General features: G+C 37.4%; 1 protein-coding gene and 1 long non-coding RNA gene across 2 annotated transcripts; one reads left to right on the forward strand and one right to left on the reverse strand.

Annotated features, from left to right (window-relative positions):
* The first annotated feature begins 25,017 nt into the window (after nucleotides 1–25,017).
* On the forward strand, nucleotides 25,018–119,289 carry LOC141564807 (uncharacterized). The gene is made up of 3 exons (XR_012488733.1): nucleotides 25,018–25,155; nucleotides 116,476–116,564; nucleotides 118,524–119,289. It is a non-coding gene; the product is annotated as an uncharacterized LOC141564807 (long non-coding RNA).
* Nucleotides 119,290–136,065: 16,776 nt separating this feature from the next.
* Nucleotides 136,066–141,974, reverse strand: ACTRT3 (actin related protein T3). Its single transcript, XM_074298158.1, has 2 exons — nucleotides 141,647–141,974; nucleotides 136,066–137,244 (listed from the first exon to the last, which is right to left on the reverse strand). Exons 1-2 carry the CDS (start codon nucleotides 141,847–141,849, stop codon nucleotides 136,326–136,328), a joined length of 1,122 nt encoding a protein of 373 aa, XP_074154259.1. The 5' UTR covers nucleotides 141,850–141,974; the 3' UTR covers nucleotides 136,066–136,325.
* Between the last annotated feature and the right edge of the window lie 2,205 nt (nucleotides 141,975–144,179).

Raw genomic sequence — 144,179 nt, forward strand, 5'->3', positions numbered from 1 at the left:
ATTAGAATTTTAATAAGCATTTTTCTAATTAATAGTGATTTAGATCATTTTTTTTTTCATATGATTATAGATAGCTTTGACTTCTTTGTCTGAAAATTACCTGTTCGTTTCTTTTGAGAATTTATCAATTGGGGAATGATTTGCATTTTTATACATTTGACACTGTTGTGTATATATTTTAAAATGAGGCCTTTATCAGAGATGGTTATTGCAAAAAAAGATTTTCCCCAGTTTTCTGCTTTCCTTATCATTTTGGTTATATGCGTTTTGTTGGTGCAAAAAAAGTTTTCATTTTATATAATCAAAATTATATATTTTACATTTTGTTATGCTCTCTAATATCTTCTTTGATCCTGAATTCTTCCTTCATCCATAAATTTGATAGATAAACTATTCCCAAAGAAAAATAATTTAAATTTAAATTAAAAAAATAATAATTTGACTATGGTTTCACTCCTTATATGTAAATCATGTACCTATTTTGACCTTATCTTGGTATATGATGTGAGATGTTGGTCTATACCTAGTTTCTACATACTGTTTTGCAGTTTTTCTAACAATTTTTGTCAAATAATGAGTTTTTGTTCCCAAAACCTGGATCTTGGGTTTTATTAAATAATTGGATTACTATGGTCATTTACATAAGGTAGTTTATACTGACCTACCACGCTATTTCTTTGCCAATATCAAATTGTTTTTTTTAATAATTACTGCTTTATAATGCAGGCCTTCAAAGTCCTCTTTTCAGTTCCTTCTTTGCGCATTATCTTCTCCTATTAGAGTAAGCTCCTTGGGAGCAAGCACTTTTTTTTGTAAGTATTATATCTTTAGCACTTATCAAAGTGCAGGTCATATGTAAGCACTTCATAAATGCTTGTTGAATGGATAATATGGAAAAATGTTTTGCATAACTTTACATGAATAATCTAAATAAAATTGCTTACTTTCTGGGAGGGAAAGGAAAGGAAAGAGAAAATTTTAGAACTCAAATTTTTTTTTTAAAAAAGGATATTTAATAAATGTACATGTAATTGAGAAAAATAAAAAATATGCAAAATATTACACAATAAATGTTTAAAAATAAATAAAAAGTATTCAGAAGTACACAAAGAGTAATCAATATTGGGTCAAAGAGGTGAATTTTAGTTTTAATTTGAGAAAACTTCCTTAACACTTGATGCAGGGGTTCTTGACTTTGTATCATGTACCTCTTTGAGAATATGATGAAGTCTACAGGTTCCTTCTCAAGACCATGTTTTTAAATGCATAAGGAAATTAGTCATATTTAAATATTGTTGTGAATATTAAAAAAAAAAGTTTGGGGCAGCTAGGTGGTGCAGTGGACAGAGCACCTGCTCTGAAGTCAGGAGGAACTGAGTTCAAATCTGGTCTCAGACAATTAACACTTCCTACCTGTGATCCTGGGCAAGTCACTTTATCCCAATTGCCTCAGCAAAAAACAAAGTTCATGAATCAATGCTTGCCTTCCAGAGACCTGCATTTCCCCATTCATTTGCCTCCCTGCTAAAATTTTTCTATGTGCCTACTCTCCCCAACTAGCACTCTGCATTGGTGGGAAAGTATGGCCCAGATTTATACATTACAATCATTTCTGCTCCTGCTTCTATTGAGAAAACATCAATTATCTTTCTTTCTATTGAGTAAATGGTATGGTTATGCATATTTTTACCTTCCATTGAATAAATTTTCTGCTTATTCTTGCAAAAAGTAAAAAAAAATTCATGGACCCCATGTGAAAAAGCTCAGTGGCAGAGGGCTCCCAAAATGGGATGGGCTGCGAGGGATTGCCCCTCTTTGGATATTTTCAAGCTAAGGCTGGATGTCCACTTATTAGAGATCTTGCAGAAAGGATGCTAGTGTAGTTGTGGTGGTTGGCCCTTCTAGCACTCAGATTCCTTGTGCATGTGTGGCTGTAGTCTCCCCTGTTAGAATGTTAATCCCTAGAGGGAAGAAACTGTCTTACCTTTGTTTTAGTAGCCTCAGCACCTGGCACATGGTAGCCACTTAATAAATGCACATTGATTGATTAGTGCATTTATTCATTGAAGAGCTGCAATCTGTGCTGATGGAGGGAATATTTCACCAATGAAATCACAAATCCATTTCTGACATACATTATTCAATAAAAATAGCTAGCATTTATATAGTACTTTAGCCTTTTACTCATTGCTATTATCTAATTGTATCTTCACAACAATCTTGAAAGATCAGTGTTATTATTATCTACTGTAATGAAGGAGGAATCAAAATCCGACAGCGGTTAAATGACTGGCTCAGGAACATACAGCCAGTAATGTATCTGAGGCTGGATTTGAATTCAAGTTCTTCTCTTTCCAGAGCTATTCACTGTGCTCCCTAGCTTCCTCTAAATATATAATGTGTATTGAGTGTGCACATGCACATTTACACACGGTATGTATTCACATATATCAGCACTATTGTTTCAACACAAGTATTTTCCCATTGGAGCTATTATGACTATGTATGATTCATGGAACATTGCAATCTTATCAAAATCTGCTACAAAGCAACCGGAGAACATTGTTTACAGTAACAGCAAGATTGTGTGATGATCAATTATGATAGACTTAGTTCTTAGTCTATCAAAGATAGACTTTGGATGTTAGGGATCCAAGACGATTCCAATAGACTTGGGGTGGAAAATACCATCCACTTCACATCCAAGAAAGCTGAATCCAGATTGAAGCTACCTATTTTCTCCTTTTTTGTTTCATTTTTTTATTTCTTATGATTTTTCCCTTTCTTTCCCAACATGACTAACATAGAAATACATTTAAAATGATTTCACATGGATAACCTTTATCAGAATGCCTCTGTCTTGAGGATGTGGGAAAGAAAAAAGGGAGAAAAAAAATTGGAATTCACAAAAATGAACATTGTGAGCTATCTTTACATGTAATTGGAAAAAATAAATACTATTTAAAAATTTGCTACTAAGGGTAATGAAAAAATGGATGGGAAGAGCACTGAAGTAAATTAATGATAACTTGCATCTGATAAAAAGACATCAATGAGTACATGGATGTGACCATAAAAATACAGCATCCAATTATGTTGAGATAGCATGGAACGACAGATTGCAGGCTTTGTGCTGGACTAAGCTGCACAAAATATTTTAAAAACCCAAGTGAAGGCCTTTATTGCATTCTATGCAAAGAAAAGACTTAGAAAAGAATCTCATAGGATGAGAAAGCATGAATGGGTTGCAAACCACAGATGGAGAGGAAATGCTCACATCAATGAAATTACAGATCCAACAGAGCTTCAAATCAATCAGCATTTATTAAGTATTCATATACTAGGCACAGTACTAAGTGCTAGAAGTATAGATCCAAAAGTGAAACAATTCATCAACAAGTATTTATTAAGCTCTTGTTTTGTTTTAGGTATTGAGCTTTCAAGACAAAAAGAAACCAGTAGGTGTCTTCAAGAAGCTTACATTCTATTGATGTAGACAGCATATATAAACATATACTGGCTATCTGACACAAATAGCCAATATCCCTAAAAGAACACATGCAATCAGCATAACTATTCAATAGCATATTATATAATGACATATGGATAAGGAAAATCATTTATTAACTGAAGTGAGACCTCATGTCTGGATTATAATTGTCATTATGTGAAAATATTGAGTGAATTTGAGTTCCTTCTAGATAAATACCTGAAACTCACAAATACTTTTCAAAAATCACCAGGTATCTTTTTGACTGTAATGAATTTAAGCAGGGAATTTTCAACAAACAAATGATTGTTCCTGACAATAACGATGGAAATGCTGTCCTAATGAATGATGTTACCTATAGGGCAGTCAAGTTTATGGACATAATAAGTGTTCTATGTATGTATGAGTATATAAATGACCCCATTGCTCTTAGTATACATGTTTGGACACCATATGGATGTAACTACCTGGTAACAAGATCTTTGGGGCTCTTCATTGATTTAACCTCCTTGGATTAAATTGACTGGATCTGCCTCGGATCAAATTCTCCTCTACAGTGAACTGTTATAACAAGATTCCAATCTATTACAGGTATGGCCTGGTTTAAGAAAACCCATAGTATGGCATTATTCGAACCATGAGGTTTTATTAAATACTGAGATCCCCTAGGGCCTTGAAAATATGATTTGTCTTTACCCAATTAGATTGTTACCACAAGTTTTTCAGGAATCCATCTATTGATGGACTACTCACTTTTAGATAAATGTCCCATAGCAACCTGTTTATCATCAGATGGTTACCAGGGACCTGGGGGAAGAAAGAAGCAGAGTAGTAAGCCTAGGTCAGAGAAATGATCTGAGCAATAGGCTGACCAGGGGGAAGATACTTTATTTTATTTTGTAAAAAAAAAGAACTAGAAGGGGAAAAATCTATTTATCTGTTTTGTGAATTCTATCAAATATAATGTAGAGGCCCAGCATGTGGCAAGCTTGGGACTTTAATGAGCTCAGTAAATAAAGTTTATTTGATTTGATTTTAATATTAAATTATCTCATTCAACTCATTTGTTTTTTAAAAACATTGTTCAGAGCCAGAAAAGATATTTCTATTGGAAAGGAAAGATGGAAGGATAGTTTTGATTAATGTAGTCACTAAAGATAATGTGCCAGAGTCTCATACATTGTAATAAGATGTATATTGATATTTTCACTCACTGTTGTTCCGGGGACATAACTAAGACAGTATAACTAAGACCTTGACCCAGGGGGCCAAAATGTACAGGACACCAACAACAATCAACTCTTCCAGAAGGTAGAAATAACTGAACATTAGTACCTCATTTGCAAGATTAATTAGTTAAAATAGGAAGTTCCTGGAAGGTGATTCTTCCCTATCCTTCCTCCCTTCCTCTAACGTCTCCAGAAACTATCATCATTCCCCACGGATAGTGGCACAAGGGAGATCCTCCTAACTTAATCATGCTGTAGGAATTAAAATTGTCCAACCTACAATAAAAGAAACAATGGCAGATCCCTAAGACAATGACACTTTATTAGAGTCCATGGTCCCCTCCAATGAAGTGGACCTAAGATTTTTCTCATGATCTGAGATGCCCTCTTCTTCCAGGACTTTGTATTTATAGAGTTTGATACCCAGATATGCAAAAGAAGCATGATAAGATTGATTAACATAATGCTTAAGCTCAAATAAGCAAAAATGATATTTCAGCAGGGTCATAAATTGGGTGAAGCAAGGAATATTTTTGCTGAGTGCCAGAGAGTCATAAGATGGATGGGCTTGTCTTTAGATTAGGCAGAAAGGGATGCTACAATTTATACATAAATTCCAAGAACATATTAGGGAGATACCCCATGCTGTGCCATACCATGCTACTACATATGCTTAGTTTGGTCATGGAATTTGAACAAAACAGGATGGAGATATCTTTGTCAGCATTCTTGTGGTTGTGCAAAGGAGCTCTGTAGCTAGAAACATTGGATTAAAGTTTGAGACTTATTTTAGGATGCTTCCATTAGAATCTATATTCCTTTGGGATCTATCCAAAATATGGATCAATATATTGCTTATTCTTATATGTTTTATTAGGGTATTAACTAGATATGTATCACTAGATTAATAAATTAAATAATTAAAATAAAATAATAATTAAAATAATTACTAACAATCATTGCCCCAATAATGCATTAGTGTCCCAGTTGTCCCACATCCTCTCCAACATACACCATTTTCCTTTTTTTTTTTTTTTTTTGTCAAATTAGCCTCTCTGATAAATGTGAGATGTACCTTAAAATTGTTTTAATTTGGATTTTTCTGATATTTTTCTGATCAATAGAGATTTAAAGCATTTCTCACATGACTATGGATAGCTTTGGGTTTTTTGTCTGAAAACTGCTTGTTCATATTCTTTGACTATCAATTGGGGAATGACTTATATGTTTATAAATTTGAACTAGTTCTCTATATATTTAAGAAATGAGGCCTCTATCAGGTCTCCCCCCAAGTTTTCTACTTTCCTTCTCATTTTGGTTGCATTGGTTTTGTTTGTGCAAAACCTTTTTCATTTCATGTAATCAAAATTATTTCTTTTATGATTTTAATGCTCTCTACACCTTCTTTGGTCCTAAATTCTCCCTTTATCCATAAATCTGACAGATAAACTATTTCATGCTCTCTTATAAAATAATTGGATGGATAATAATTGGATTAATTGGAATTAAATAATAAATTAACAAATAAAAATTTGTTTATGATATTACCCTTTATGTGTAAATCATGTGTCTATTTTGATCTTCTCTTGGCATATGGTGTGAGATGTTGTTCTATATCTCCCTTCTGGCATAACTGTTTTTTCCAGAAGTTTTTGGCAAATAATGAGTTTTGTTTCAAAAGTTTGGATCTTTGAGTTTATGATATTCTAGATTACTATGGTAATTTACTATAATACAGTTTGTGCTGTAGCAATTCCAGTGATTCAGCACTCTGTTTCTTAGTCAATACCAGATCATCTTGATAATTATTTCTACTTTATAATGCTGAGATTTGGTATGACTAGACCACCTTCTTTCTCAATTTTTAAATATTACTTTCTTGCTGTCTTTGAACTGTTGTTCTTCCAGATGATTTTTGTAATTATTTTTCTAGCTCTAAAAAATTAATTTTTGATAGTTTGATTGGCATGGCACTGAATAAATAGGTTAATTTAGATAGATTTGTCATTTTTATTGTATTGGCTCAACCTACACATGATCAATTATCATTTTTTCTTGTTTAGATTTGACTTTCTTTGTGTGAAAAGTATTATATAGTTATGCTTATAGAGTGTCTGAGTTTGTCTTGGCAGGTAGACTCCCACATATTTTATATTGTCAATGGTTATTCTAAATGGAATTTTTCTCTCTATCTTTTGGTGCTGGGCTTTGTTGATAATATATAAAGATTGATAAAAATATAGAAATGTCATGTGGATTTATTTTGTGTCCTTCAACTTTGCTAAAGTTTTTAATAATTTCAAATAGTTTTTTAATTGATTCTCCAGAATTTTATGATCATATCATTTACCAAGAGTAATAGTTTTGTTCCCTTATTGACTATACTAATTTAGTTAATATTTTTCTTCTCTTATTGCTATGACTAATATTTATAGTAAAATAGTAAATAATAGAGGTGATAATGGGCACTCTTGCTTTTCCCCTGAAGTATTGGAAAGACTTCTAGCTTATCCCCATTACAAATAATGCATCTGATGGTTTTAGATAAATATTACTTATCATTTTAAGTAAGCTTCATTTATTCTTATGTTCACTCATGTTTTTAATAGGAATGAGTGCTGTATTTTTCCAAAGGCTTTTCCTGCATCTATTGACATAATCATATGATTTCATTTGGTTTTGGTATTGATGTGGTCAATAATGCTGATAGTTTTTCTTATATTGAACCAGCTCTGCATTCCTGGTCTAAATCCCACCTGGTCATAATGTATGATCCTTCTGATATATCATTGTGATCTTTACTGGTATTTTATTTAAATTTTTGCATCAAAATTCATTAGAGAATTTGGTCCATAATTTTCATTCTCTTTTTAAATTCTCCCTAGTTTGGGTATCAGTACGATATTTGTGTTGTGAAAGGAATTTGGTAGGACTCCTTCACTTATTTTTCCAAATAATTTATAAAGTGTTGGGATTCATTATTTTTTAAAATGTTTGGTAGAATTCACTTGTGAAACCATCTGGTCCTGGGAATTTTTCCTTAGGAAGCTCACTGATGGCTTGTTCTATTTCTTTCTCTAAGATTAGATTATATATTTTATTTCTTCTGTTAATCTAAGTAATTTACATTTTTGTAGATATTCATCTATTTCAGTTAGATAGTCAAATTTATCAGCATAAAACTGGGCAAAATAGCGCCTAACAATTATCTTAATTTCCTCTTCATTGGTGGTGAATTCACCTTTTTTATTTTTGATACTAGTAATTTGATTTCTTCTTTCTTTTTTAATCAAATTAACCAGTGGTTTATCTATTTTATTTTGTTGGGTTTTTTTTTTTAATAAAACCAGTTTCTGTTATATTTATTAGTTCAGATATTTTCTTTCTTTTAATTTTATTAATCTCATCTTAATTTTCAGGATTTCCAACTTCATATTTAATTGGGGATTTTTAATTTGTTATTTTTATAGTTTTTTTTAGTTGCATCCCCAATTCATTGATCTGTTTTTCCCCTATTTTCTTAATGTATGCAATTATAGCTATAAATTTTCCTCTAAGTATTGCTTTGACTGCATCCCATAAATTTCAATATGTTGTCTCATTGTTGTCATTTCCTTTAATGAAATTATTGATTCGTTCTTTGACTTATTTGTTTTTGTAGGATTAAATTGTTGAATTTCCAATTAATTTTTAATTTCTCTTTTCATTGTCTATTATTGAATGTAATTTTTGCTCCACTATTATCTGAAAAGAATGTGTCTATTCTTTTCTGCAGTTTAATTGTGAAGTTTTTATATCTTAATACGTAGTGAATTTTTTTAAAGTATATTCCTCTCTTTTTCTATTCAGTTTTTTTTCCAAATAGCTATATTATCTAACTTTTCCAGAATTTTACTCACCTCCTTAATAGAAGTTAATTCTTATTTTTTTTTGTTAGATTTATCTAGCTCAGAGAGGATAAAGTTGAGGTCCCCCCACTAACATTTTATTATCTATTTCTTCTTGTAACTCACTCAACTTCTTCAAAAATTTAAATGCTACAAGGTTCTGGAAAGGTGAATGTTGAAAATTATCTGCATGTATGGGTGGAAATAAAATACTATTTTTCAAAATTTAGCCACTTTATACATTTATGTTTAGCATTGATATGACTTCATTGTCTATAGTATCTTTCAGCAAGATATAGTTTCCCTTTTTGTATTTTAATTAGATCTATTCTTACTTTTGCTTTATCTAAGATCATGATTACTTCCTCTGTTTTCTTTGCTTTGGCTGATGCATAATAGATTCAGGTCCAGCCCCTTACTTTTATCCCATTTGTATCTCTCTGCTTCCAATTATTTTCTTGAGAACAACATATTACAGGAATCTTGTTTTTAATCCATTCTGCTATCCATTTCTCTTGAATGGATGACTTCAACCCATTCACATTTATAGTTATGATAACTGTATTTCTCTCCATGCTATTTTTCTCTTGTTTATTTCCCTCCTCACAAATGTCTTACTTCTGATCCTCATTTTACTAACAGATCCTCCCTTTTATCAGTCCTCCCATTCCCCTTCTATGATCTGCATCCCTTTTTACTTACTTATAGGATAAGAAAGTTTGCCATATTCCACTGAATATGTGTGTTATTCCCTCTTTGAGTAAGATTTAAACTTTTCCCATCACCCTACTTCCATCTTCCTTTCCATTATAATAGCTCTTTCATGCCTCTGTATGTAGGATATTTTGCCCCATTCGATTTCCTCCCTTCTTCTTCTATGAATACAATATTCTTTCTTACCCATTTATTTTATTTTTTGGGGGGTGTCATCTCATCAAAACCATCTTATATCCATACCCCTGTCTACATATACTCCTTTTAATTGCTTTTGTAGTAAAAAAGTTAAGAGCTGCAAATATTATCTTGCCATGTAGAAACATAAACAATTTAACTTTATCAAATTCCTTATATTTTTTTCATTTTTGTTTCTTTTTCTCTTGAGTTTTGTATTTGAAGTTCACAATTTTTATTCAACTCTGGTCTTTTAATTAGAAAAATTTGAAAGTCCTCTTTTTCATTAAATATCCTTTTTTTTTCCCTAAAAGATATTCAGTTTTGCTGGGTAGATGATTCTTGAGTTATAATCCTAATTCCTTTGCTTTGCAGTATGTCATATTCTAAACCATTGGTTCTTTAAAGTGGAAGCTGTCAAATCCTGTGTAATTCTGACTATAGCTCCATGCTATTTGAAATGTTTTGGCTGCTAACAACACTTTCTTCTTGACTGTGAGCTCTGAAACCTTATCCCCATGATGTTCCTAGGAGTTGTCATTTAGGGACCCCTTTAAGGCAGTGATCAATGGACTTTTTCAATTTTTATTTTGCTCGCTAATCCATATCAGGACCATATGTGTAGATATAACTATTTATTTGATTAAGTAGTAGTGGTTGTTCTGAGCTGAGTTTATGTCTATGCAAGGAGAATCTGTTCATGTTACTAAGACCTAATATTAATTTATATCAATTATTATGTATATTGTTTAGATATTAAGTCAAGTAATTAAAGTTAATTCTCTATAGATATATTAACCAATGATCATTAGACATATATATGTTTTCTTTGATAATTGCTTGAAAGATGTTGTCCAAGCTTTTTTTTTTTAATCATGGCTCTCAGGTAGTCCTATAATTCTAATATTATCTCTCCTGGATCTATTTTCTAGGTGAGTTGTTTTTCCACTGAGAAATTTCATATTTTCTTTTATTATTTTTACTTTTTTATTTTGTTTTATTGTATCTTAATGTGTCATTAAGTTATTAGTTCCAACTTGTTCAATTTTCATTTTTAAGTGATTATTTTCTTCAGTGAGCTTTTGTATTTCTTTTTCATATGGCCAATTCTATTTTTTAGGGAGTTGTAAAGGGCTAGAACTGAGCAAATGCACTTGGATAATGGAGCACGTGAGACTAATTATCAGTTGGATGGTTCCATATTAACTTGTTTGAAAGTTGGCCCTCCCCAGCTGTTCTGTGCTGACTAGATTGGTGGGACAAAGATGGGGAAGTGACGTGTGTGGGAGGAGTAGGAGGAGGAAGAGGAAATTGAGATGCTGATGCTGAGTCAGTCTCTCTTGGCATTTGAGGGAGGAAGGTGTGTGTGAGATTGTTAGACCTAACCCCCTGACCTTGACCATAAAAGATCAAGAATAAAGATGTTTAGTGATCCTGACTCCGGCTGATTTCTGGGAAGACAGAGTTCCAGCAGGGAGTTATTTTCCTTAGCGAATTTTTGTATATCTTTTCCCCTGCTACTGACTCTTTAAAAAAAACTTTTTTCTTATATTACATTCATTTCTTTTCCCAATTTTTCTTCTCCTCTAATTTGCTTTTTAAATACTTTTAAAGCTCTTTTAGGAATTCTTTTGGGCCTGAGTTCAAATTACATTTTTCTTTGAGACTTTACTTACAGCCATTTTGACACTATTGTCCTCTTCTAAGTTTATGCCTTGATCTCCCCTATCACCATAGTAACTTTATATAGGGTTTTTTTGTCTTTTTGTTTATTTTTTCTGCCTCTGTGTATATGTGTGTGTGTATGAGAGAGAGACAAAGAGACAGAGAGAAAAAAAAAGAGAGAAAAGGGGGAAGAAAGGAGAGAGACTTTGTGTTTTTATGTGAGATTTAGACTCTGGTCCTGCACTGTCCTAAGCTTTTTGTTCTGGGGCTCTGGATCTTGCTGTTGGCTTTCACTGAGCTTCAGGGATTAATTGCTTGGTTTCTCTGGACAGTAGGCTTCCCTTCTGGCTTATATTGGGAGGGAAGGCCTCCTCAATAGCCTCCCCTGGGTGCAGGGTTTAGTTTCCGGCCTTTCTGCTGGGTTGCTATTGAGTGTTTCTGATAGCTGGCCCTGTAGGATAGATCTTGTTGCTGTTCTGCCCCCAGAGCTATGCTGCTGGGTTGCTGTGGAAACAGGATCTCTCTTTGGTAAGCCTCAGGAGTGGGGTCTTCCTATTGACCAGCCCCAGAGCAGAGCTTTTCACTGCTGGTCAGCAATGGGGTCAAGGCCTTGCTGATGGCTTGTTCTAGGGGTGGAGTCATTGGAGTTGGGCCTTGCTGTGGTGCACACACTACTCACTTGCTTAAGGGGCTGCTGGTTTGTAAGAGGCTGAAGTCTCATAGGTGGATTGTATCAGGCTGGGAGTTTTGCTACAGGCCCCCTGCTCTGATGCTGGCTGCTGCTGCTGCTCTTGGACCTCACAACCCCTTTTATCCTAATGAAACAGACCTTTCCTGCTGTTCTGGTAAGCTAGAACTCTTCCTACATTAATTGTGAAGTGATTTTCTAGTTGTTTGGAGGGGAATTTGGGAGGGCTTCAGTTTCTTCCTCACTCCATCAAGTTGGCACTGGAAGTCTATCACCTTAGTTCTTAAGAGCTACCATCTATAATTTTCTAGTTCACAACCTGTATGATAGGGGCTACTATTATTCCCATTTTACAGAGGAGGAAATTGAGGTCTATAGAGATTAAATGATTTCCCTGAGGTCAAAAGATAATTTGATCATAGAATCAACATAGAATCCAAAAGAAATATTTAAATACCCAGGTACATGGGGGAAATATGGTATCCAGGCAGAAAAAAGCATTGGTTTTATAAGGTAGAAAAGAAAAACATGTTCACCAGCCCTCACATTTCTTAGCAAGAATATTGGAATGGTTTGCCATTTCCTTCTCCAGCTTTTTTTGTAAGGAGAAAAGAAAGGCAAACAGATTAAATGACTTATCCACTGTCACAGAGCTAATAAATTTCAGAGGCCAGATTTGAAATTAAGCCTTCCTGACTCCTGATCTGGTGCTTTATCCACTGCGCCACCTAGCTACCCATTCTGTACAAGAGAGAAGCCAAATTTGTAGCCATCCAACTTTTGCCTGATGATATCAATTGAAAGAGAATTGTCTCCTTCCAGAGACAATCCAATCCATTTTGGGACTGCTCTTAAAATTAGGCAGTTTTTCCCAACACTGAGCCTAAATTTATCTCTTTGTATCTTCCACCCTTGGCCCCTGATTCTGCCCTCTGAAGCCTCACAGAACATAACTAATCCTTCTTCTATCTGACAATCTTCCAAATATTTGAAGACAATAATTGTGTTTCCTTTGCATCTCCTCTTCTCTGAAGTTAAGATCCCCAATGCCTTCAACTTGATTCTGATGTGGCACTTACTCAAAATCCTTCATCATTCCTGTAGAAAACTTCTGTTCTTGGATAAAGAACTTGGGGAAGTAAAGAAAGATGATGGTAATAGTGCTTGAAGTTAGATTTGAACTCAGATCTTGCTGACCCTAAATCCATTATTCATTATCCCCACCTGCCTGTCTATCTCCAGAGATATATCACAACCTACATTATTTAAAAAGTCATCTAGGTGGTGCAGTAGATGGAGCATCAGCCCTGAAGTCAGGAGGATCTGAGTTCAAATCTGGTCTCAGACACTTAACACTTACTTCCTAGCTGTGTGACCCTGGGCAAGTCACTTAACCCCAACTGCCTCAGCAAAAATAAATAAATAAATTGATTAATTAAGTAAATTTAATGTAAAAAAATTTTTTAAGTATAACAAAAATCAAGTAAATAGAAAACAGTTGAGTTTCATGCTGATGTCCCAAGATCTCTCTGTCTCCTATCAGGTTTAGGATATCCCTTACATTAAACTAAAGACATTCTTCCCCAAGGCATGATTTGTGACATTTGTTCAGGTACAAAATTGCTTAGTACAGAATAAGAGTGAGAGGCATTTGAGCCCCCTCTGAGCTTTTCCTGGCCAGGATGCTGAAATACTAACAAATCAACCACCTTTCCTTCTTTCAACCCATTGGTTACAGTCTAAAGAAATCAGCTGGGAATCCCCTGCAAATCTGAAACAACCTCAGCCCTATTGTAATCTATTGGAAACAGGGCATCACTCGAACCCCTGACCTCTTGTTCACACATGTGTCTTTCCTTAGTTCCAGGAACAATCTGCAGTGCATACAAGCAAATAGATTTGGATTTTACTGAGATTGATGACAATGGTAATAAAAGTAGCCTTCGCCAAGGCAAACACTGCCAGCAAAGGAACGGTTAAAGGGAGATTTTTAAGGGGCAACTAATACATTAGATCTTGTCAATGAGATTCCTTTTGGCAGTAATAAATTCTGGAGATTAACTTAAACCAAATGTTTGTTACAATGGAAACAGGCTCATGTTAACAGTTAGGATTATCATTCCCTTTAACCCTTATTGTCATCACATTCAAATGTATCCTTCTGGGCCTTGCTTGATCATTTTCTTCTTTTGATAAATTATATTTTAAATAAAAAACAAAAATGGCCTCCCTTAATATTGTTTTAAGAGCAACGTTGCTGCTTAATCCCCTTGTTAAAAGCCAGTTTGGGTTTTCATGTCACTTTGTTTAGGGGGTTTGGGGATTCTCATGGTTATGGCTCCAAGCAGTGGGAAAGAGAAAAAGCAGAACAGAACTCTGGGGATTCTTTGATCACATTTGGCCACACCTGGAGGTGGTTCCAAATTTGAGGCCCTGCCTGTGGAAAAGGTGCTTGGTTTTCCTTGATTTGGTTTAGAATTCAGTTTCTACTTTTATGCTGCATAGTACTTGTCCAGGTGAGAAATTCATCTAACTGCCTGACATGGTGGGTAGCACCTGTGATTCCTGAAACTAGGAGAGAATGATGCCGATAGATCCCTTGAGTTCAGGGTTTCTGAGCTGCAGTAGGGGTAAAGCTAACAGGGTATCAACTCTAAGTCTGGCACCAATATGGTGAGCTCCCCTACCTCTAAATCCAACCCCAGAGAGCAAGGCTCTAACAGGTTGCCTAAGGAGGAAAGGACCAGACCATATTGGAAATGTAGCAGAAGGTTCTGGCCTCTGAGTAGCTTTTGCACTTCAAGCCTGAGTGAAATAGGTAGACAAAGATGAAGGTAAAGGAGGAGAAGGAGGAGGAGACCAAGAAGAAGAAGAAGAAAATGAGAAGGAGAAGAAAAAGGAGGAGAACAAGAAGAAGAATGAGGAGAAGAAGGAGGAGGAGGAGAAAACAAGAACAAGAGGAAGAGGAAAAGGAAGAAGAAGAAAAGGAAGAAGAGAAAAAGAGAGAAAGAAGAAGAAGAAGAGGAGGAGGAGGAAGAGGAGGAGGAATCTCCTAAGGAAGAATAAGAAGAACAAGAACAAAAAGAATGAGAAGAAGGAGGAGGAGGATAAGAACAAGAACAATGAGGAGGAGGAGAGGAGGATGAAGAGGAGAAGAGGAAGAAGAGAAAGAAATGGAGAATTGATCTGATCCTCCAATTGGGAATGATTCCTAAGCAGCATCCAAAATTATACCTTTCTATTCATCTCTACTTATATTAACTCAGTAGAGCAAAACATAGTTTTGAAACCACTCTTCAGACCACATGACTCCTCCTCACATATCAAAACATCACGAGTCCTGGACAGATACGAATTGAATGAACTGAAAATCCAGCGTTATAAAAGATATCCTATCTAAGATGCAAATAATAACAAAAAAAGCGCTTCCTTATTGGTGGTGAGTTTCTTCAAATACTCTCCAAATATAAGATAGTTTATCTTGTACTAAGAGCAGTAGGTGCATAATAAACTTAAAATCAGAAAGACCTGGATTCCAATTCCACGTGTGACACTTACCAAGTGAATCATTGTATAAGTTTTGTTTCCTTTATCTATAAAATTGGCATAATAATACCTGTTGCACCTACCTTACAAGATTGTTGTGAAATTTATATGAAATAATGTACATAAAATCATATAAATGAAAGCTATTATTTTAATAACTTTATCAAAAATCAAAACACTATAGTTTTCTCAGTGAAATCCATAGTACCATCAAAAATAACAATATAACCATTCACACACGAAAAAGTGGGTGAAAATGCAAATTATAGAAACTTTAAATGGATAATGTTAGACGTAGAGTTGAGCAAGAATGGCATAATGCATAAGAAAATAATACCCAACAACCTGTTGCATACATGAAATATATAAAAATAAAGGCCAATACAAAATGAAAACGAAAGACTGGAACAAAATTGACTATGCATCCAGTGATTTCAAAGAAGTGGAAGTTGAAATTATGTTATTCAAGTAAAAAATTAAAATGTCAAGAGAGATCAAATGGAAATTATGTTACAGTATTATAGAAAATGAAATAATATCATTTTAAAAACAAATGGCACAGCATCAGAATTTGCAAAAAAAAAAAAAAAAAAAAAAAAAGACAGAGAGAGAAATACAATGAATATAGGAAACATTGTCCACATGGCTTGACAGAGGAGAACCCAAATTCCCTATATAGAAGAAGAAGCATATTGACTTTCTGGGCAGTGTGATCTCAAAATCTAACTATAGGAAGACTTCTTGCACAACATCAGCCTGTTGTGTATGATGTATGAACACTTTATGATATACACATAGGTATTGATATATAAATATAGATACATATCTGCTTATGAACTCCAACAAGCCATTTGTATTTTATGTAAGATACAATAAAGTTTACTACAGAGGTATCAAACTCACTACTTATGGCCTGCCAGATTAAAATGTAATTGGTAAACAAAATAAATAAAAATACAATGGAATATAGGCTTTTTAAAGTCCATATGTGGCATGCAATGAGCCATTTCCTTCTCCAACTTATTTTACAGGTGAGGTAACTGAGACAAAGAATTGGTTAAATGACTTGCTCAGGGTAACATGACTAGTGTCAGAAGTCAGATGTGAATCATTGTGATTCATATGGTCCCTGTTTCTATCTGAGTTTGATATCACTACTCTACCTTATATACCTGTTACCTTGAATGCATGTATTGAGCTAGGGATCCTGTTAAGCACATTTGTGGAAACCTAAATATGAGCATATTTGGAGTTTCCTAGTTTAAACTCCGAACTGGGGCATATAAACCGAAAAAAATACTCTCCATTGGAGGTTAGCCCTCAAAATCTGGCCTGGTCTGTATGAGTCAAATTTAGGAGGTTACAGTAAGACAGGAATGTCTTGTTTATTTGTATCTGCATCCTGTCTCTTAGCACAATGTCTGACACATAATAAGTACTTTTATGTTCTATGTATCCAAATAACTTCCAGTTTGGTGTTTTTTCCTTCTCTCTCACGTGATAGATTCATGTTGATAGATTTAAGATTTGTTTTCAAGTTCTGAGAAAAGGATGGAGTTCTATTTTATCCAAAGAAAAGAATTATGAATTCCTACAAGTCATGTGGGATCATGAAAGTAATCTCTGACCTAGCCTTAAGGGCTAACTCCATCCACTAATAACCCTTCCATAAATCTATGGCAGAAATAATTGTAATAGATCCAAACCCCAGGATTTCTCATAAATCATCTACCCAAGACATCATCCAGTTGGGATGGTCATCAAGCAAAGGTCTAGATCTGTGATTTCGTTGGTACGGGAAACTTTCTTTACCAGAAGGAAACCCTTTTTCTGCCTCTCATCAGATTTAATGATAGCATTGAATGAATTATCTATAATCCACATAAAATCTACCTGAAATCTCCAAGATAAAGTGATTCATTCCCTGGTCCTAAACCTCTCTGTTTGACAGGATATTGTCTATTGTCTGAAGTGGATGTTTCTGAATAGATATGTGCCTCCTGAAGGCATGGGTGACCAGATTTGCCTTACTTAATCTCCTTGAGAAGGTATAGGAAAGTAGATGTGTCCATTTCTTCCTCACAACTTTCTCTGATTTCCCCCCATAAAAATTATTCTTCCTCACTTCAAATAATTTTCACATATCTGAAAATAAAAACTAGCAATATTTGCAACAGAAAAAAGTCATGTCAACAAACCAACAAACATTTAAGTTTTTCTTATAGGCAAGACACTTTTCTAAGTACTAGGCACAAATTCAATCAGAAAGACAGTCCCTGACCTCTAGGACCTTGCATTCTAATTGGAGAAGACAAAGCAAATGATGCTGGAAAGAAAGAGAAATTCAAAGAAGAGGAAAAATGAAGGTACTGACATTGGGGGTATGTAGCAAAAATCTGGATGGATAATCAGGAGTGCAGTCTGGAGAGGAAGACATGGGTATTCTGGGCATCCCTGATAAGTAAACAGGTCAAATAAAGATATCTGTCTCCATCCTCTTTCCTTTGCTCAGCACAAGTCCTGACACAAAGTAGGTGCTTCAGTTGACTTGATTCATTTTTATGTTTGCATCCCCACAAATATGTATGATATCTTATATTTAACTGATGCTTAATAAATATCAATTGAATTTAATTACTAAGAATTCCCCAATACATCTTTAAGTGTAGTGGGAAGATGATACTGTGAAATAGGTGCTATTATTATTCCAATTTTATGAATGAGGAAATTGAGGCAGACAGGACAATTAACTTGGTCACGATCCCACAATATTTGAGGCTGGATTTGAATTCAGAATTTTCTGACTCCAGGTCCTGTGTTCTATCCACTCACCTAGTTCATCTGCATTGATAGAAGAAATTCCTCTCTGTGAGATCCCCATGGCTATGATTCCTCCCCACTAAATTTGTTTTATCATAACAGACTTTTTCCCCTTCCTCATCCCTTTTTCTTGAGTCATATTTTCCAACATTTTTCACCATCTCCCCATATTCCCACTTATCACTGGTATCATCAAATATGGAATCAGATGTCGATTTAATTTGGAGGCTATTACTGCATTCTTTCATAAAATGTTTCTACTTCTTTTTCTTGGGTAACAGATATTACACAGAAGCTTTCAGTATCTTCATGGTAGTCTTTTGGCTTGTTCAAGACTACAGCAAGATGAAATGTTAAGGTGTCCCATGAAATTATGTTTCTTATTGCCATTGGACACAAGATAAAACTAATTTGGCTTAAATATCCATACAGGAAAAAACTGAAAAGATGAAGAATGTTCGTTATACATGCCTGGATAGAAAGCTCAAAAAACTGCTTCATCAATACACATCTTAGACATTTCAAATGGACAATTAAGTAGGCCTAGAATGGGAGTATCAGGAGGAGAGGGAACTGTATTCCTTTAACAAATGACACTGCTTTTAATTATAATACCACAATCAAACTTTTGTTTAAAGACCTCCAGTAAACTGGGTGTGTATCCCAAAAAGATCATAAAAAGGGGGAAAAGTACCCCCACATATAAAAATATTTATAGTGGCTCTTTTTGTGGTGGCAAAGAATTAAAAATTGCAGGGATGCCCATCAATTGGGGAATGGCCAAACAAGTTGTAGTATATGAATGTAATGGAATACTATACTATAAGAAATGATGGGAGCAGCTAAGTGGCGAAGTGGATACTGCACCAGCTCTGAAGTCAGGAGGACCTGAGTTAAAATCTGATCTCAGACACTTAATACTTCCTAGCTGTGCGACCTTGGGCAAGTCACTTAATTGACTCCAATTGCAGAGAGAGAGAGAGAGAGAGAGAGAGAGAGAGAGAGAGAGAGAGAGAGAGAGAGAGAGAGAGAAAGTTTTCTGAGGTTTCTTTTCACAATATGACTAATATGGAAATATGTTTAACAAGTATAACCCATACGAAATTGGTTGTTTTCTGAGATGTGGGGGAAGGGAGGGAGAGAGGGGAAAAAATTGGAACTCAAAATCTTAAAAAAAAAAATGAATGTTGAAAATTGTCTATATGTAATTGGAAAAAAAACAGAACACTATCAAGTAAAAAAATAAAATTTAATTTAATTTAAAAGACCTGCAGTAAGAGGGAAATCACTCCCTCCCTGTTAGTTCATTCAACTTGGATGAGCTTTAAGTCAGACTTCTTTCATTGATGGATACCTCTAATCACTAGGAAGTTTTTCCTATGTTGTGCTCTGCAGCATCCACCCATTGAGTTCCATGTTCTGAACTCAAACAGAGCAAACCTAATCCATCTTCCACATGATGGCCCTTCATATACCTGAGCACAACAAATAGGCCCCAAACTCTGTCTTCTTGGAGCTTAATATCCCTAACTCCTTCAACCACTCTTTTCATGATCACCATCCTGGTGGCACCTCTCTAGTCTCTTCCCAATTAGTCAACATCCTTCCTGATATGTTGTGCCCAGAACTAAGCTCAGATGTCACCTCTTCCAAGAAGCTATCTATGACATCCTGATTAGTGCTGATTTCCCTCTAGTTTTCCTTATATTTACTTATTTGTGTGCATATTTATTTTCCCAGTAGAAAGTCCCTGAAGGCAAGGGACTCTTTCTCATATTTCTTTGATATGCTCAGTATCTAACACAGTGCTTGGCACATAGTAGGCATTTAATACATTCTCACTGAATTGAAATATATACATAATACATTATAAAATGTCACTCCCACTGATGTTCCTGAGCCAAAGAGCTTTGTTTGTACTTAAATTAATCCCAAGACTCACACACACACACACACACACACACACACACACACACACAGAGACATTTTCTTCCTTCATCTTTTATTTTCTGCCTCAAAGGTTACATTACAAGCTTGTCTGGCACTGGTTACCTTTACATGGCAGGTATCACATCAATGGTTGATTTAGCAGAATGACTTTTTGCAATCAGATTGCCTTTTATAACCGCGTATAATTAATCGTATTTCCTTTCGAGCACTAATGCCACTTCCGTTCTCCTATTTGCAGTGCTAATGTGGGCATGCACAATTTGAAGTCTGTTCTCCTCCTGATGAATGAGAAATATACGTGGGTAATTCTCCATTACTGCTAATGGGAGTTAAGCATATCCATTTCCTGTGGAATCACTTCATTTCCCCTCTGATACTAAAGGCTGTTTTTGGCTTCAGAAATTCTGGAATCCATTTCCAGCCAAAGATAGGATCAGAAGAATTAGACAGAGAGATAGAAAAGAGTCCAAATGCTTAACATCTGTAAAACCTCGGGCAATTTATTAATTCTCCTAAGCCTCAGTTCTCTTTCTTCAACTGTAAAATTGAGGTGTTTGATTGGAGGGCCACTGAGGTCCCTCACAGCAAGGACTAGGTTACAGCCAGCTCCAACTGGCTTGAAGGAATTAATCATTAAATTTTCAGATATAAGCATTTATACCTCAAAAATCAGTGATACCCAACCCTTTTGTAGTGGCAAGGACCTGGAAAGTGAGTGGATGCCCATCAGTTGGGGATGGCTGAATAAGTTATGGCATATGAATGTAATGGACTGTTATTGTTCTATAAGAAATGATGAGCAGGTTGATTTCAGAAAAGCCGGGGAAGACTTACATGAACTGATGCTGAGTGACGTGAACAGAACCAAGAGACATTGTACACAATTATGTGATTATGTGATGATCAACTGTAATGGACTTGACTCTTATCAATAATTCAAGACAATTCCAATAGACTTATGATGGAAAGTGTCATCCACATATAGAGAGAGAATTGTGGAGACTGAATGTGGATCAAAGCATAGTATTTTCACCTTTTTGTTCTTTTCAATTAGTAAACATTTCTCTTTTTCCTTTTCTACCCCCCACCCAGTTAGGGGGAAAAAAGAAAAACAAAATCACTATAAAAATATGAAATATCAAGCAACACAAATTCCCATCTTAGCCATCCCTTCTCTGTCAGAAGGTGAATATTATTCATCATCAGTCCTCTAAAATCATGATTGCTCATTGCATTGATCAGAGTTCTTAAGTCTTCCAACATTATTCATATTTACAATCTTGTTGTTTATAGTCTAAAGTATTCCTAGTAGAAACTGTTTTCCTGATTCTACTCACTTTACATCAGTTGGCTTCTTCATAGTCATCATTCCCAATGGTAGAATAATATCCCCTTCCATCCATATATCACAGTTTGTTTAACTATTGCTAATTCTATGGCTACCTACTTTCTCTCCAGTTCTTTGCCACCACAGAAAGCAAGGGTATTTTCTTTTTATATATGGGTGGGGCTCAGGAAAGCGTGGTATTAACTGAACCTCCTGCCACAAACATATGCATTGCCTATACACATTCCAAGAATTTAGTATGTCTGGATGTTGGCAAATAGCTTCTTGCTAGGTTATATCCAACAGCTCACACAGATATTTCCCTGAAAATATGGGAGTAAATTTATTGAGCATGCAGAATTAAAATATATGTTAATTACTATGGGGACATTTTCTCTCCAAGACAAATATGCAAACTATTATTCATCAAAAATAGCAGTGGGAGGGGGTGCGATGGAGCTTAATCAGAGAATTACTTTGCACAGGAACTTACGGCTAATAAATCTTAACACCCATTCACAGAGCACAGTCACATAGAAGAAGTATGAATGCAGAAGGATATCCTGATAGGGAAATGATGGGCACAGGCACGTGAAGAAAAGGCAGGGGAGAAACTTTAGCTTCTCAAGAAAAGCCCTGTTGGGAAGCTAGGACAAGGCAGTAAAATATATATTTCCCAAGGTCTCAAAGGATAAATCTTAGGAAAATAATACTTTGGAGTGTGTCGAAACTCCTGATTTGGAAAAATTAACCAAAAAAATCAATAAATCAATTGATCATCAAGTGTTTTTAAGTTCTTGAAATGAATTAGGGACTTTGACATACAATGGAGGATATACAAAATAGGAAGACAACATTTTTTAAAATGTCCTGCCCTCGAGGACCTTGCATTCTTTCAGAGAAAATAATACATACAAATGCATCCAAAATATAGCAGTAAATACAAGATAACCTGGGAAGAAGCAGGGATGGGGAGGGCAGGTAGTCCTTGAGGTAAGTTTTGGAGAAGACTAAAGATGATGAGAAATGGAGATGAGGAGAAAGTGATTTCAAGATTTGGAGACAATTTGCACAAAGACTAAGAGATAGAAGGCATGTTCTTTAGTTCTTTATGAAGACGAGGAAGTGGATGGCAGAAAGCATCAGAAAATGTCCTCTCTGTAAAAGCTCCAACAACTAGAACTCTTCAACTTAAGAACACTAAAATTTTCTGTCTCAAAGCTAGATTCTGACATTTAGGAAATTCAGCATTTTATCTCCTCTCCAGAGAAGGGTGAAATTCAGGAAACAATGAACTTGAATTCCCTTCTCTGGCTTGATGCAAACATATTTGGCCATTTACCTCTGTTTCAAGGTAGCATTGCTGATGAGAATTGGAGAAGAATGATAAATCTTCCCCCACCTTTTATACTCTGCAAAAGATAAGTCCTCAAGAGCTCCAAGTTTTCTCAAGAGATCAGTTCTCTAGAGCTGACATCAGATTGGGACCAGCCTGTTTTTCAAAGGCTCCCAGGGGCTGGCTAATTCTCCATCTGCCAACCATTAGACTGTGTCCATTAGTTGTTTTCTTTCAATCTCTGTTATGTTATCATGTTCTGCAGGAAAACCACATGAACACTTTGTTATTAAGTTGTTTAGGAAAACAATAATGTGGTCAAGGAGTGCCCTCTTGCTTCCTTTATACAGGTACAATCAAGATAAGTTGAATACCAAGGATAGTGCTGAAATCATGTGAATAAATTCAATTCAACTAGGCAAGCACTTATTGAGGACTTAGATATATCAAGAACTGGGAGCCAAAGACAAAACCCCGAAAGTTCAAGAAATTTAGATGAGGAGAGGAAGACATTCATTTTGCCCTACTAATGATGGGAATGGGTGGTTTATGCACCATGTCAGATAATGCACCACAATAAATCATAAATAAGTAAATAAATAATCATAAATTAATATAAATAAAAATAAATTTAAAAAAATAAAAAGTCATAAATAAATAAATAAAACATAAATAATCATTTATTCATGAAGAGGAAAGAGAGTTCAAAAATTTAGCCGTTTCTGGCTGTATTTGTATGTGAAAATCTCAAAAGTGTGACTACACAAGTAATAGAGATGATGTCCTTGACCCTTGCACCTACCTTTGTGTCCATGCTTTCTCCTGCTCACTTCTTTACATGGCCAGAGTGGAAATGGGTGAAATTTTACAACTTTGGGAACTCTGAACCCCATACTTGTTTGGAAGCCATTGGAGAAGTAACCTTTATCTAGATAGTGACCAGGTGTAGAGCAGGCCTAGGGAATGCTCATCCTGAACTAGAGTGAGAGTGTCAGCTAGGTGGTGCAGTGGAGAGAACACCAGTCCTAGTGTCAGGAAGACGAATTCAGAAAAGAGACAGAGAGATAGAATGACAAAGACAGAGAAAGAGAGAGAAATCATAAAAGGCCTTATGAATGATGCTTAAGATGAGATTTAAAAGAATCTAAAGATTCTGAGAAATACAAAAGAGGAGGGAGGGCAATCCAAGCATAAGGACAGATTTTGCAAAGATATGAAGGAAAAATTTCGAGTAAAACTTTTCACTTTTTTTTCCCAAAGTCTTATAGTATGACAAGGATAGCTGCTTTTCTAAAAGAGCTATTTTTAAAAAAATCTAACAACTTCTGGCTTTGAACTAAAAGAGCATGGCAGAGCCCACTCTTATAAGAACGAGCCTTGGAGTTCAATGAGAAATAAGTCAGCAGAAACTACATGTCCAGGAGAGAAGCCAAGAAAGGAGAAGCATCCTGTAGAGACTGGATTCCATCCGGAAGATCCAATAGAACAGTGTCCAGCAGAACAGTATCTAGTATCTACTTAGAGCAGCACTTGTCAGACACTACTCATCTAGCAGAGACAAGTAGGGAATAAGCTGATCAGGAACAATTCAATGGAGTCTCTAGGACACATCTGCAGGCCTGAAAAGTCAGAGGAATGGATTGCCCCTGCACGCCTGTCCCCTGGCTCCTTCTGTATGTACCTCTCTCTATATATTTTTATGTGTCCAGTCTTCCAGATTTGAATGTAAGATCCGTGAGAATTGGGACTGTTTCATTTTTCCTCCATATTACCAGCAACCACCCCAATAACTGGCACAGAAGAAGTATTGCATATTCATTTACTTATTCAATAATCTTAGAAATATGTTTATTTTCCTTTTTGCTGGGGAATTCTATCAACAGTTTCCCCTGCTTTGAACAACAGGAAGGGATGAGTTCTCGACTTTGAGGTGTCAGCCTGTACCGGTATATCGCAACACCTCAGTCCCCATATGTAAAGGGTTAGAACTGAGCAATGCACTTGGATAATGAAGCACGTGAGACTAATTGCCAATTGGACGGTTCCCTATTAACTTGTTTGAAGGTTGACCCTTCCCAGCTGTTCTGTGCTGACTTGATTTGTGGGACAAAGAGGGGGAAGTGACTTGTGTGGGAGGAGTAAGAGAAACTTGGTTGGTGGAACTCACGCTCACTTGCACTCGTGACCTGGCTTTGGAGGCGACGGTAAAGATCTAGAATAAAGACATTTAGTGGTCCTGACTCCTGCTGATTTCTGGGAAGACAGAGTTCCAGCACCCATAACCAAGATTTGGAGATGAAATTAAGATGCAATCATACTACCAAAGGTAGACCCAACCTTCCTTATTCTTGCTTCTTCCTAAGCTCCTCTCCACTTAGCACTGCCCCCTTCAGGTTTAGAATTGCTACCACCTTCTCTAGAGTTTGTTAAGTGGCCCATTGCCACCTGTTTCTTCTCTCTCCCTGAAACCAGGCTGAGACCCCTTCCCAGGCTTTTGCTTTGAAGAGATTTACCATCAGGAACTTCAGGAAAATATGGTCACAAACAAAGGAAAATTAAAATAGTGTCAGTGGCTTGGGAGGAAATCCTGGTATGACTTAGAAATGGGCTGGGAACCAGGCCTGGCTCTCTCAGCTGGTACCTCTTGAGTTGGATTCTCCTTTTTTTACATCCTTCCCAAGTCTAGAGAGTATCAAGCTCTTTTGTTGCCGACTGAATGAACGCCTTCTGGAAACGGGAGATCACAATGCCTAGTGGAATGTAAAATGTATGGGATTGCCTGTCATCTGGGGAGGGAGTAGAGGGAGGGAAGGGATAATTTGGAAAAATGATTATAAGGGATAAAGTTATAAAAAAAAATTACTCATGCATATATACTGTCAAAAATTTTTATAATAAAGTGACTTTGTTTTCAATTTAAAAAAAAAAAAAAAAGAATTCTCCCTATCAAATTCTTAATAAAATGATCATTTGCAATGTAAAAAAAAAAAAAAATGCCTAGTGGATCACTCATTGGTCCTGCCATTAAGAAGATCTTGATTTGAATCCTCCATCTGACCCTGTAAATGTGTGTAATAATAGCACCTACATCCCGAGGGTTTTGAGAGAATCAAACCATATTTTATATAAAATATCTTGTAAATCTTAACATTCAGATTGCTTAAAAATCAAATGAAGCAGGAGAAGGGCAGACAATAAGCATTTATTAAGCACCTACTAATTACCAGATACTGTGCTAAGCACTTTTGTAAATATTATCTCATTTGATACTCACAATAACCCTAGAAAGTAGAGAATATTATTATTCCCATTTTGCAGATGAAAAAAGCCAGTTCTCCTTCCACTGTTCTTCCAATGGCCTTGTTCTTCCCCACCCTTCAGGCTGAGCGATATCTCTAGATGGGACGGTGAGTTCCCTTGGCTTCATCCAGGGCAAGGAATTTCTATTTCTGAAGGTCTTCCAGATTGGCAGAATCCATATTAATCCTCCTCCTGCCTCTGGAGAAAAGAGAGAGGTCATGAGACTGAGTTCAGGTAAGGAAAGGGGATAGTTAATTAGTCAGCCACTCCTGAAGTTAGAATCTCCCAAAGGAGCCTTTAAATTAGAGTTTGTTTTACTTAAGAATTTCATAAAAATCACACAAAATGTTAGAGCTGGAAGAGATCTTGGAATCCATCTAGACCAAGCATCTGCTTTTATAGACAGAGAAATCAAAGCCTATGGCAGTGACTTGGGCAAAGTCACACGAGTCAGACCTTTGTCCTCCCCATTGCACCATCTTGTTTTCCCTGCCTCTTCCCAGGAATCCAATGAAAGAGGATGCAGTTCTTTTCTGGCATGGCAGCCGGCTTGGGGGAGGATTAACAGCAAAGAGCTAAGCAAGTCCCCATGGTTGTTTGCTGTGTGCTAATTTCCAGTCAGTGCAGCTGGAGAGCCTGGCATAGACTTTGCTTTTCTTGGCTACCAGTGGGGCAATGCCTGTAGCCAAAGACACAGGACTTCAAGAGCCCCCGTTGGAGACGGCCATAGGGTTGCTGGGATAGCTTCACTTGCTAGAGTGGGAAGGACCATTTGGAATTTGGCAAGTGCCAAGGTCTCAGTTCTGTGCACACGCACACACGCACACACACACACACACACACAAACACACACAAACACAAACACACACTGTTTTCCCCACTTCAGTGACACAGGATAGAATATCTTGTGTCCCCCCCACCACTTTAACACACTCCAGGTGTTCCACTGTCCTCCACCCCCGGAATTCCCTTGATCTCCTTGGGGAGACAACTCACTGGACACAAACAGGATTACAAACTGTTGGCAAGCTAGCAGCCCATTAACAAAGAGCCTGCTGATGAGGAGAGGAAAGAAAACTTTCCATTTGTCACCGGCAGCCCCTCAAGGAATGTGGCAGAGCAAAGTGGTCTGGGCACATGTCACCCATTCAGAATGCCAGGGTCCCAGCCACTCTAATTATCACAGGCTCACAGACCCTAAAGAAAAACCAGGCTGGTTCTCAACAGAAGTCAGGCAGGAGAAGCAAGAATGTATCTCCTTACAGATTGGAAATATTATTCACATCTTGGAACAGCCCAGTGAAATGAACCTTAGGGATCATCTACTGCCATCCCTTTACTTGCCAAAGAGAAAACCCAGGAGAGTGGGAACACAGTTACTTCCCTAAAGTTACATAGTAACTAGTGGAGCTGGGACCCTTCATTCTTTTCAGGGACCATCACAATATTACTATGGTGTCAATCAGATAGAACCAATGGAATATTTATAGATTAGAAGAACTTTTGAACCTCTTTTTAAGGCTTCATTAAACTATAGCTCACGAAAGATTATGCAGAGTTGGCCCAGAAGGTTTTTCTTCACTCATGAAGAAAAACCTTCTGGGCCAACTCTGCATAATCTTTCACAAATCATTTAACCTTTTTCAGCATCTGTCTCCTCTACTGTGAGAGGGAGGCTTGAACTAGACATTCTTGGAGATCTCTTTTTGCCCCTAAATCAGAGGTTCTTAATCAAGGGTTTACAGAACCCAAAGGATTCCATAAAAGATTTCAGGAAGTTAATGAAGTTGGATGAAGAAAATTACATCTTTGCTTTCATTAACCTCTGTCTGAATTGGAACATTTCCTTCAATTATAATTTTTTAAAACTTTGTTCTAAGAAGGGATCCATAGATTTCATTATATTGCCAAAAAGGAGTCTGTGGCATAAAAAATGCTATGCAGCCCAGCTCTAAACTCATGGACTGATGATAAGGAATGGAATGTTTCCAGATTAAAGAGGGAAAGCAGAGAAATTCATATAGAGCTATAATTCCATTGCAGAAATCTCCAAATATTTTCTTTTAATAAATTATAATACTTTGAACAGAATGGAAACATCAACTTCATTCAAAAAAACAAAACAAAAAAAAAAACAAAACAAAAAACGAAAAGAGCCATGAGCACTCAACAGAATTTTTAAGGAGTTGTGATAATATCACTTCTAACCATAGCAAAGAGATTTTTGTTTCCCTAAAAGGAATATCTTCAGGAATCATCTGGCTACATAGTGCACATGCTTATTTTTTGTTTTGTTTTGTTTAAGAAAGTTTCTTTTGAAAGGAAGAAAATAAAAGTTAGTAAAACTATATTAAAAAAATAAACTTGAAAAATAGGCTAATCACCAGGAGGGATGGCCCATGTCTATAGCCATGCTAAAGAGGAGGCTGGTGCTGATGGCTCACTTGAATTAAGAAATTGAGAGTTGCCTTTAAGTCTAAAGGCACTGAGTGTCTGCAAAAAGTCCCAGGACCTGAGTGGTAAGCCCATGGGATGGAAGAGTAGTGGGAAGGCCAGTTCACCAAGGAGGTGAACCAGTACAGGTTGGTAACAGAGCGGTGTGAATAAGTGCTGGGATCAAGCCTGTAAGCTGTACTGTGGATACACTTCCAGCCTGGAAAGGAGACCAAGTCTTAAAATAATAACAACAATAAAAAAAGGGGAAGGAGAAGGAGAGGAGCTAATTTGTTATTTACATATAAATTTAAATTGTAAACTCACTGATTAGGATGTAAACTCAATGAGAGCAGACACTGTGCTTTGCTTTTTTTTTTTTTTTTTTTTTTTTTTTCTGTATCCCCAACACTTATACCTAGTATATAGTAGGGGATTAATAAATGCTTATTGACTTGAGTTTTTAAAAGAATAAAAAATAAGAGTAAACTAAATATAGAGGTTGTGTTTTTTATTTCAATTTTATTTTATTTTCAAGTCTGAATTCTCTTTCTCCCACCCACCACCCATAACTGATCATTCCCATTAAGAAAGCAAAAAAAAAAAAAAAAAAAAAAAAATTTTGCAAAGTCAAACAAACCAAATTTCCCAGTTGATCATGTCCAAATAAAACAAGCCTCAATCAACACTCTGAATCCATCACCTCTTTATTTTGGTGTTGGGCAGCGAATTTCATCATGTCTTCCAGAGAATTGCAGTGGATTGTTCAGAATTCCTCAATCTTTCAGAGTTGTTTTTCTTTACAATTTTGTGGCTATTATACAAGATGTTCTGGTTCTACTCTTTTTACTTTGCATCACTTCGTATAAGTCTTCCTAGGTTGTTTTTTTTTTTTAAACTAACCCTTCATCAATTCTTAAACTATAATAGCACTCTTATTGCATTCATACACCCGAAGTCTGTCACGCAATACCACTGATTTATAACCATTCTTGGACTTTGATGTTATGAAATCCTGTAGTCATAAAGATCAAAGCCCACTTTAGAATTGTGTCATTTCCAATGACTGACTTTAAATAAGAATATAACACGCTAAATGAACAAGTCAAGGAGTTATTGCTTGTTACACCAATTTGGCTGGATATTAATAATGCCAATACTTAATCCAGATGTAAATTTTGCTTTGAGAGACCTTCTATGCACCATACTCAATAGATAGAAAACTCAATTTGCAAGAAACATATTAGAAAATTCATCATCACCATCATAACTTTTATATGGTCATGACAATCATTTTTTCAAGTTTTTTTTTTGTACTTTTTATTGACAGAACATACGTATGGGTAATTTTTCAATATTGACTCTTGCAAACAGTCCTGTTCCAACTTTTCTCCTCCTTCTCTTCATTCCCTCCCCATACATGTTAAACATGTTAAAGTATATCTTAAATACAATATATATGTGCAGATCCATAAACTTCTCTTGTTACACAAGAAAAATCAGATTTAGAAAAGTAAAAATAACCTGGGAAGAACGATAAGAATGATGACAACCATTTTAAAGTAACTATTATGAACCAAGCACTGCACTAAGAAACAAGAATAAAAAGAAAGGTTAAGAAAGTGGAGGAAGAGAGACTCTTCTAAAGAGCTCCCCTTCTAATGGGGGAATAATGGGGAAATAAACAGGTATATACAAGACACAAAGTAGATGGAAAGTAATATGAGAGGGGAAGATACCAACAGCTGGGGGAATTGGGGAAAGCCTCCCAAAAATGAAACTTGGGCTGAGTCTCAAAGTCCAAAGAAATCAATAGGGAAAGGGAAAAAGAAATGGGGACAGAGCAGACCTAAGGGACAGTTGGTACAAAGACAGAGATGGGAGATGCAGGTAAGGGCTTTCATTTTGCACTGATTTACTTCACAGAGATATCTCTCGTCCTATCCAAAGGACCCAGTCTTTGACATTTTACTCTCTTCTGGTTTATTTAAAGAACAGTATGATTAAAATTTTTCTTAATTAGGCATATATGTAACTTTTCAGGAACATGCTTGTTATAGAGTGATAAAATTTAGAGATTATATCCAAAAGCATCATCAAAAACTTTTGAAAATGAAAAAAGATCTTCAAATAATTACAAAAAGCTGGAAGCAGTCTAAATAATCACCAGTAGGGGAACAAACTGTGGTGCATGAATATGGAGAAGCAATGTAACTTTACTTATGGTCAGTCTCAGAGACAGGAAGACTAGGCTTGAAAACACATTTCTAATGTATACTAATTGTATGACTTGGGGCAAAATTATTTAACCTTTCATTGTTCCCAAGCAACTCTTTGAGACAAAAGTTGCAATATATGATTTGATGATATATTACATATTAAATATTACTATCAAGAATAAGAAGATTGTGGGATATAAAGAAATTTAGAAAGATCTTTAAAATACATCACATAGTGAAAACAACATGACTAGCCAGAGAACACACTCACTATGATCATAGAGATAGAAACTAATCCTATGATTTCATTGCTATAGAGAACTCCCAGTGTGGGGACAACCTTTACCAATACAGATCAGCACCTTCTCTGAGACTTGGGACCTTAGGGTCTCAAGAATATAAATTATTTGCCCAGGATCATACAATCAGCATGTGTCAATCAGTATGTCTTTAACATACTGGTTGTGTAATCCTAGACTTTCACATGCTTTCAGAAAACTCCCTAAGATTCATAATCATAATCATAATCAGAGGAGTCTCCTCTGAGTGGTCGGAAAAGGAACAGAAAGTTCGGCTGACCGGCCTACTTGGTCCCACTTGGCTTTAAGTAGCAGTGGAATTTTAACAGTTGACTCAATCCAAAGAGGGAAGAGAATAAGTATTTATATAAGTATCTATGATGATACTAAGCATTTTAACAAATATAATCTCATTTGACCCTCATAATAGTATTGCAAGACAAATGTTATTATTTGACACATTTTACCCTTGAGAAAACTTAGGCCAACAAAAGTTAAGTGATTTGTTTCAGAGTCAGTAAATGCTTGAGGCTGAATTTGAATTTGGGTCTTCCTGATTTCAGGCCCACCACTCTAGCCACTATAATACCTACTCCCTCTAGAGGGGTTCAGTCTAGCTATAGAAAGCCTCAAGAATGGGAACCATTCTCCTAAGGGGGAATCTTTTGAGAAGGGAGCTTCTCTCTATCTCACTCCATTTCATCAGAGACTAGAATTGAAGGAAATAATACATACATTTGAAAGTAGAATGACACACCAAGGACAAACACAGCTACATATGGATACAGGAAGATAACTATTCAAAGGAGGGAGCTGCTTCAATGATCATAATCCTATGGGTACAAGAGAAGACTGCCAGTTATGAATTTAAGAAGGACTTCTGTGAACCAGGAATTGTGAGATAACTCTTTTTCATAATTATACTCTCCATGTGTGCCTTGCCATCATCATATTTAAGTTAGGTCCCCCTCTTCCCATTGTTCTTTGTTCCTAAAGGTATTTGTGGGAGATATATTTAGGATTCTGGGGTGATAATTAGTACCAATCATTTTTATTAAGCCACCTCAGTAAATAATCTCAACTAAGAAGTTAATTGATGTCTACTGTCTTATTGAAATGGGAAACACACTGGTGGGGACTAATGACTAATAATACTTGAAACTCCAGCTCCTAAGGATTCCCTCTGGAACGCTAAGAAAATGAATAATAAAAACGGACTCTGGAGAACCTGGCCTGCCAGAAAGAATGAGACCCAGGGAAGAAGCTTGATATGGATAGGATATGAAGAAAAATAAATGTGTTACCCATGTTTTATGTATAAGAATTAATTTAAATATAATCACTGAAATAAGTTTAATCATTTATTCACTATTTCTAATAAACACTTTATCATGAAGCCTTTCTGAAAAATTAAAGAATCTCAGGGCTTCAAATAGCCTTAGAAAGGCCAGTTAACTTATCCCTTCATGCCTTTGGGAATGCTCTTCTACCAATTCCAGAAGTTAATGTTCTACTCTGAAACTTTTAGCCACTGGCATTCTGTCTTCTCCCCTGTTGACATGCTGTTAGGTCTCACTTTGCAGTTATAAGGTTCCATCCAGCATCCTAAATAAATTGACATTTGCCCAAAACCACATTGCCCACCAAGCACTTCAGAAACAATATCACTCAAAGAACTTTCTAAAAACAATCCCAATTGCAATTTTCTGTGCTTTCTTTCTGAAGGACTTCATGAAGCTAAGCTGGAGAGGGGCTATGGGAGGCTTCTTCCTGAAAAGATGGAGAAGACATTTCCTCTGTGACACAGTTCCTATCCTTTCTCTGTCCTCTGCCCCAGATTCCTCAGCAGGGACTCTCAGATCTCATCTCTGTACTCTCTGTTTCTCCCTTTGGCAGCCAGGACATCCTGTTCTTTGTGAAGGAGATTGTTGTTTGCTGCTCACACAGTCCAGAGTCTGATGGTTCATTTTTTAAAAACTTAATATGTATTTATAAATTCTCTCCCTCCCACACCCTCTGCTACCCACAGACAAGGCAAGCAATATATCAATTATACATGTGGAATCAGGCAAAACACATTTCTATATCACCCATAGTTCCAAAAAGAGCAAGAAAAATAAAGGGAGAAAAATATGCTTCAATTTGCACTTTAAGATCATTAGTTCTCTCTCTGGAAGTGGCTAGCATTTTTTCATCATGAGTCCTTTGGGCCTTGGATCATTGTATTGATCGGAGTAGCCAAGTCTTTCACAATTGATCTCCATCACAACGTTGTTCTTACTGTGCACAATTATCTACTGATTCTTCTCACTTCATTTTGCATCTGTTCATACAAGTCTTGACTTATTTTTCTGAAACCACATAATTTCCCACGGCAGAGTAGTATTCCCTCACAATCATATGCCAAAATACAGGCATTCTCCAATTGATGAGCATCCCAGATTTACAATTTTGATGGTATTTTCTGATCTATGCGTTCTCAGAGGTCATAGCTGCTGAGAGTAAGGCTAAGAGGGTGTGGATTGTATTTCCTGGGAGTAGCTGCTACTTCTAAATGTCTCAAGTAAATGTTTCAATTATTCCTCTTGAGTGGACAGCTTATCGGAAGCTGTCAAACCAATCACAGAACTTGAGAAAAAGATAGGGCAAAGAGATAAAGAAAAATGGATTAAAAAACTTAGTCACAAAATCCATGCGATAACACAATGAGCCACTTCCTGTAATAAGTCAGATATCTTTAGTGAAAAATACTGGTCTTTGCCTATTTATTTCCAGAATGGATGGATGGATAAATGAATGAAAAAGCATTTATTAAGTGTTGACTATGTGACAAGAGCTGAAGTTACAAAAGACACACAGGCAGTCCTTGCTGTCAAGGAGCTTGAGTTCTAATAGTAGGGAAAAACATGACACATAGGACATTCGATTGTAAAGTAGATGGAAAGATCCCATGGTTCTTAGGTTCTTAGGATGGTAATTTTTACTCTCAGCAAACATTGAATAATCTTCCCAAGAAGACTTTGATATAATAGAAAAAGCAATGGCTCTGAAATCAGAGGAGTTGAAATGAATTCCCACCCCTGACATATTGCCAGTACAAGGGAGTCGTTAAACTCCTTTGCCTTGTTTCCTCATTTGTAAAATCTGGTAGAGCAGCTTGTGGAGGTTCTGAGGCCCATGGATCTAGACTAAAAGGATCTTGAGAGACTTTTGATGGGCTTCATAAGAGATTCATGTGAATATTATCCTAGAATTCCCCATTTGAGGGAGTTCTAAAATTCAAACTGCTAGGACAGTAATTTTGGAAACTTCAGGAGAAAAGAGCAAAAAATGGCACATTTGATGGTTTATTTTCCATCTTAGGACCATATGGGCAGGTCAGAATAACACCAGGAGCCTGAGCATGCTCTTTTCTTCTGAGACTGGAACCGACTATAGATAATGCTGTCCTGATGTCCTCATGGCTGTGCCAGACAGATGGACAGACAGAGGCAGGGACTGAGACTGCTAAGAGTCAAGAGTGATGGTTAATTCTCTAGTGCAAATACATCTATGAAACACCGGCCACTTTGTGCCAAAGAAGTGAGCAGCTCTCCTTAACTGACCAGGTCCTTCAAGTGTCGCCTTTCCCTCCATACTACCAGGAGGAAGATATTGAAAGCAGGAGATGCCATTTCTGTTCTGTACATAGCTACTTCCTATTCAAAGAAATTGTTCTACTCCCTTCTGCTCATTGTTCTTTCACTGCCATTATTTATTTGTCTTTAAGTGAATCATATAATAAATATGAACAGTTCCTGAATTCACTGAGCAATGGTCAAAGAGTAAAAGGTTTTGTCTTCCCTGTCACTTCAGTTGGTTTATTGCAATCCCAGCTACAAAGCTGATTTTCTGCTTTCTTGTTAATTGAATAGCATTATATTAAAGAGTAAATATATGAGAACCAAGAAACTGCATTCAAAGTATTGAGTATATCCTCCTTGGAGTATTTATGGAAAGGCACGGGCCTGATTTAGTGGCACATGCATGTATATTCCCTGCTATTAGGGAGGCTGAGGCTGGTGGGACTGCAGGAGCTCAAGAATTCTGAACTGCAGTAGGCCTAAAATTGATTGGATTTCTGCATAGAGTCCAGTATCAATACTGTGAGCCCCAGAAGCCACCATGCTAACCAAAAAGGAGCAAACCAGACTAGGTTAGAAATAGAACAGGTCAAAGCTTCAGTGACTATTACTAATGGGATTCAGCCCATGTATAGTCATGGCTCTTCAGGCCTAGACAAGATAAGGAAAGGGAAAGGAAGAGAAAGAAGGAATGAGACAAAAACCAAGGCAGGGGGGGGAGAGAGAGAGAGAGAGAGAGAGAGAGAGAGAGAGAGAGAGAGAGAGAGAGAGAGAGAGAGAGAGAGAGAGAGAGAGAGAGAGAGGAGAAGAAGAGGGGAGAGGAAGAGGGGAAAGGAAGGGAGGAGAAAGCAAAGAAGGAAGGATGGAAGGAAGGAAGGGAGGGAAGGAAAAAGGGAGGGAGGGAAGAGAGAAGGATTTGATAAGATGACCCTGTAACCCAGTGACAGAGTAAGGATTATTAAAAGGCCCAAGGGTTGGTTTATATTGGATAGAATTTTACAAGTCACACTCATTAGCTATTTCTCTGAAAAGTTGCCTAAACTCTCTGAGCTTCAGGCAACTTTTATACAACCCATAATGATAGAAGGACTATCCATGCTACCAGTGTATAATCAGTTCTTTGACATACTGATGCTTAAAACACCTTGACATAAAATCTCCAACAATCTAAATTAAGGTGGGATGTATTTAGATGAGATACAAGAAAGAACTTTCAGTGTTGACAATGGATAAAACAAACTACAATAAAATGTTGAAACACCTTTCGTACAGTTTTTGAGATGCCCATCTGCCTCAGATCAGTACTGGCTATGACTATACAATGAATAACATGATATTATCTGCTTTTCAGATTTGGATTCAGCACTCAAAAGTGACTAAACAAGGAGATACTGACAAAAAAAAAATCCCTAGCCAAAAGAAAAATCCTACCAAGTTATAAAGTATTGTCCCCTAAAGTTTCCTTCAGTTTTGATATTCCATTGATGTATGTCTCAATAGCTATGTCTTAGGAAACTGCTTAAGCACAGAAATGTGAAGGAATGCTTTGCTAGTAAGCATCAAAGGCTACATTTGAACTCAGATCTTCTTGACTCCAAACCTAGGATTCTATCTATTATACAGCTCATAAGAAGTGGAGCCAAGATGGTGAAGAGAAGCCAGGAAGTTGCCTGAGCTCTCTTCATAGTTTCCCTCAGAAACAATGGTTAAATCATTATGCTGCTCTTTGCTGCCTACAATTGGGCAATAACATGACTATAATGATATATGTCCCCTTTCATATTTGTTTTTCATCACCTCCAACATCCCACTGCCTCTGAGCTCTGAAGAGAGAATTCTAACCATAAACTTACCCACAGTCATCCTGAGGAGCACGCTGAAGAGTCTGGGAAACTTGAGGCTTTGAGGGCGTGATTCCAATGTTCCAATAAATCCTATCTGTTCTCTTGCTGGCAAGATGGCTGAGAAAATACACACCAAGCCAAACTGGCAAAGCAAAATCAAGGAGTTCCAATGTTTTCCTCTTATTAAAATATGCCCTTATCAAAACCACAGCGAGGCAATGTGAGATAGTACAGAAAAATACTGAATCCAAAGACAGAAGGAATGGCATGGCTTGCAAATCTGGCTCTGGCTCTTGTCAGATCTTAGGCAAGGCAACTCTCTGCCATCTTAGTTTTCTCAGCTGAAAAATGAGGAATTTGGGCAAGATAATCTCTAGGGTCCCTCTTCTCTTCTAAATATCACAAACCAAGAAAGATTACATTTTCATATGTATTGAAATAAACAAGACTTATGCAAGCAGTGCTACCAACAGCCAGTTCAAAACATGATTACACAAGTCAGGAAAAAGTTCTAGGGCAGACAATTCATGAGTGTTATTGAAAGGCCCTGAGTTTGAATCTAGGTTCATTAAACTGGTCTTCTCACTGTTCTTCACATGTGACATTCAACTTCTGGAATGTACTCCCTCTTCACCTCTGCCTTTTGATATCCTCGCATATTTCAAAGCTCTGCTTAAACACTCTCCCCTAGCTGAGGTCTTTACTGATTTCTCCCTTCTCCCACCAATGCCTCTCACACCAAAAACTAAACTAAACTAAAAATCCTTGCATTTATTTTTGATTGATAGGAGGAACAACACCTCAACACAGTTAACTATTTTTCCCCTAAAATTCATTAAAACTATCTGAAGACTTTGTAGGTCTAAACCAGGGGGTCTCAAACTACAGCCCAAGGGCCAGATGCACAGGGCTGAGGACCTTTATGCGGCCCACTGGGTTATGGCAAATGGGCTGAGGGGCGGAGACAGAGTGTAAGGTTTTGTTTTTACTATAGTCCAGCCCTCCAACACTCTGAGGGACAGTGAACTGGCCCCCTATTTAAAAAGTTTGAGGACCACTGGTCTAAACCATTAAGGTGACCTTTCTGGTCACCTAAAAGAATATGAACTAAGTGAAGGAAGAGTTGGCTGTTCCCTCCACCCAACACATATTATAGATCCATAGTAAATGCAGAGGCAAAAGAGCCTAAATCCAACTGAATTAATACTGCATTTTTGCTGAATATCCTTTCTATGTTGTTGTTAAATAAATTTGTTTTTGTTAAATATCTAATGGTCTATTTCATCCCAGTCCCTGCTGATAAACATCATGGCCTGACTCAGGCCTAGAATGTAAATTGCCTGAGAGAAGAGATTGTTTGACTTTTATCTCAATATCTCTAACGAATATTTAAGAGCTTAATTAATGCTTTTTAAGTGATTTAACTTAATACTTTTTAAGTTAAATTCCAGAGCTGAATTTTCTCTTCTTTAAAATAGTTGGTATCAGCTGTTCACTTTGGTCTTTTTCATCTCTAAAATCCTGTGAAGATAAACGTCTCCAAGTAACATATGCCTGAAAGACAATTCAAGTTATATTGCATTTTATATATTGTGAGGGAGCAAAGAAATGAAACTGTGTGTATGCATATATTATAGATATAGTTATGTTTGTATTTATATACATAGCTTTGTTATATAGAGTATGTATAAATATACATATATGTATATATAATATATATCTATATATGTGTGTAGTTATGTATCTGTGAAAGAGAAAAAGGAGTAAGAGAGAAAAAAGAGAGAAAAAGAAAGAGAAAAAGCTTAGAATTATGATTTCATTAGTAAAGAAACTTTTTAGATGAGGAAACTCCTTTAACTGGTTAATTAACTGATGCAGGACAGCAACTTTTAGTCTTAGGGAGCTATCTGAAACACAAGTTAAGTGACTCACCCAAGGTCACACAGGTAGGTCAGGTCTTCCTGTCTCTCTGCTATAATAGATTGCTAACGGGAAGATAGAGAAATATACGTCTATATAAATATGTATCCATTTCTATTTTCTTAATCATTTTTTCCCTTTTTGAGCTGATTTTTCTTATGCAGCAATTATCTAAATATGTATACATATATTAGATTTAATATGTTTAACATATATTGGATTATTTGCCATCTAGGGGAGGGGGTGGAGGAAAGGGAAGAAATTTGGAACACAAGGTTTTGCAAGGATCAATGTTGAAAAATTATCCATGCATATGTTTTGAAAATAAAATGCTTTAATAAAAAATATGCATATAAATAATATATATATTTGTATATAAAGTATATGCACATATAAGTCTATGTTTATGTCTTTAAAGTGGGTGTTTTGTGTTATATATTTGTGTGCTGAGATATGTGAGCACATGCACCTATATCAACATATACTATGTACCATATAGGAATATGACTTGGATCCTCCTAATAGCATTGTCAGATTCCATCTGCCTTGCTCCAGTCTCCTGGGAGAGATCTGCTTTAAATAAGGCCCGAGTGATGTGTCTAACTCTTGGCTCCAGGCCGCTGTCTGATGCTTCACTCCCTGAGTAATGACTCTGGCAGGCCCAGTGCTGGCCTGGGTGCTGAGGTCACTGCAAAGCCCTTGTCTGCAGTACTTGGTGTACAAGAAGCTCTTCCGCCCATTGAGGTCTCCACCCCATGGAAGTGCTTTTCTTTGGTCCTTGAAGCCTATCCTAAGGGATGCTGAGTCGCTCCTCAGGAGCGCTGCCTCCCCTGTCTGGGGTCTCTTGACCACATCATCTCCCTCTCCTTTTTCCAGTCTGGCAAAGAGACTAGGTTGGAGCAAGAGCACCAAACCTCACTGCCCCGGAGAATGCTTTCCGTCCAAGAACTCATAAAACCACTTAGCACATTCTGATGCCGGCGGGCTACATCCTTCCCAAGCAAGACCTTCCCCTTACAGGAAAAGCGACTCAACAAAGCATCTAGCAGAAGGACTCCTCCCAGAGGCTATGACTGCACATCATGGCTTCCCATGAAGCTCTTCTTTGCCAAATGATGGATTGTGCAAGTTGAACCAAGTCCCTTAATGTCTCCAGGTCTCAGCTCCCTCCACTGCAAGATGAGTGGGCAAGAAAAACACACATCAGTAAAACAGCTGGCCTGGATGCCATACCTGGTAGAGGGAGCTTTTAAGAGTAGCTTGGGCCCTCTCAACATGCCTTTGTCTAAGCTGCTCTGGGTAGAAACATCTGGTCTTGTAGTCCTCTGACTTAAAAACCAGTGCCTTCCCTGAGGGAGCCAAGGGGCACTCATCTATCTCCCTGATTGATCCTCAGTCTTCATCTCCACAGAATCTCCCAGGGGGGCAGATCAGTCACCTGCTACCAGAGACATTGAAGAAAGAAAGATCATTGGGGACTTTCTGCAGTATGGGTATGAGGCCCTCTGAACACTTGTGTATTCCATGCATGGACACTATTTGCCGGACAGTCTACACAGGATATGTTTTACAATCTATTGTTCTTTACAACATCATCTCACTAAGTACTTTACTTTGAGCTAATGGTATCTAATGGCTATCTAAAAAGTGAATCAGGGAGCATTTGCAAACCAGCAGCAAATCAGGGACCAGCAGCAAACCTAGAGGTAGCTAATTATACCTGACAGAACCTATAACTGAATTTGACGTGCTACTTATCTCTAAAGCCTCATATCTGTTCATGTAACTAAGGATTGTCTTTTCTCCATTTCTTAAGTCACTTGGAAAACCTGGCTGACATTTTCTGTTCGTGATTAAAACATTTTCCTTTTTTAAAATCTTTTATTTTCAAAATATATGCATAGATAATCTTCAACATTCACCCTTGTAAAATCTAATGTTCCTTCCTTTCCTCTTACTCCCTTCCTTAGATGGCAAGTAATCCAATATATATTAAACACACACAATTCTTCTATACCTATTTCCACAATTATCATTCTGCACAAGGAAAATCAGATCAAAAAGGGAAGAAAATGAGAAAGAAAACAAAAAAGCAAGCAAACAATAAAAAGATGAAAATATCATATTATAGGGGCAGCTAGGTGGTGCGGTGGACAGAGCACCAGCCCTGAAATCAGAAGGACCTGAGTTCAAATCTGACCTCAGACACTTAACACGTCCTGGCTGTGTGACCCTGGGCAAGTCACTTAACCCCAATTACCTCAGCAAAATAAATAAAGAAATAAAGAAATAAAAGAAATAAAAATTAAATTAAATTTTAAAAAAAGAAAATATCATATTTTAATCCACACTCAGCCCCCACAGTCCTCTCTCTTGGTACAGATGGCTCTCTCCATTACCAGTTCATTGGAATCATCCTGAATCATTTCGTTGTTGGATCCAACATTTTCACAAAAGATCTTGTAACATAAGAAGAAAAGTGATGGGGAAAGGAGGAGCTCATAGTTCCAGAGATCCAGAGCTAGAAAAGAACCAAAGGGACTAGACAGATGAAATCTTTCATTTTACAGATGAGTAAACTGAGGCACAGAAAAATTAAATTAAATTACCTAAAGAAGCAGAGCCATGCAGATTCTCTGACTCCAAATCCAGCTTTCCTCCCACTAGACAGCCTCTACAGACTGAAATTCTTCCATCCAATTTTCTTCACTGACAATCATTTATTAAACTCCTCTTATTTGGTAGGCATTGTGCTAAATGCTAAAGATATTAAAATTTTAGTACTTTATATTAAGGTACTGTCATAAAATAAAAGCAAATTTTTAAAAGGCACTATATGTCCATTTAACTACAAATATCAAGAGGAAGGATAACTCATTACTGACTGGACATTTAGTTAATTAGATAACTAATTTGTTGTCCAACAAAAGCTAAGGGAATGGGAACTAGGCCAAGAATAGAGTTAAAATGGAAAGGGAAATATCAACTAGAGTAGTGGAAAGTATGCTATCCATAGTCATGAGATCTGGGTTCAAATCAATTGCTGACACTTACTAACTATATGATCCTGAGCAAGTCATCTAACTTTTGAGTCAGTCTTTACTCATCTGTAAAATGGGATGACTATTGCTTGTAATCCTGCTTCACAAGACCATCAGATAAGGCGTAGAAAGCATTGTGTACACTTCAGAGGGCTTGTTTAATGTCATTTCTTATAATTATAAAGTAAAGATGAGGTTGGCGGAAGTTCTCTGAGCTCCAGGAAGGCAGGAACTGGATCTCATCCAAACTTTGCTTTGGATCTTCACCAAGTTTTATCCACAGCACCTAGCATGGTGTTAAACACATAGTACATCCTTAATAAATGTTTGTTGAATTCATGTAGGGCATACCTGAAAGAAAAGAGGCCTGAATTTAGGGAGAGACCCATAAAGACTGAAGAGCTCATCTATTTTGAATTTGATTTTTCAGCTCTTTTAAAAATTCACTTTGAATGAAAATCACTTTCTTCCTCTGGGCTCAGTTATTAAAAAAAAAAAAAAAGGGGGGGGGAAGAGGGGACTGGACTGACTCTAAATCTATAACCCTAGGAATCTGCTTGAATGCTACACAGTCTAAGAGTTAGGTCCCAGATTGAAATGAAAGGTCTAGTGCACCCCCATCTTTATAGTTCCCTTATTTCCTCCTCTCCCTAATTTACTGGCGGCAAATTCACAGAACCATGACATGAGATTTAAATGTCCTAAAAAATAAAATAAAATACTAAATAAAAATAGAAAAAAAGAGGCCGACATGCTGCAGTTCTGTTCCTTGTCTTCTGCTCAAAAAGGGTTAAATCAGTACACACACAAAATCACAGCCATAATTCTTCTGAGTTATTAATTGAACACCTTCTCGGAAACATGCAGCTAAGAAAGTCATACCTTGAAGAATTTGAGATAAGTGTAAAAGGAAAGGACAAGAGGAAATGAGTAGGTTGGCCAGCCCACTCCCTTAATCATCATGTGATATTTGTTCAAAGCTGTCTCTGGGCAAGTAACATGAAACTGTCCCTTTTAACGTCCACGTCCACCTTTCGCCTTGGTGGAGCTGAGTCTAAAGGCCCCGCTCAGGAATGGACTTATCTTTGTAGGTAGGAGGGACCATAAAGCGGGCTGAATAGCAAGCACCAGACTGCCACAAAACAAGATGAATGAGTATTCCATCCATAAGCTCAGACCGCTTCCTGTGATGAAAAACACGGCCTGTACAGTAGATAGGCTAGCCTCGCTAAGTACCGTAGATCCCACGATGCAGTTGTTTAAAGGGATATTAGTGTGATGAAAGAAATGATGGAATTCTGTTCTTCGCCTGGAGGAAACAATAATGGGTGAATAGCCAAACCAGCCGGGTGTATTGTGAGCCGAAAAATGGGTAGGTTCACACTGGGAAACTCATCACCTTTCAGAAAATAACTAGAGACTACAGCACTTGCAATATATAGGTTATGTCTGAGAAGAAATGCCCAATGACGCCTTCTGCTTGACACATAAACACATTAAAATTGAATGGAATGCAATAACTTTATATATGCAGTACATGCATCCTGTTAAACGGACACACATGCCGTAACCATACTTTAAATGGCGTAGTTTTGAGGTCGGCTTTCTGACTAGAAACTCCAGTGCCAAATCAAAACTGTAGAATCTCTGAGAATCTTTCCCTTAAAGCCATAAATTCTTTTCTTTTTAAATTTTATTTTTCAATTAACAAGCATTTATTTTACTCCCTTCCATTCTATTCTGATTTAAGAAGGGGAAAAAATACCTTCTGATAAATAAGCATAATAAAACAAATAAAATTCCCATGCTATCCATGTCAAAAAAAAAAAAAATCTGTCTCATTGTGCTTGAAGCCATCACCTCTGTCAGGAAGTGGGAAGCAAGCATTATTATTGCTCCATTATTAAATTGCTCCCTAATTAGGGGTAGTAATTACACTGATCAGAGATACTAAGTCTTTCAAAGTTGTTTGTCTTTGCAATGCTGTTGTTACTATATAAATTGTTCTCCCACCTCCAGTCACTTCATTTTGAGCCAGTTCACACAGCTCTTCCCAGTAGTCTCTGAAATCATCCCCTTCATATTGTGCCATTTCTTATGGCACGTTAACATTCTATCCCATTTATATACCATAATTTGTTCAGTCATTCCCTAACTGATGGGGATGTCTTTAATTTCTAGTTCTTTGCCACCAGAGAAAGTCATAAAGCCATCATTTTTTAACTTGGCCTGATGAGGACATTGTCCCTAAAGATGGGACAATTGGGTTCCAGTCCTGCCTTGAGCAAGTTTTGTGACCTTAGAAAGTTACTAAAGCTCTCACTGCTTCTAACATAAATGGAGGGAGTTTTCACAAAGGTTAAGATCAAAACAGGGCCACCTAGAGTGGGCCTGCAGACCTACATTCCTTCCTGTAGAATATAAACCCTGTCAGGGGTCAAAAATTGTTCTGTATATATTCAGAGTCCCCATGCCAGGGAAATCACAGAACCAACTGGGAAAATAAGGCAGAGTACCTTGCAGAATCACAGAATTCTAGAGTAGAATCAGTAGATCAATCAGCAAGTGTTTATTAAGTGCCTACTCTAGACATTGTGGGATACAAATGCAGACTCCTCAAGGAGAATAAACTTACTTTAAAAGTGTCCTCAACATCTATTTAGTCCTCAATTGTACCCAGACTATACACCCAATAGATGACTATCTAGTCTCTGCTTAAAGACCTTCAGCAAGGGGCCAACAACTCTCTCCTAAAGTCTCTACCTCTTTTCAACTTCTATTCCACTGATTCTGGCTCTGTGCTAAAGGGACCATATCAAAGTGTTGAATAAATGCTTGACAACTTGATTCTCCTTCCCTCCACAATAGACTGACTCCTGAAATTTCACCTTAAAATTAACTGGATGCAATAAATTAATATCAAAGACTATCCAGTCAGATGCCATTTAACAGAAGTCAGTGAAGCTACTCTGGTCAATAACAATAATAGCTAGCATTTTTAAATAGTATTTATTTTGGTATTTACACACATGTATTGTATCTAGGTTATATTGTAACACATGTAAAATGTATGGGATTGCCTGTCATCGGGGGGAGGGAGTAGAGGGAGGGGAGGATAATTTGGAAAAATGAATACAAGGGATATTATAAAAAATATATAATAAAAAATTTTAAATAAATAAATAAATAAATAAATAGTATTTATTTTTCCAAACACATGCAAAGATAGTTTTCAACATTCACCTTTGTGAAACCTTGTGTTCCAAATTTTTCTCCCTCTCTTCTCTCCTCCCCTCTCCCCTACACAGCAAGCAATCTGATATAGGTTAAACATACAGCTAGAATTTCTATAGCACTTAAAAGTTGACAAAGTGCTTCCAATTCTTTTCACTAAAAACAGCACCACTACCCCATTACACATACCTACATGGATAATGACTAAAAAAATTGTGGCAAAGAAATGTGATGGAATATTACTAAGAAACAATGATTATGAAGACTACAGAAAGAAAAGACTTAGATGAAATGATGAAAAGTGAAGTCAGGAAAGCCAGGAAAAAAAATGTTTTGTTGTTGTTCAATCACATCCAACTCTTCATGATCCCATTTGGGGTTTTCTTGGCAAAGATAGTGGAATGATTTGCCTTTTCTTTCTCCAGAACATTTTACAGATAAGGAAACAGAGGCAAGCAGGGTTAAGAGATTTGCCCAGGGTCACACAGCTAGTAAATATCTGAGGCTGGGATTTGAACTCATGAAGTATCTACCTGACTCCAAAACTAGCGCTCTATCTAGTTGCCCTAAAGAATATACATAATGACAACAAACCTGTCAAAAGAATAGCAACAAAGAAACTAAACATTGTCTAATAATACTAAGCAAGGTAGGTCCAAAAGAAAAGACACCTTCCTCCTTTCATTGCTGAGATGGGGAACTATGGGTGTGGAATATCGCATATAAAAGATATCCCAAAAGTCTTAATGTCACTTTATGCTCTTAAAACACATTTAAAAACTACACTAAGACTTTTGGGATACTCTATATTATATATAAAGACTCATTTGAAAAGCAGGAAGTTGTAGCTACTAAAATTGGGCCTCCAATACTTATTATCTATGTGACAGTGAGCAAGTCACTCGATTTCTCTGTGGCTCAGTTTCCCTATCTGCTCCATGGTGGCTGACTTCCTTAACAACTCTACAGCTGTGATAAGCTGATATGTTGGTTAGTTTTGAAAAATGACTTTTTTTTTTCTTCTTAGTTACAAGGCACTGCTCTCCAGATAGAGAAGAAGGCCTAATTTTTGTAAATGAAGGTAAAATAAAAACAGGAGATCTCCATTTTAAAAAAACAAAACCTAGCACATGGACTTTGCAAACATTTCCTTTCTTTCTTAATGCTGGGTGAAAGTCACTAACTCTGTGACAGCTTGGGATTGGATATTATAATTGTTTTTCTTCTTGACTATAGTCTGCTGGCCTCAGGGCTCTCTAAAGTGCTACCACATGCCTGACAATCTTCCCAGCAGTTTCTTCTGAAAAGATCTGTCTTTCCCCTCTGATGAGCTTCTGGGGAGCAAATTGTAAGAGGAAATACTTTGAGGAACTCAAGAATTCTTTTTTATTTTTTTTAATCTAATGTAAGAAACAGACATAATAGTCCTAACCAATAGGGCAAGGGTGACCCTATTCAATAGAAATCTTTATGAGAGCTAACGCTCATTGAGACAGTTTTTGAAACTAGAAGTAGGCTACTTCGGGCCTACTAGTGGGTTTCTCTGATCACCCTACAGAAGATCACACACCTTTGACTTCTGAAATATAGAGACTTTAGTCAAAGGAAAACATGGCTCCATTCTTCGCCATCTCTGAAGCCGTGAAACAGCAGTAATAAATGTTTCAACCACAGAGTCTCATTGGGGTCATTTAGTCTACAGCAAATCTTCCCATCTAAGCCCTAGTTCTGAACCCCCTCTAACCTTTCTCAGTCAATGGACTAAGCCAGAATCTGTAAATCCACAATGTCCCATGCTATCATTGTGGAATTGATATTAAACAAAATTAGATAGGCTAGTTTAAAAAAGAAAGAAATACATTCTAGGGGAAGAAAAAACACTTCAAAATTTTATGTGTATTCAACCGAGTATAAATATTAACCGAATAGCCTAAAGGTCCTTCCGGGACATTGCCCCTCCAACAAGCACCACAAATGTTGGCTTTAATGTTCTGGGCCCAATAGTCACCTCCAATTCTTTTCACGACCACCTTTCCCAAATGCTTTTGCTAGGAGTTCCTTGAAGAGTTCCAGGGGGTTTCATTTTCAAGGAACCCACAAATTTGTGGCAAATGATCACAATGACAAATGTGTCCATGTTGTTCCCAGACAAAGAAGCCAGTTTTCCATCACTCTGTGGGTTCTCTGAGGAAACCTAGCAGCACAAATCCACAGCTGGAAGGGGTCTCTGAGGTCAATCCCTTATTTTTCAGGTGAGGAAATTGAAGCCAACTGAAATAAAGAGACATGTGCCCGTGTCTGCCATTCCAATTTCTTTGTATCCCCAGCACTCAATGCCATTCCTGATATACAGTAAGCTTTTAATAAATGCTTCTTAAGTGTTCTTGACTGTTATGCAAGGTCAACCAGTAGTAAGTGGCAGATCCCATATTCCAAACCAAGTATTCAGATTCCAAAACCAATTAATTATTCACTCAATAAATATCCATTCAGCTAATCAGTAAGGTTACAAATAGAGCTAAAAGATGGACAAAATCCAGGATTTTTCCCATTGCTCCAGGACACTTTTATGGTAATCACAAAGAAAACAGTGGCTCTTTGAATCCAGAATTTTGGGATTCCTGCAAAGGACAAATTTAAATTAAGTTATAGAAATACTACTGTACCATAACAAGAATTTAGAGAATTTAGAAAAGCAGATGATTTTAATGAACTAATTTAGAATGAATGGAGCAGGATCAGGAAAGCAATCCATATAAATGAACTCAACAAATGAAAAGGAAAAGAATGATAAAACAAAATTAAGCACTTTGATTAAGCTTGAGCCCAAAGGAAAGTTGAGAAAATGCATCTTTTTTTTTTGATCATTGGAGAGGTAGGGAGTGATTGATATGGAATTTTGCATTTACTGTTAAACAAGATTGACCAAGCGATCACAGATTTATAATGGAAGGGACTTTCGAGCCATTTTTTACTTGAGGAACCGGAGTGTGCTAGAGTTAGTAAAAAACCAACTTGGATAAAACAATTGGCAAATTGGCAATTTTGCTATTTACACCTCAGAAAATAGGGTTTGATTTATTATTTTGTTGACTATCTAAACTTAAGAATGTCATTGAGAGACTATTAATAGAGTGGGTTAAATTTACAAGTGTGTTATGGAGCCATTTTTGGAGAGCTGGTTGTTAAACATTTACCAACACATCCCTGGAGAAAACTAAGGCATATATAGAGAAGCTAACTGCCTGGACCAAGGTGACAGAAATCATGTGTATGTCAGAGGTGAAATTTGAGCCAAGGTTCTGTAACTCCAAATTCAATTCTTTTTTCACTGTATTACATTGCAAATTTTATAGCTAAAGAAATAGGAACCCACAGTGGTTATGACCTTTGCTCATGGCCTCAGAGCTATTAAGTGTCAGAGTTACAATAGCAACTCAGTGTTTCCGATGTTAGCACAGTGTTCTCTCTGCTATACCACACTGCCTTTCTAAAGGAAACAAGCTGTCGGTTGAACTGGATTTTTTTTAATCTTTTTTTTTTTTTTACAGTCTAGAATATTTGGGGACCAAGAAGGAGGGGTATAGTCAGAAATTAACATGATGTAACAACCAGTGACATCAATAGAAGTTTTTTAAATTAAAGAACAAAAATTTTAAAGGTTAAAAAAAAAATCAATCAATGGAATTCATATGTCTAGAGTTCCTGTAGTGAAAATAAGAAGAAAAATTTCATTGTGTTGTTATTGCTTCATTTGAATTGAATCTAGGCATTTGATTATTGATACATATGGTGGTAAGAGGGCTGGTTCATAGAGACAGAAGATTTTCATTAAAATTCTACTTCTGATATGAATGGGCTGCATGACCTTGTAGAAGTCACTTTACCTCAGTTGCCCCTTGCAATACTCTAGAGTTTTTATAATGAGTTCCTTCTCACCACTGGCTTCCCAGGATTTTTTAAAATTCCAATTAAAAGTTCATAGTATACAGCAATTTTCTCAATTCCCTTCATGCTAGTACCTTCTATTATTTTCAATTTATCTTGTCTCTATCTTGTTTGTAGATATTGTCAATCCTCAATATTTATCTATTTAACTTTCAGCCACTGGGGCATTCCCATGATTTTATCTGTTGTTACTGGTGGTGGTAGTGGTAGTGGTTTTATGATGATGATGTTGATCAATTCTATCCGACTCTTTGTGACCCTATCAAGGGTTTCCTTGGCAAAGACACTAGAATGGTTTGCTGTTTCTTTCTCAACTCATTTTATAGATGAGGAAACTGAGGCAAACAGGGATTAAATGACTTGTCCAGGGTCTCACAGCTGGTAAGTAATTTGGTTGAATATTCAATTTGGAATATGTGCTATGTACAGCAGAGAGAAAAAAAAAAAGAGAGGCTCAATGCTGGCAAGTTTGTGGAGGGGCTGTCTTGTTCACTTTGCCATTATAAACATCTTTGTGTATTCATTGCATAATTCATTGTTTGCCTTTAAAACTCAAGTTTTATGTTGTGATTATGCTACCCTAAAGCATAGTGCAAGTGTTTTAAACTCTAAACCCCAGTGCCAAATTCAGTGATGCAGTTTAGGGAGAAAATAAAGGTGTTAGATAAACTTCTTGCCAGATTGTCTACAGCTATACAAGTTTGATGTTAACAAATTAACTACAAGTGAATAATGTAACTTCTCAAGAAAGCAATAAGGAAAGAATATTTAATTTCTACACTATGCATGGCACCTCCACAAAAACTAACCATGTATTAGGACACAAAAATTTCACAAATACAGAAAGGTAGACTATTAAATGAATCTTCTTTAGATCGGAATGCGATAAAAATTATCTTCAAAAAAAAGGACTTTGGAAGGATAGAATAAAATTAATTGGAAACTAAATAATTTTATGCAACAAATGTGTAATTCAAAGAACAAACCACAGAAACAATAATTTCATTTAAAATGATAACAATAATCAGACAACATGCCGAAGTTTGTGCAATGCAATGAAAACAGTACTTAGGGGAAATTCTATATTTTTCAACACTTGTATCAATAAAACAAAAAAAGCAGATCATTGAGCATGCAATTAAAAAAAACTAATAAAAAATACTTCCAAAATCCCCAATTAAATACCAAAATAGAAATCTTAAAATCAAAGGAAAAATAAATAAAAGTAAAAGTAAAAATCCATTGAATAAAACTATGATTTGGTTTTATGAAAAAAGTTTGATTTCTTTCAAAAAGAAGAAAGTCAAATTACTAGTATCAAAAATGAAAAGGGTAAATATTACACCAATTGAATATAAAATTAAAGCAAATTATTAGGAGCTATTTTGCTCAGCTACATGCCAATAAAACTAGCAATCTAAATGAAATGGATGAATATTTACAAAAATATAAATTGCCCAGAAAAGGAAACAGAATACTTATGTAACCCTATCTAAGAAAAACAAATTGAACAAGCCATAAATGAGCTCCCTAAGGGGGGAAAAACCCAGGACCATATGGATTTATAAAAGAATTCTACCAAACATTTAAAGAACAATTAATTCCAATACTATATAAACTGTTTGAAAAAATAAGTAAAGGAGTCCTACTAAATTTCTCCTATGATACAAATATGGTTTTGATAACTAGGGAGAGCAAAAAAAGAGAAAGAAAATTCTAGATCAATTTGCTTATAGAATATTGATGCAAAAAATTTACATAAAACCCTAGCAAAAAGATTACAATAATATATCACAAAGATAGAAACTACAACCAGGCTGGCTTTATACCAGGAATTCAGGGCTCAATATTAAGTTCAATATTAGAAAAACTATAAACAGAATTGACCATATTGATAACAAAAAGAATAGAAATCTTATGGTTATATCAATAGATGTATAAAAAGCCTTTGATAATACAATACCCAATCTTATTTTTTTTAAGAATTAGAGAGCATAAAAATAAGTGGACTTTTTCTTAAAATGATAAAAATTTTAGATGAATAGTATCTATCTAAAACCAAGAGCAAAAATTATCTCTAATTGAAATAAAACTAGAAGTTATTCCAAAAAGATTAGGGGTGACACAAGTATATCCCTTATCACCACTGTTATTCAATATTGTAACTAGAAAAGCTAGCTATAGCAATTAGACAGAGAAATTGAATGAATAAGTATAATCAATGAGGAAACAAGATTGTCACTTTTTGCAGTTTACTTAAAGAACCTTAGAAAGTCAACCAAAAAGTAGTTAAAGCAACTTACAATTTTGGCAAAGTTTAAGAATATAAAAGAAGCCCACATAAATCATCAGCATTTCTTTATATTATCAACAAAATCCAACAGGAAGAAATAAAAGAAAATTTATTTAAAATAACTGCAAAACAGTATAAAATACTTAGAAGTCTACCTTCAATGTCACAGTGTAACAATATGAATACAATACACAGAACAGTCTAAACACAAATAAAGACAGATCTATATGATTGAAGAAATATTAATTTCTTGTGAATAGACCAACCTAATATAATAAAAATGACAATGTTGTCTAAAGAAATTTACTTATTCAGTGTCATAGCAATCTAACTACCAAAGAATTGCTTTCTAGAACTAGAAGAAAATGTTTTTAATTTCACTTGGAGGATTAAAAGGCCAGGACTATCGACAGAATCAATAGGGGAAAAGTGAAGGTAAGTTTTGGTTCTCAAAATATACTAAAAAAATGGTAACCAGAATGACAATCAGAAAGACAATCTGGATAAGAAATGAGTAATGGATCAATAAAATAAATTAGGGACACAATATAACAGAAAGCAAAAGAACACAGAAACCTAGTGCTTGATAAACACAAAGATCCCAGCTATTAGGGTGGGTACTTACTTATTTGAAGGGGGAAAATGCTGGGAAAACTGGAAAGCAGTCTGTAAGAAACCAGGCACATATCAACATCTTATACCATAAACCAAGATAAGTTCAAAATGGGTATATAATTTAAACATAAAGAGTATTATCATAAACAAATTAGGAAAGCACAGAAAAAAATTATCTGACAAACCTATAACTAGGTTTATAGCCAAACAAAAGGTGAAGAGATCTCACAAGAGATAAAATGGGTAATTTTGATTACATTAAAAAAAAATTTTATTTGTTTTTTTTTTAATTTTATTTATTAATTTTATAATTATAGTTTTTTTACATTACATATGCATTGGTAATATTTTTACATCATTATCCCTTTACTCACTTCTTTTCCAAATTTTAAAAAATGTTTTGTTTTTAAAAATTAAGGAGCCAAAATTAGCAGTAAAGCAGCAAACTGAGGGAGGAGGGAGGCTATAACAAGTTTCATTTCTCAGAGTCAAATTTATTTTTTAAAAAATATTAATAAGGAGGCAGCTAGTTGGTGTAGTAGATAGAGTACCAGCCCTGAAGTCCGGAACACTTGAGTTCAAATCTGGCCTCAGATATTTAATACTTCCTAGCTATGTGACTCTGAGCAAGTGGCTTAGCCCTAATAGCTTGAGCGAATAAACAACTGAGAAATCATCAAAGGACATAAGCAGACAGTTTTGAGAAGAAAAAATCAAAGCTATCAATAGTCATAAAAATGCTCTAAATCAGTAATTATTAGAGAATTGTAAATTAAAACAACTCTGAGGTACCACCTGCTACCCATGAGATTAGCTAAAAGGACAGAAAAAATGCTAGAGGGGATATGGGTAAATCAGTATATTAGCACATTGTTGGTGAAACTGTGAACTGGTCCAGCCATTCTGCAGAATAATTTGGAACTAGACCCAAAGGGCCATAAAAATGTGATTCAGAAATACTGCTACTAGGCCCATACCACAAAGAGATCAAAGACAGACAAAAGAACTTATTAATAGCAGCTCTTTTGTAATAGCAAAGAATTGGAAACTGAAGGAATAGCCATCATTTGGGAAATGGCTTAACAAGTTAAAATGAATGTGATGGAATACTATTGTGCTATAAGAAATGATGAAAGGGGGGAGGTGTAGCTAGGTGGCGCAGTGGATAGAGCACCAGCCCTGAATTCAGGAGGACCCGAGTTCAAATCTGGTCTCAGACACTTAACACTTCCTAGCTGTGTGACCCTGGGCAAGTCACTTAACCCCAGCCTCAGGAAAAAATAAAAGAAAAAAAAAAGAAATGGTGAAAGGATCATTTCAGAAAAAAACAAAAACAAAAACTTGGGATGGCATATAAATTGATGCAAAGTAAATTAAGAAGAATCAGGAGAACAATGAACATGGTAACAGCAATATTGTAATGATAATCAACTGTGAAACTAATTAACACAATGATCCATGACATCTCTAGAAAACTCAGGATGAAAAAATACTATCCACTTCCAGTTAGAGAACTAAGAAATTCAGAGTACATATTGAAGTGTATTTTTAACTCTTCATTTTTTCTTCCTTTTTCCTCCCAGAACATGGCTAATTATAAATATGTCTTTCTTATCTTTTCATGTGTGGGGAAGGGACAGGAGGGAGGGATAGAATTTAGAACTGAAAATTAAAACAAATTCAAAAAAATTTTAAAAAGAAAATAATTTCAAACTTAGAATTCCCATTAAAAAAATAATTTCTCCACCTCAAAGACAAGCAAAGTCTAAATTTTCAACAAGGTTGGTTCATCATTCAGTACTGCCATCATCTACCCATCAAAGTATCAAATGACGAGCTGCTTTTGTTGAAAACAGAATTTTAGTCTTGAAAGTGAAAGTGAATGGCATTTTCTTTTCACCAACTGAGTCTCGCCTGGGGCCCTCTGTGCTGAAAGAAAAATATCCCAATTGTGTGGAAGCTACAGATTGTCTGTTATATGGAGGAATGAGTCTACCATACAGGCTAGGAACACCAAAGCCCAGAGTCAAAATATGAGACTAAGACTAGAGATGGGGATTTTTTTTTCCTTACAGGTGAACAGAGGTTGCCATCTACTGTTGAAAAATAATATGAAAGTTCCACTGAAACTCCCAGAGTTACTCGAGGTCCTGATGGAACATTTGTTTAAAATAAAATGACATCTTCATAGAAACTGTTTTAACTAACCTCATCAAAGTTTCCACTTTCTTCCATGTGTGTATAAAGTAGTTTGAGATCTAAGCAGAAATGATAAATTGGCATAAAACATATCACCAAGATATTTTCTGTCCCCTAAAATTCACACTTATCAACTGTAACTGACCGGCTTTCTATTAAAGAACATAACAATGTTGTAACATGTCTGAATTCTCTTTTGCCTCTAATAACACAAAGGGAACAGGAGGAGACAGGAAAATTATTTGGCATGCAGACTTCATGATTTTACTTATCTTCACTTCATTTCAAAACATAACTTAAAACAGAGATCAAAATCTCTGCTTCTGGGAAAAAACACCAGAAGTACGTGAAAACTCAATCATTTTTCAATTAAATTCGTTTTAGCTAAAAATCAATTTTCTTGCAGAAAAAATATTTAGGTTTCCACTTATTCTTTTCTACGTCTCTAATAACACATGCTTAAGTTACAAATTTATGAAAAATCATGTTAGAACAAAGAGCAACCCCATACGCAATAAATCTGAGCCGTAGAATGTAGAAATGTTAAAACACAAACATTGGTAATGGAAGACAGAACTTTTTGCCTCCAGTTCTATCGCCATGAAGAATGGGCTGCCTTTATTTGGGCAGTGGCTGCTATTGAGTGGGGTGAAGAGAGCTGGTGGTCTGATTCAGTTCCTTTTCCATATAAAAAAGTATTTTTCCACCTTCAGGAATAGTTTATTTACACCCATTGGTAATCATATACTGTGCTATTGCCTTCCTGGAGATGGGAATGTTTTAAAGATGTAGGGATGGTGCAAAGCAAACCCTTGTGCACACATAGTTTGATTGGAATAATCTTTTCCTTCCCTTCTGGGAGGCAGAGTGAGAGAGTCTGTGTCAAAGGGTCTGAATTCAAATCTTGCCTGTGATAGTTCTTGCTACCTAAGTGAAATCAAGCAGATCTTTTAATTTCCACAGACCTCAGTTTCCTTTTCTGCAAAACTAAAAGGTTGGACTAGAGAGCCTCAGCAGTCTTAGTTCTAGATCTATCCCTTATGTTGCCACCAACATAGTAGACACACTGTTGGATATAGTGATTGGTTTTCCTTAACTGCTTTGTTTTGTTACAAGGAAAGGCTTTCATTGTATGGATGGTATATAGTGAATTCAAAAATGATTTTGATTTAAACACAAAAGGTAAAAATAAATAGTTACCATAATCTAAGACATCTTGTTTCTCCTCTTCATCCAGTACCTTCCTTCCAGAATATCCCCCAGGGTAATCTTTCCACCTAACTCATCTTAACTACTAGTTAATAGACTAATTACCATGTGCCCCATACTTTAGAACCAAGAACTAGATGCCCCAAGTAGGCCGCAGAATTGTCTTGATTGAAATATCCTCATACATCATGAAAAGGGTAGGCAGCAGGGAGAACATATAGGAGGGGACAAAGATAAGGTTCAGTACTACACATACCCATTTTATAGGATCACAGATTCAGAATTGCAAAGAATCTTCAAAATCTTCCAGTCTCAGAAAGAGGCACAGAAGTTTTAAATGAAATGTGTAGAATTTATGATGTCCTTTGTTTTTTAAGTAAGCAGTAATGGGAAATGATGAATATAGCCCTGGTTTCAGGAGCATAAGAGTTTAAATCTGACCTCAGGTAGGTCACTTTACCCTGTTTGCCTCCATTTCCTCATCTGTAAAATAAGATGGAGAAGGAAAGGCAAATTATCCCAGTATCTTTGCCAAGAAAATCCTAAATGGAATCATGAAGAGTTAGACACAACTAATGGACTAAACCACAACAAAATGAAGATTCATAGTCTTATACACCATCTTTTTTTGTGTTCTGCAATGTATGTGGAAATGTTATTTTTTTGGTGTTTAACTTAAAATATTTTAAAGAAAGATTATCTATTCAGAAACGCCTGGAGAGACTTATATGAACTGATTCTGAGTGAAGTGAGTAGAACCAAGAGAGCATTAGACACAGAAACAAGATTGTAAAAATGATCAACTGTGATGAATGTGGCTCTTTCCAACAATGAGGTGATTCAGGACGATTCCAATAGACTTGTGATGGAGAGAGCCATCTGCATCCAGAGAGAGAACTATGGGACTAAATGTGGATCACAAATTAGTATTTACACCTTTTTGTTATTATTTGCTTGCTTTTTTCTTTCTCTTTTTTTTTCTTTTTGATCTGATTTTTCTTGTGCAACATGATAAATGTGGAAATATAAAGAACTGCACATGTTTAACATATATTGGATTACTTGATGTCTAAGAGGGAGAAAAATTTGGAACACAAGGTTTTGCAAGGGTGAATGTTGAAAACTATCTTTGTATGTAAGCTATTACTAAGAAAAAGAGAAAAAAAGAAAAATATCTAGTCAAAATATTTCAATTTACAGATGAGGAAACTGAGACCTAGTGTGATTAAGTGATCAGCCCACCATCACAATGGAAGTAAGAGACCCACCTATATCCTCTGTCTCCAGGTACAAGGCTCTTTCTACTTCATTTCCTGGTAGAGGTTTTGGGAGAGGTATGAAAATTCTATCCCACCTCCCATGTGCGCTTAAATCTCTGTTCTCACCACTCTGATGATTTGAAACAATAGGTATGCCATGGCTGATAAACCAGAAAAGTCTTACTCTAGGAAGTTTTTTATCAGAAAGTCCATGGCATGGGTTCCTAGGGATTGTGGGATTGTAGCTTCAGAGCTGGAATGGATGGGTAAGAATTAAAGGTATGATTTGAACCAACATTCCATAGTTAAAATAAGGGTACTTTCCACTACACCACAGACAAGTGAGGACATTTCTTCCCCATTAACAAATCTAACACGACAGACTCAGCATCACTTGGCTGGGACAAATCTATGTGGCACAGACCAGTCTTGAAGCAGCCAGCTCGCTGGCTTGTAGTTTGTTGGTTACTGCCAATGACTGGTGATTCTCCAGCCTAATTCCAAAATTCTCCTTCCCTAGGCAGACTTTAAATAAATGGGTAAAGAAGCAATCAATCAATCAATAAGCATTTATTAAAGACCTGCTAGAAGTTAGGCCCCATTATGGATGCTAAATAAAAATGAAACAGCATCTGTCTCAGGAAATCCCCATTGTACAATATATACATCTGTAAGTATACAAAGTATTCACAACATCGGCACAAGGCAACTTTTGGAGGGAGGACTGGGAGAACACAAATACAATGTGAAATATTGTATTTGCAGGGCAAATGCAACATTGATCAATCTACAAATGCAATAGAAATGCAGGGCAACCCTAGAGGCTGGGGAAGACAATGGGTCAAGAAAAACTATGGCCCTTTATGATGATGAGAGCCATCTACACCCAGAGAGAGGGCTGTGGGAACTAAATATGGATCACAACATAGCATTTTCACTGCTTTTCTTGTTGTTTGCTGGAGTTTTATTTCTTTCTCATTTTTTTCCCTTTTTGATCTGATTTTTCTTCTGCAGCAAGATAATTGTATTAACACACACACACATATATATGTGTGTGTGTATATATATATATATATATGCCCATATTGGATTTACATATACTTTTATCATGTTTAATATATATTAGATTACTTACCATCTAGAAGAGGGGATGAGGGGGGATTGGAACACAAGGTTTTGCAAGGGTCTATAGTGAAAAATTATCTTTGCATATGTTTTGAAAATAAAAATCATCAATAAAAAAGACTATGGGCTTTCAGCTAAATCTTAAAAGATTCCAAGAGGTAAATATGAAGAGGGATAGTCCAATACATAGGTATGGAATTGGAAGATGATATGTAATAGATGAGGAACCCCAAGAAAGCAACCATTCATGATTGGTCTGGGGAAGGGGGTATTTAATTTGGGGGCTGCAAAGAAGGCAATGCATAATGGAGTGGTTGGCACTGGGGAAGGAAACACCTTAAATTTAAAAGGCCCTGAATTCTCTCAAGGGGGAGGGCAGAAGCCACAGCAAAGCTTCCTGCCAGCCAACCCACTGGAGGTGGGGCCAGGGATTCTTTAAATGAAAGTGTCACCAGAATAGCTAACAAATCTTTTTGTTTAGTATCCAACAAACTGTCAAGCTGCCCTTCAGGTCACACTGTACATGAAGGAAAAAGAAAGGACAGGCAGTGAAGCAGAGAAATACTGGTATGCTTGCTGCCAGAGATCTTCAAAAGATTATTTTTATCTCTTCCTTTCCTGTTTGGTTTTCCATAGTTGCGTTCAAACTAGTCAGAAGACCTAGGTTACTATTGGGTTATTATTGTTTGTATCATTGTTGTTATCATCATCATCATCATCATCATCATCATTCTTGGATCTGCAGTCACTGACCTTGCTTACCTCTCAGTGCTTCAACCCCCTATTTGCAAACGCAGGACACTGTCATAACCCTAAACCCTAACCCTCACCTCACAGGGATGTCAGGAAACTTAAGTCAGATAAAGTACTTTGTACTCTTTGGAGAAAGGGTTCTAGAAAGCAAATGTTATTAGTTATGATGATGAATATCCCAACTTCAAAGATCCCTTTTAATTGCCCCCAAAGCTTTTGAACTGGCTAAGCCCTGAAATGGCACCGGAGTGAGGTGTTTATAAATTTCTGGCCAGCTTTCACCTCTTGTTAAAGCAGTAAATGGTCTTTGAATAAATACAGTCTTTGGTCTTTGATGACTGCCTTCTTGTTAGGACACTGGAAAGATTATTATCATCTGACACATGAGGGCAAGTTGAACTTGGTGCTGTTAGAGTTCAGTTATAATTCTAATTGGAGTTTTCTTACAAAGTGAAATAAATTCTGTTCGATCCACTTTAAAAAGCTGGGGAAAAAGTTACTTTAAAGGAAAATTTACTCTGAAGACATGAATTTACCATCTTAGCTCTCACATACCCCAAAAATGTATATCCTGAGAGGATCTATATTTTATTTGTTACTTCCCTCCCATAAACTTCTTTTTTTTTAGCTCTTTATTTTTAAAACATATACATGGGTAATTTTTCAACATTAGCCTCCAAATAAAAGGAAGATCCATAAATTTCTTAAATAAACTATAGATGCTTTAAAAGCTCTTCATAGAAAGATGTGTTTCCTGAGTGAAAAAAAAAATCCACGTGAGACTTTTAGAATAGAAGATGAATGTCCCAGCAATTGGAATTATGCTCAAAAAAATTATCAAACTGTGCATACCCTTTGACTTAGCAGTGTTTCTACTGGGCTTATATCCCAAAGAGATTTTAAAGATGGGAAAGGGACCCACATGTGCAAAAATGTTTGTGGAAGCCCTTTTTGTAGTGGCAAGAAACTAGAAACTGAATGAATGCCCATCAATTGGAGAATGGTTGGGTAAATTGTGGTATATGAATATTATGGAATATTATTGATCTGTAAGAAATGATCAACAGAATGATTTCAGAGAGGCCTGAAGAGACTTACATGAACTGATGCTGAGTGAAATGAGCAGGACCAGGAGATCATTATACACTGCAACAACACTATATGATGATCAATTTTGATGGATGTGGCTCTCTTCAACAATGAGATGAATCAAAGCAGTTCTAATTGTTCAGTGATGAAGAGAGTCAGCTACACCCAAAGAGGACTGTGGGAACTGAATGTGAATCACAATATAGCATATTCACTCTGTTATTTGCTTGCATTTTTGTTTTCTTTCTCAGGTTTTTTTTTTTCTTTCTAGATCTGATTTTTCTTGTACAGCAAGATAACTGTATAAATATGTATATATATATATTGGATTTAACATATATTTTAACATATTCAACATGTATGGGACTACCTGATATCTAGGGAAGGGGGTGGGGAGAAAGAGGTGAAAAGTTAGAACAGAAGGTTTTGCAAGGATCAATGTGGAAAAATTACTCATGCATAAGTTTTGTAAATAAAAAGCTATAATAAAATAAATTTTTAAAAAAGAAGATGAACATCCACTAAAAATCAATCTCATTGTGGGGTAAGGATGACCCTTGAATCTTAGAGATCACCATAATAGAGAGCAAACCCTACCAATTAATCAGCAAGAATTATTAAGCATCTACTATGGATCAAGCATTGTGCTAGCTGCTGGAAATACAAAGACCAATAGGGCTCAATCCCTGTACTCAGTGAGTTTATATTCTGATAAATCCATTCAAAATACATGCCAAAAAAACATTCAAGACTATAGGGAAAGAAAACAAACCAAAAAGGTTATGAATATGTCAATTATCCAAGAACCAATCAAGCTAGCTCATCACCAGACTGGCAAATGTGAGAAGGCCATCTAGCAAACTGAGGGATTAGGATTTAATGCCCTAAGTGCTAAGAGGATCCTTCCACTGACAAAATCACCACTCCTAAGTCCTGAAGTGAATGAAGTGGCAAGGATGTTTCCATTTAGTATTTCCCATATTGGCAGTGTATTGAGTAACCTCCAGCCTCTTAATTTCCCACTAGTTTGTACTCCTCTATCCTTTCCACTATGGCCCAGAAAGCTCTTAAAACTGAGAAGAAAGCTTCAACCTTGGAAGTCACTCAGTTCAGAAGTAACCTCTGCCCCTGGAATCACTCAGTCTGATTGGAGAATGGCAGACTTTTCCCAGAACCTTCATTTAAGAAGGGCACCAAAACTACCCACCAGGCTACACTCCTCTGAATGCCATCATGTTTCTGCCTCAATCTTACACCCAAACAGGATACCATCTTTCCCCACCTCCCTTTTTAGGTTTATTTTATATGTAGACTTCCATATTAGAAGGTAACTTATTTGAAGGATCTTTCTTTTTGTATATTTTTGTATTCCCAACACATGGAATAGTAACTGGAACATAGAAAGAGCTTAATAAATGCTTGTTGACTGACTTGACTAAAAAGAAAATAGTCATGCCCTCAAAATGAGAATAGCTAAATGCATCCTAAACAAAGTCTATAATTATAAGACAAGTCCCTTCTATTACTTCAAGGTATTTATATCAACAGGGAGGGTCACATCTATCCCAAGTAATACTCTTGAGCCCTCATTCAATACAATGCAATTCAAAAAGCATCTATTAAACACCAACTTTGTGAAAGGCCTTTTACTTGGCAACAGGGGTTAAAAAAGAAGAAACAGGTTTTTTTACTCTTTTTGTGTCACAGACTTCTCAAAAGGATGTTTTTAAAGGAATAAGAAACAAAATTCATAGACTTACAAAAGAAAACAATTATATTGAAGTATAATTATTTTTTAAAATTTAAGTTCACAAATTATAGGTTAAGGACCCCTCTACTAAAGGGACACAACATATAAGCCCCTAAGTTTACACTTGATCATTTTAGGAGATAAAAGCAAGCTCTAAGAAAAAGTGCAACAGCTTCCCATTCTTTTGGGAAATGGATAAACAAGTTTGTGTCATATGACTGTGACAGAATACTATAGGTGCTATAAAAAATGATAAGCAGAAAGGTTTTTCTGAAACCTTCTATGCAAATCTTGTATGAACTGATGCAAAGTGAAGTGAGATGAACCAGGAGAACATCATACAGCAATATTCTACAATGATCAATAGTGAAGAACATATCTATCCTCAGCAATTCAATGATGGAAGATAATTCTGAAAGACTTAGGAAGAAATTCACTATCTAACTGCAGAAAAAGAACTGATAGAATCAATGAAGATCAAAGCAAATTATTTTTTGCTTCCTGGGTTAGTTTTGTGTGTGTGCGTGTGTGTGTGTGTGTGTGTGTGTGTGTGTGTGTGTGTGTTATTGTACTTTCAACAACATTAATATGGAAATATGATTTGCATGGTTTACACATGAATAATCTAGATCAAATTGCTTATCATTTCAAGGAGGAGAAGGAAGGAAGGGAAGTAGAGAATTTGAAACTCAAAATATTTTTAGAATGGATATGAAAAATTATTTTACATGTAATCAGGGGAAAAAATTAAAATATTATTCAAAAAACCCACTTCTATAAACTGATGCAAAGTGAAGTGAGCAGAACCAAAACAACATTGTACACAGAACCAGTAATACTGTGCAATGATCAACAGGGAAGGACTTAGCTGTTCTCAACAATACAATGATCCAGGACAATTCCCAAGGACTTAGGATGAAAAACATATCCACATCCAGAGACAGAACTGATGTATGCTAAATACAGACTGAAGCTTATGTTTTTTACTTTCTTTATTATTTTTGAGTTGTGAGTAAGAGGTTCTGTGCTTTCTTTTGCAACATGGCTAATATTGAAATAAGTTTTGCATGATGTACAAGTATAGTCTATATCAACTTGCTTGCCTTCTTAGGGAAAGGAGAAAGGAAGAAGGGAGAGAATTAGAGACTCAAAATTTTTAAAAATGTCAAAAATAGTTTTTACATGTAATTGAAAAAAAATAAAATTTTAAATGTTTTTTAAAACAATATTCAATAATAGAAATAGGGCATCAGAAAGGATATGACCCATCAGCTGATTCTTGAAGAGATCTGAGGGTTCTTAAGCAAGGAAAGCATTATAGAAACTAGGGATCACATAAAGAAATAAAAGAGAAATAGTATTAAATTGGGGAACAGGAAGTAAAATAATTTCACTTAAACATAAGAATTTGTGAAGGGACATAATGCACAATAAACCTGGAAAAGTAGATTGCATATTTTGGAGGGGGAGAGGAAGACCTTGAACTGCTAAGCTAATGAGGCCACATTTTATATGAAAGGAAATAGGGAGCCATTAAATTTCTTGAGTGGAGGAGTGATATATCAGCCTTGTGCTTTAGGAAGAGTAATCTGACAGCCAGGAAGGAATTCGGTTAAGAGACCTCTGCAATAGGCCACATGAGCTAAGGAGTTAAACTAAGCTGGTGGAGAAAGTAAGTGGAGAAAAGAGATGTGGGAATAGAGGCAATAAGAAAGTAACTGATTAGATATTAAGGATCAGGAAAATAAATGAGCCAAGATTGACTGAGCATTTAATGACCAGAAGCACAGTGGTACCCTCAATAGAAATAGGAAAGTTTAGAGATGGGGGATGGCTTAGTTTGGGAATGATTTAAGTTTGGAGGATTATGGGAAACCTTAGGGAAGAAGTCACCATTCTCTTCACTTTCCCAGCTATCCCAGTGATTTGAGGACAAGCCATTGGGCAGAGAAATGAAAGGAGCCCAAATATAAAACCTATGTGACCTACTAAGATTGACTGAAAAATATTTTTATAGTAATGGATCAAAAGCTGTACATGTGGACACTTCTGGTTTTATTTCAGGATATTCTAGGAAAAACATGTTATTTCAATTCTGTAGACTGGTTCCATTAATTAAGGGAAAGAACAACACAAAGATGTTTTCTTAACTGCTTTACTGAGAGGAAAAGCCAAATTTCTGATGCATTTCCTCCACATTCCAGTTTTTTCTTGCTTTCCAGGAATTATATAATAATGACTAGCAAGAAGGCAAGATGAAACTCATTGCTTCCACTTCTGAATCTGCTTTGAGAGCTTTAAGCATTATAATTGTTTTATAGGGGGAAGGAGATAATCTGACACCCCTTAACTGACTACAAATATATTGTCAACAAAGAATAAGGGTACCCAACCTGAAGCAAGTGCATCACCAAGGAATATAAGCTTGTTGAGCTATAAGATTGTCAATTTGAACTGATTTCCAATTAAAGTTTTTGATGTAGCCTCAAAGAATTATTGAATTATAATTATATATTTATATTATGTAGTTATATTTTCTTTTGTTCAAGAAAAAGAATCTCTTTATATTATTTCTTAAGTGCATATGCATGGCAAATTCTAGAATTAGTTTCCTTTCACATTAAATGGGTACAGGTAGTCTTACTGGAAGACAAGGAATCTAGGGATCTATGAAAGTTGGGTACTCCTGACCTAGAGATAGCAGCCCACTTTCATGGTCTTGGCCAGACCTATAACATGTATTCCCAGAGCCAAGGGTTTTGCTCCTCTACACAGATGGCTATTATCCATGTAGCTACAGCTCATCTTGAATTGGAACAACCAGTCTCCTGCACTTATCAAACTCCATTAGAGAGAGGTTACAAAATGATCCACAAGAATCCCTACACTGCATTTTGACTTTAAAAAACACATTCATATTACCTATGCTCTGTTACATTTTTGTTTACTTTATTAAATATTGCCCAATCATATTTTAATCTATTTTGGTCAAAACTCTAGAGTGTTTTATTCCTGTGTTCTAGAGTCTCCAAATGAGAGAATATACTATGTAGTATATTCTCAACATTCACTCAAGGCTTTTGTTCAGGCTATTGCATGTTTAACATCTGTAAGAATGATGATATAGAGCAGGATGCTCTCAGAAAAATCTGGAAAGACTTTCATGAGCTGATGCAGAATGAAATGTACTGTGTACAAAATAACAGCAATATTATAAGACAATCAGTTCTGAACAGCTTAACTATTCTCAGCAATATAATGATCCAAGACAATTCTGAAATGAAAAATCCTATTCAGACCCAGATCAGAAACTGATAGTGTCTGAATACATATTAAAGCATACTTTTTATATTCCTTGAAGTTTGGGTTTTGTTTTGTTTTGTTTTTTCTGTTTTCTTTCACAACATGACTATTATGGAAATATTTTGCATGACTACCTTGTATAACCTGTATTGAATTGCTTACCTTCTTGAAGAGGGCTAGGGGTAGGGAGAGAATTTCCAATTCAAAGTTTTAAAAACAAATGTTAAAAAAACTATTTATAGTGTAACTGAGGAAAAATAAAATTTTTAAAAATAAAAATAAACTACAAACAAACAAAAAGAATGATCATCAGACATGTGTTAGAATAGGCTTCTAGAACAGGTTTCAACCACACTGGCTACAGCATTCCCCGGTGCTCTGGGAAGCAGATTAAAATGTAATTGGGAAATGTTTAACAAAATAAATAAAAACATAATAAAAGATAAATATTAATACATGGCTTTCTAAGTTAAAATGTAGCCCACAAGGACCCATATTATGGATTGGTGACCCTATTTCTATTTGAGTTTGACATCACTGTAATATATCTAGGAAGAAAAATATGAAATAATTCTACTATCTCTATGGAGTCAGCTAGGTGGCAGAAAAGATTGGAGACTGAATTGTGACAAAAATCTGAGTTCAAAGCCTGTCTCAGTATCTGTGTGGCCCTAGATAAGTTACCTCAGCACTATCTGCCTCAGTTTCAGCTGTAAAATGGAGATAATACCACCTACCCTCATGATAACTACAAGGATAGAATAAGATATTTGTAAAAACACTTTGTAAATCTTAAAGTCAGGTGTGTGTGCATATATAAAACTTAGTATTTTTTATGAAACCTGCAATGAAAGTGGTACAACAAGGAAATGGCCTGCAACTCCAAGGAGATACCAGGGCTGAATATTTCTCTGAATTTTTTCCCATAACCAGCCATTATATTAATCATATATCACATTGAAGTGGGTTTTTAAAGCCGGTTTAATTCAAAGAGAAATGTAGGCTAAAATCAGAGATAACTCTTAACCAGACACAATCTATATCCCTGCCAGCGAGTTCTGCTCCCAACCCCTAGTTTTCAAATAAAATCCCTCTCTATTATTGGTTTCAGTTTACACCATGGAAAAAGGACTGAACTAGAAAGTTTTCAGAGCAATTTCACTCATTATCCAATAATCTTTTTGTCTCTATACAGTACTATATCTCATAGGAGGTGGTAGAAAATCTTGCTACAGCTCTTTGAGGCACTTAGGAAATCTTAGCCCATAACCAAAAGACCAAAGGACACTGGTTTGTTGGTTTATTTTTAATATTATTCTTAACTTGACAAACATCAGATGGATGGGTATTTGCATATATATGTATATTTAAATTCTTTTTAAAAAGATGACTAATTTACTCACCTTTTTCCTTTTCTTTTTTGCTACTATTCCTACCTTTTCCCTTTCAACAAGTGAGAGAGAAAGCCTTTGTGACAAAATTAGTGAATTTTTACATCGTTTTCATGTAAAAATATATTTCAATCTGTACCCAGAATTCATCAGCTGTCAGGATAGATATCATTCTTCATCATCAATTCTCTGGAATTGTGTTTGGTGGTTCCATTGATTGGGGTTGTCAAGCCATTCAAAGTTGTTGGGTTTTTTGTTTTGTTTTGTTTTGTTCTCACTTTACAAATCATTCTTCTAGCACACTGTACACAGTAACAACATTGCACAATGTTCCACTTTGATAGAATCATATCCTCTCAGCAATACAATGATCTAAGACAATTCCAAAAGACTCATGATGGAAATTGCGATCTCCATCCAGAGAAAGAAAGATGGAGTCTGAATGCAGATCAAAGCATAGGATTTTTTAAAAGTCACATGTAAAGATAGTTTTCATCATTCACAATTTTTTTGATGAAACAATAATGTATACATTTTAAATATTGTGTCTTTTTTTTTAACAACTTGAAAAAGTGAGATTTGTTACAAAGAAGTTACAAAGTGCTGCATTATGTTTTTACAGAGTGCAAGCTAAAAACCATAAGGTATAGGAGAAAATCATTGTAATAAAAATAAAAATGATACCAAAGTCTCTTTTCACTCTTTTTGTTGCTTTTTTTCTTTCTCATGGCTTTTACCTTTTGTTCTGATTCTTCTTTCACAACATGAATAATGTGTAAATATTTTTGATATGATTGTGCATGTATAACCCTATACCAAATTGTTTGTCTCCTTGGAGAGGGAGGAGGGAGAAAAAAATTGGAATTCAAAATCTTATAATAGTGAATGTTGATAAAGAGCTGCAATCAGACCTGTTGAAGGGGCATAACCACATCACTGGAATCAGGAATATTTCAAATAATCTAAATAATTATTCAACAAGAAAATGAATAATTTTTTTTATTTTTTTTACTTAGAATTTTTTTCCACAGTATATATGCATGAGTACTTTTTTTATAGTATTATCCCTTGTATTCATTTTTCCAAATTATCCCCCCCCTCCCTCTCTCCCTCCACCCGATGACAGGCAATCCCATACAGAAAATGAATAATTTTTAAAAGAGGTATCAGGTTTGTGTTTCATATTTCTGACTCTAACTGATGGTACTTCTATTTTATAGAACATAAAATAAAAAATGAGAGACAACACCCTTGTAATAATTATAATTTTAAAATATGAATAAGATCAAAAAAGATAAAGAGGTTTCTAAGTGTTTGTTTCTATTACTATAGAAATTACTTTTTTTTTTTAGCAGAAGTGCTTTTAATCGGTTTTATTTTGTTTTTAACCAAAAGAAAGTTTTCTCCAATTTTAATAGAAAAAAAAGTTGTAACTTTATTTTGATATGAGTAATTGAATAATGAACATCTTTTAACTGACTTTTCAGTCCCAGGATGATTTTTTTTGGACTTTGGTATCATTTTTATTTTTATTACAATGATTTTCTCCTATACCTTATGGTTTTTAGCTTGCACTCTGTAAAAACATAATGCAGCACTTTGTAACTTCTTTGTAACAAATCTCACTTTTTCAAGTTGTTAAAAAAAAAAAGACACAATATTTAAAATGTATACATTATTGTTTCATCAAAAAAAATTGTGAATAATGAAAACTATCTTTACATGTGACTTTTAAAAAATCCTATTAAGTGGGAGGGAGAATTGTTCTCCTAGTTCTGCTAAATTCACCCTGTCTCAGATCATACAAGCTTTCTCAGGCTTCTCTAAAACTACTCATTTCATCATTTCTTATGGCACAATAATAATATATTTCATTTATATACCACAATTTGCTCAATTGCTGGACAGATACCCTATTAGTTTACAGGTCTTTCCACTACCATAAAAAAGTGCTATAAATAGTTTTGGACCTATGAGTCCTTTTTCCTATTTCTTGGATCTTTTGGGGTATGGGCCTACTAGAAACACGTGACTCATCTCCAAAGAGAGAAGGGATCAGTTTTAAAAGCAGAATGAGATATTTTCAGACATGGCCAATGCAGCTATTTTTTCTCCTGTTCTATATATGTTTGTTATAAGAAATATATTTCAACCTGTTCACATCTATTCTGCATCTCTCTATTGCCTTCTGTAATTCTCAGTTTTAGTCCTTTAGTCAATTGTATAAACAGCAATCTAATAAATAACAAGAGTAATAGGCAATATTTGTATAGTGCTCCCAGGTTTGGAAAAAGATGCACATATGCTGACCTATAAAAATGCCAATAGAACATTAGTAATGAAAGATAGATAGAGATTAAAAATTATATTTGTTGATAGTGTGATGATTAGAAAATACTAGTGAATCAGCAACGATACTACTTAAAATAATTCAAAGCTCCAGCAAAGTTGAAGACTACAAAATAAAATCTCAAAAGTGTACAGTATTTTAAAAAGAAAAATATGTTTACAGTATTTCTGTATAATGATAACAACAAAATCTAAGAGGTAAAATCTAAAAAGGGAAATCTGATTCAAAAATACATATATTTGATATACCAAAGCACACAAAATATAAAGATTCAACCACAAAGTGCTTCTTAATGAAATAAGAAATTACTTCAACAGCTGGAGGAATATTCAGTACTTATGGCTGGGCCATTTCAAAATAATAAGAAAGGCAATATTATCAACAAAGTTTATCCAAATGAAAGAAGCTTTAAGGTCCTACATCATCAGACTGGCTTGGGTGACCAAAAAAGAAAAAATTGTGAGAGGGGCTGTGGGAAAACAGATACACTAATGCAGGGTTGGTGGAGCTGTGAATCTGTCCTGCTATTCAGGAAAGCAATTTGTAACTATGTCCAGAAAGTCACCAAACTATATTTACTGTGTGACTGAAATATTCCATAAAATACCCCAAAGAAATCAAAGAAGGAAGGGGCCCATACGTATAAATATATATGTGTGTATATGTGTCCATGTAGCTGCTTTCCTGGTGGCTTAAAATTGGAAATTAAGGTACCATTGTGGAATGGCTAAACAAATGGTAGTAAATAAATGCAACAGATTGTTATACCATAAAAATAATGAGATGAATAATTTCAAAGGAAATTGAGAAGGATTATGGGAAGATGTAAATCAAAGGGAATAGAATTTGAACAATTATTCAATAATAACATAAAGAAAAATAATTTGTAAAGACTTTAGAATGCTAATTAAAGAAATAATGAGCCATGATTTGAAAGGCATGAATATAAAATATGTGACTCATCTCTTAAGATTAACTTAAAATGCAAAAAGAGACATATTATTGAACATGGTTAATGTGGGAACTTGTTTTACTGAATTATGTAAAGATATAGAGTTATTTGGCAGGGAGGAGACAGTTAATTTCCTTACTGGAGGAAAGGAATAAAATGATGGGCAGATTAATCTTTAAATATTTGTTATTTTTTTAAATTAAGAGTAGGTTTGGGTCTTATGTGTCAGAGGCCCATAGGCCCCATTCCCAATAGCACCTAAATCAATTTAAAATATAATTGGGAAATATTTAATAAAATAAATGAAAATAAAATACAACATAGATGATGCTGGGTTGCTTTTTTTGTTGTTTTCTAAGTCAATATGTGGGTGTAGGGATCTGTTTCTATTTGAGTTTGACCCCACTGACTTAGATGACTTTTTATAAAGACTTTATATGAATGGCAGAGAAGGCACAGGGATCAGTGATTACTGATGTTCTCAAGTTCATTTGGGGGGTACTAATTTAGAGGGGTTTTTTCCCCACACATTGCATGTCTTCATCCATTATCCGTAATGTTTAGCAGCACAGTAACTAGCATATGATAAGCACTTATTAGAAGCAGCTAGATGCCACAGTGAAATAGAGCATTAGGCTTGGCTAGGAATCAGGAAGATATCTTTAATGAGTCCAAACCCAACCTCAGATTCTTGCTAGCTATGTAACCATGGACAAATCATTTAATATAGTTTGTTTCAGTTTCCTCATCATAAAATGAACTGGAGAAAGAAAAAGCACATTACTCCACTATCTTTGCCAAGAAACCCTTAAATGGTGTTACAAAGAATCAGATCCTCCAAAGCAATCCCAATAAACTTTAGACAGAAAATGCCATCTGCATCCAGAAAAAGAATTAAGGAGCCTGAATGTAAATCAACCCATGCTATGTTCACTTCTTTTTTCTGTTTTTTTCTTCCCTATGTGTTAGGATTACTAGGTGAGAACAGGTTGTCTGGACAGTGACAAGGTGAGAATTCAGGTTGTCTGGACAATTACAAGGTGAGAACTCAGGTTGACTTGATAGAAGGAGCAAGCTCATTGGCTGAAGTGGTTCTTCCCAGAAGCCCTTGCATTATCCCATGCCCATTCTCTGGGAGGATAAAAGAGACAACATTGGGCCCAGAGAGCAGATTGGACTGGAGAAGGACAAGAGTTAAAGAAGAGAAGACTCTGCACTACATCTGGCTTGACGGGGCTCTCTGCAGGAAGGGAAGTCACTTCTCTGGACAAGAGTTAACAGCAACTGCCTGGAGACAACGGTTCACTACAGGAAGAAGAATCTGTCTGAAAGATTTGAGTAGACACAGCAGATCTCTTCCCAGAGAGTGATCCGGCAGCTTCTGGAGACAACAGCTCGCTACACCTATGGCTTTTCCCTTTCGCTCTGATTTTTTTCTCCCAACATGATGCATCAAGCATGTGTATTAAAAACAAATAAATTTACTAGAAAGAAAAAAAAAAAGATTTGCAAAAAAAAGTCAAAACCAATTCAACAAGAAAACCTTAAATGGGATCACAAAGAACCAGATCCAATTCATCAACAAAGCACTTATTAGATTCTGGCTCACTTGAAAACAGATGCTTTTTGACTTTACCTGGAATACAATGATAAAAACAAAAATGTCTCTGCTTTACAGGATTGTGCATGCTACTGAAGATTCCTACATTAAGTAATTAACAAGTATTAGTTCTAAGGGATACAAAAATGAAAAATGAACTACTTTCATGGAGTTTATATTCTAATTAGGAGAACCGTGTGACTATAAGTATATGCAGATTAAGAAGTAAAAAATAAAGTATTTAAGGAAGAAAGATGTTAGCAGTTCTAGGGAATCCGGGAAGGTTTTATATGGAAGAGCTTGAGCTATGCCTGGAAAGAATTCTGGGAGAGATCTGATGAGGGGGAAGTCCATCCATGTACAGATGATGGCACAAAGATGGAAATGGAGATACTGTGTAGTGTACAAGGAACTGATAAGGCTGTTCACCTATACTGATAGAGTGTAGGACAGAGAATAATAGGATGAAGCTAGAAAGACAGACAGATTGTGTCCATTTCTAACAGACTTCTAGAGACCAACAGGAATTCAGAGGCACTGGGAAGCCAATGGAACTTCAAATGGAAGAGAAACAATGTAATAAATATGTACTTAGAGAATAGATTGGAGAAAGCAAAGGTTTGAGGTAGATAATATGGACATAAATACGTATACAAGGCAATCTGAGGTAGAACAATATACTAAAATTTTGGTGGAGGTGGGGAGGTAGATATGAGGTTGAAGCAGTTAGGTAGCATAATATATAATGTTACGTTTAAAGTCAGGAAGACCCAACTTCAAATCCTTCTTCAGACACTTACATGCAACTGCACGATTTTAGGAAAGTCCACCTAATTTCTCTCAGTCTCAATTTACCCTTCTATAAAATGGAAATAATAGTACTTATTTCAGAGTTGCTGTGAGGTTTAGAGATAAAGCACCATTTAAATTCTAGTTATTGTCAGCTATCATCCTTGATTGGATGAAAATAAAAACTATAATCAACAAAGGATAAGGAAGAGACATTCTCTACTTTAGAAATAGAAAATGGGAGGTTATATTCTAGGACTCATTATAAAGAAAAACAGTGGATTTCAGAGAGAAAGGACCTGAACTCAAGTCCCACCAGCAGATCAGTCTAGATGGCTTGGGGATACCACACTTACCAGGCAAAAGGCAAATGGATGATAAAGTTAAAAGTAGAAGTTTAGAGAGTTCAAGGATCTAATGGGGGGGGGGGGGGAGAAGAGGTTTTATCCATTGGATCATTGGTGAACCAAGAGGAAAGTCTGATTCTACTCAGTGTCAGAAGCAAGACTAGACTAGAAGTAAGATTTGAGAAAGTGTTTGCAAAATGTGGCACATATTATATTACAAAAAGAGGGTAGCAGAGGAAGAGAGATGGCTAGGAAATGATGAACCAAGTGATGAATGCCCTGAAAATGCCCTGAGATCCTATCCTTGGCCCAGTGTATTGGAGGATCAGAAACACCCTGCATTAGAGAGAGTGGCTATAGCTTCAGTGACATGTGGAAGGAGCTAGATTCTTCTCCATGCAAAACAGGAAAAGTGTGATTAAAAAAAAAAAAAAAAAAAAAAGAATGGAATTGCAGAATATCTAAGGCAAATTCAAAAAACATCATTACTTATGTTCTAGTATTTAAACTTCACAGGAACTCTTTGAGGTAGCATTTTTCCAGTTTTACAGATGAGAAAGATGAACCTGAGAAAGACTGTGGTTTACTCATGCCCACATAGCTAGTAAATGTCAGAAATGGGAAATCACTCCAGCTGTTTCTGACTCCCAAATCCAGCTCTGTTCACCAAAGGATGACATCAGTCTGTTGTCTCTCCAGTCAGGAAAGGGTTGAGTCTTAACTGATTAACTAAAAGGGTTGAGTCTTAACTGATTAACTAAACTGAGGATAGATTTCCCACTCAGGGCTTAGTACATTTTCCTTAATCCAAAATTGTTGAGATGTCCTAAGCTATAGAGATCTCAGATCTTTATGTAGTTTAATAAATGGCTGCTAAACTGTGATGGGCTTGGCTCCTTCAACATTGAAGTGATTCAGGTCAGTTACAATAGACTTGTGATGGAGAGAGCGATCTGCATCCAGAGAGGGCATTATGGGAACTGAATGTGGATCACAACATAGTATTTGCACCTTTTTTGTTGTGATGGTTGTTTGCTTGCTTGTTTTGTGTCTTTCTCATTTTTCCCCTTTATGATCTGATTTTTTTTTTTTTGTGCAACATGATAAAAGTGGAAATATGTTTAAAGAAACTGCACATGGTTAACCTATATTGGATTCTTGCTGTCTAAGGGAGAGTGGAGGGGAAAGGAGAAAAATTTGATACAAGGTTTCAAAAGGGTGAATATTGAAAACTATCTTTGTATGTATTTTAAAAAATAAAAAGTTATTTTAAATGGCTACTAAATTGAATCAACTTTTTGGAAAGCAGGAATTAGACTAAATAGTTCACAGGATCAGAGCTTTAGAAATGAAATAAACCTTAAAGATACTGAATCCTACCCTGTCATTGTAGGAAATTAGGAAAGGAAACAAGATTCAAAATTATAGCTAATGACTGGCGGAGCTATTGAGTTCATTAGAACCCAGTTCTGCTCAAATACCACCTATCCCAAACTAGATTTTACTCCATCAGTAAAAAGGAGTATTTTTTACGTAAGATTTATGTGCCCTCCAAGGTCACTTTCAGTTCAAAGTATCATAATCAGACAAGGAACCAATATCAAGAGGACGAATGCTTATTTACAATATTAAGGCATTTTTACTTTATGGCAGGGATTCTCCGATAAATTCAGTGAGGGACTTAAAAGAAAGTAGATTCCCCCCCCCCACTAACCCTTGGTTTATTTTGTAATCATTTTTATTTTATGCAATTAAAAATATTATTATGAGGTCAAAGGTATCACCCGACTATCAAAATATCCAGGACATAGAAAAGGCTAAGAACCTCTGGTCTAGGATATAATAGAGAATTACTGGATTTAGAATTATAAAGAACTTTAAAAGTCATTGAGGCCAAGTCCTTCATTTCACAGGTAACTGAGCCAGAGAAATTAAGTTCACACAACTAATTAGTAGAAAAATTTGAAAACCCAATTTCTAGTAAAATCCTACCTGGAGTATTGTGTTCAATTTTGGAAGCTATGCTTTCGGTGGGGCATTGATAAGTAATCAATCACCACATTAGTAAAGGGACTTGAGACCATGCCATAGGATGCTCCGTTGAAGGCTCTGGGAATTTTATTTCTTTTTTTTTTTTTTTTCCTGAGGCTGGGGTTCAGTGACTTGCCCAGGGTCACACAGCTAGGAAGTGTTAAGTGTCTGAGACCAGATTTGAACTCAGGTCCTCCTGAATTCAAGGCTGGTGCTCTATCCACTGTGCCACCTAGCTGCGCTCTGGGAATTTTAAACCTAAAGAAAATTTGCAGGGGAAAGAAAGACATTTTCAAAATTCCAAAGGGTTATCACCAAGATTTGTTTTGCTGGGAACCAGAGGGCAGATCTAAAATCAGTGGGAGAGCCATTTCTCTTAAAAACAACAACAATCAGAATTATTCCAAAGTGGAAGGCAAATATTCACTGAAGATCTTCAAAGCATCAGTAGGCCACTTGTTAGAGATGTTTAAAATTAAATATCAGCTTAGATGGTTTCTAAAATCCCTGAGCTTCTCTCTTCTGGACATCATTATGTATAATTGAAAGGGAAAGATTCCTAGGAGTCTGTTATCATGGACTTCTGTTTGTTATTTTCTAAAAAGGTAAGAAAAAAATAATATCCTATGTGTCCATGCAGGCAATCATCTCTAAGGAAGATAAAGCAAAAGCACCACTAGATGGCGCACGAACAAAGCATATCTATCATTTATATTCCAAGGGACTGTGATTACATTGATATTTACTGCTATCAATCAATTTCCTGATGAGAAAATTTCTGTCAATCAAAGTGAGCTTCTCCTGTACAATTTATATCCTTTTTTTTCTTCAGCAAACCACCTTTATTTTTTGTTTGGTATTTTATTTAAATATAAATTAAATATAAAATATTATTTTAAATTAAATATAAATACTAATTAAATATAAATTTTAAATATAAAATTAAATATAAAAATTATTTTCAACATTCATTTTAAAAATCGAGTTCTAAATTATCCTCATTTAGAGAGACAGCAATTTGACATAGGCTATAGATAGGTCTCCCATTTCATCCATAGCCATTTCCAGTCTTCTTGTTCTGTATCAGGCCATTGGACCCAGGCGAAAGTGAGGCAGGTGACTTACTCACCCTCCCTCACTTAAATCCAATTCACTTGCCTCTCATGGCATCAACTCCCTGATGTCATGGTTCTCTTCAGGAACTGAGGACAAATAACAACAATTTGATATAGGTTATACTAATCTATAGTCATGCGAAACATGTTTTCATATTGATCATGTTGCCAAAGAAAACATAGACCAAAATTCAAAACCTAAAAAAAATAAAGTTTTAAAAGAATATTTTGATCTGTATTCAGATTTTATCAATTTTTCCCTGAGGATGGACAGCATGTTTCATCATTTCAACATAAATCCTTTAGGGTCTTCTTGCACCAGTGTACTGCTGAGAATAGTTACTACTTATAGTCTTTTTTTCAATTAAAGCTTTTATTTTCAAAACATATGTATGGATAATTTTTCAACATTGACCCTTGTGTTCCAAATTTCCCCTCCTTCTCCCCACCCTCTCCCCTAGATGGCAAGTGATCCAATACATGTTAAATATGTGCAATTCTTCTATACGTATTTCCACAATTATCATGCTGCACAAGAAAAGTCAGATCAAAAAAGAAAAAAAAAATGAGAAAGAAAACAAAATGCACGCAAACAACAAAAAGAGTGATAATGCTATGTTGTGATCCATCTTCAGTTCCCACAATCCTCTCTCTGGATATAAATGGCTTTCTTTATCATAAGATCATTGGAACTGGCCTCAATCATCTCATTGTTGGAAAGAGCCAAGTCCATCAGAATTGATCATCATATTGTTGCTAACGTGTATAATCATCTTCTGATTCTTCTCATCTCACTAAGCATCAGTTCATGTAAGTCTCTGAAATCATCCTGCTGATCATTTCTTATAGAATAATATTCCATAATATTCATAGACCACAATTTATTCAGCCATTCTCCAACAGATGGGCATCCACTCAGTTTCCAGTTTCTAGCCACTAGGAAAAGTGCTGCTACAAGCATTTTTGCACATGTGGGTCCCTTTCCCTCCTATAAGATCTCTTTGGGATATAAGCCCAGTAGAAACAAAGGGTTTATCAAAACTGGATTAAAGGTATGCACAGTCTGATAGCCCTTTGGGCACAGTTCCAAATTGCTCTCAAAATGGTCTGATCAGTTCCCAACAATGTATTAGTGTCCCCAGTTTTCCCAATCCCCTCCAACATTTGTCATTTTTTCCTATCATCTAAGCCAATCTGAGAGGTGTATAGAGTGGTACCTCAGAGTTGTCTTAATTCGCATTTCTCTGATAAATAGTCATTTAGAACACTTTTTCATGACTAGAAATGGTTTCAATTTCTTCACTTGAAAATTGTTTATATCCTTTGACCATTTATCTATTGGAGACAACTTATATAGTCTTAGAGATTTGCCTTCAGCATACAGAGGCCGCTCAGTTACACATTCCAGAAGTGTCAGGGATAGGACTTTGCCACCACATATGCTGCCTTCATGTTATTTCCCCTAAACAAAAGTATAATGTATAAGGAGGCTCTGGTTGTTTTGTTTTGTTTTGATTTTATCTTTCCCTCTAATTCTTCCATTTCTTGACTATACCAGGAGAACAAAGACATTTTAATCATAGAAGCTCAGAGATGGAAGTGCCCTCAGAAACAACTGGGGGCACAGTGGATATTGCTGGGCTTGGAATGAGGGTGATCTGAAGTAGAAATCCTACCTCAGACTCTTTCTGTGGGCCCCAAAGAGTCATTCAAAGTCAAACCCTTCTATTAAAAATAGGATAGGACTTGATGCCTTCCACCTTTATTCCATGATCCTTTGAACCATTTAGTCTATCACATACCTGCTAAGAATTGAATTCAGCAAGCATACATTAAGCTACCAAGCCCAAAGCAGTTACTGTCCCTTGAAGACTATTTTCCACTAGATTCTCCCTGTAACAAACCCAAGTAGTTACCCAAACTCTTCTTAAAAGACCTAGTCTTCCAGTGAATAAAAACCATAATTTCCTGAAGCATCCAACTCTACTTCCCTGAAACTTTTTAATTAACTTTTTTCTACTTTCTTATCTGATTAATAAACATTCCTTTTTCCCTTTCCCTCCCTCTACCCCAGTATGAACCAAAAATAAATAAATAAATAAATCAGATGAAATAGATTTCTCCATTATTCATGTCCAAAAAAATTCTCGTTCTTTGTTTTAAGTCCCTCATCACTCCAGTAGAAGGCGTGTAGAAAGCTCCATCCTTAGTCCACTGGAATTATCATTAATCATTGTATTAAACAAGGTTCTAAAAAAGTTTTTCTTCGTCATCATTGTGGAAATCATTCTCCTGACTCTGTTCACTTCAAAAACAGTTGACACCCGTCTTTTCTCTGAAATTGATTTCTTGGGGTACAATATTGTATTACATTCCTATACCCTCATTTGTTTACCATCCCCCAAAAGGTGGACAGCTCCCACGGTGACAGTTCTTTGCTACCACAAAAAAAGCTTTGAATATTTTTGTATACATGGATCCTTTTCTTCTTTAATCTTTGTGGGGCATGGGTCCAATAAGAATATGTGCCCTAATACTCTATCACTTAGTCATAAGCCAATTGAGAGAGAATTCCCAATGCTGTTCTCAATTCTTGGACCAATTAATACACCAATGTTACCAGTGCTTCAATTTATTCACTCTATTCTGATATCTCCTTGACAACCATCTCATAGTTGTCCCTTTTCCCTTCTACTTCTAGAACTGTGATCAAAACAACGCTGCCATCAGCTCTGAGCAAACTAAAAATGTCCCTTCCTGGCTACCACTTGCCTACTTCCATAGTATTCCCCATCAGAATGTCAGTCTTTTGTAGGCAGGGGCTTCCTTTGCTTTTGTGTTTTTTATCTTCCCTGTACTGAGCAGAGTTCTAGGTTTAACAGTTGCAGAGGATTTCAAGTCTTTTAATCTTTTATTTGGTTGTTTTTAAATCACTGACTCTTCATGACCCCATATGGGGCTTTCTTGGCAAAGATGCTGGAAAGTTTATCATTTCTTCCTCCAGCTCATTTTATAACTGAGGAAACTGAGCCAAACAGGCTTAAGTGACCTGCCCAGGGACACCCGGCTAGTGTCTGAGGTAAGAGTTGAACTAGGTCTTCCTGATTCCAGACCCAGTACTTTTAGCCATCTGTGTCACCCAGCCTCTAATTTCATCCATGCTCAGAAATTCCTCTTCCTAGCTGTGTGACCCTGGGCAAGTCACTTAACCCCAGCCTCAGGGGAAAAAAAAATTCCTGCTACAAGATACCTTAAAAGTGATAGTCCACACCCTGCTTGGAATTCTCTAATAAGGGGAAGATTACCACTTTCTAAGAGACTATCCTTTCAACCCATTCCACTTTGGGGCAGTTAGAATTGGGTTTTTTTGCTGAGGCAGTTGGGGCTAAGTGACTTGCCCAGGGTCACACAACCAGGACATGTTAAATGACTGAGGGCAAACTTGAACTCAGATCCTCTTGACTTCAAGGCTGGTGCTCTATCCACTATACCAACTAGCTGCCCCAGTAGTTAGAATTGTTAAGAATTTTTCCTTCACCAAGCCCAGTTCTTTCTCTTTGCTGGTTTTCTTCCACCCATTGCTCCTGGCTCTGCCCTCAAAGGCCAAAAACACAAGTATGATCCCTCTTTCATGCAACAGCTTCAAAAACTTGGACAAAACTACTTCCCTCCCCATCATCTCTTAAAGTTTTTGATTTGTTCCAACACATCATTATCATCTAACTGAATCCAGATGATGGCTCATCCTTAAAAAGTTTGCAGAGATTTTCACCATATAGTCCGAGAGATCGTTGATTTTCCATTCCATTAAAAAGCAGTGTTTGCTAAATCAGTGCCCATGTTGCCATTGATTTCAAAATTTCATTGCAATTTAAAGTTACCTGGATTTGCACAGCTCCATACTCTGGACTGTCCTAGGTCTTCTACTTCCTATTCTTACTCCCCACCTTCTTGGTGATCTTGAGAGATCCTAAATTTAACATCTCTGTGATGGCAAATGGGAACTTTACACTAAATGCTATTAATTGCCTCCTGACTTTTCACTTAGATGTCTCATGTGTCTAGAATGCAACTCATGCTCATCTTTTTCAAGAGCAGAGATGTCTTCAAGGCTCACTAGCTGCAAGTGACTTACCTGTGTTTCTCCTAATTCATTGGAGAAGAAAATGGCAATGTATGGTCAAAAGGGTCTGAATAATGTGTGCTGGAATACAAAATACAAAAATACAAATAGTCCCTATCGAATGGGGGAAGACAACATGTAAATAAATATATACAAAGCACCCTATATTCAGGATAAGTAGAAAATAATTAACTGAGGAAAACATTGGAAGTTTGGGATGGTTTCCTGTAGGTAGAGTTTAAAGCAAAGCTGGAGTACAGGTAGAAGAGCATTACAGGTATGAGGGTCAGCCAAAGAGCCCAGAGCTAAGAGATGGAGGATTTAGTTCAAAGAACAGCCAAGAAGTTCAGCGTCACTGGCTTGAAGAACATATTGATGAGAAAAGTATAAACTGTCAGATATATTATCAAAAATACTTTGGCAATACCTTGTTCCCCAGAGTTAAGGTCCAGCAAGCAGGCTGTGCCCCCAGCTTGTCAGGATAATCCTTGGTACTCTGGGTGATCTTACTCTCCAGCAAATTATCTTGCTTTGATCAGCACCAGGTGTTTTCTATTTCCCAGAGATCCGAGAGCCAGAAGCAGGTGATCCATCACCTGGCCTCTTGAGAGACCCACATCCATTTCTTGTAGCTGCCAAGTGAACTGAACCACGGACTGCACTCCTTTTCCTCCTCATAAGAAGTCTGGGTCTGTACCCTGCTTTGGGACAATCATTTTGGACACTTCTCACAGGAACATCTGTGCTGTCTACACATGAGCTTGCCTCAGGAAACGCTTCAAGACCATTGTCATGGTCCAGCCCATTTGTGGTTTCTTTTGTATATAAAGCAGTTCCTTTGCCACAGCATGCTAAGGCATCCTCAGGAGGGGCTTCTCCTTGCATTTTCCTCACCCCAAAATGAACTTGTTTAATCCCCAATACACCCTTCCTCTGGTCTGATCTGTTCCATTCTGGTCATCCCCAGGTTAGAGGTTGTTCCAATCCTAGTTGACAAAGTCAACTGAAAAAGTAGGAGAGGGGTAGGTTATGGAGGCTTTGAATGCATTTTTATTTGCACCTAGAGGAAAGAGGACCTCCCTGGAGTATATTCAGCAGGGGAATGGCACAATCAAACCTCAGGAAAATCACTTTAACAGCTAACATGATTAGAGTGGGAAAAGACATGAGGCAGCAGACACTGTCCAGATACTGCTGCAGTAATGCAGGTGAGTTATAGGGCTTGAACCAGGGTAGTTTCAGTGTCAGAGGAGACTGCTTGTTTCATGAGGTGAACAACGGTATGAGAAAGAGGGATATAATGAGGAATCCCCAGGGACTCCTGGGCTTCAAGATGGAAGGACTAGAAACCATAATAGGAAATGTAGGAAATGGGGAGAATTTAGGGGGAAAAAAAATCAGTTCTTTTTTTTGACATATTAAGTTTAAGTTGTCTACAGAACATTCAATTCAGGAGGTTTAAAAAAGGCAGTTGGAGATGTTATATCAAAGATGAGCAAATACGGAGGCAGGAAAGGTAGATTTGAAAATCATCATCGTAAAGATGGTCATTAAAGCTGTGAGTGCTGATGAAATCAAATACAGAGGAAGAGGGTCCAATACATCAAAGTCCCACCTACTCATTTTGTAAACTTAGATTCGGGGTCTTTACTCTTTCATCATTTCTGATCTTTTTTACTTCAGAATGGGGTTCTTAACCTGGGATCCCAAAATGGTTTTTTTATTGTTAGCATTTTGACATTTCTTTTTTATTAAAGCTTCTTATTTTCAAAATATATATATATGGATTGTTTTCAACATCCTTACAACTTTTTTTCTTTTTGCTGAGGCAATTGAGGTTAAGTGACTTGCCCAGGGTCACACAGCTAGGAAGCATTAAAAGTATCTGAGGCCAGATTTGAACTCAGGTCTTCCTGACTTCAGGGCTGGTGCTCTATCGACTTACACCACCTAGCTACCCCCAAAACCTTGTATTCTAAATTTTTTCTCTCCTTTCCCCCACTCCTTCTTCAAGTTAGCAAATAATGCAATACATGTTAAACATGTGCAATTCTACACATATTTCCACAAATATACTACACAAGAAAAATATCAAAAAGGAAAAAAATGAGAAAGAAAACAAAATGCAAGCAAACAATACAAAGAGTGAAATTGTTGTGGTCCACACTCAGTTCCCAATCTTCTCTCTGGGTGTAGATGGTTTTCATCACAAGATCATTGGAATTGGCTTCAATCATCTCATTGTTGAAAAGAACTACATCCATGAGCACTGATATATGATCTCATTGCTGTCGTATACAATGATCTCCTGGTTCTGCTCAATTCAGTTAGTATCACTTCATTTAAGTCTCTGAAATCATCCTGCTGATCATTTCTTGCAGAACAAAAGTATTCCATAGCATTCATATACCATAATTTATTCAGCCATTCTCCTTGGGCCACTACAAAAAGGGCTGCCACAAATATTTTTGTACATGTGGATCTCTTTCCCTCCTTTAGATCTCTTTGGGATACAGACCCAGTAGTAACACTGCTGAATCAAAGAGTATGACATAGTCTGAAAGCCCTCGGGCTATCTCCAGAATGGTTGAATCGGTTCACAACTCCACCAACAATGTATTGGTTTGACAACTTTTTCAATATAATTCATTTACTTTGTAAGTCTATGTGTGTTACTTTATGCAATTAATAATAACTAACATTTATTAGGAACTTTAAGGTTTGCAATGACACAATATATATTAACATTTTACATATATTATATTAATGACTCATTAACATTATTCAGAGAAGAGGTAGAAGACTTCAACCTGGCTACTAAATAGATCCATGACAGAAAAGATAAAGGATGCCTGCTTTAGCATGCTAGTCCAGGTAAGAAAAGGCAAAAAGCTTGCAAAGCAATAGCAGCTATTTCCTGAAACTGTCACACTCACACCACCCTAGAAATCACTCTGGAAGTTTTATGGCTCTGAGAACCACCCAGTCAATTAGCTCATTTGAATGAAGGGAGAGAATGAGATGATTCTCATCAGTTTAAGGATTAGGTGCTCTTGAGATGTAAAGAAAACTAATGCATCATGTGACTCATGTCCAACCAAGCAAGCAGAATAGAGGAAGTCAGTAGCAGAAGGTCAGGACTTACAAGGTAACACCACCCACATGTCTAGACTCCCATCTCTTCCAGCAAGCTAGCTTTTCTGAAATTATCCTTTCCTCCTACTGCAAAGCCCACAGCCCCACATTACAGCCTCCCCAGTGCCTCTTCAAGCACCACTATCTTGAGCATCTCCAATCTAATGCCAATACCCGGAGCACACACTCATATCCCCTCAGATCCAGCCCAAGACACACCATCTCCCAGAATTTCCCCTCTTCTCCTCTACTTGCAATAATTTCCTGACTCCAGATCTAAGATCATCCTATCAGCCTCATCAAAACACTTCAAGGGCCCCTCTGAACTTCTCTACTTCTATCCAAAGCACCAAGACACTCCCGGGTCCCAAGCTTCTCAGCACATTTAGGTACTACAACAGATCAAGGAAATGCCAAAAGATGTAGTAAAAATAAACAAAAAAACCAATGGCTTTTTCTCAGTCCTCATTCTTGAGTTCCCAGAAGTCTCTAACCCTAGTCTCTCAATGGGAACCACTCTGTCCTGGTTCTCCAACCTCTCTGACTGACTGCTCCTTCCCAGTCTGCTTTGCTGAATCCTCCCCCAGATTCCTCCCTCTCCTCAAAAATGTCCCCGAGGTTCTGTCCCAGCCTTCTCTCTCTATGCTACTTCATTTGGAGATTTCATCAGATTAGAAGGATTTCATTATCCCTATCTAACATTTCTAATTACCACTTAAATACTATGTCCTGAACTCTAAATTCAAATCTCTTTACTAGCCTCCATCTGCCTTTCAGACGTCTTGAACTTAGATGGTGAGTAGACACCTAAAACTCAACTCATTTATCTTTCAATTATTGGAGGTTGAACAACATTCTCCTAATTCTCGAGGCTTAAAACTAATCTTGTACTCCTCACTCTCATCCCACATATTCAATCTGTTCCAAAGCCCATGGATGTCACCTTTACAACATCTCTGCAATTTACCCCCTTACTTCCTTAACACTGACCCCATCTGGTGCAAACCCTTATCACTTCACACCCCATACTGCAACAGCCTCCTAGTGAGTCTGTCTGCCTCAAGTCTCTTCCCCATTCCAATTTATCCTTCATCCAACCACCAATCAACAAATTGCAATGGCTCCCTATTGCCTCCAGGAACAAACAAAATTTTGTTTAATGTGGCTTTACATTGTGGGCTAACTGGCTCCTGCCTTTCAGTCTTCTCACACCATAATCTTGTATCCCTACTCTCTGATCCAGTGCCACTGGATACTCCATCTCTCGACTCCAGGCATCTTTTTGACTGTTCCCCATAACTAAAATGCTCTTTCCTCCTCAGCCTTCCCTGGCTTCCTTTATATCCCAACTAAAATTTTCTACAGGAAACTTTCCTTAATCCCTTTCCTCTTCAAATTATTTATTCTCTAAATAATTTATTAGATGTTTCCCACATTAGAGAAGAGCTCCTTGGGTTATTTGACTTTTTGAATTCCTAGTGCTAGGCCAAGTGTGAAGCACAATAGACCCTTAGCTGTCTGATGTTATCAGCTCCCTAGTGAGACTCCTCCCCTCCATTTATTTATATAAGATCATTTTAGCTCAGGCTGATCTGGGAAGACTTCAATAGCCTTCTAAGTAGCATCCCTTTTCTCCAACTCATCTTCCACTGTTGCCAAAATAATTTTCCTAAAGACAGTGTTGATCTTGTCACTCCCCACCTCAATAAACTCCGGGATCAAAAACAACTTCCGGTATGCCACTGAAAACCCTCCATCACCTGACACCCTCCAACTTGACAGATTTAGTCCATATTTCTCTCCATCATTCTTTGGTGCAACAAAACTGGCCCTTCTGTTCTCACACAAATCACCACCATTTGCTCCATTTCCCCCCCTCCCCCCGCCCCCATCATCTTTGATCAAGGATGGGCTGGGTTCTCTCCTCCTCTTTCCCCCTTCCTAATCACTAGAAATCCCAACAAAGCTGAACCCAAAGAAGCCACCTAAATTCTCACCGGTTGCTACGGCAACGTTCCTATTTACATATAAATACCTCCCTTCCCCCACCTCGACTAGGAAATACGTTTCTACGCCGACCGACAGGTTTTCTGGCCTTCCCATCCCCCAGCAGCCTAACAGTGCCTGGCACACCTAGGGCAGTAAATATTTGGTAAATGGATGCTCAAAACGTTCCATTTTACAGACACACATGATGGGGGACGCCCCCATCCACAGATCGATCCCCTTCAACCACCACCCCATCCCTATCCTGTTTCTGACTGTCCAGCTAAAAAGGGCCTTCCCCAACCCAAAACCTGCCCCACAACTCGGGGGCAAAACGCAGGCGAGTACACGTAGCAAGAGCCGATTTCCAAACTTCGCAATCTGCAATGCGCTCGGACCCACCTCCGCCTCATCCTCCACTCCACTTCCTCTCGAAAGGAATGGAAGCGGGGACAACTTGACATCCCCCCCCCCTGCGGAGGGTGTCTGAGCCGTGCCCGGGGGCAGCTCCCACAGCTAGAGGGAGCGCCCTAAAGGCAGGGCGACGGCTCAAGATTACTCTCCCTGGGGCCCCCGCCCCACGCCCGGCCTTAGGGCTCGACCGCGGGCCCACGTGCACCCTGAGGCTGACAGAGACGAACTCTTGGCGGCCGCAGTGGGCGCCCCGCACGCAGGGGCCCCGAGACGGCCGCCGCCTCCATTCGTGGGCAACCGGGGCTCCGCGGATCAGCGCAGACCTTGCGGGAGGCGTCTCCAGGGGGTTCGGGCCGGGGCCTGGCCCGGACCGGGCGGACGGGCCACAAGCGGGGCCGCCCGGCCTCGGCTGACGTTTTTGGCTCGGTCCTCCGCCTCCGCTCCCGGCTCCTCCAGCCCGCTGAAAGCCAGCCACAAAAACAGCGAGCGATCGCCCAGGAGAAGCCACTTCAACCAGCGCGAATTTAGGGTTAGATGTGCCAGGACGGACCGACCCGCCCACGCAGCCCGTCCGCACAGCTCGGCTCGCCAGCACACCTCTCTTATACCTTTCCCAAGACCCGCCCCTAGGCGCGCGCCCGCCCCGCTCATTGGTCGCCGCAGCCGTCAGAAGATGAGCCAAAGGATACAAATGGATACTTGGCGTTCTATGGCCTAGTGGAGCCTCTGAGCCCCCTGCCCTTGGCCTCCGGCCCCCGGCCCCCGGGAACTACAAGCTTGCGGGCCTGCGCGGCTCTGTACCTGCGGTGTCCCTTGGAGCAAAGCCCGCCAAAGGGAGAACCCCCGCGGGGGCTGGGGGAGAAGCTCCGGGGATCTGGGGGGACCTCCGGGCCTAAGAAACCTAGGCCCCTGTTAGATCTCCGAGCCAACGTCAGAGCTTCTCGCTCGCAGAGGGGCCAGCCCGGGGCACTGATGGTTTAGCGCTGCAGATAAAAGTGAAACTTGGAAACCTGTTGGCTAAAATCCCGGTGTAGCCCTAGCCCCGGGCTAAACTCCATTTAATGAGGTCTCTCTGAACTCCCAGGTGACTATTTGTTGATGGTTTGCTGGAACTGTGTGCTGCCTAACAGTGTCTCAGTGTGCTTCTGGTGCTTCTACTATCACCTCTTCAGTTCTTAACCACCCGCGTAACATGGGGCAAGTCCCTTAACCTTTCTCAATTTCCTCATCTGTAAAAGAAGGCACTTGGCCTAGATCAGGGCTTCTTAAATTTTTCCCACTCTATCCTTTTGATTACGAATCAAACAAATGCTGATCATAAATCATAATTTCACAACCCCCACAATCATTTACTCAATCCCATATGGGGTCCTGAACCACAGTTCAAATCACTTTGAACTAGATTATCTCCAGGGTCCCTTCCATGCAAAGTTATGATCCTGTAATTCTCAGTTTTTCCATCTATAAAGAAAAAGCTATCTCTGGCTGATGGAGCAGAGTTCAAATAAGTTCTGTTTTGTTTTGTTTTTTTTCTTTTAAGTAAACAGGCTGCATTGTAACCAACCTGAAAAATAGGAATTCAAAACTAAAGGCCTTCAAGTACTTTCTTTGTCAAAGGAAATTAATAGAATGATCGTTCATTAAAAAGAAATTCACCACAAATTAATTATAGATGTTAATTAGATGGCATCATCATGGTTGCTGGAATTTCGCCAATAATTGGTCCCAGTTTGGGCTGAAGTTTTAATTACCCAGTAAATCAGGTAAACTAAGATTACTTAAGTTTCTCAAATGTATTACTAGTTTATGCTGATTGTTGTTCAATATTGATTTGGGATTTTCTGGGCAAAAATACTGGAGTGGTTTGCCATTTCCTTTTTTGGGCTCATTTTACAAATGAGGAAACTGAGGCAAACAGGGTTAAGTTACTTGCCCAGAATTACACAGCTAATTAGTCTTTAAGGCCACATATGAAGGAAGTCTTGCTGACTCCAAGCTGGACAAAAGTGCAGAACCATCTTGCTGCAAGTCTACTGAGAGACTCTAAACTTTAATTAAATAGAGATTTGACAAAAGAAAAAAATAAAAAGACAGGAAAAGATACTTAATATAGGTGGCAGGGATTTTTCTGGTAAAAGAGATTAAATTTTTATTTTCAAAACATATGTATAGTTTTCAACATTCACCTTTGCAAAAACTTATGTTCCAAAATTTTTTCTATCTTCCTTCCCCCCTGCTCTAAAAGGCAAGTAATCTAATACATTTTAAACATGTGCAATTCTTTTATACATATATCCACAATGATCATGCTGCACAAAAAAATCAGATCAAAAAAGAAAAAAAAATGAGAAAGAAAATGAAACACAAGCAAACAACAAAAAAGTGAAAATATTATGTTGTGATCCACACTCAGTTCCCATAGTCCTCTGTCTGAGTGCAGATGGTTCTCTTCTTCACAAGACCATTGGAACTAGCCTGAATCTCTCATTGTTGAAAAGAGTCTTGTCCATCAGAAATGATCATCATATAATCTTCTTGTTGCCATGTACCATGATCTCCTGGTTCTGCTCATTTCACTCAGCATCAGTTCATGTCTCTCCAGGTCTCTCTGAAATCATCCTGCTGATCATTTCTTATAGAACAATAATATTCCACAACATTCATATACCATATCTTATTCAGCCATTCTCATATAATATAACTTATTCAGCCATTCTCCAATTGATGGGCATCCACTCAGTTTCCAGTTCTGTCACTACAAAAAGGACTGCTGCAAACATTTTTGCACATGTGGGTCCTTTCCCTTTTTTTATGAAGAGATCCAACATTGATTAGCTTTTATTCCAAACATTTGCCCCATAGAGGAAAAAAAAAAAAAGCACTGTAGCACACTGCACCAAGTTTTTGAACTGAGCCTATGATTTCATGAACTCATCAAAGAAGAAAATCTCTCCACCACGGTATATCAGAACCAATTCCAGAATTTGTTTTCTTAGGAAACTTCCAGGTGGAAGAAAAGTAAGGACTTAACATTTATTTGGAGGCTATTAGGTTGCACAGTAGATAAGGGTCTGGAGTTATAAAAACTTAAGAGTTCAAATCTTGTAATCTAGGACAAGTCTTTAACCTCTTTGCCTCAGTTTCTTTGTCTTTAAAATAGAGATAATAACACCTACCTCAGAGATGGAGCCAAGATGGCAGAGAGAAGCCAGGACATGGCCTGAGCTATCTCTAGTTTCTCTTACAATCATTCAGAGTGTAATAATTTTGCAACTTAAGATATCTTGGAAGCACTTCAGGAAAGGTCTGTCTCAATTGGGCAAGGGGAAATTGAGGCCATCACAGGTGTGGTACAAGGAGCTGACATGGGATATATAGAAGGAAGCTGTTAGCTAAAGTACGGCAGCACTGATCACTTTGTTCTGGTTCAGAGGGCCAGTGCATCAGCAGCCAACTGTGAGACCTCCAACACAAGCACAGAAGGCAACTTGTCAGTCCCTTAACCCCAGTGTAACAGGCCAGACTAGACCAGGTCAACCCAGCTCAGTGGGAAAGCCTGTAACACTGCCCACCCCAGCACAATAGAAGGGTGATGAGAAGTCCCAGTCCCCTGTACACACACAAAAGGGACAATCTCCTCTGTGCCCTAGGAGCAGAGCTCAACTTTTTAAAATGAGCAAAAAAGCCCAATTTAAGAACAGAACACAAACACAAAAGAGGACAGCAAAAGCAAAATGCTACATGTGAAGCCTCAGGGGGGATATGAACTCGTCTCAACCTCAAAAGGCTCTCTTAAAAGAGCTCAAAAAGGATCTTAAAAGAGAAATAAAAGAAAAATGAGGGGAAAAAATGAGAGCTATGCAAGAGAATTATGAAAGTCAATAGCTTGGAAAAGCAAATACTTATTTTTTTCTTTCCTTTTTGATCTGATTTTTTGTGTGCAATAAGAGAATTGCATAAATATTTACACATATATTGGATTTAACATATATTTTAAGATTTATAATTATAAGATTTATATATATACATACATGTATATATAGGTGAAATGGGAGGAAATATACGGAAGAAAACAATTTCTTAAAAAAAAAAAAAAAAAGAATTGGCAAAATGGGGGTGGGAGGGTGGAAATACACCAAACAAAACAACTAAGGAGTGGTGAGGTGGATAGAGCACCAGCCCTGAAGTCAGGAGGACCTGAGTTCAAATCTGATCTCAGATGCTTAACACTTCCTAGCTGTATGACCCTGGGCAAGTCACTTAACCACAATTGCCTCAGCAAAAAAGAAAAAAAAAAAAAAAAAAAAGCTAAAAAAGTTAATTGATGAAAATATTTCACTAAAAATTGGAATTGGACAAATGGAACTGAATAACTTCATGAGACATCAAGAATCAATGAAACAAAATCTTCAAAAAAGGAAAAACAGGGGGAAAAATTTTAATACCTCACTGGAAAAAGGAAAATAAATCCAGGAATTAAATTACTGGACTACCTGAAAGCCTTGATCAAAAAAAAGAGCCTAGACAACATTCTTTATATATATATATATATACATATATATATATGTGTGTGTATATATATATATATATATAATAGCTTTTTATTTTTCAAAATACATATAGTTTTCAACATTCACACTTGCAAAATCTTGTGTTCCAAATTTTTCTCCCTCCCTTCCCCCTTCTCTCCTTCCTCCTCCCCTAGATAGCAAGTAATCCAATATTGATTAAACATATACAATTCTTCTAAACATATTTCCACATTTATCATGCTGTGCAAGAAAAATTATATCAAAAGGGGGAGAAATGTGAAAGAAAAAAACAACAACAACAAATACATTCAGCCCCCATAGTCTTCTCTCTGGATCCATCACAAGTCTATTAGAATTGCTTTGAATCATCTCATTGTTGAAAAGAGCCAAGCTAGGCAACATCTTTCAAGAAATCATCAAGGAAAACTTGCTTGATATCATGTTACCAGAAGGTAAAATAGCCAATGAAAGAATCCACTAATCACTTCTTGAAAGAGACCCCAAGATGAAAACTCCAAAGAATGTTGTAGCTAACTTCCAGAATTATCAAATCAAGGAGAAATACTTCAAGCAGCCAGAAAGAAAGAATTCAAATATCGAGGAGCCACAATCAATATTAACCAGGACCTGGCAGCTTCCATATAAAAGGATCAGAGAGACTGGAATATGATATTCCAGAAGGCAACGGAGCTTGGACTACAATCAAGAATCAATTACCCAGCAAAATTAAGTGTTCTCTCACAGGGGCCTAGATGGACATTCATGAAATAGAGGATTTTCAATCATTTATGATTATTAAAAAAAAAAAAAAAAAAAAAAAAAAAAAGACCAGAGCCAAACAAAGTTTGATCTTCAAATACAAAATTTGAGAGAAGCATTAAATGGTAAACAAAAACAAAATATGATGGTTTTTAAAGTTGACTTTAATGATATAATGCTGATATAAAAAAGAAATTAGGGGTGGAAAAGGGATTTTACTGGGAGAAGAAAAGGGAGGTAAAATGGGATAAATTATAGCTCATGAAGAGGTACAAAAGATCTATTATTGATGAGAGGGAAAGGGAGGGGGATGGATGAGCTTTGTTTGAACCTTAATAAGGCCTACTTCAAATGGTTGTTTATGAAGATCAAATGAGATATCTGTACAATGCTTAGTTAGCACAAAGCCCAGCACTTAAGAGAAGATATGTAAATGCTAAAGGATAGGCTAGGTGGGAGGGGATATCAGACAATATTTTGGATACAAAGAAGCAAGCAGCTCAACCCAAGAGGTACAGTAGCTCTCAAATGGTTTCCAGCTAATTCAAATGTTACATTTGGGAATTGTGTCTGTGGGACACATCTTTGACAAAACATATTTTAATCATTTTGTTATAGTTTTCAAATTCATCCTAATGAGGCAGTCTGGCAATCATTAAGATCACCTGTCCAAAATGCCTACAGAAAATGAATCACTTTGCCTTTTGGAGCTGTTTGTTTTGGCTTTTGCTCTTTAAAGTTTGGGGAAAACTAATCTATTTATTTAGTGCTATACCAATCAGACTCCAAAGAAACAATTTTAGTGACCTAGAAAAAATAACAACAAAGCTCATATGGAAGAATAAAATGTTGAGAATTTCAAGGGAATTAATGAAAAAAAAGTCCGATGAAGGTGGTCTAGATGTACCTGATTTAAAGCTATATTATATAGCAGCAGTCACCAAAACCATTTGGTATTGGCTAAGAAATAGACCCGTAGATCAGTGGAACAGATTAGGTACAAATGACAAAAAAGGGTACATCTATAGCAATCTAGTCTTTGACAAACACAAAGATACCAACATTAGGGATAAAAAACTGTTGGGAAAACTGGAAATTAGTATGCCAGAAATTAGATATGGATCCACATTTAACATTATACCAAGATAAGATCAAAATGGGTCCATGATTTAGGCATAAAGAATGAAATCACAAATAGATTAGAGGAACAGAGAATAGTCTACCTCTCAAACCTATGGAGGAGGAAGGAATTTATGACTAGAGAAGAACTAGAGATCATTATTGATCACAAAATAGAAGATTTTGATTACATCAAACTAAAAAGTTTCTATACAAACAATACTAATGCAAACAAGATTAGAAGGGAAGTAACAAATTGGGAAAATATTTTTACAGTTAAAGGTTCTGATAAAGGTCTCATTTCCAAAATACATAGAGAATTGATCCTAATTTATAAGAAATCAAACCATTCTCCAATTGATAAATGGTCAAAGGATTTGAACAGACAATTCTCAGATAATGAAATTGAAACTATATCCACTCATATGAAAGAGTGTTCCAAATCACTATTGATCAGAGAAATGCAAATTAAGACAACTCTGAGATATCATTACACACCTGTCAGATTGGCTAAGATGACAGGAACAAATAATAATAATGTTGGAGGGGATGTGGGAAAACTGGGACACTGATGCATTGTTGGTGGAATTGTGAAAGAATCCGGCCATTCTGGAGAGTAATTTGGAACTATGCTCAAAAAGTTATCAAACTGGGCATACCCTTTGATCCAGCAGTGTTACTACGGGCTTATATCCCAAAGAAATACTAAAAAGGGGAAAGGGACCTGTATGTGCCAAAATGTTTGTGGCAGCTCTTTTCGTAGTGGCTAGAAACTGGAAGATGAGTGGATGTCCATCAATTAGAGAATGGTTGGGTAAATTAAGGTATATGAAGGCTGTGGAATATTATTGCTCTGTAAGAAATGACCAGCAGGAGGAATTCAGAGAGGCTTGGAGAGACTTACATCAACTGATGCTGAGTGAAATGAGCAGAACCAGAAGATCACTATACACCTCAACAACAGTACTGTATGAGGATGTATTCTGATGGAAGTGGAAATCTTCAACAGAGAAGATCCAACTCACTTCCAGTTGATCAATGATGGACAGAAACAACTACACCCAGAGAAGAAACACTGGGAAGTGAATGTAAAATATTAGCACTACTGTCTATCTACCCAGGTTACTTATAACTTCGGAATCCAATATTTAATTTGCAACAAGAAAATTGGATTTACACACATATATTAAATCTAGGTTATACTGTAACACATGTATGGGATTGCCTGTCATCTAAGAGAGGGAGTAGAGGGACAGAGGGGAAAATCTGGAAAAATGAATACAAGGGATAATGTTATAAAAAAAATTATTTATGCATATATACTGTCAAAAAAATTTATAATTATAAAATTAATTTTAAAAATAAAATAAAATAAAGTTTGGGGAACTGGATTCTCTAATCAAACTCATGTGGTACATCCTAACTTTGTAATAAAGGCAACTTATTTCCTTTTCCATTTTCTTCTTCCATAAAACAGAGAGGGGGAGTCGGACAGTGTCATATCCAAGAGCTCTTCCAATGGATTTGTGATTTCTTTGAAGGCAGCTGAGTGATAGACCTGAAGAGCTGAGGTTTAAATACTTAGTTTTTTGACTCTGAGCAGATACTTAACCCTTAATCTGCCCCCATTTCCTCAACTATAAAATGGAGGCTATAATGACATTTACCTCCAAGGGTGTTTGTGATATTTCCAGTTCTCTTGACTTCTCTTCCTCTTTCCTAAAGGGAGATTCTAAGTCATCAAAGTAGCCAGCATTTATTAAACATTTATGAAATGTCAGGTATGGGGGAAACAAAGAATTTTTAAAAAGCAGTCCCTCTCCACAAGCTTAAGTTAGATATACTTTTACATATTTAACATGTATTGGTCTACCTGCCATCTAGGGGAGGGGGTGGGGGGAAGGAGGGAAAAAGTTGGAACAGAAGGTTCCGTGCATATATCTTTTAAATAAAAAGCTATAATAATTTTTTTAAAAAGCTTAAGTTAGAAAATGTGTCCCACCTCCTAGAGTCCCCAAGTTGGGGGTAACAAAATGTATCATGCTTTCTAGAGCCCCCACACCGGGGAAAAGTGTTGAGACAGGACTCCTAAAGATAGTGGAAAAATGCAGTCCATTTATTCCCAGTTCTTTCCCCCCTTTTTATACCCTTATGTCACCAAAACAACATTGGACATGCACTAAGTATATACTGCAAGTGGGACCACATAAACTACTTGCTATTGTATGTAGATTGCCACCTGGTATCATTTTGCTACCTGTATCACTCTGCTTCAATCACAGGTTCAAACACAGATTGTCACCACCCCCTGACTTCTCAGGAAGGCAGAGAGCTCTTAGGGGAGATGTTAGTAGGTTCCCTCTGGGCTGAAGGATCTTATACCTTTACCCAGAGTTCCCCCACTATCTGTGGCTGTATAGAAAATTCCTCAAGTTATATAAACCTGGGTAATTCAGGGAAAACCTCTGCTCCTCAGCAGCCTTTAAGACCAAGGAAACAGGATTGTATAAATGGACAGATCTTTGGCTGTCTTTTATTCAACAATAGAATGAACTTGAAAGATTCTCTTTGTTTTATGAATTCCATGTCAATATAAAAGATTCTGATAAGATTACCTACAAAAGAAACATTATTTCACTGGAATAAACCTTATCTTTGGCAATTCCTGAAACCCTAAGGCTCTCCTTAATTCCATTACCAACTGGGCCTACCAAGCTATTAAATCCCAAACTAAACTCTAAAAAATTTAAAACACTCCTAGCCCAAGTTTTGTTCCTAATGTACTTAAAATTTTATTTTCCTTTCATTTTGACCTTCTTTCTGTCTTTAACCCACAGTAATCAGATTCTCACTCGATTGGGGATATGCCTTTCCCAAAGGGTCAAAAGAATTCTCCAAAAGGATTAAATAAAATATTTATAAAGTGCTTAGCCCAACGCCTGGTACTTAGTGAATGCTTAATACTTTGTCCTTTCCTTCTCTTCTTAATGGGAAATTCCCTCTAAATCAAAAATGGAAATTATAGATTACTCTATGCCCAGGTAGGAGGAAGTTAGATGGCCCAGGGAATAGAGCTGGGCCTGGAAGGCCTGAGTTCAAATGTAACTTATTATCTGTGTGATCTTGGGCAAATCACTACCTCTGTCTGCCTTAATCCACTGGAAAAGGAAATGGCAAAGCCCTTCAATATCTTTCCCAAGAAACACCATGAACACTATGGTTCATGGGATCACCAAGATTGAACAGCATTGGCAAGCTCTGTACTAAGCATTGGGGCTACAAATAAACAAACAAACAAACAAATAAATAAATAAATCCCTACCAAGAAGGAGTTTATAATCTAATAGGAGAGAAAACATGCAAACGACTAAGTACAAACAAGATATACATAGGAGTTAGAAATTATCTCAGAGGGAAGGCATTTAAGGTGAAGGGGCTTTTTACAGATGGGATTAGCTGTCAATTGAAAAAAACCAGGAAAACCCAGGACAGAGAGAAGGAGAAAATGAGTCTGTAGTGAAAATGAAGGGAGGAAGGAAATAAGAGTGTCCTGTTTTGAGAAAAGCTAGAAGGTGGGCCAGTGTTACTAGATCATAATCTTAACTACAGAGATAAGCTGATCTGCCCAGTGACATTTAAATGCCAAATTACTGCCTGAAGCATTGAAAGGTTAAAGTGACTTACTTAACAGTCATACAACTCAAGTCAGAGGCAGAATTTGAACCTAGATTTTCTTAAGACATAGTTTAATAAAAAAATTTAAAAACCTAAAAATATAAACATTATTAAGGGATGATCTTTTCCCAAAGGGCATTATGAAAGAATAACTATAATCCCACCTGCCTCCTGATTTCTGATAAGAGCAGTAAAGTAGAAGATGTTACACATTCTTTTTCAATGTTAGTTGGTTTTGCAACTTTTTTTCTTTTTCATTGTTATAATGTAGATTTGCTTGGAGATGAAGACAAGGAGAAAAAAAGATGTAAAATAAAAATGCATCAATAAATTTTACTTTTAAAAATAGCTGCCGTATACACAGTGCTCTAAAGTTTGTAAAATGTTTTATACACATTTTCTCATTGTGGATGAAAAACTAATGTAAAGTTCTGTGCTTTTGAAGTTAAGGTGATACAAATAGAAGATGGTAGCTACTCTTAAGGAATTTACATTCAAATGGGGGAAGAGAGAGGTTTTAAATGAAAGGATCCAGGTATGATTATGGAGCAAATGGAGCCCTTTCTTCAGTATCATTGTCACTGATAAAACTACCTCCAACAAGATTAGAAGGAAAGCAGAAAACTGGGGGGGGGGGGGGAATCTTTACAACCAAGGGTTGTAAAGGCCTCATCTCTAAAATAAAAAGAGAACTGACTCAAATTTCAAAGGATACAAGCCATTCTCCAATTAATAAATGATCAAAGGATATGAACAATTTTCAGATGATAAAACCATTTCTAGTCATATGAAAAAAATGCTCTAAATCACTATTGATCAGAAAAATGCAAATTAAGACAACTCTGGGGTACCTCTCTCAGATTAACTAAGATGACAGGAATGTTGGAGGGGATGTGGGAAAACTGGGATACTAATACATTGTTGGTGGAGTTGTGAACTGATCCAATCATTCTGGAGAGCAATTTAGAACTATGCTCAAAGGACTATAAAATTTAAGGAGACTATTGATCGAAATTCTAGCATACTTCTTTTTAAAACTCTATCACACTTGTTTTTTTCATCATCCCATTTCATTATTCCTCATCATCAAAATTGGAAGCCCTAAATCATCTTTTTGCTACCTCTTTCCTTGCCCCATTAGTTCAGTCCCACTGAGACTACTCTATTTATAGCAGCCATTACCCACTTTTCAATAGTATCCTAAAATTTTGTCTTTTGGTCCCCAAATATCCTTCCCTAAAATCATCTCTATATATATCACCACCACTCATCTTAAAAATCACTCTCATCATGAATCTCTTGAATCCAAAAAACCTTCAGTAGCTCCCTATTGCCTATTTAAAATCCAAATTTCTTCACTAAGCATGAACTCTCCACAATCTGAGCTTAATTTATATATCCAGTATTTCCAATCTTAACTCCCCTCTTCTCAAATGAGATAATACAGGACAGTTATCTAAAAGAAACTCTTAGCACATATATAATGGGGGCATGAAATGGCCTCAATTCATCCTGGGCAGGCAGGACTATATAGGGATATGGGGATTTATAAGGATTGACCAACAATGAAAGACTGGTCACCGGGCCCATTTTATCCAGGCTGAAACTATAGCAACCACTTACAGGCTTGATCTTACTAAAGTGAAAGCTCTGATGATCTCCATTTCTAATCTGGGTAGTTTCACCCTTTTTTAGGTATTGTTCTCAATACCTGTCTCAATTACAGCTTTTTCATGAGGGAGTTTGTTCAGACACTAGATTGACTTTAATCCTAGTGAAATTCAGAATTTCTGGCTTAAGCATTTGACCAGTCTCAACCTTAGGTGGTTTTGAGATAAACAGAAATGTCTGTGAAAATTTAACTGACAATGTATATGTGTGTGTGTATATATATATATACACATGTATACACACACACACACACACACACATATATAAATATATATATTCTATCACTGAGATTGTAGCTCCATCCTGTCCAACTCTTTATGACTACTTGGGTGTTTTTTTGTTTGTTTGTTTGTTTTTGGTAGATATTGAAGTGGTTCTTTCTTCAGAAGATTTTTACAAATGAAGAAACTGAGATAAACAGAGTTAAGTGTCTTGCCTAAGATCATACAGCTAGTAAACTGGTGTCTGAGGCCAGATTTAAATTCAGGAAGAGTCTTCCTACCTCCAGCACCAGCTCTCTATCCACTGCACCATCTATCTGTTCTAGCTATTCTGGAATAGCAACCTAAAACTGAATTTTAATATATTATATTTATTCCTTGTTCAGGATTCCTATAAATGTTGCTTTGAATCATCTTGGGATAAAAAGACATGTAAGAAGAATGAAGCCAGTGTGAACAGCACTCTTTCTAGGCTTGAAATACTTGGATATAGATTATTAATTTAAAAGAAAATTTTAAAATATTTAAATAACTTAATATCAAGATAGTTAACATTAATTTTTCTAAGATTTTAAGTTTCAATTTTTTTCTCCTTCTGTCTCTTATTTAGTCCCTCCCCAAGAGAGCAAGCTATCTAATATAGGTTATACATGTATAATCAGAAAATTGTTTTAGTTTTTTAATTTATTTTTAACTTAAATATGTAATAAGAAATGCAAAAATACATGTTCATGTATATAGCAGAACATGCGAGGACTCAATATAAAGCAAAAAATTTCCATTTCAAGAAAACTTCTTTAATAAATATACATTGTTAACAAAACTGCTCCATTTTGCTTCTTTGAATTTTTCTTTTATTCTCTGCTGTGCACTTTTTACTTTTTCCCCACCTTCCCTTCCCCACCCTGCCCAAAGAAGGCTATAATTAGGCATTTTTGTATATATATGTACACACAGAAATGTTTCTTGCAGAACTGCACCCCCAAAAAGCATTGTATTAATAATTGTTCCCAATTTCCTTTTACTCAGTAAACTCCGATGACAAACATGACAGACTGAGAAACCTATAAAAACTTATATAAATCAATTTGTCTCTGTCCTTTTTAATTCTTTCTTATGATGGATAGCTTTCAATTTGATAGAGAGAGAAGAAATAAAAATATCAAAAACAATCAAGAAAAATTTTCAAAATTAATCAAAAGCTGAATAAATTGCTAAAGGCAATGGGATCCCCTTACTCAAAGGTCTCCAAGCAGAAGCTAGAGAAACACTGCTCTGCCAAAGTTTTCCAAGGTGTTTTCAGCAAGGTAGGAGTAGGCTTCTGTAATTTCTGAGGTTCCTCCCAATAACTTGCTTCTTTTTTCTGATTCCCATACATGTAATGCAAAAGGAGGACTTTTGGCAGTTTGTAGTGACTTACTTATAACTACTGAGGACTTCTGTTTGTTTGGGGTATTCTCCAAAGAGCTAAGAAAATTAAGTCCCATTTCCCCATATAGTCAAGCATACACCTTATAACATGGAACAAAACAGCCACTAGATGGAGAAGTAACAAAGCATATCCACCAGTTGATTTAAGTGTACTCAAGACTATGCTTTGTTGCTGTTGGGTTGATTTTTCTTACCTCTAGGCAACAGATCTTATCTAGCTGTAGCAGTTACCAGAAGTACAATCTTGCTGTGAGAAGCTCATTATTGGGCAACTTCATTCTTCCAAATCCCATCAGCCCTAGTACTCCTCCACTCCATCTGTACCAATGGAGCCATGAACTCCACCATGAACTTAGCACAGGCATCTTCTCATTCCTCACCTGACTGCACAACTCTGGGACTTCTCTGACAAGTATTGAGTCTCTTTCCTACCTCCCTTCTTAATTTTCTTTTGATATGTTACACCTTTCCCCATTAGATGGTAAGTTCCTTGAAGGCAGGGACTTACCTTCTTTTTTGTATTTGTATCTCCAATATTTAGCATAGTGACTGACAAATAGCAGGCACTTAGTAAATGTTTATTGACTAATGCCCTCTAATTCTTTTACTTTTATATTATATTTATATTAACTAAATTTATTTTATATTATATTATATATTGGATATATAAATATTATATATAAATAATATATTATATTATATAAACAAGTCTTAGGAAATTTCAATCACTACAACACTTCTCCCAAGCCATTTTATCCCTCCTTCAAGCCTTCAGGTGCTTTCATACCCCCATATTCTCAGATGAAAACTTCGCCTCTTATTCCAGTGAAAAAATTGAGATCACTAAAGAGTATCTTCTTACCTTCTCCTATTTTCACATCACTAAAATGATTTCCACCATTTTCTCCTCCTTCTTTTCATTGTCTGACATCAAAAATAGGTCTTCAATAAAGCAAATCTCTCTTAACATATACAAGTAAACCCATCCTTCTCATTTTCTTAAGCAGATCATCATCCCTCACTCTCACTTATCTATTCAAACACGTCCCATGTATGTCTCTCTTTTCGAAAACCTCCATATCATCCCCCTATTTTTTAAGTTTTCCCCAACATCTAGGCTAAAATCCATCTCTGCATTTTCCTTTCTATTACCAACAAAAATAATCAGGAAGAGACAGAGAAAATACATTTAAAATAACTACAGAAGGGGAAATAAAAATGGCCAAATGAGTCGATATTTTTACCTTACCTTATGATTCAAAACAATTCCAACAGACTTGAGGCGGAAAATGCCATCCAGACTCGGAGAGAGAACTATGGATCCTAAATGTGGATCACAACATGGTATTTTCACCTTTTTTGTTGTTTGTTTGCTTGATTTTTTTCCTCATTTCCCCCCCCCCCTTTTGATCTGATTTTTCTTGCACAGCATGATAAATGTGGAAATAACGTTAGAAGAATTGCACATGTTTAGCCTATATTGGATTACTTGCTGTCTACAGGAGAGGGTAGGGAGGGAGGGAAGGAGAAAATTTTGGAATACAAGGTTTTGCAAGGATGAATGTTGAAAACTATCTTTGTATGTTTAGAAGAATTGTGCTTAACCTATATTGGATTACTTACTGTCCAAAAGAGAGGGAGGGGAAAAAATTGGAACACAAGACTTGAAAGGATTATCTTTGCATGTACTTTGAAAAAAAAAAAAAGAAATTATAATAAAATTAAAAAAAAATTTTTTTAAGTTCCCCCCTTTTTGGTCTGATTTTTCTTGCACTACACGACAAATATGTTAAAATGTTTAAAAGGGTTGTACATGTTTTAAGCTATATCATATTGCTTGCTATTTTGAGGACAGGGGAGGTAAGGGAGGTAGGGAAAAAATTACGGAACACAGTTTTACAAAGGTAAATGTTGAAAACTATCTGCATGTATTTTGAAAAATAAAAGCTATTATTTTAAAAAAGGTTTTTTTGTATTACATATTTTTCTCCCTTCCTCCTCCCCTAGACAGCAAGTAATACAATATATGTTAAACATGTGGAACACAAAAATCTTACAAAAATGAATGTTGAAAACTATTTGGAATATATTAGAATATATTTGGTGTCTCCCTGATCTTTTTATTTCCCCCCCCCTGAGGCTGGGGTTAAGTGACTTGCCCAGGGTCACACAGCCAGGAAGTGTTAAGTGTCTGAGACCAAATTTGAACTCGGGTCCTCCTGAATTCAGGCCTGGTACTCTATCCATTGACACCTAGCTGCCCCTAGAATATATTTGGAACTATATTGGAATATATATTTGGAAAAAATAAAATACTATGTAGAAAAAAGGAAGAAAGGAAGAAAAGAAGGAAGGAAGCTAGGAAGCAAGGAAGGAAGGAAGGAACTTAAAAATATTTTAACCTTAGTTTGTCTGATATACCTCCCTCCATAACAATCTAGAAAGTGAGTCAGACTGAATGCTGGTCAAGAAAGTCAAGAAAAATTCATTTTTAAGCAAGTCATTTTTTCCAGTTCTCTTCTTATGAAAATGAAGAGGTCTGTAGACACACAGTGAGAGAAGCACTATGTCTAGAACATTCAAGCACCTAGGAAAGGGAATGAATCCAAGACAGAGCATCAGACAGATAGCACTGGGGAGCAGAAAGTTCCATAAGTACTCCAGAACTAGTGCTGGGAGCAAGGACAGGTGCCTTTAATTCTGTTCTGTTGCCTTCTATCCAGTTCTGGGCCACAGATTCAGGATGAAAAAGAGGTGTCACAAACAAGCACGGCACTTTAACCAAATTGTAACCCTTTAACCCAGAATATAAACCCACAGCAGAATAAACAAAACAGGAAACCAAGGGCAAATGGGAAAGAGTTGTTTAGTCCCTCTGAACTTATAATACCTACCAATGATTTAGTTCAGCAGCAGTTTTCTGAAACTCAACTAAACACAATCAACAGACCCAACTTGCATAACTCACACCAGAAGGGCAATGAATAGAGATCTCTCTATCCAGATCACATAACTGTATAGCTCTGAAAAATTGCAGGTTCCCAGACTAAGCTGTGTTTAAAAAACAAACAAACAAACAAACAAACAAAAAAAAACTGAGGCTCAAGACAAATATCCCATCCAGAAGTGAGCTAAATCTAATCTAATATTAACAAAGTTCAAATTCAAAAAGTAGGCTGGGATAATGAGCACACGATGATAAAGAGCTATTACAGTAGCAGAGGAAGCTCAAGACTGGACACAAAGCCTAATGAGAATTCCTAAAAGAACTTAAAAAGCTAAAACATTATTTTAAAAATGAAATGAGAAGTACAGATGATAAAAAATAAAATTAAGTTTAATAAAAGAGGCATAAAATCTTACTGTAGAAAATAGACAGAATAAAAGACTTGGAAATCTACTTGTCAAGACATAAAGACATATACAGGAACTAGATAATCTCAATTAGAAAACACTCTTTAAAAATGAAGACAGATAAATATAAATGGGAAAACATTAATTGTTCATGAGTTGTCCAAATCAAATGTGATTAAAAACTACCGTACTCCCTAAATTAATTTGCTTATTCCATTTCATACCAATTCAACTGCCAAAAGATTACCTTATAGAACTAGAAAAATAATAAGATTCATCTGGAGAAACAAATGATAAAGAACATCAAGAAAATTAATGAAAAAAAATGGTAAAGAACTGGTATGAAACGTCAAAGTATACTACATTGCTGTAATCATTAAAACAGTTGTGTACTAGTTAAGATACAGGGATCAATGAGTGAAAGATGATATATGCAATATATGGAAACAAAGAAGCACAATAGCTTAGTTTTTTTTGTTGTTGTTTTTTTTTTGGGTTTTTTTTAATATACTCAAAGATCCAGACTATGGGGGAAAGACCTCATTTGACAAAAACTGTTAGGAAAACTGGAAAAAAAGAACTAGACATAGATCAATATCTTACATTGTATTCCAAGATAAGTTCCGAATGGGTACATGATTTCTTAAATATAGGGTGACATTATGAGCAAATTTGAAGAGTATGAAAGCATGTACCAGAAAGATCTATAGATAAGACCCATTAATGAAGTCAGAGGTAAAAAAAAAAAATTAAAAATTAAAAAACGACAAATCTGATTACATGAATTTCGAAAAGTTTGTATATGAGCAAAACCAACTCAGCTAAAATGCGAATCAAAGTAAGAAATTGGGGCTGGGGACAAGAGATTGCAACAAGTTTCCCTGATAAAGATCTAATTTCTAAAGTACATGCAAAATTGACTTAAATTTATAAGAATAAACCATTCTAATTTATACTCTAGCATATTTGACATGTATTGGTCAACCTGCCATGGGGGGGGGGGGGAGGGAGGGGAAAAAAATTGGAACAAGGGGTTTGGCAAGTGTCAATGTCATAAAGTTATCCATGCATATATCTGGTAAATAAAAATTATTAAAAAAAAAAAAAAAAAGAATAAATCATTCTCTAATTGATAAATGACCAAAGGATCTGAATAGGTAGTTTTTGGAGTTTCAAGAGACATATTTTTTTTTAATGTCCAAATCACTAACAATGAAAGAAATTCAAACAATTCTGAGGTACCACTTCACATCCATCCAATTAGAAAAATTGGCCAAAAAAGGAGGAAAATGACAGTTGCTGAAGGACGTGTGGGAAAGCAAGTAAGTGATATACTACTGGGGGAAATATGAACTGGTCTCACCCTTCTGAGAAGCAATCTAGAACCATCCCAAGAGTATAAAAATATTTAAAATAGCTCTTTTTTATGATGACAAAGAATGCGAAACTGAATTGGGGGAAATCAGTTGAATAGCTGAACAACTTATGGTATATAAATATGAAATAATGAAGGGCACAGTGTCAGAGAAAACCAGACAGATTTTGTGGACTGATGGAAACAAGAGAGCAGAAACAGGCAGACAAAACAACAGAACAAATTCAACAATACTGAAAAGACAAAAAAGTTTGATAGGAATTTTAATCAACACAATAACCAACCACAATTCCAGATGACCCATGATGAAGCCCTCTCTACATAGAAAGGTGATGGCTTCAAAATGCAGATTAAGGTGTATCTGACACAGCCAATGCAAAATATTGCTTTGCTTGATTCTACAAATTTGTAATGGCTTTGATTTTCTTGCTTTCTCAGTGTGGGGAGGCTAGAAAAGAGCAGTACACAGAGAAGTGGAATGGAGAAAATACAAGCTGGAAAAAAGATTGATTTTTTTTTTTTTTTTTTTTTTTTTTGAAAAAAGGACATCAGGCAATTCCAAAAACTACATCCACAGAAAGAACTGATATAGTTTGAATGCAGACTGAAACATACTCACCTTTTGTGGGGGGAGGGCCTGTTATCTTTGATAACATGACTATCATGGAAATGTTTTACATGACTACACATACATAACCTAAATCAAATTGCCTACTGTCATAGGGAGGAGGTAAAGAGGAGGGAGAAAGAAAATTTGGAACTCAAATTTTAAAAATTGTCTTTACCATATGTAACATGTATAGTCAACCTGCCATCTGGGGGAGGGGAGTGGGGGGAAGGAGGGGAAAAATTGGAACAAAAGCTTGGCAATTGTCATTGCTGTAAAATTACCCATGCATATATCTGGTAAATAAAAAGCTTTAATAAAAAACATTGTCTTTGCATATAAGTGGGGAAAGAAAATACTATTTTAAAGGAGGAGAGAAGAAGGGTGTCAGGAAATAGGACAGAATTTCAATTCATTTTGTTCCATCCAATAAGCTTTTGGGGAGTCGCTCTTTTTCTAACTTTCCTAGATGCCTTTGACTTCCAATGCAGAGGAGTCCTGATCCCCACTCAGGTACCCCAAGAATATAAATACCTCAGGGCAAAACCACCTCTCACTCAAAACCTCCATATCTAAGATGTCTCCCCATCACCATACACATGCACTCCCCTATGGCAAATTCCTCCTCCCTTTTCAGTTGTAAAAGTTCTCCATATTCACTTACATTCTCTGGGACTACCCACTGGGATGTTCTCTCCTCTCTCTATACAAATTCCCTATTTCTGTCCCATGTCATCAGGAGTCACAATCTCAGTGTCATTCTGCACCCCTCATTTTCCAAAGGCCGCTTATACAATCTGTTTATTATTGTTGTTGTTATTATTATTATTATTATTATTATTATTATTATTATTATTATTATTATTATTGCTTTTTATTTACCAGATATATGCATGGGTAATTTTACAGCATTGACAATTGCCAAGCCTTTTGTTCTAATTTTTCCCCTCCTTCCTCCCCCCCAGATGGCAGGTTGACCAATATGTGTTACGTATGTTAAAGTATAAATTAAATACAATATGTATATATACAATACAACCTGTTTTTAAAGTTTCTCTATAATCCTTCAAAACGTCTCCAATTCAGCCCATTCTCCAGACTCACACAGTTGCCACCTCACAGACAGCTCTACTCACCCCTGGCCTGCATTGTAAATTCAAGAGCCTCCACTCCCTCTCCAATCCATCCTTGGCATAGGAAGTCCACGTCTGACCCTGTGACGAGAATCTCCCGTGGGGCTGGGTTTCTAAGATCAAATACATACATCCCACCCTTTCCTCCCCTTCTCTCCCAGTGGCGTTTATTTAATGCTCTTGACAAACTGGCTCCAAATTGCAGAGGAATTCTACATTTTCCCCCACACTCTGTTCCCATGATCTTTCCCATGCAAGTCCCTCCATCTCAGGACACCCGGCAGAGACTGCACCCCATGACTGGAAAGCATTTCTCCCTCCCCTCAGATTCTTAGATGCCCCAGTTTTCTTCAAAGCTCAGCTCAATCTCCACTTAGTAGTAACAGTAGCCTTCAAGAACTTCCTAGCTATCAATGCTGCCTCCTCCTCCAAAAGAAAGAGCTACTTTATTATTGTAGTCTGCAGCCCCCACAAATAGAAAATAAGCTCACCGAGGGCCGGGAAATGTTTCTTTTTGAGTTTGGATCCCCTCAATTTGCAAAACGGCAGTTCCCCTAAAAATAGAGATGGCTCTCCTGGAGCTTTCTCATTTCCTCTGTCCATATCCATTCGCTTTCTTCTTTCTCCTCCTCTCTCATCCTACTCAGCTCAACCGGGCCACGGGTCTGGAGGGGAAAGTGAGCTGGTGACCTTGCACATCCCCCACCCCCCGACTTAAAATCCAACTTACTTGCAGATCAGGGTATCCCCTCCATGATGTCACGGTCCTGTTCGAGAAGGAAGAACAAATATCAAGCTTCTCTCTCTCCCCAGCTATTAGGAACACACCTTCCTAGAATTTCCTGGGCCCCCCAGATTTGGGGGTTCTGCCTCATATTCCCAAATCTCTTGGTGCTCGTTGACGCCCTCCAAGTCCCACATACTGCACATACGCAAAAGATGCTGGAAGTGATTTCCCGACCCTCCGCGACGGGAGGCCCCCAACCCCAGGCACTGAGAGTCGCCGACGTGCACAGAGGCACTGGGCGCACAAGGCAACTGAGAAAGTGACCACGCGAAACTCGACGATGCGCCGTCCAACAGGCAGCCACGACCCCTCCCCACCCCACCCCCGACACTTCAGGCGCAAATTGGGGCGCGGAGAGGCAGCGCGTTGGTCTGCCTCCGCTTGGGGTGTCTGAGCGGTGCCCGCGGGGCAGCTTCCACCTCTCGAGGGAGCGCCCTAAAGGCTGGACGCCGCTCACGGTTGTTCTCCCTGTGGCCCCCGCCCCCCGCCAGACCTTGGAGCTCAGCCCGCGGTCCGCGGCGCCCCCCGAGGCTGACAGAGCCGAACTCTTGGCGGCCACAGTGGGCGCCCCCGCAAGCGGGGGGCCCCGAGACGGCCGCCGCCTTCGCTCGTGGGCTGCCGGGGCTCCGCGGGCGAGCGCAGGTCCCGCGGGAGGCGTTCCCAGGGGGTTCGGGCCGGGGCCTGGCCCGGGCGAGGCGGACGGGGGCACGAGTGGGGCCGCCTGGCCTCAGCTGACGTTTTTCTCTCGCTCCTTCTGCACCTCTCCGGGCCCCTCCAGCCCGCTGAAAGTCAGCCACCAAAACAGCGGCGGGGGCAGCCGCAACCTTGGACTTGATAGAGTCGGGAGGCAGAAGAGGCCAAGCCCACTCCGCTCCAAAGCCCGTCCCATTCTAAGCCAGAGCGCCCCCGGCTCCCCTTATAGAGCCGCCGCTCGCGCAGCCCATTGGCTGCCGGCCCGGCCCGCTCCGGCCGGGACTAGGACAGGTGGCTCCCGGACGTGCCCGTGGCCGCAGGACGCGCTCTCCGCCCCAGGGCTGCTCGGCCTCCCGCGGCCTCCCGGGGATGCGCACTGGGGCGCGAGAGGCGACTTCGCCAACCCTTTGGGTAGCTTTAGACACCTTTCTCGGCCCGGCCGGCTCATTTAGCAGAATCGAATGCGCGAGGAAAGCCAGTGCCCCAGAAAGTGAATTAAAATCGAAAAGTTCCTTTTGTAAAAACCCCGTCATCAAAATTACGACTGTGCTTCCGACTGGTACTCTCCCTGAATTAGGATCGATGTTGTTCATTGTTTTCGATATAATTTTTCTTTCTTTCTTTTCTTTCTCTTTCTTTCCTTTTCTTTTCTCTTCTTTTTTCCTTTCCTTCCTTCTTCTTCTTTTTTTTTTCTGAAGCAATTGGGGTTAAGTGACTTGGCCAGGATCACACAACTAAGAAAGCCTTAAGTGTCTGAGGCCACATTTAAACTCAGGTCCTCTCGATCTGATTTTTAAATTTAAAAATTCTTAATTTAGAACAGCTGGACATACACAAATATTCCCAGATTTCATAGAATTTCTTCCTAAGGATTCTTCTCTAGTCTAAACATCCCATGAACAAAACAATTCATATCAGAGAAGAAAAGGATAACTTTTTTTTTTTTTTTTTTTTGGCTGGGGCAATTGGGGTTAAGTGACTTGCTCAGGGTCACATAGCCAGGAAATGTTAAGTGTTTGAGGCCAGACTTCAGGGCTGGTGATCTATCCACTATACCAACTAGCTACCCCTATTTTTTTTTCCCCAAAGAGACAAAATTTGAATTTAAGAAGACAGGGCCGTACTACTTGTGCTTAATACATGTGTGCTCATGTATCCAGACTTCCTATTTTGCCATCCTTTCAAATGGGACTAGATCCCAGACATACTTTGCAATGACTATATCTCATTCACCTAAATAGATATCATAGGATCTAGACCTGGAAGGAAATTTAGAAGTCACCAAGTTAAACTCCTCCATTTTACAGATAAGGAAACTGAGACTCATCTTTTCTCATTTCATACTTTGTTTCCAATACCAACATACTCTGATACTTGAAGATTATTAAACCTAGCACCAAGATAAAGAAGGCAAAAGGGTAACCAATACCTAGCACCTTACTAGAATTTACACACTAAAATGATTTCTGCCCACTTTTAAAGTTTTATATCCACATGGACTGAGATAGAGGAAAGTTAGTTAATCTTGGAACACAGTAGCAATAAGAGGCATTAATGACAGTGGCAAAACCTGTCTCAAGGAAACCTGGCTATTATCTAGGCCCTCAGATATCCAATAACAGAAATAGAAAGCAGTGAGTTGTCTTAAAAGTCCCATCCCATGAATTTCCAAACACCATTTCTGTCCCACTTAGCATTTCTCTATATCCCTTTCCATATTGCTGAGATTCCAGGAGACTTTAATCCACCAAAGGCAACACAAGCTAACCAGCTTCAGAGGTGTGACCGGAACCTCCAGAGATGGTAATCTTCCTCCTGAATCCTAAAGTTTTCTTACAACAACTACAAATTCCTCTTGCTCTGGACAAAGTAAGTCCAAGAATCTTTTTCAAGCTTCTTATACATTCCATGGCTTCAAGCAATTTGGCCCAGCTAAGGTGACCTTGATGTTTCCCACTCAAGCCATTCCCTGCTGGAAGACCTGGACAAATTGCCTCTTCCCTGACTTTCTCACCAGACTCAGCAGATTTATAATTTCCTCCAAACCTCCGATTAAACACCACTTTTTAAAAGTAGCCTTTCCCATCTCTTAACGCCTCCATTCAAAAAGCAATTACTTTGTAATTATAGTGTACAAATCACTCCCAACGAGCGTTAACTACTAGAAGGCTCAAATAGTTTTGCTGGGGGATTTTTGTCTTTACATCCCCCACAAGGGAGACATTGATGCTGGATGCTTGGATTAATGCACAAAGGATGCTTTCCTTCATACTACCTGAGATGAAGAATCTTAACTGGCCCAAATGTGTGGACCCAAGTCCTGAAGCAACCAAGGCTTTGTTGGAAAGCTCAGGCTTCAAAGAAGGGGCCCCCTTGGAACATGGCCTTAGGAGAAGAACTTCACTGCCTCCTTTGATGTTTTGTTTTCCTTGCAGTCTGAAGAACAGCTTGAGATGCCCCTGATCTTATCTGTTCAATAACACTACTAGACCAGAGACACTGTTAGAAAGTCTGTTTTACTCCAAGACTCCCCACCTTCATGACCCTAAAGGATCCACAGGAAAGTGCAGCCACAATTATCAAATACGTTTTCAATGGGAAAGATGTTCTCCTATTCACTTTCCATTGCAAAAAGGCATGTTGTTGCAGAACATACAACTTTCGGGATTCAGGGGCAGACTTTATAAGGAGTTCTCCATTTCTAAGACAGTTTTTTAGACATCCTATATAAGTATTGTCTATAGAAATTAAAATGGAGTTTTAGCAAAGGTTCAATTAGTTGCTTTTCAGCATTAAATCCAGAATCAGGTACTAAGAATTCCAGCAGAACTCTAAAACTTTCTCTGGGGGCTGGCTCCCTGGCTGGCTGAGTGACCTTTATTTTCCTCCTATACACATATTTATGGAGTTTCTTCATCTGTAAAAGACCACTCTGGGATCTAGGGTCTCCTCCATTAGACAGCAAACTTCATGACAACAGGACAAATTTTCCTTTCTCTGTATACCCAGGATGCCTGCTGTCTGTCACATAATAATTACTTAATAAATACCTTTGTTGATTGATTTCCCCAATTGGGTTCCCCAAGATTAATTAATATCTCATTAAGAAATTGATGGTGTTCACCCACTTCCATTCACACATAACTTCAGCTTTAAACTCTCTTACAATGTTGAATCATTAAAGGGAAAGATCCTTTTAGAATTGCTTATTGATTTAGCTTACTGTCTATGCTATTCATTCAGTATTCAATATACAATACATCTGACCCCTGTTTAATTTTTAGGAGCATCTAGGTGCTACAGTAGAAAAGGCTGTGGGCCTGGATTCAAGAAAATCTACATTCAAATACAGCCTCATACATTTAATAGCAAAACTAAATAAGTTACTTAACCCCTTCCTGACTCAGTTTCTTCATTTATAAAATTCGCTAAATTCCCACCAATGTTGTGAGGATTAAATGAGATAATATCTGTTAAGTGCTTTGCAAACTTCAAAGTTTTACATCAATGCCTCCTGTTATTATTACCCTCCCTTGAAATTTGATTTCTAGGGGACAGTGAATGTCAGATGCCTTTTGTCCTTCATAGTATTTATTCATCATTGTGCCTTTTACACCAGAAATAGTCTTTTTTATTGGTTAATATGATCATTTCCTGATAAGAGTAGTGAAATATAATTATTGATGAATAGATGAAAAAGTAGATCCCAAGTTTACACAGTATCATTGAAGGGTGACAAAGGAAAAGAGGAAGGATTAGAATTAACATTTATCTACTTGCTAAGTGTCAGACATTGGGCTAAGTAAGCACTTGGTGTAGTGGAGAGTACTGATCTGGAGAGAGGGTCTGAGGACCTAATCCCAGCTCTGCCAACTACAACCTGTGTAATATTGAGTAAACCTCTTAACTTCCATGGGAATTGGTCTATAAATAATGAAACTGGACTAGAGAGAAAAATCTTTCCAGCTTCAAATCCAATAATCTATGGCCCATAGCCTATAACCCCAAACTGCTTCCTCTAGCTAAAACTGTTTTCAGTAAAAGCAGAAGAAATTACTTAAAGATTGAGGAGAATGTAAATAAGTTTATTATTATTATTATTATTATTATTATTATTATTATTATTATTATTATTTAAAGTGGTCGGAAAGCCGAATACTTTAAATAAAATAAATAAATAAAAGAAAGCCTCATTAGTAGGAGTAAAAAACAAACAAAAGAAAACACCTCTTAGTTTGAATGTAAGGCACTTGGACCTTTTAATTGGAATGAAGAAAAGAAAAGAATATTCCCTCCAGAATCATTAGCATAGCTGACATTTATAAAGTTCCTAATGACTTTCAAAGCACTTTACATATATTATGTGGTGCCATTATTATCCCAATTTTACCCGGAAGAGGAAAATCTAGATAGGGGGCAAGGTGGGAGGAGGGGGAAAGTTAAGTGACCCCTACACGTGCCACAAGCCTTCTTCCTGAATATAAAGGCAATCTATTTACTATGCCAGGGTAATTATGGAAGTGAAATAGACAACAAACTATTTATCTAAGAGACTTGATTGGCCTGAAGCCATCCCGGACTCCTCCTGGCTTCTGCCATAGTCTAGACATCTTGTCAATCAGGGTACAATCCCTAAACTCATCATAGAGCAACCAACAAATAAACATTGAATTCCAGAAAGTCAAGCTATTTAAGGTACTTTGCCCTCAAGATTCCCCAAATCATTTACTAGTTTAATATTGAGACTGAAAATATGAGGCATTTAACTAGGGAATTGAAGAGAGAAAAGTATTGAAGGCTATTTAAAAGTCTTTCCGGAGGGGAATGGAGGTGGGTAAGTGGGAGGAATCCATTTTGCAGCTTAAAATCTAAAACTGAAGATCTGATAAGGACATCATTTATTTTCCTATGTTTTCTCTTGCTTAAATGGCCCTGAGCAAAGAAAACAGACTACTTCAAGAAAGGTGAAGAAAATAATCTGGAAAAAGGCAGAATTTTTTTTTGTAAATTTGGTTTGCCTAACCACAGTAAGCTTCTTAATAACTTCACAGAATTTAATTGCCCAGGTAATTTAGAAACAAAATCACTTAAAAGGAATTAAAATAGAGGAAAGCAATTTCAATTTCTTAAGAAATTCCGTCGAAACTGTTTATTGGCAATTTTGTTGGGGAAGAAGGGGAACCTTGAAATTTACTCTCTGATTAGTTTAAAGCAAAGTTTTGCAGAGATTTGAGATTCATAAGAAAATTGTAGTAATGTAGAACAGAGAGCCAATGTAGTAAATTGAAACTAGATCTGAATATGCTATTTAAAATTATTTGAAAACAGAAGCATGAGGTTGAGAAGTTAACAGTATTAAGTTAAATGTTGGACCAGTCAATAAATGAAAATATTTAAAAAGAAAAATGTATCTCTATGATTTGCACAATTCTGTCTTGGAGCTAATCAGTGAGGGAAGGAAAGTGAGATAGAGGAAGAAGAGGAGGAGGAGGAAGAAGAGGAGGAAGAGGGGGAAGAAGAAACAATGACTTTTCCCTTAAATAGAGACCACAGAACCCTCATTTTGTCACCTATCAGAATCTCCAGGAGTCAGTTAAAAAACAAAACAAAAAAAAAAAAAAAAAAAAAAAAAAAAAAAAAACAAAGGAAAAAAGCCTCAGAATTTTAGAAGGTACCAAACTTTTTAGTTTTTACTGCCATAAAATTATGAAATTGCCTCTCTGGGGAAACTCCACGAGAGAAAAAAATGCTTATTTCCTACTCTGTTAGCAGAAGCTGATAATTAAGTATTTGGGATGCAAAGGCAAAAGAAATTCCTCAGGAAATTTACAATCTAAGGGGGAGACAACAAGCAACCAAATATATACAAAACAAGTTATATAATGGATAAAGAGTTTATGAGATAGCTTTTAGCTTTTTATGTTGTGACTGGGAAAATCATTGTAGAGAAATGTGGATTTGGTATTTTTTTTTTTAATTTCAGAATGATATATGATATGATTCATGAAACTGTTGGCTTTCTTTGATATGAAGGGTTAGATTGATGTTAAAGTTTTGCATTTATAAATTAAGCCATTACTTAGAAGAGACTGTAGTTTATAAAGATTGAGTTCTACTTCCCTCTCACCCATCCTCCATATAGTACCTCTTGGGGGTGAGGGGGAGAGAAACTGTTTTCTGTGTTTTGTGTATTCTGTTAAAGAGTCAATTTGCATTTGGTTACCCATGCTGCTAGAAAGTTGGGAATGCTAACAATTGTCTACCCAAAGTAAAAAAAATAAAAGCCTTTTCTTCAAGTCCTAAAAGACTTGGGCCAGACTTCCTGAAATGAGTAGGGGGGTGGGGATGAGGGGATGGAGAGAGACAGAGAGAGAGACAGAGACACAGAGAGAGACAGACAGAGAGAGAGAGAGAGAGAGAGAGAGAGAGAGAGAGAGAGAGAGAGAGAGAGAGGGAGGGAGGGAGGGAGGGAGGGAGAGGGAGAGGGAGAGGGAGAGGGAGAGGGAGAGGGAGAGGGAGAGGGAGGGAAGGAAAGAAGGAAGGAAAAAAGAAAGGAGGGGGGAGAGAGGAAAAGAGACAGAGACAGAAACAAAAAGAGACAAAGAGAGCCTTTAAATGGACACCTCAGACCACAACCAAAGTTTTACAACTTTGTTTTCTTAGATTACTTGAAACATAATCCAAGGATTTTTTCAGAGCAAAATGAGACCATCGGGGATAAACCCACAATCTAGGGAAAAAAGGGGAAAAAAAAGGAGATTTACGAGGACTACTTCGGTAAGATTTTTTCCATTCCCACAAGCAAAACAATTCTGACTTAAGTTATTTCACTTCAGATACAAGCAGCCAGACTAAAATCATTGGTGAGGTCCTCCAAGTTAGATATGGTTCCAGAGGAATTAATAAAAATTTATCCCTTAGGCAAGCAGGAAAAAGGTTCTTTTAATGGAGATCAGTTTAGTTCCTTGGTTCCTCTCTAAAGGTCATCCGATTATCCAAGATATCAAGCACCTGAAGCTAAATTTTCCCTATACAACAACTTATGGCTCATGGCTTTGCTGCTGCTTTCCTTTGGGTCGGCCCACCATGATCCTACCTCTAGGTGTCTTTCACTTTACCCTTCCCCTCTCTCCTCCCATGCCTCGTGGTAGCTCTCTTAACTCCACTTCCCAACTCCACTTCTTATATATAGCTAACTCTTTTGGGATGCTAAATCCCTTTCTGGATTTAGCCCAACAGGTAAGACCATGCCCCACTTCATGGGCCCAAGTGACTGGAAGGTTGGTGACACTGACTAATTGGGAAATTGAAAAGACCTGAGCTGGGAATGGGGAGTGGGAAGCTGAGGGGTATGGAGAATTATAGGAAACTAGATGTTTAAGGTCCAAGAGTTTTCCACAGAGTACCAGAGGAAGAGAAGGGAAGAAATGATTCTGTATAAAGTTGGAAATTTAAAAACTCACCTTGCTCGGGAAGCATGTGTATGGCACATGGGGAAATATCTGTCTAGATATTTTTCTGGATAAAAACTGGAATCAGTCAACAAGTTTGAGCTTTTACTAAGTGTCAAGTACAGTGCTTAGTGCAGGAAATACTTAAAAATACAAAAATTCAGTCCCTGCCCTCAAGAAATTCACATTTTAATGGTGGAGACCAAGTGCAAAAGACTATGGAAATATTAGTAAATCAGAAGTGATCTCGGAAGAAAGGCATTAGCATTAGCTGGGGTGAGGACATAAGAAAATTCAATCCCAGCCCTCAAGGAACAAACATTTTAATGTAGGAGGCTGCCTGCAAATGTCTATGGAAATATTAGTAAACAAAGAAGCAATCCCAGAGTGAAGAGCAGGAGGGGATTTGGACTAGGAGTTGATTTTTGAAGTAAAGCAAAAGATAGCAGCAGTTAGGAGGGAGAGCTTTCCAGGCTGTGGGGGACAGCTAATCAAAAGCTGAGGAATCAAGAAATAGAGGTATGTTTGAGAAACAGCTAGGTCATGGCCTGGATTGAAATATCCACTGAAAAGGGTAAAATGTATGAAGACTAGAAAGTGGGGCAGAGGTGGGATTGTCACTACTAGAAATACAGTTAGAAAACTATTCTAGAATGGGTAAATTTATTGTGAGATCTTGTAAAGCAACCCTGACCCTGCTGCTCAGTCATGTCCAACTCTTTGTGACCCCATTTGGGGTTTTCTTACCAAAGATATTGGAGTGGTTTGTCATTTCCTTTTTTGGTTCATTTGACAGATGAGGGAAACTGAAGCAAACAGGGTTAAGTGACTTGCCTGAGGTCATACAGCTAGTTAAGTGTCTGAAGCCAAATTTGAACACAGGACAAGTCTTCCTGATTCCAGGAATTTGATTCCTGGCATTTGATATACTGTGCCACCTAGATATCCTCAGTAATGTGTGTATAATTGGGCAAAGGAGGAGAGTATTTGAAACCAGAGGAATATGGGCTGGGATAAAAGGGATAGGGAGGCAACTCCAGAAAAGCTAGTAGGATGGGAAAGAATACCTAGAAATCTGGATGATGGGAGCTGGCCATGATGCTCTGTGACATCCTCTATTTTATTCATCTGATTGGACATCTGAGGCCCTTAATGGAACCCCAGCTTCTTTTGACTGTACATATCTCCTTCAGGAACACTATCTTCATGACTCTCACTGGAGCTCTGTTCTGCAGACAGCATCTACCAAAATTGCTGGGAAATTTTTGTATCCTTTTATCCATGGGTTAGACGTGTGAACATAAGCTTAAAACTTTAAAAGTAGTCACAAATTATTTTAATGCATGAGCTCTAGAAAGAGGCTAGGTATTGATTATCTAGTTTTTGCTTTCCTAATCTTAGCACTTGGGTGCAATCTATATGGATTGATTAAATAAGTCCCCTCCAGCTCCAGGGATATTGACGGACCACAATTGGAAAGGCTATATGAGATCTGGTAGTATTTGCAAAGAATGCTCACATAAAAAAGTATTTGGAGAATTGTGTGTATATGCTCATAAATAGTTATGTGAAGTCAGGTGGAGGGTAAGAAAGACCAGAGATTGAGAGAGGAGTGGAAACCTGCTAGGAATGATTGTATGCCTGTAATCCAGTATTCAAAGTGAAGACCCTCTTTTTTTTCCATCCCAATCTCTATCCAGATTCTATTCTGTTCTCCCCCTCTTCCATTATACAGTGAAATCTCATTCTATTGTTCCATCCAAACTTTCATCCTCAAATTCTGCTCAGACTCTACCTTAAATATGCAAGAACTATGCATATCTCTAAAGTTCTGGACTCTTTATATATATATATATATATATATATATATATATATATATATATATATATATATATATATATATAAAGAGAGAGAGAGAGAGAGAGAGAGACAGAGAGAGAGAGAGACAGAGACAGAGAAAAGAGAGAGAGAGAGAGACAGAGAGAGAGAGAGAGAGAGTGTTGTTTTGAGTTTTTGTTTGCTTGTTTGTTTTTCAGGTAGAAAAACGGATATCCAGAATACAAACATGAATCCTGTACAGAACAGATAGTTTGATTCCAATAAAGAATTCTAAAGAATCAATAGATTGTAAACTCCTTGAGGGCAAAGACTTTTTTTGCCTTTTTTTTTTTTTAATCCCTGGGTTTAGCATGGCAGAATACAGTAAGCACTAAATAGATTACAGTCATTTGAGACACCAATAATCAATCTTCATTGAGACATTTGAAAAAAAAAAATCTTTTTCAGGGATACTAATCAGCTCTACTATTTGCCTGAATCTTATTGGTAGCCAATAGCCTGCTTCCTCCTTACCTAGGAAGTCAAAAATAATGAGCCATGGATCTTTCTTGGTTCTTCAAGAGCCCTTTACCAAAGACTCACAAAATGAACTGGAGGCAGCATATATTGAATGGTTCACAAGGTCTTTTTGATATCTTCTTGAAGTATATAGTAGTGCTGAGGAAATTCTATATAAAGAAAGTTATAATAAGTTGTCTGTTTCAGGTACAAGCCTGATAGATGACTTTTGATGTATACACCTTCTTTCTTTGCCTTTGGTCAGAGGCTCCAAATGACTTATGTTGAGGTATTGTGACTTTCACCAAGCATCCTTGCATACACAGTGATGGGGGATACATAGAGGAAAAAGTCCTGTTATTTGTAGCATTACTGTTATGGGTAGGGACAGAATAAGCATTTATTAAGAACTTTCTATGGGCCAGTCACTGTGCTAGGCTCTTTACAAGTTTTCTCATTCGATTTGTCTATGAATTTGCAGATGTCTTATAGTTTATTTAAGGGACTTTGCTACCCACCAGAATCAAAGAGGTCTCTTTGTTCACGGTTTACCCTAAATCAAAGATAGCCTTTGATGAAGTGGGACAGTGTCTTTAAGCAGCATTAAATAAGTCAGTGAAAGTGTTCAGGGAAGAATACTAAAAACCTGTAGGAGAAGATCTGAGAGTTAAAGAATAGGGCTAGAAGCCTCTAGGTCCTTAGGCGTTGAATATGTTTTAGTAATTGTCTTTAATCCTCGGGAATGTTTTTGCCCTTTCCAGATAGAACAGCTACTGCTTTAGTAATTGTTTTGTTGTTGTTGTTGAGGCAGCCTACTGGATGCAATGGCATTTTTCATCCCAAGTCTATTGGAATTGCCCTGAATCACTGCATTGTTGAAAAGAGCCAAGTCCATCATGGGTGAGTGATCATCATATAATCTTACTGTTGCTGTATAAGATGTTTTCTTGGTTCTTCTCACTTCACTCAGCATCAGTTCATTTAAGTCTTTCTAAAGGCTTTTCTGAAATCATTTCTTATATATCAATAATATTACATTACATTCATATATCACAACTTATTCAGCCATCCCCCAACTGATGGGCATCCTTGACAGCATAAAAAGAGCAGCTACAAACATTTTTGCACATGTGGGTACTTTTCCCTCTTTCATGATTTCTTTGGGATACAGACCCAATAATGAGATGCTGATCAAAGGGTACACATAGTTTATAACCCTTTGGATATGGTTCCAAATGGAATCATTTCACAACTCTACCAACATTGCATTGGTATCCCACATCCTCTCCTACATTTTTTGTTATCTTTTCCTGTCACTTTAGCTAATCTGAGAGATGTGAAGTGGTACCTCAAAGTTGTCTTACTTTTCATTTCTCTAATCAATGACTTTCACATAATTTTTAAATGTTTTTGTGATTTGTTTTTTGACCCATTCACTGTTGTTTCCATTTGGATCTCTTTTGTCTGTGGTCCCTGAAATTATTTCTATATTTAAGACATTATATCTATAAAGGATATATTTACCATTTTGTTTTTTCATAATTGTTTCAATATGTCTGTGACCTAATATATAATCAGTTTCTGTAAAAAGTTCCATATGACACAGAGAAATACATATATTCTTTTGTAGTCTGGTTTAGAAAATGCTAGTTTCTCCAGCAATTTGTTCAGTTCCATAGTTTTCCTTTTGTTTTTTGTTTTGTTTTGTTTTTGTTTTTGTTTTTGTTTTTGTTTTTCTTTTCTGTAAGACTTCTCCAAAACCGGGAAAGAAGTATTATTATTGAAGTCTATTGTCACTATTAGGTTATCGGCTATGTCTTCTTGTAGTTCAGTTAATCTCATAAATTTGATTGCTAAACTAAATGGAACATATATTTTATTATCAACATTGGTTTGTTGACTGTAATTATTTCTATTATAAAGCAGTTCCCTTCTTTAGTCTTTATAATTTTTGAATTTAATTTTTGCTTTATCAGATAGCATGATTGTAACTCCTTTTTTGGATTAATTTGATACTTAGTACATTTTTTCCCCATCCTCTCAGTTTTACTTGCATTTGTCTGGATATTAATCAACTGATTGTAAGGTTTTATTTTTTTTTTTTCATTTAATTGGATTATTCAAATTTAAAGTTATAAGAATTAGATTCATTTTTTTTCCATCCAATTTCCTCTAACACCACAGCATTGGGTTTCTTTTATTTTTAACTTAGTCATTTTTTTAGGGCAGCAGTATTTCTGGTGATTCTTCTTATCCATGATCATTCCCCTCCTCCTTTTGTTACCCCTTTCCTTTTGGAGTTATATGTATTGACTCCTTTTTCTTTACTTATTTTCTCTATTTTTCACATTCTTTTCTTTCTTTCTTTCTTTCTTTCTTTCTTTCTTTCTTTCTTTCTTTCTTTCTTTCTTTCTTTCTTTCTTTCTTTTTGTTTATTTCAGTTAGTCAAATAGATTTCCCCCTTTAACTAGTCCTGATGATTTTTAAAATTTTCATTTATTTAGAGCTCTTTCCATAGATGATTTATTTCTCTTATTTCTTCCAGTCATTGTAGACCCTAATTCTCTAGTTCATGACACTTATACTTATTCAATCTCTTTCTATTTTCTCTCTCTCTCTCTCTCTCTCTCTCTCTCTCTCTCTCTCTCTCTCTCTCTCTCTCTCTTTCTCTTTCTCTTTTATCAATTGTTTTACTTTTTCTGGTTATACATTTAAAAAATTTTTTTAATGCACATTTCTTTATAATTCATGTTTGGAGAGAAAAATCAGAATAAAAGGGAAAACCATGGGAGAGGAAAAAAATAGAAGTGAACATGTCATGTGTTGATTTACATTTAATCTTCATGTTTGTTTTTCTAGATGCAGATGGCGTTTTCCTATACAGAGTTTATTGGGATTGCCTTGGATCACTGAACCACCAAGAAGAACCAAGTCTTCTATAGTTGATCATCCCACAATTTTGCAGTTATTGTGTACAATGTTTTCCTGGTTTTGCTTGTTGCACTTAGCATCAGTTCATGTAAACCTTTCCAGGTCTTTCTATCATCAGCTTGTTCATCATTTTTTGTAGAACAATATTCTGTTACCTTCATATACCACAACTTATTCAGCCATTCCCCAATTAATGGGCATCTATTAATTTTCCAATTTTTTGCTCCTACAAAAAGAGCTACCACAAACATTTCTGTATATGTAGGACCTTTTCCTCCTCTATGGATTTCTTTTGGATAAAGACCCAGAAGTGGCACTGATGGATCAAAGGATATAAACAGTTTGATAGCCCTTTGGGTATAATTCCAAATGGGCCTCCAGAATGGTTGGATCAGTTCACAAGTCCACCACCAATGCATTATTGTTCCAGTTTTCCCACATTCCCTCCAACATTTTTAATTATCTTTTCCTGTCATCTAAGGCAATCTGAGAGGTAGTACTTCAGAGTTGTTTTAATTTGCATGTCTCTAATTGATAGTGATTTAGAGCATTTGACTACAGATGGCTTTAATTTCTTTATCTGAAAATTGTCTGTTCTTATCCTTTGACCATTTATCAACCAGGAAATGACTTGTATTCTTATAAATTTAACACAGTTCTTTATATTTTTAGAAATGAGGCCTTTATCAGAAACACTGGCAGTAAAATTTTTCCCCAGCTTTGTATTTCCCTTTTAATCTTGTTTGTGTTGGTTTTGTTGTACAAAAACTTTTTAGTTTAATGTAATTAAAGTAAAATGCATTTCAGATTGTTCTCTAGTTCTTCATCATAAATTCCTCCCTTCTCCAAAGATCTGATAGGCAAATTATCCCTTGCTCTCCTAATTCCCTTTTTTATGCCCAAATCATGTACCCATTTTGGCTTTATTTTGGTATGGTGTGTAAGATGTAGGTCTATGTTGAATTTCTGGCATATTATTTTCTAGCTTTTCCAGCAATTTTTGTGAAATAGTGAGTTTTTATCCCAGAAGCTAGAATCTGGGGGTTTATCAAATACTAAATTACTATAGTCATTGATTATTGTGTCGTGTGTATCTAACCTATTCCATTGATCCCCAACTTTATTTCTTAGCCTCTCTCTATTCTCTATAATCCTCCTAGAATCAAAGCTTCTCAGATGCCTATTTAGGGCACTGCCTTCTAGGCACTTTCTGCCACTGAGTTCTAGAGTTTTTCCCACAGGTCCTCCCTGTCCATTGCACCCCAATTCCAGAATAGTGCTAATTCCTGCAGCATTGTTAAATTGATAAAGTGGACATTGTAACATGGGAGGACATCCACACATACACATGCTCCTGATTATTCATCTAGTCACTGCTCTACACCCAACCCCCAATTACCTTCTTTTCCCCATTTGTCTCAAAATCTCTTCTCTGATTCCATAGTCTCCCACTCACCAGGCTCTTCTCACTCCCCACATGTCACTTGTACCCAAGAGTTCCAATTACACCCTTCACTGTTGTAGGATGAATAGATTTTTCAAGCACCAAATTGTCCAGACAACAACGAACACAAGGTCCAGATTTCCCTTTACAGAACACCTCTCCTTATCCATCAGTGGAAATCCCTCCTTCCAGCAAATCAAGGCCTTCTTCCTGCTTTCCTTTTCATTTTTCTCCTCCTCTTGGCTCATTCTGCTGTAGGCTTTTCTCTGAGAGAAAGAAACAGAGAGACAAACAGAGAGAGCATATTCCTCTCCTTGCTAGCCTTGATTTGATTAAATACATCACACACTGTCACATTCTATCTCTTTGTTCCCCTCCCCCTTTCCTTCACTTTTACCATTTTGTAATATAATCCCACAAAATCATTGATTCACATATAGACAGCTATTGTCAGATTCTTTCCATGATGGTGCAGACCAGTCTCTCCAATGTTACCTCTACTTGATCTTCATTTCTGTCTCCTTGTTTACATTTAGAAATGTCTCTTACTGATCTCTTGGCTGTCATTTTGTTGCCATTACTGTCCTTGTATGCTACATTTGTTTACCCTTCATGCATTTCTGTAGTGTAGGGCTTTTAAGAAGCAAATACTCTTCTTGTCTGGTTCCCCCACTCACACACACAGCCCAAGAATGTTTTGAATGCCTGTGGTTGAAGTTCATCTTTTTCCATTTAGGGTTAAGTTCAAATGTTTAGGGTCTCCCTGGGCTCCTTGGAGAACATTCCTTTCCTTCCAGTATTTTCTGCTAAGTGTAGAATAGTCTTGAATTATTTGAATTTCCTTTCCTTTGTATCCTGATCTCAGGCAGAATTTCTTGTTTCTGAGTTGAATTGCTAGATTTAACCAATGCTATGTCTTAGAGTTTGCAGATTTTTTTTTATTTTTTTCTAGAGGTGATCTATGAATTCTTTCAATTGGTATTTCATTTTCTGTGTTCATAAGTTCCAGGTAGCTCTCTATCTGCTGCATTATGAGGTTCAAGTTTTTTTGTCAAGTCTATTGGGAAACAAATGATTCTTAGATTGCTCTTTATACATTCTGTCTTTGAGATCAGTATGTCTTGCTTGGATAATGGGCATATTTTCTTTCATGTTATTGCTTTTTTTTTTTTTTCCCCTAGATTGTCTTTCCTTTCTATGTATTTCAATTTCCAATTTATTGTTCTCTTTTCTGCTCCTTTGTGAGGCTAGCTATAGCAAGCAGATATCAATTTTTCATGAACAGATTACAACATTTTAAAATAGCTTTTTAACATATATTTATATAAAATTATCTTTTGTGGCCAGCTAAATTCTACAGACTTCAATGTTATCTGTCCATGAAAAAGTTGAAATAATCATCCACTCTAGGTTAAACATGTGCAATTCTATACATATTTCCAAATTTCTCATGCACAAGAAAAAAAATAATCGTTTTAAACATCGATTAAGAAACAGTTTTTAGAGAAGGGACATGATTTAGAGTTACAAGATCGTATATATTGCGGCTTGGAAGTCACCTATTCTCAGGTTCACCCGCCCCCCTCTTCTCTCTCTCCCCCCCCCCCCTTTTTAAAAAGTGAGCAGGGGAGTATAATTCTTCCAGAAGGTTTCGCTTTTATCTGCAGCGCTAAGCCATCAGTGGCCCGGGCAGGCCCCTCGGCGGGCCAGAGCGTGAAGCTAAGAGATCTAACAGGGTCCTAGCTTTCCTAGGCCCGGGGGTCCCCCCAGGTCCCCGGAGCTCCTCCCCCGGACCCTGCGGGGGATCACCGAGCCGCGCAGGTCGGAGCTCGTTATTCTGCTGCTGAGGGAAGCGGGCGCAGGGGCTCCAAAAGGCCATTGGCGGCTGCGGCGACCAATGAGCGGGGCGGGCGCGCGTCCGGGGGCGGGCCTTGGGGAAGGTATAAGAGAGGTGTGCAGGCGAGCCGGGCAGTGCGGACGGGCTGCGTGGGCGGGCCGTTCGTCCTAGCACATCTAACCCTAAATGCGCGCTGCTTGAAGTGGCTTCTCCTGGGCGATCGCTCGCTGTTTTTGTGGCTGGCTTTCAACGGGCTGGAGGAGCCGGGAGCGGAGGCGGAGGACCGAGCCAAAAACGTCAGCCGAGGCCGGGCGGCCCCGCTCGTGGCCCGTCCGCCCAGTTCGGGCCAGGCCCAGGCCCGAACTCCTGGAGACGCCTCCCGCAGGGTCTGCGCTGATCCGCGGAGCCCCGGCTGCCCACGAATGGAGGCGGCGGCCGTCTCGGGGCCCCTGCGTGCGGGGCGCCCACTGCGGCCGCCAAGAGTTCGTCTCTGTCAGCCTCGGGGTGCACGTGGGCCCGCGGCCGAGCCCTAAGGCCGGGCGTGGGGCGGGGGTCACAGGGAGAGTAATCGTGAGCCGTCGCCCTGCCTTTAGGGCGCTCCCTCAAGCTGTGGGAGCTGCCCCCGGGCACGGCTCAGACACCCTCCGCAGAGGGGGGGAAACGTCAAGTTGTCCCCGCTTCCATTCCTTTCGAGGAAGCGTTGGTGCCTGCCAGAGAAGTTGGGGAGGGGGTGAGAGGGCGTGAGAGTCAGGAGCGTACAGGCTTCCTTACTTTGGGGGTGGGCGTCATGCTAATTGCAGATTTAGCAGTTTGCAAACCTCCGGTGCTAGATGTACACACCTTGTGTCTTCCTCCCTGCGGGGGGAGCGCCAAAGGCTCAGAAAGTCTCCAGAAGATGGAAATGGGCAAATTGCAGAAGTAAAGGGTGTTTGGGGAAGAAGGATCACCCCTAGATCTGGTGGGATGAGAAAATTCAGTGACGTCGTGGCTGGGGGAGGGGTTCAGAGGGAGACTTGTTAACAAACCCAACATTCACATCAGGGGATTCTGAAATCACCTGGGAGAATCTAGAGGTAATTCAGGTCTGAAAGACTTAGACTACTTTCTTAGGAGGACACGTTTTTATGTGTACAGTTTTTGTGGGGGAAGGCCGGCAAAGTTCCCCAGCACCACACCTAGAGTTCCCAATGCCTAACAGACATGTATTGGTATTTAGTGCTGGAGGTGAGAGTTTTCCGTGCGGGTCTGAGGCCTGCTTTAATAAAATCCCTTTGTAACCAAGGGTATGAGATGCAATGAGGAGGAAATGGCCCCATACCATTTGATTAGGAAGAATCCACAGCAATTCAAGTGAAAAATGAGCGGGGGTTGATTTACAAATGGGATTTGTGAGTAGAAAAAGGTGCTGTTGGGAAGGGGGCTGGCTATTTGACCTTGCCAACTGTTTGCAACTTCTTAGTTCTGAAGGTAAGGAATCCCTGGAGCTGTGATGGCCTCCATAGAATTAAAGGAATTTGCCAAGGGAGGTGGGTTAGTGGGACATAGAAGGGTAAAGGCTTCTAGAGCTTTAGAGGACCGTAGGTATATGAGTGATCGGAAGACAGGGAGAGAATGAGAGGCCCTGGATTGTGGAATATTGTTAAGCCAGGTGGGTGAAAATGAATGCCTAGAAATCTTCATGGGTGCCTTGGAGGCCTTGGTGCTCAATTGGCTGCTTATCAGAAGCCCTTGAAATACAGCCCATGTTTTCTTAGCCTATTCTTAACTCCCTTAGGTTAAAATGCCTCTATTCCTGATGTCACTTTATCTACTAGGACACTGTCCTAGAACTGATGAGAATCCCATCTCTTCTGTTTCAATCCAGATTGTATTTTAGATCTGGGAAACTTTCTAAAATGGAAAAAATCTATAAAGGAGGCTTGGCTTCTCCCCAAGTGAAGATTTGTTGTTTTCTTTTATAGTGTACCTCTTGGCCAAAAAGATGTTTATCCCTGATGAGAGGGAAGCAGATGAAACTTGCAGAGAGGAGTGAAGAAGGCAAGCTGTTTGAAATTGGGGATACTAAACAAATCAATTGGCCAGCACTTATGAATCAGATGGCAGGCCATGTGCTAGTTTCTGAGCAAAACAGTTCCCTTCTTCAAAGAACCAATGTCCTACTAAGGGAAGACAACATGTAAACATGTGGTTGTGCAATATTTGTTATACATGTATATGTGTGTGTATATGTATATATGTATGTATGTATATATATATGTATACTAACAACCAGCATTTGTAAAATGCTCTGAGATTTGCAGAGTGCTTTACAAATATCCCCTCAGCAAGTCTGAGAGCTAAGTGCTATTAGTATCTTCAGTTAAGAGAAAAGGAAATTGAGACAGGTCAAATGACTCAAACAGGATCACACAGCTTAGTAAATGTTTGAGGCTGGATTTGAATTCTAATCTTCCTGACTCCTGGCCCAGTAAGCTATTCTAAACACTACAAGCAATATAAAACTTAACTCAACATGTATCTGCACCTTTATGCATAAGATAATGGGTAGGGGACATTCATCCCTGGGGCTGAAAGCTTTATGTTGAAGATAGCAAGAAAAACCCTAAAATCTCTGGAAGATCTAGATAGGTAAGAATATGAAGCTTTCAGATTTTAGTCATTCATGCAGGGCAGCTAGCTGTTGCAGTGGATAGAGCTTAGAGGCAGGATGATCAGAGTTCAAATCCAGCTTCAGATACTTACTAGCTGTGTGATCCTAGGCAAGTCGCTTAACTCAGTTTCCTGATCTACAAGAAGGAAATGGCAAAACATTCCAGTATATGCCAAGAAAATCCCAAAATGGTCTCACAAAGAGTAGGACAGACTTGAAGGACAAGGGGAAATAGAGCCCTCATGGGAAAGGACAAAAATGAGACCTATTCAATTGTATAGAGTGGAAGAAAGCTGCAGAATCTAACAGCATTGAGTACAAGAAAAATCAATTGTTGGAGCTGTCCAAATTTTGGACGGGCTTTCAAATTCCCTCCATTTAAAAGCCTGGCACCTGGTGACACTTGGTCCTATAGTATTTATATAGTGCCTATATACCAAGCACTTTGCAAATATATCCTCACAGCTATTGTGTGAAGTATGTTTTATTATCTCTATTTTATACAGGAGGAAACTGAGGCAAACTGGTTTAATGACTTGCCTGGGGTCATAGAGGTTACAAAATATCTGAAGCTAGATTGGAACAAATATATTCTCAGTTCCCAATTTTGTTTCCTATCCACAGGGCCATTTATTGTAAAACTTCTTTTTGGTCTAGAGTAAAGTAGATGGCCCCAAAAGACAGTTCCAAGTATAAAATTATATGAAATTGAAGCCATGGGTGAAATGTCTATATAAATGATAAAGCAAAAACAGTTGTGAATAGATAAGAAACTGGAAGTATTAGATACTTAATACTATGCTAAGAGCTAGAACTTCACAACAGAGACAGTTTTTGCTCCCCCTGCAAGAATCCCCTAGATCTTATAATGGGAGAAGTCACAGATTTGGGACTGTTAGAGGTTAGGGAGAGTTAGTCACCTGGGATGTTATAAGGAATAGATTACCTTTTAAAGCTGCAGACTGAATCAATACTGGGATGTGGTTATTGTTCTGTGGTAGCCAGAAAGGAAAGAGTAAAGTAGAAGATAGTTGAGGTTTTCCTGAAATAGTGCCCTGGGAAGAGGCTTTCACAAAGTAGAATAGATTTTGACCTGCTATGAGGTCTATAAAGGAAACTGGGTAGCCATTTGGTTAAGGGAGGCAGCTAAGAGGCACAGTGCTTGAAGTTCAAAGACCCAAATTGGGCTTTCATACACATTAGCTATATGATACTGGAAAAGTCACAACCTCACCTCAGTTTCCTTATCTGTGAAATAGGGATAATGCCTACCCTCCAAGGCTGTTGAGAATCAAATGAGATAGATAATTGTAAAATGCTGGCACACACTGCCATGCAAGTATTGTGTATATCAAAGGAAATTCCAGTAGGATGAAATCAAGCTTTGATCTTAATATCTTAATAGATTGCCTAAAAATGGTTGCTCAATTTATTATCAGGTATGGGTTGTTATAAGATCATTCCCCCCAATCTTCCAAAGAAAAAGCCTGAAAGGTTAAGTGATTTGAGCTTTCACTGCCCCCTCAATCTGGAGGTGGGAAACAAGTTTCATGATGGGTTTATGGTGTGCCTTAAGTTAACCTTTCTCTATGAGGGTGGTGGATGTGTGTGAAACTATCTCACCTCTAAACTTTTGGAAAGTCAAAGCCTATGATGATGAGCTGACCCTATAAACCCCCAGTAGCAAGACATCTTTCATCTTGAAAGAAGTTTGAAGAAAATCATAAATACTATGACCAAGGATATTCTTGAAGAAAAATAATTGGCCATAATTGTCCTTATTTCTTATTTAGAAGAAAGCAGAGTTGAAGTAGGTGCCTAATAAAGACCCTTACACCTTCAGTCCTATGATTCTAAGATCAAAGTTACTTGGGAAAGGATGAACCAATCAGCCTCTCTTTGGCAAATGAGATAAAAGTTCCCAGCAAAGAATTTGTTTTCAGGTGGGCAGCATTAAGTACCTACTATTCACCAGGCCTTCTTAAGTACTAGATGTGGCAAAGGGCAAAGAAGCAGCTCTTGCTCAACTTCATAGTTTCTTGAAGTCAAAATCTCTCTAAGATTTAGATGCAAAGAAAGAAACATCAGAGATCACCTTTCATATCAAGGAATCTGGTGTGGAACTGAGGGAACAAGATGGTCTAGTAAAAACAGAAGAGGGAAGACAGTTATCCATGATAGAATATAGAAGTATAACTTTAAGGCAGCTAGGTGGCGCAGTGGATAGAGCACCAGCCCTTAATTCAGGAGGACCTGAGTTCAAAATTGGTCTCAGACACTTAACAGTTCCTAGCTGTATGGCCCTGGGTAAGTCATTTAATCCCAATTGCCTCAGCAAAATTAATTAAATAAATAAATTACTTTATAACATCTGGAAGGGCCTTATCGGAACTTCCACTGACCAGGTTATAGAGAAAGATTCTTCAGTGTCTCTAATGCTATAGGCTGTAGACCCTATTCCAGAGGTTCTCCCCATTAAATAGTGTCACTGATTAACACTTCAATATCATTTAGCTTTTTTCTTCTTTTCCTTTTTTTAAGGAAAAGACGACATAGGAAGTACATATATTTCCCCACCTCTCAGAACTAGTTTATAAAGTCAGCTCTAAGACATGACTTTTCAACAATGAGAAGGCAACAGAGAGCTTGCTCAAGTGCAGTGATGAGTTTCTGTTCAGGGTTTGCTACTAGGCCAGAGCCCAGTAACTTTCTAGGAGCAAAAGCTGGGCCTGAAGGCAGCTGAAACACTCATTCTTCTGTCATATTGAAAAGTAAACTTGGTAGAGAAAATGCATTCTCTTCCCTGTACTGCTTCCATCAAGGGGAAGAGTAGGTGCAATTTTAAAGCATTTTTAAAAAACCTGTAGTATCTCCACTGGTAGCTTAAAGTATTCTCTCCAAGTTCACTGGAAGTTTTTGGAAGGTCAATTTTCAAAGCAAACTTGAGTTCAGTCTGACAGTCTGGGCTTGAAAAGTTTAAGTTTGATGTGAGAACAGAAGGAGAATCAATTCCACGGTTAACAAAAGGAGAATCATTTAGCCATGGCAGCAAGGCATTCAACTGGGATAGCCAATGAGGACATCTCAAGTTGATCAGCCAGCTGAAGCAAGAGCTCTTTACCCCTGAACCCGGACCCCCAGCTTGGCTTGCTACTGTCCTCAAAAAGGAAGGAATGCCAACAGTTTGAATCTTTTGTCCCAGAACCTCAGTAAGATTCCAGAAATATATTATTGTTTCTTAGGTAAAAATTGTAAACTCTATGCCAGCCTTACCACAGCTGACAAAGTAGCAGGTATCTCCTGTATTATTTCCCCTAAATGCAAGAATGAATAAAAGCAAAGGACAGAGGCCAGTTTATTCAATGGTCCATCTGCTGCTTCCTGATCTGGAAAACTCAATAGCTTTCCTCGTTCCCAAGTCTCCAATACAGCTAGGAAAGAAAGAAAAAAATCTCCTTGACTCATTTTTTTTTCCTTTTTCTTTTGTGGGGGTGGGGGTGGGGTGGCCAGCCAGGACCACCCACAAACCCAGTCACTATTGACTAGCTCAGCAAACCGTTAATCTGGGCCCCTTACTCTCCCAGCAGTCAGTTCTATCATTTCTTTGGCAGGAGACTATTAATAAGCATCTTCACTCTTGTGGATGTGTCCAGATGTTTCTGGATCATCAAATATGCCTTAATCAGAGTTCTAGTGTCTACCATGGTTGTTTTTCTCTATGTATTAGCATTTAAATTGTACTTAGTTTTGCTCACTTGAAAGGTCTTCCAGGTTTCCTCAGAAGTGTATATTTTCTCATTTCATGTGACAGAGTATTCCATTAGATTCATTTAGCCATTCCTCAATAGGAAGAAGCTCCCTTAAAAATTTCCATTTTTGGACTATTACAGAAATAACTATATTGGAGACATGGATCTCTTCAGGTGTGAACCAAATAGTAGTATTGGTCCATCAAAGGCTATGTGCCAAAATTAAATTTGGGGACTTTAGAATTTGTTCTCTAAAATAGCAAACTAGACAGTTTCAGAGCTCAACAACCATTAACTTTTTGGTTTTTCCAGAGGCCCTCTAACATCATTGTCTTATTTTTTTCCTGTTTGCCTGTCTGATGAGTGAAAGTAAAGCCTGAAAGTTGTTTTAATTTCCATATCTCTAATTGTAATTTAAAACACTTAGAGTCTCACCATTTCTGGGCCCTTCATCCAAATCCCAAGATGCTGTTGTTCCTACTTTAGAACTCAGTATGTGTGACCCATGACTTTCCAGTGCAGCCTAAACTAGATTAAAATATAATTGGGAAATGTTTAAGAAAGGAAATAAAATACATGGACATATGTGGTTTTCTCTGTCAATATGCAGTTCAGAAGTTTTCCACATAAAGTTAGTGGCCCCCTTTCTGATTTAAGTTTGACCCCATTGCTTTAAAATACTCATACAATTGCTGAGTGAAATGAGCAGGACCAGGAGATCATTATATACTTCAACAACAATACTATATGATGATCAATGTGAATGGACGAGGCCCTCTTTAACAATGAGATGAACCAAATCAATTCCAATTGTTAAATAATGAAGACAACCATCTACACCCAGTGAAAGATCTTTGGGAAATGAGTGTGAACCACCACATAGCATTTCCAATCCCTCTGTTTTTGTCCACTTGCATTTTTGATTTCCTTCTCAGGTTAATTTTTACCTTATTTCTAAGTCCGATTCTTCTTGTGCAGCAAAATAACTATGGATATGTAAACATATGTTGTATTTAACATATACTTTAACATTTAGCATGTATTGGTCTGCCTGCCATCTGAGGGAAACCAGTGGAAAAATTGGAACAGAAGGTTTTGCAAGGGTCAATGCTGAAAAATTATCCATGCATATGTTTTGTAAATAAAAAGCTATAATAAAAGAAAAGAAACGAGTTCAGTATGTTTAAAAAAAAAAAAAAACTCAATACAATGCCAAAGGAAGAAAGGCAAAAAAAAATTTAGGTTTTATTTAGAGACTTAAACCATTGATAAAAAGGAGAGATCCAAGTCCCAACAGTTCTTGGGGATGGTGTCCTCAGACTGTAACTCTAATGACAGCTATCAAAGTAGTCTGCCAGCAGATGTCAAATCCAAGCAAAAGATGCCTGGGCCCTCAGAGGTCCATCCAGACCAGCAGATTAAAGTTGTAACTCTAGCCTGAAAGGACTGAAAAAAAAATTTTTTCTAGACATTCTGTTATCTATTGACTTTTAAGAAGTTGCCCTTTTTCTTCTTTGACCCATTCCACCTATTCCATATGCAACCCAATTCTGTCCCCAGTCTCACATTCCCTCAGAATACAGGTGCACCATAGAATCCTATTTGCTTTCCACAATTCCCTTCCCATACACACACAGCCATTTGGGGATGATGGCCAATCCTCAGAGTAACTCAAACTCTCTCACATTGAGATTTCCTAATCTTGTAACCCTAGAACAACCAGACTTGAGCCTCCAGCCTAGCCCCTACACCTGAATACAATTTCAAATGGGTAAGTGCTTCCCTCCATGACACACCAAAATTCTCTTTCTCCTTTACCCCCAACCTGGCTCTCTATAGATCTCTGCTACGTCTGCATACAACATATTCATCTGTTACCAATTCCAGGAGGTATCTCTATTTTTCAATTGAGAAAAATGAAGCAGAGTTTAACTAGTCCGGGGTCACACAGCTGGTAAGTGGCTGGGGTTGAATTCAAATCCTAGCCCGACTCCAGGGTACCACCTAGCTATTTTAGCTATTTTATTTTTTCCAAGAGAACACTATTTGAAGTACTCAGTTTGGGGAAACATTTACTCTCTGTCCCTAGATAAACTCAGAAAAAAAAAAAAAGAGAAAAGAAAACTATGAGGTTGTATAGAGACTCTTCTTACAGGCAATGTCAGGATGATTATTTTGGATTGGGAGTGGGGGAAATCAGGGTTAAATGGCTTGCTCAGGGTTACCCATCTTGAGTCTGAGGCTACATTTGAATTCATGTCCTTCTGAATTCAGGGCTCCTAACTTGGCTGCTCTTAACGTCCATTCTGTCTTAAAAGAGGGCTCCACCATCTTAGAGATTTATTACCAACACAGGATATTTTCATAAAACTATCAGTGGTGTTTTAAAGATTATTTTAATAAAAGCTCTATTCTCTTCTGTTCAGAGGTGATTCTCAACTTCGAGTTCCAATCTCACAGAGAGAAGCCATGTAAATTACAGTCACTTGAAAAACAAAAGTGATCATTTGAAAAATATCTATATTTCAATCAGCTAGATGATAATGTGTCACACTTGGAGTTTCCATTTTTTTATCTTTTAAATGATTCACTTTCACCTGTTAATTTTGAGGATCAAGGGAAATGAATGTTAAAGTACTATATAAATGCAAAATTTTTTAAAATTAAAGCTTTTTATTTTCAAAATATATACATAGATAATTTCAACAATCACCCTTACAAAACCTTGTGTTCCAATTTTTTCCCCTCCTTTCCCCCACTCCTTCCCCATGATGGCAAGTAATCCAATATATGTTAAATATGTATTGCAAAAAATCTAAAAAAATAATAAAACTAGGGGCAGCTAGGTGGTGCAGTGGATAAAGTATCAACCCTGAAGTCCAGAGGGCTTGAGTTCAAATGTGACCTCAGACACTTAACTGTGTGACTCTGGGCAAGTCACTTAAACCCAATTGCCTCAGCCAAAAATAAATAAAATAATAAAACCATCATATTTTTCCCACAGGGAAAAAACCTGACCTTCAGCAACTATTCTGCCAGCGACTGGCAATATACTCTTCAGAGATCCTATAAAGTTACAGAAACCCCTATTTTTATACCACAAGTTGATGACTCCACCAGCCCAAGTCAATTTCCTTAGGGTATTAATGTTGTCCTCCATTCCATCGGACCATTCTTGGTCCTACAGAATTCAGGATGGGTAAGCCCAGCTTAGGAAAGGTGCAACAGCAGGAGCTTCAGAAGAAGGATGTGAAACCTTATTCTCATTCCCCAAAACTTCTTTTTGGCATTTGACGTTGAATGGGAAAAGTTTGATATTTCTTCAAAAGGAAACTATAAATTAACCAAGCTAGGATCGGGTTCCAGTTTCCCTGCCTTTCCTCTCTGACAAAACCTTCCCAGGACATGGATGGACAGAACAATTCTGGGAATGTATGGAACAAACTGACCTAGTCTATATTTACCCATCCCGCACGTGGAGAACACGTATCTCAGGATCAGCAAGACAGGTCTTTGTTGAAATTCGAATATCTATATATACACACACACACATACACATGCACATACACATATATATGTATACATATACACATACACATATATAGATATACATATATATATACCTACACATATATACATATACATATATATATACATACACATATATAGATATACATATACCTACACATATATACATATACATATATATACATACACATATATAGATATACATATATATATACTTACACATATATACATATACATATATATACATACACATATATAGATATACATATACCTACACATATATACATATACATATATATACATACACATATATAGATATACATATATATATACATACACATATATAGATATACATATATATAGATATACATATATATAGATATAGATATACATATATATATATATATATATAGATATACACATACACATATATATACATATACCTACACATATATACATATACATATATATACATACACATATATAGATATACATATATATATACACACATATATAGATATACATATATATATAGATATACATATATATATATAGATATACATATATATACATACACATATATAGATATACATATATATATAGATAGATATACATATATATATAGATAGATAGATAGATATACATATATATATATATATATATATATATATATATATATATATATATATATATATATATATAAATATATATACACATGTTGTTTCCCTGTTTCCCACTAATGTAGCACCTGTTTTCCCGGTCAGTGCCAGATTGTTTTAATGATTGCTGCTTCCTAATATAGTTTTCAAAAATTGCTTTCATGCTTAGAATCTAAGGCCACATTCTCAGCCAATGAGGTTGAGCCAGGAAGGGGGTGGAGGGAACATTGTGTCAGGGAACATAAATTACTTATGCTGGGGTCTCACTTTTACCTCTTGTGTGCTCACTCTTGTCTGGTGAGAGTGACTCATGGGAAGGGAATATAACTTTTTCTTTATCTCCTGAGAGATCTCTGAAATTTCTTGGGTGCGTTAAGTACCACACAAAGCCTTAGGCCTTAACTTACCTGCCAGGCTTACTGTGCTTGTCAAACTGGCCTCGGGATGCCAGTCCTCCACCAACCTGTCCATCCTGCGGATCCATCGGGTTTTTCTCCGATACAACTCAAAATTCTATCTTTTTCTAATTAATTTCTCCCTATGCCCATCAATCACTGCGCTGCCTCTGTCCCCAAATAATTACTCTGTGATGATGTACGCGCTCCGCTACCCCGTGGGGCAGAGGGGTTTGAACGCACCCAGTCGTGGGCACGTAACAGTGACGTCTCCCACGCAAAATGTGGATTTAATCCCCTCAACAAACATTTGCTCTAGGGGGAGCCCCGCTGATTGAGTTTTTCCCGCGTCCGGGGAGGAATTGGGGCTCGCCCCACAATCCCCTACGCGCTCCGAAGCGGAGAGAGCCCAGGTCTTGGCCCGGCCCGAGACGGCAGCCACCTCTGCTCGTGCGTAGCCGAGGGTCCGCGGGGGGCGTCCCCGGAGGTCCGGAAGCGAGTTGGGGTCGCCGCTGACGTTTTTTTGCGCGCTCCTGCTCGCGGAAACGACGAGGGGGGTCAGCCACCATAGTGACTGTCTCAAACGGGCAGGCAGCGCTCGGGCCGGCACCGCCCACCTCTGATCGCGGCCGCGCGCGGCCCCTCGGCCAGCGCGCCCCACTGCTGAGCCTGGCGTGATAGGAGGAGAAAAGGGGGTGGGGGCGACACCTGGAGCAAGGGCACTTGGCTTTCCATTTCCCGCTGAGGACCGCAACAGAAGTCTGCGAGGAAGATGCTCCCAGGTCTTCCTCCCCCGTTATCTGGGACTCACCTTGTGAAAATTGAGGGAAACGGGGGAGTGACTGCTGAGCTCCCCGTTTACCGGGAATGTTCTGGAGTGTTGTAGGGAACCCTCTAATACCAAGAAACAGTGAAATGACAGACTCTAAGCTTTCGTTTCCTTATCTGCAAAATGCTAGGGTTAGATTAGATCACCCCGGAATTCTTCGCCCCTAGATCTTCGTTTTAGGGTGCATTTCCCCGAGTTCGAGGAGTCAGGAAATGCAAATTTTAAATAACTCACGTGAAGGCAAACCCCATCTTTCTATAATAAATCTATGATTCTGGGATCCTTAATTTATTCATTTGTCATCCCTTGCTGCTTACCAACTGGCTAGTCTTCATAAAACATTTTCTTCAGATGTCGCTCCAGCTCAAGAACTTAGCATGGCTTTCTAGTGCTTGCCATTTAAATCTAAATGTTTTCACCTGAAATTTAGACTACTTGTGCCCAATCTGACTCCAATTTATGTTTCTAGTTGTCACTTTAGGAATGAAACAATTTATGTAAAAATGCTGCACATAGGCACTTCACAAAGCACTAAATCTATGGAAATTATGACTTGCTTGTAAGAACCTCAGGTCAGCATGACAATGCAGTGGTCTCCAAACTCTTTTGAGTTAACCCTTGTCACTTGTGCACAAAAATTTATAACTTTTTATTGGTAGAACATATGCCTGGGTAACTTTTTACATCATCCCTTGCACTCACTTCTGTTGTGACTTTTCCCTTCCTTCCCTCCACCCCTTCCCCTAGATGGCAGGCAGTCTTATACATGTTAAATATGTTATAGTATATCCTAGGTACAATATATATGTGCAGAACTGAATTTTTTTTTTTATTGTTGTTGTACAGGAAGAATTGGATTCAGAAGGTAAAAATAACCTGGGAAGAAAAACAAAAATGCAAACGGTTTATATTCAATTCCCAGTGTTCCTTTTCTGGGTGTGGCTGATTCTGTCCATCATTGATCAATTGGAATTGGATTAGCTCTTCTCTATGTTGAAGATATCCACGTCCATCAGAATACATCCTCATACAGTATTGTTGTTGAAGTGTATAATGATCTCCTGGTTCTGCTCACTTCACTCAGCATCAGTTGATGTAAGTCTCTCCAAGCCTCTCTGTATTCCTCCTGCTGGTCATTTCTTACAGAGCAATAATATTCCATAACCTTCATATACCATAATTTACCCAACCATTTTCCAATTGATGGACATCCACTCATTTTCCAGTTTCTAGCCACTACAAAAAGGGCTGCCACAAACAAAAAATGTACACATTTACTTATAAATTTCAAATGCAATTATACTCACTTATAATGTACATTACAAAACATTAAAACACAAATCTCAAATGATGAGATAAAGATGAAATTATTTAAATTTTTATTTTATTTGTAGATAATACAAAAAACCCTTTTTTTTGTCTAGACAAATTTAGACAAAACTTCTAGAGAAAAATTTAAAATAAAAAAATCAGACAAATCTAGACAAAACTTTTACTGAGCAATGCAATTGAATATGCTTTTTAAAAAATTCCTTGTGGAAGTCCTGAGTTATACAGAAAATTTGTAAGTAATAGTTGTTTATTATTAACTCATTAAATATAATCAATGTAGCTAGCCTAGCAGGAGAAATTTGTTGGGTTTAAGGTGAGATTTATTGAAAGTTGTGCAATGTAGTAGTCAAATACAGGTTCCTAAGTCAGTGAAAATTCAAGGTTTTCACTTTGAATTATGTGTCCATTTGTAGAAAAATGTACCATTTCATTTCTTGGAAACCTGGAGACAGGAAGACTTGAAAGTAACTAGCTGCACAAGTAGAGATACAAGAGTGTTGGGGAAGGAGGCACATAGATCTACCATCCTTAAGGATGGAGATTTTCTTTGCTTTTTCTTTTTTCAGGCTGTGTATATAACTTCCAAGGGACTCTCTCAACTCTTGGGGTAGGACTATGATTCTAAGCTATTGTATTTGTCCTGAGGGAGGAGGAGAGACTCACAGGAGGGGAAATGAGAATTGTTTTCTTTTGTAGTTAAAAGGTTACTGTGAGCCCTTTATATTGTTTAAATAGTCTCTGAGGTCAAATCAATGCTGTTCTCTATCCCCAATATTAGTGATTTAGGTATAGACATATCAGCTGAGGCATTTTTAATGGCCCCTGGGAAGACCTAGATTTCAGTTCAACTCTGAGATTTCCCAGGGAAGCCTGGGATGGAAGAAAATAAACTGAAAAGAAACTTGAGGGCAGTCCCCCAAGCCTGAAACTATACATCCATGAAAAGAGCTTGGAGTTTTGGGCTGTCAATTAAACATTCAACTAATTCAGATTTGCCAACTAGGTGCCCAACAATTATTTGCTAATTAATTCTTCAATAAATAGTCATTTTTTTCCCTTCAGTGTTTTATTATGGAATAAGAGCAAAGACATAGTTAAAATGTCTTCTGCTCTTCCAGAAAAAAAAATTAGGTAAATATCTCTTCAAATTCTTTCTCTCTTATTCAATTTCTCTCTCAATCTCTTTCTCCCTCCTCCTCTTCCTCCTCCTGTCTCTCCTTCTCCCCAGCCCCATTTTTCACATATTCTTTCTTTCATATACACACACACACAATTTTTTTCCCTTAGCATCTTATCAGTAATGATTTTCAGAAGCATCGCTGATGTACTATATTGGCTCCAACCTCTTTAAATTCTGCAGTAGTGATCCACATATCCTGAAAGGCTGATAAAGAAGCGAGGATGGAACCTCCCATCCACACGGATATTTTCCTGTCTGGAGGGGCAGAAACCCTCACGGAAGTGTTGGCAGGTACCATGAGAGCCAGTTCTTTTACTAGCCTCTTGTCTAAACCGGGGAAACAGGTGGATCCCCCGGCAAGGATGATATTGGAGAAAAAGTTGCTCCTTAAATCTGTGTCACACTTCATTATGCTATTGAAACAGAGCTTGTCGATGCCAGGAGCCTCCAGATTCAGGTGCCCTGGAAGAAAAAGGCTCTCTGGGCATCGGAACATCTCATCATGGAGTTTGATGGTCTTCCCATCGGGTAGTTTATAAGTTTTCTCCAACATGTTGGGATTCTTGGTCAATTCCTCTTCAAAGTTGACAGCCACATAACAGTGGTTCTCTTTGATGTTAGTGACCACCTTTTTGTCCGATTGGCTGAGCAGCATGACGCCGTGGTCTTGGAGGAGTTTGATAAGGTACTCCGTGAGATCTCGCCCAGCCAAGTCCAGCCGAAGGACGCCGTGAGGGAGACAGTAACCTTCAAAGATGGGCACACATTGGGATACACCAGCACCTGAATCCAGCACATACCCTGTTGTATAGCCTGAGGCAAAGAGGGCCAGGACAGGCTGGATGGAGACATACAGAGCAGGCACCTCAAAACTCTCAAAGAATAACTCGGTCATTCTTTCCCTGTTAGCCAGAGGGTTTAGTGCTGGCTCTGTGAGCATGACTGGGCTCTCGTAGGCCTTCCTTTTCAAGTTATTTTCATAAACATTCTTCCACATGGCCTCCATGTCTGTCCAGGAGGTGACAAGGCCCCGTTCCACTGGATAGCTGCGGAGAGTACAGTGGAATAAAGAATGGCCCTTTGGATTTCAGTTTCTTTCCCCCTACCCCTGAAGATCTCACCTTTCCCCAAACCCAACATGGAGGCCCTAGGATCCTCTGCACAGACTGCTACATCTTACCAAGGTCCTCTGTTACCAGCAGCTAGTGCCCCTGATGTCTTCCTCCTTCTTATTTTCCCCAGCTTCTGATTGTCTTTCCTCCCCTTGAGAGGGATAGTAGTGAGGTAGAAAGAATGGGACCACCTGGATATGAGTCTATCCGTTACTAATCTGTGTGACCTTAGGCAAGGAGAAGGAGGAATCATTTATAATAATAAGAGTTAATATAGATACATTGCCTAATATGAGTCAGGCACTGCACTAAGTCCTTTACAATCATTATCTCATTCATTAAAACATCAGTGCTATTACCAATAGGAGCTAATACTCTAAGCATTTTACAAATATTTGGATCTTATGATAACCCTGGATGGTAGTTGCTATTAACTTCCCCATTTTACAGATGAGAAAACTGAAGCAAACAGAGCTTAAGTAATTTACCCAGCATCCCACTGTTAGTAAGTATCTGAGGCCAGGTTGGGTTTTTTTATTTTGTTTTGTTTTTGCCGAGGCAATTGGGCTTAAGTGCTGTGCCAAGGTCACACAGTCAGGAAGTGTCAAGTGTCTGAATCCAGATTTGAACTCAGATCCTCCTGACTTCAGGGCTAGTGCCTGAGGTCATGTTTTAATTCAGGTCTTCCTGAGTACAGGTCTATTACTCTATCTACTGCACAATCTAGCTGCCTCCAGAAATGTATAAAATATTTCTCTCCTTCCTTCCTCCAATCCCACTGACTCTGAACATGAGGTACTGCAGGGAGCTCCCTGTAAGACAAGATCTCTGGGTTTTTTTGTTTTTTTTGTTTTTTAATTTCCAGTCTTTAGCATAATGCCCAGCATGTAGTAAGCAAAATGCTCATACTTGCCCAAAGTCGAACAGATAGCAGACTACAGGAGTGGGAATCAATTCAGTGTCATTCAACCAATTCAGTATCTATTATATCCAAGATCCAATACAGACCCTGGGGAATAGAAGGACAAAAACAAATGGGATCAGGGAAACTTGGCAAAGGAAGTAAGGAGAAAAACAGAACCTCCAGAGGAGAAAAACATTTTGGATCGGCTTGTCCAAATGCAAAGAGATGGATGGCAGGCGGAATGCCTGGCTCTGGGACCAGAAGCAGTTGTTCCAGCGTGCCTGGAAGATAGAATACAAATGATGGAGTGACATAAAATGAAGGTCTTTGAGACAAATATATGCTTTGGTAGCTATGGGGAGTGTGGATGGAAGGAGGCTGTGAATGGGAGCAGGGAGATCATAAAAGTCTATTGCAATAGAATAGATGAAGTCGTCTCAAATTAAGGAGGTAAATGTGATTTGAGAGGCTACACAGTGAGTGATATATGGCAGAGAAGTGGCTCAGTAGATAAGGCCTGAGTTCAAATCTGATCTCGACACTTACTAGCTTGTGACCCTAGGCAGGTCATTTGACCCTTAGTTTCTGTATCTGTAAAATAAGCCGAAGAAGGAAATGGCAAACCACTCCAGTATCTTTGCCAAGAAAGAAGACTGAAATCACTCAACAACAACAAAAATGTTAATAATACCATAAAGGCAAAATAGGACTTGGTATGTGATATGATTGGAATAGGGAAGATCCCAGGATGACTCGAGGTTGACAAATTAAATTTGAGATGCTAGTGGGAGAATAGGAAGGGTTTTTCAGTAGATAGTTGGTGAACTGGAAGTCATTGTGAGGACTGAATATGAAACTTTGAGAAATATCTGTATAATAGAAAGGATATTTGAACCCAAGTAAGCCAATGAGATGATCCAGGAAAATAGTAGTGAGAGAGAGGTCCAAGAAAAGAGCACTGTTACAGTAAGGGGGAAGTAGACAGATGATGATTGAGGAAAGGAGAGCAAAGAAAGATTTGTCAAATGTTTAAGAAGTTAAACAAGAGTCACAGAAGTCAAAAGTTATCCAGAATGTGGAGATTTGATGACCTGCAATGAAAGCTTTAGGGATTTAAATCTCATCCAACACTATAGGTTCTAATCAAGGCTACACTTCATCCACAATGTGATAACTGTGGTTTTGTGATAAAGAATGAACAAATATGTATAAGAGGGATCAAGTGAGATGAAGATTAGAGAAGATCCAGCAATGAAAAGATCCTTGGTGTCTAATTTATTTATTTATAAACATTTTTTTCTTTTTAAATTTTAAATTCCAAATTATTTTTCTCCTTCCCACTCCATTTTCCTGAGAAAGTAAGCAATATGGCATCAATTATACACATGAAATCAGCCTGGTGAGCTTTGAGAGATCATTTTCTGGGGGAATGGTGAAGTCAGAAGCCAGGCTGCAATGTGTTGAGGAGGGACGGGTAAGTATATGGTTGAACTGATGGTCGAAAGTGGGCAGTGTAAGATTGATGAGATAACAGTCAATAGGTTAAGGGGACTTGGACCAAGATTTCCTGATTTCATGTGCTGCAAGTGATCTGTGCATATAGTTTCATCATCTGCAAAGTGAATCATGGATTAGGAGCTATGAAGGAACTTAGGGGACCATAAAGTCTATTATTTCTATTTCACTGAGGAAACTGAGGCTGGGAGAAGTTAGATAATCTGACTCAAGGTCACATAGCTAATAAACATTTGAGGTACAATTTGAACTCGGGTCTTTCTGATTCTAAATACAATGCTTAACTGCTACCTCACTAAGCTAATTTTGTTGCCTACTCTCATCAACAAATAAGATGTGTTGGGGGCAGCTAAATGGCACAGTGGATAGACTACTGGTCTTAGAGTCAGAAGGACCTGAGTTCAAATATGGCCTCAGATACCTACAAGTTGTGTGACCTTGGGCAAGTCCCTTAACTCTGCTTGCTCCAGTTTCCTTATCTATAAAATGAACTTAAGAAGGAAATGGCAAACCACTCTAGTATCTTGTAGTCATGTAGAGTAATTCAGAACTGAGTAACAATTTCATATCCATTAGATTATTGAAAATGATAAAGGAGGAACTATAGGAAACGGGAAATACTGATGCCATGGTGGTGGAGTTGTGAATTGATTTAGCTATTCTAGAAAGCAATTTGGAACTATGCCCTCCAAAACTATGCATAGCCTTTGATCTGGTGATACCTCAACTAGGTCGATATCTAAAAAGAGATAAAAGGAAAAGGATGTACATTTTTTCTTTTTAAATTTTGAGTTCTAAATTTTCTTTCTCCTTCCTTTTCCATTTTCCTACTCACTGAGAAAATAAGCAATATGGTGTCAATTATACATGTGAAATCAGTAGAAAGATTTGTATGACTGATGAAGGTTAACTTGAGAGGACATAGGAGAACCATTTTTTGAGTAACAAATTTTGAAACAATTAAGAATTCTGATCAATGCAATGGCCAATCTTCTTCTATTCAGTGATGAAGTACACCACCCATCTCCCAAGAAAGAGGCTGTGATGGACTCAGGGTTTACCATGAGACATATTTTTGGACAAATCCAAGGCAGGAATTTCTTTAACTTAACTTGTGCATAATTATTACAAAAATTTTATTTTTTACTTCTTTTTTTTTCTTTCCAATGCAGAGAGGAAATAAGGAGAGAAAATTGTTAATTAAGAAATAAAATTAATTGTAAAAAGAAAATAAAGGGCAAATGCTCTATAAATATCACAGGGAGGGTTGTTTCTGTACTCCTTTATTTTTCTTTTAATTCCACTACCTTTATTCTCCAACCTCTCCCCCAAAATAAGGCAATAGTCTCCTTATTACAATTTCTGATTTTTCTCCTTAGCTTTTCTTCTTATTCTAAAAGTCCCTTTTATCCTTTCATAGGCTTATAGAATTTAGAGACCTTAAAGATCATGTAGCTTAAGACAGGGCAGCTAGGTGGAGTAGTGGATAGTATTGGACCTGTACTATCTTCCTGAGTTTAAATCTGACTTTAGACACTTCTTAGCTATGTGACCTTAGGAAAGTCACTTAATACTGCTTTTTTTCTCAGATTTTCATCTATAAAATGAGCTGGAGGGGGAAAAGGCAAGCCACTCCAGTATCTTTGCCAGGAAATGTGGGGCTGTTCCTTTTATGTTCAGGGACACTGAGGTAGAGAGTTTGGCCAGGTCAAAAGCATACTGGGTGTTAATACCAAGGTTAGAATTTGAATTCATTTCACAAGCTCAGATTTGGACCCAAATGTACCAATTTGAAATATAATTTTCTTTCCACACTTTGCTAAGTCTCAGCTCACTATATCCTTGTCCCTTCCTTCTCCAAACATCTCTTCTTTTGACCCTCTGAGACCCAATCTTGAAACAGGAAAAGGAGTTTACCTGATGGAGAGGGAGCATCTCCTGGCCTGGGCTTCCTCACCTACAAACAGATCCCTCTGTGAGCTCTCTGAGGCCCCGGCTTTGCCCTTGCCCCGGCCTGTTATGTTGGCGTAGGTGAACTGTGGCTCCCTGTTCCCTGCCAAGCCTGCCTTCAGCACGGCAGAACCATTATCTATCACCACAGCAGCCGGGTAGTTATTCATCCTTTTGGGATCTACACCTTCTTCCTTTTCAATGACCTGACCACTAGCATGCTCCCTCGCCCCGGCCAGATTCTCTTTGGCACCAGTCAATTCTTCCTGACGTCCCTGTCCACTGTATGGTCTCCCCACCAGGCCAAACACTTCTAAAGTATATGTAACAGAGCATGCATTATGAAGTCACCTGGAGTGTCTGGCGAAAGCCCCTTCATCTTTCCTGTGGTTGTAGCCTGAACACCACATGCAAATAAACTGGGACAAAGTAAAACAATTCAATTTATTGGCTTACAAGAAATCTTACAAATTCTTGCATCCTTTAAAAAATTAATATGTATTATGTTATTTTACCACACTTATCTGTTTTACATGATTTGGCATTAAATTCCCAAAACTTTGACACATATTGCCCAAATCTTCATCAAGAAATCACAGTCAATTTATTGGACTGTCCATTTTTCTAGTCCTGATTATAGCTTATCAGTTATCAATGGAGTTTAATTCAGGCAGGTTCCCAGGCCATTGGTGCATATTTAGCGCTATCTTTTTTATATTTTAATATTTTTATTTTCCTCATAAAACAACTTTTACATTTGTTTTTAACATTTTAAGTTCCACTTTCTAACTTTTCCTCCCCATGCATTGAAAAAAACCCATGTGAAATTGTGCAAAACATTTCCATAAAAATCATGTTGCAAAAGAATCTATAAATTTTCCCCTCCACCCTAAAAAAACTCTCAAAAAGAGCATTTTTAAAAAGTACACGTCACATGATAATTATATATATATGTGTGTATACATTTATTGGGCTTAGTATATTTTTTTAAACATGTTTAATATATATTGAATTACTTGCCATCTAGGTGAAGGGGGGGGGAATTTTGGAATGCAAGGTTTTGCAAAAGTCAATGTTGAAAAATTATCCAGGCATATGTTTTGAAAACAAAAAGCTTTAATAACAGTACGCTTCAGTCTTTATTCAGACACTATCGGTTCTTTCTCTGGATATGGATATCATTTTTCATCTTAAGTCCTTCAGAATAGTCTTGGATCATTGTGCTGCTAAGAATAGCAAAATTATTCACTTTTCTCAGACTTTTGAATATATTTATCTTTCATAATGTGATATATAGTTGGGTTGCAGTATTTCATCTTCATTTGAGAATTCTGGAATAATTCTGTTTCTCAATGTCTAACTATATGGATCAATGTTCATCACTCCCTCCATGGAGACATGACTTCAGGCCAATTAGCAATACACATTTTTCAAACTTTTTTTGGAGGGTAAGATTTTTACATGTCATATTGACTCTCCTAAACTTCTTCTGTAATCTCTACTTGTTTTCTGAGAACTAATTGGGCTACTTTGGAAAAAATAATTTGTCAGTTTTGGGCATTATTTTCCCCTCACTAACCTTTCCTCTGTGATTCAATAAAATTGATCTGATTTTATTATGGGCATAAAAAATCTATGACATGTTTGATTTCAGCAGGCACTGTAGTACCTCTAATAATTATTGAAGTGTGATATTTTTAGAGCTATAACTTTTGCATGTTTCCTTAGAATAATATCTAATTCCTAAAAGTCACAGTATTAAGAAACAACAACAACAACAAATAAAACAAAAGGAAGGAATGAAATGTGTGTATTGAATGAAATCTAGCACTCTTCTGACCCAGACCTAATTAAAGGTCTGGAAACCAGCTCTGTCCAGTTTCATCTAAAAAAGGTCAAACATTTTGAGTCAACCTAATGTCAATAGAAACACGAACTCATGACTACTGCTGTAACAAAAATGAAAACAGATCAAAATTATTGCTTGACTCAAGTCACTTGAACCCAACTATAGTTTGCTAAAAAGACAAAAGATTGCATTGTCCCTTAAAATAGAGAGTATCAGTGTTTTCTTCAATTATATTTTAGAGAATAAATGTAGTCAAGCCCCCTACAGGGACATTGCCCCTTCCACCTGACTAAGTATAAGCTTAGCTATGGTATTTCTATATCAAAGAATATGAACAAATCATTAACTTTTGGGACATGATTCAATGTTACTTCCCCAAATGGCTGACCTCATCCATAGCTCCATCAATATGTATCTTATATTTCATGGTCCCATCCACATTTGCCATTTTTTTTGGGGGGGTAATTTTGCCCATCTGTTGAGTAAAAAGTAGAATCTCAGAGTTGTTCTAATGGATATTTCTCTAATTATTGTGTGATTCTGAGCATTTTAAAATATGCTTATAGATAGCTTGAATTCTTTCTTTTAAGAACTGCTTGCCCATAGCCTTTGGCCATTATTATCAATTGTGTATTCAACTAATTTTAGAAA

The sequence above is a fragment of the Sminthopsis crassicaudata genome, chromosome 3 (assembly GCF_048593235.1).
Source record: "Sminthopsis crassicaudata isolate SCR6 chromosome 3, ASM4859323v1, whole genome shotgun sequence".
Taxonomy (NCBI): Eukaryota; Metazoa; Chordata; class Mammalia; order Dasyuromorphia; family Dasyuridae; genus Sminthopsis; species Sminthopsis crassicaudata.

What these genes read in the sequence shown, in the direction of transcription:
- ACTRT3 (XM_074298158.1), bottom strand. Translation starts at nt 141,849, where the DNA reads ATGAATAACTACCCGGCTGCTGTGGTGATAGATAATGGTTCTGCCGTG. An exon ending in AGATGCTCCCTCTCCATCAG is followed by an intron (nt 137,245 to 141,646) that starts GTAAACTCCTTT and finishes TACTCTCCGCAG; the next exon opens with CTATCCAGTGGAACGGGGCC.